Source organism: Anolis sagrei, chromosome X (genome assembly GCF_037176765.1).
Source record: "Anolis sagrei isolate rAnoSag1 chromosome X, rAnoSag1.mat, whole genome shotgun sequence".
NCBI classification, from domain to species: Eukaryota; Metazoa; Chordata; class Lepidosauria; order Squamata; family Dactyloidae; genus Anolis; species Anolis sagrei.
Genome location: NC_090034.1, coordinates 60229618 through 60354264, shown reverse-complemented (window position 1 = coordinate 60354264; position 124647 = coordinate 60229618). Strand labels below are relative to the sequence as shown.

Below are 124647 nucleotides of genomic sequence, written 5' to 3'. Positions count from 1 at the left end.
TGTGCAGACAATCCTAAAACAAAGTGCCCAAATTACTCTTTCTTTTTCAAACCATACCAATAATAAGAAATCAGCAGACAATCAAGAAATGGAATACGGAAATTAAAAAATTCATATGGGCTGGCAAGAAACCGAGAATAAAGTACGAACACCTAATCGACAAGAAAGAAAAAGGAGGACCAGACTTACAACTATATCACGACGCCTGTGGGTTAATATGGGCAAAAGAATGAGCAAAAATCAACAAAAACAAGGACCTAGCACTAGAAGGCCATGACTTACGCAGTGGATGGCATGCATACTTGTGGTATGCAAAAAGAAAAATAGAAAAAAAAATTGGCAACCATTTTATTCGGTCTTCCCTAATAAAAATTTGGGAAAAATACAAAACGAAATTTTACTCAAAAACCCCACTCTGGATATCCCCGCTCGAAGCGTATCAAAGAAGGGAATTGGGATGGGGGAAGTGGCCCCGTTACAAAGACATCCTTAAGAAATATAGTGGAGAATATAGACTGAAGTCACTCGAAGAAATTAAACAAACTTACGGTGAGATGAATTGGCTCCAACACAGACAACTAGCAGAAGCCTTTAATAAAGATAAAAAAATGGGCTTCGAGAGAAGAGAAAAATCTTGGGACAAAATAATGTGCTCAGAAAGAAAAAGTATCACAAAACTCTATAAAATATTGCTGGAGTGGAAGACCGAAAAGTACCAAAATAAAAACTGCCTCAAAAAATGGTCAGGGAATATAGGGCGCACGATAAGTTCAAAAGATTGGGAGGAGATCTGGAATAACAAATTGCGAGAGAACTGAATAAAGATGATGTACCGTTGGTACAGAACACCCAGTAAACTAGCGAAATGGTACAAAAATACACCGGGACTTTGTTGGAAATGCCAGAAAAAAAAGGAACCTTCTTCCATTGTTGGTGGGGATGCGATAAAATCAAAAGCTTTTGGAAGGAGATACATATTATAACAGATAAAATCTTAGAAGTTAAGAAAGAAATGAAGGCGGAATACTTCCTCTTAGGCATCTTCGATTTCCAACTGGACAAGAACAAAGACAAGCTGCTCTTTCACATGATAACTGCAGCAAGGATAATGGTAGCTAAAAAGTGGAAGCACAAAGAAACCCCAACGATCGATGAATGGACACTCAAATTATTAGATATAATGAATATGGATTGCCTATCAGAACACTTGAAAAATAAGCAACCAAGGATGACCAGCAAAGTAGACTGGTCCCCAGTCAGGAAATTTTTTAACATCAATTAATCACAACACAAAGAGGAAGCTTGCGAAGAATCCAAAACACTTTATATCTAACATGCGAACCGGGCTCTAATCATTAGATAATCCAACTAACCTCTCTTCTCCCCAACCCCCACCCTCTCCGTACACTCCCCCCAAACCCTATGCACACCCCCTTCCCACCCTCCCCTCCCCTCACATTCCTGAACCTGACACACTACCTACAGATTTATTTTATCAATGATACGTCAATGATTGACACTCTCTTGATGTATTTCCCCAAAAAACCCTCAATAAAAATTATTTTTTAAAAAAACTAAAACAAAGTGCATTTGGGATGTGATGCCAGGAGTTTCCTATTCTGGAAAGGCACACTGGAACAGCCAGGTCTTCAGGCTCTTCCTAAAGATTGCCAACGTTGAGGCTTGTCTGATGTCCTTGGGGAGAGAGTTCCAGAGTCGGGGGGGCCACCACAGAGAAGGCCCTGTCCCTCGTCCCCACCAAACACGCTAGGAGCCCCCGGTGGCGCAGTGGGTTAAGCCCTGTGCTGACAGGTCGCAGGTTCGAATCCGGGGAGAGGTGGATGAGCTCCCTCTATCAGCTCCAGCTCCTCATGCGGGGACATGAGAGAAGCCTCCCACAAGAATGATAAAAACATCAAATCATCCGGGGGTCCCCTGGGCAACGTCCTTGCAGACGGCCAATTCTCTCACAACAGGAGCGACTCCTGACACGACAAAAAAACCCCAAAAAAACCAAACACGCTTGCGACGCAGGTGGGATCGTGAGCAGGGCCTCTCCAGAGGATCGAAGGGAACGTGTAGGTTCATATATGGAGATGCGGTCACGCAGGTAGGCAGTTCCCAAACCTTTTAGGGCTTTGTAGGTGAGCACCTGCACCTTGAATTGGGACCGGAAGATGAACGGCAGCCAATGGAGCTCCTTAAACAGGAGGGTTGACGTCTCTCTGTAAGGAGCACGTTAACAACCTGGCCACCGACCGTTGAACCAGTTGGAATTTCCGAGCCGTTTTCAAGGGCAGCCCCACGTAGAGCGCATTGCAGTAGTCCAATCTAGAGGTGACCAAGGCATGGACCACCCCGGCCAGATCAGCCTTCACGAGGTACGGTCGCAGTTGGCACACGAGTCTCAATTGTGCAAAGGCCCTCCCGGCCACCGCCGACACCTGAGCCTTAAGCATAAGCGATGAGTCCAAGAGGACACCCAAACTGCGGATCTGTGACTTCAGGGGGAGTGTAACCCCGTCCAACACAGGTTGCCACCCTATACCCTGATCCGGTTTACGATCGACCAGGAGGACTTCTGTCTTGTCGGGATTGATCTTCAGCTTGTTCCTCCTCATCCAGGTAGACACAGCGGCCAGGCACTCGTCCAGCAACCAAGGGGCCTCCTTGGAATTAGGTGGAAATGAGTAGTAGAGTTGCGTGTCCCACACATCATATTAAATTCACATTTGTCAAATCTGCATATTAAATTTTTGTGACACTCTCACTTCTGCAGGAGTCTACCGTATACCATGCAGCTGTGGTGTACGCTGTTGCTCCACTTTCCCTGCTGAAGAGCTTTGTTCGTAAACTTCCGCCTTAGTACTAATATAATATAACAGGATTTCGACCTGTGTGCTACACCCAGCCCACAGTAGGCCTACTCCTAATATGCTATAATGATAATAATAACAAAAAGATAAACAATATAATAATGTGATGTGTCCTAAGGGCTAATCAATAAAAATTATTTTATTATTTATTTATTTATTTATTAATTATTCGAACTTATATGCCGCCACTCCCCTGGGTCTCGGAGCGGCTTACAAGAACAGGCTAAAATCTAACACAGTTTAAAAACAGCAATATCAAAGATCAAAGGCCTGTCGAAACAGATATGTCTCAATATGCCCTGCGGAAAGCTGATAAGTCCCGCAAGGCACAGACTTCAGGTGGCAGAGTATTCCAGAGTGATGGTGCCACTGCTGTAAAGGCTCTGCGTCTGGTGGCTGTTAGACGCAAGGTCTTGACACTGGGAATTGAAGACTCTTAAAGGGGCAACGGATCATTTATGGTGAAAATAACAATCTTAAAGGAGCGACATCCAAGTCTAATTTGTTCCTTTATTTTCCTATAAAAATACACCAGAAAAAATATACATTCTTCAGAAATATACATATATATATACATATAAAAACGTATTTTAAAACAATACGAAACAACAGTAATAATAAAATAGGAAATTAATTATTGCTGGAGTTTCCGGGCTTTTGTGGGTGTGTCCACAAGTCTGTCTTCCGTCCGCTGTCTTTTCCTTCCTTTAAGAGGCTTTAAAAATGGGAAAAAACATATATAAAACACAAAAATATTTTATATATATATATATATATACACACACACATACATACACACACAGTTTTGTTTAATATTTTTAAATATGAAATTAGAGTAATATATATATATATATATATTTAATTAAATGTATAAAATCTATATAAATAAAAATGTAGTGTTTGTGGTATTCACAGAACTCAAAATACCACTGGACGAATTGACACCACTTTTAGACACAAGACACCTAACAACCCAATGTATGTCCTTCACTCAAAAAAATTGATTTTGTCATTTGGGAGTTGTAGTTGCTAGGATTTATAGTTAACCTACAATTAAAGAGCATTCTGAACCCCACCAACGATGGAATTGAACCAAACTTGGCCCACAGTTCTCCCATGACCAACAAAAAATACTGGAAGGGTTTGGTGGGCAGTGTCCTTTGGTTTTGGAGTTGTAGTTCACTACATCCAGAGATCACTGTAGACTCAAACAATGATGGATCTGGACCAAACTCTACACGAATACTCAATATGCCCAAATGTGAACACTGGTGGAGTTTGGGGAAAATAGAATCTTGACATTTGGGAGTTGTAGTTGCTGGGATTTATAGTTCACCAACAATCACAGAGCATTCTGAACCCCACCGACGATAGAATTGGGCCAAACCTCCCACACAGAACCCCCATGTGGGCCACAGCAACACGTGGCAGGGGACAGCTAGTAATACATAAAATATGAAATATAAAATAAAACAACATACTGTATACATAAAATAAAAAATAATATAAAAATAATGTTAAAATAAAACATTCATTAAAATAATATAGAAATATTTTAAATTACCGAATTAGGAGTCTCTGCTTTGGAAACCAATTCCTGGAAAGTGCGCTTCATCTCTTCATCCTAGAAAAGAAATAATAATATGCAAATATATTAAATAAAATAATAAAAACTTCATTTATCCACTTCCAGTTGCAGCTTCCAAACTATTCTCAAAGGTAGCCCCATGTAGAGAGCATTGCAGTAGTCCAGGCAGGATGTGACTAAGGCGTGGAATACCATGGCCAAGACAGGCGTCTCAAGGTATGGGCGCAGCTGGCACACAAGTTTTAATTGTGCAAAGGTGCTCCTGGCCACCACTGACACCTAGGGTTCCAGGCTCAGTAATGAGTCCAGGATCAGAGCGACTTTATCCGTAAACAACCTTGTAAATTCCTCACAACAAGTGGCCAATTGGTCAGAAATCACCAGTTGAGCAGGCTTTAGAAGTCTCCTGACCACTCAAAACGGTTCTCTTGGACAGTTGTTTGTGGATGCAATGTTGGCAGCAATATATTCAAAAATATATGTAAATATATGCAAATTACCTGGAGCCAAGGGTGATGCAAGGCTTCCTGGATGGTCAGACGCCGGATTGGATCGACTTCCAGCAATTTCCGGACCAAATCTAAGGCTGAATAATAATATAAATGTATAACTTTATAAAATAATAACAAATATAAAATAACAAAAATAGTATGTAATAATAATATATATGATAAAAACACGAAATACATATATAGGCTGAATAAAAATAATATATTAAAATAAATTATAAATAATAATAAATATCTAATAATAATACATATTAAATACATAGGAGACTAGGACATGGAACAATGGCTTCAAACTACAAGAGAGGAGATTCCATCTGAACATGAGGAAGAACTTCCTGACTGTGAGAGCCGTTCAGCAGTGGAACTCTCTGCCCCGGAGTGTGGTGGAGGCTCCTTCCTTGGAAGCTTTTAAACAGAGGCTGGATGGCCATCTGTCAGGGGTGATTTGAATGCAATATTCCTGCTTCTTGGCAGGGGGTTGGACTGGATGGCCCATGAGGTCTCTTCAAACTCTTTGATTCTATGATTCTATGAATAATAAATTACAATAAATAATAAATATCTAATTATAATAATAGTAAATATGATAATAAATACTAAATACCTATATAATTATAATAAACATTTCATAAAATAATAAAAAATTAAAGTAACAGATATAGTATAATAAATTATAAAATAATAAATACTATATGTCTATAATAATATATAATAATATATGTGATTTTTTTTGTCGTGCCAGGAGCGACCTGAGAAACTGCAAGTCGCTTCTGGTGTGAGAGAATTGGCCGTCTGCAAGGACGTTGCCCAGGGGACGCCCGGATGATTTATGATGCTTTATCATCCTTGTGGGAGGCTTCTCTCATGTCCCCACATGAGGAGCTGGAGCTGATAGAGGGAGCTTATCCGCCTCTCCCTGGATTTGAACCTGCGACCTGTTGGTCTTCAGTCCTGCCAGCACAGGGGTTTAACCCACTGTGCCACCGGGGGCTCCTATATATGTGATAATAAATATTAAACGTAATAATATAGAACACAATACTTAAAATCAGGTAACATAATAATATATATTAAATATATAAATGAGGAATATTTAAATAATTAAACAATAATAATGAAAATAATATTACACAAAACCATATAATTAATAAATATTGAAATAAAATAATGCATAAAATAAAAAATATTCAAATTTAAATTTAAAACATGAAATAATAATCAATAAGAGAAAAATACATAAAATATAATAAAAGTAATAACAACTGTGTTGTAGACAACACTCAGGCTTGGAAGAATGTCACCCTTAGAAAAAGACACAGGACCAAATTCTTACACAACACACATCTTGGGGATGACCACAGTTACTTAGATATAACCCAGCCGATGACAGATCTGGATCAAACTTGGCACCAGATCCCACATGGCCAACTGTACATACAGGCCTGCTTTAGGGAGGGTTGACTCACGATTCTGGGCAATGTAGTTCATTCACATTGTTATGTATTTTCTAATGGGAAATCAAAGACTGGCTTTGTCATAATAAAGAGTGTTACTAATTGTCATAATAAAGAGTGTTACTGATGAACCAGCCTGGACACAGCATATTATTTGAGAACACAGAAATGCTGGACCACACCAACAACCACCATGTCAGACTACACCGAGAAGCCATTGAAATCATGTGGACATCAAGCATGTGGACAATTTCAACAGAAAGGAAGAGACCATGAAAATGAACAAAATCTGGCTACCAGTATTAAAAAACTCTAAAATTATAACAGCTAAACAACAGAGAGGAAAAAACCAGGCACAGATTAACACCTCCCAGCAACAGATTTTCCCATGCTCAGGCAGGCCTTCAAATGCTAATGAAGGTGATCAGCTAAACATTCACACCTAACTGCAGCAGGGAAGAGCTCCTTGCCCCACCCCAGCCATTCCACAGATATATATAAACCCATTTTTCCTACTTCCAACAGACCTCACACCTCTGAGGATGCTTGCCATAGATGCAGGCGAAACATCAGGAGAAATGCCTCTAGAACATGGCTCTATAGCCCGAAAAAACCCACAAGAACCTAGTGTTACTAATTGACTAAATTATATTACCGAAGACCTAAAAAAAAACAAGGCCTTTTTCAAGTAACTCATACACTGCCGGGTATCCAAGCTAGTGTATCGATAAATATGATATAACGAGCGCACCTTCCTGGGAGACGTGGTCCCAGATCTCTTGGATGAAGGTGAAGCTTCCTGTGCGTATCTGGTCCCGGAGCGTCTTTTGGGGTGTTTCCGAGAAAGGAGGGTACCCAGAAAGGCTGTGGATGGCAACAGAATAAATTTGCATACATTTGCATATTTTGAAGAAATGTGCATAAATTTGCATATTTGGAAAAAATTGCGTGCCAGATGAAAAGGATGACCCCTAGGCTCCAGGCATCGACAGCACGGCCGTATCCACCTTCTTTGGCCCCTAATTCGAATCTCAGCACTTCGGGGGCCAAATAGTCAGGGGTCCCACAGAGCGTCTGCATTAGAGAAGACTCGCCCAGCAACTTCGACTGGCCAAAGTCGGAGACCTAGATTCATACAAATAGATGCGCATAAATCTTCAGTAAAATATTCATTTAAAAAAATTATTTACATAAATATTTAAAGAAATGTATTCCTAAAGATAGTCACACAAATAATCATCAAAATAATCATAAAACATTTACAGAAATAGTCATTAAAATATATCGACAAAAAGATTGTCAGAAAATCATAAAATATTCACAAAGTAATCATTAAAATATTAAAATACAGTGATTTCTCACTTATCACGGGTGTTCCGTTCCAGGACCACCTGCGATAAGTGAAAATTCGCGAAGTAGGGACACTCCGCCCACTTGAGTGGGCAGAGTGTCCCTACTTTGCGGTGGCCTCCTCCTCACCACCCTCTTCAGTGGTGGCCTCCTCCTCCTTTCCGCCTCCACTACTCCCAACCTCGGAGGGAACACTATATATTCATAAAAATACTCACAATGGTTTTTTGCAAAAGATTCATAAAAATGTATTCCTAAAAATATTTACACAAATAATCATAAAATATTTATAAAAATATTTGCAGAAAAACATACGATATTAAAATATGGTTATATTCGCATAAATATTCAGTAAAATGTTTGCAGAAATATTCGCAGATAATGTTTGCCGAAATATTCTTTAAAATTCATTAAAATATTGGCAGAAATATTCCTTAAAATTTTCAGAAAAATATTCATGTAAATATTCTCTGAAATATTTTGGAAAGTAGTCATTAAAATATTCACAGAAATATTCATTAAAAAGTTTGCATAAATAATCATTAAAATATTCATAAAAATATGGTTGGAAATTGTTTGCCAATATATTGGTATATTCACAAAAATATTTGCTGAAATATTCACAAAAATATTCACAGAAATAATCATAAAATATTCATAATGTATGCACAAAATACAAACAAAATGCATAAAATATTCATAAAAATAATGGCTGAAATATTTGGGAAAATTTTCGTTAACGTAGTCACATAAATATTCATTAAAAAGTCTGCAGAAACATTTGTTAAAATAGTCTCAGATTATTTGAGTTTCACTCAAATAATCAGTGAAATAGTCACAAAAATATTCACAAGGATGATCAAATAGTCATAAAATATTTGCAGAATGTTCACAAAAATATATTCATAAAATATCTGCATAAATATTCACAAAACAAAAAGCTATTCTCAGAAATATTCATCAAAATATTAATACAAATAAGTTCATAAAATATTAACAGAAATAATCACAAAAATATTCATAAATATATTCACAAAATATTTGCAAAAATATTCAGGGAAATATATTTCTTACTTTGATGAGGCATTTTTCCTCCGAAGGAGAAGAAAGAAGGATGTTTTCCAGCTTCAAATCCCGGTGGATTATGCCGTTTTGATGGAGGTACTGCCATGAATATATAATGAATAATTTTAAAACATATAATAATTAAATTAAAATATAATAATCATAATCATAATAACAATCACCTGTACAGCCAACAACATTTGATAGAAATAGAATTTGGAGGTTTCTTCACTCAATTTGGCCGGCCTTCGGACTTTATAGAAAAGCTCCCCTCCTTCCATCCTAAATAAATAATAATAATAAATATTGATATTTAATAATAATACATATAATTATCATATAATTATATAGCATTATATATATATTGTATAATAGTACATACAATTATTAAATACCAATTTCTATACTTTTAATTATGTAACATAACATAATATTAATATATTTAAATAATAACATATTAAAATTGTGGTACCTATACACATAATAAAAGTGAAACTCTGTATGTGTGTATGTGGCTGTGGTGTCCACTTACACAGACAAGTTCCTGCCTCCACAAACAGCTATAGCTTCCACTACTGAGGAGACACCAAAGGATCTCCTGCCAATGACATTGCAGGTTATAGTGAGCACCGTACACATGTCCAAGAGCCCTGCCAGCGTCTTCCACAAACACCATACTGCCCACTAACCAAGTGAAGGCTTTCATACAGGGACTACTTCATCCTAGATTTCCAGTTTTTCCTCCACCACAGACATCCCAGTGTTTCTTATTCTCTCCATTGGTGTGGAATTTGCATGACCACACCCACTGCCTCTCCCTTAGCCATTTCCTAGTCTTTTCTATGGCACACAGCAAACAGATGAATTGACCAGCAATTGAACATACTGGAGGTGTTTGGGGGATTGTAGTTCACCCTGCATCAATGCAGAGCACTGCGACCCCCACTGACAATGTACCTGGACCACATCTGGCACACAAAACCCCATGACCTAAGAAAAACACTGGAAAGGCTTGGTTTATAGGAGTTGTAGTTCACCTACATCCAAAGAGAACTGTGAATCCAAACAAAGATGGATCTGGACCAAACTTGGCATGCAGATATGCCCCAATTGGAATACTGATGGGATTAGGGGGGAATTGCCCTTGATGTTGTACTATAGTTACTGGGATTTAAAGTTCACCTGCAGTCAAAGGGCACTTTGAATCCCACCAAAAATGGACCTGAACCTAACCTGGCACAAAGAATCCCCATGACCATGGATGATGGGATTTACAATACTTCAGCTTCCACAGACCACTGCAACCCCCACTTAGGACCTGGACCAAACTTGGCACACATACCCCCCTCCATGACCAACAGATCGTACTGGATAGGGCTGGTGGGGGGGGGGGGACTGACCCACACACATGGGAGTTGTAGGTCACCTTGCACCCACTAAACCCAGCTGACGTTGGAATTTGGAGCACAGACGAACAATGCCTTTTCCAAATAGCCCAGGCAGACCTGGGTCCCCAAGCTATTATAATCTATATAAATAAAAATGTAATGTTGGGTTTGTGGGATCAACATAACTCAAAAACCACCGGAAAAACTGACACCAAATTTGGACACCACACCCCTACTGACCAACGAGTGACCATCACTCATAAACCCCTCCAAAAAACAGTAGAAAGGACTTAAAAACCCAAAAAGCTAAATGATGATACAGCGCATATGCAAAAACAACAACTCCCAGCATCCCTTAGATCAGGCCCTTTAGGGGAGGAGGATGCTCCAAATGCACTACTTCCAAGCTGCAAGCTTGCTTCTCCTTGAATTTCTTTGAGAGCATCCCAATCCATACATATTTCCAATTTCCTATTCCTGGACTGCAACTCCCAGCAATCCTCCAGATAGATAAATATATAGATTAGATAGAGGTAGGTAGGTAGGTAGGTAGGTAAATCAATCAGGAGGACTGCTGTGAGTTACAGTCCAAGAATAGATAGAAAAGGAAGAAAGGAGAGAAAGAAAAAAGGGGAAGGAAGGAATGAGGTAGAGAAGGAAGAAAGGAAGGAGCGAAGGAAAGAAAAAAGGGAAGGAAGGAAAGGGGGAGGGAGGGAAGGAGAGAAAGAGAGAGGGAAAGTTGGTCACAGCAATGCATGGTGGGTAAAGCTAATATAATATAAACTCACAATTCAAGCACAATATAGAAATCTTCTCCTTCATAGAAGTCTTTGATCTTGATCAAACAGGGCTAAAAATGGGGAGAAATAATTATATCTAATTACTGAAGAATTAAATTAAAATATTGGAACTAATTATATTATTTTATAATATATTATATAATATATTTAATAAAAAATATATAATATTTACATGATCAATCTTCTTCAAAATCTCCACTTCGGTTTCTACGTTAAAAGGACGGTCCTAAAATTATATAAATAAAATTAAAATAAAATGTGTTAAGTTTCAAAAGGTATTGATATTTTTGTTCCTTTTTAAAATTCATTCTATAAAATATATAAAGAAGCAAAGAATAAAAAATACATACATAAAAAATAAAGAATAAAAATAAATGAAATAAAAATAAATTTAATTAATAAAATAAAAAGAAATAAAAAATGAAGGAAAAAATAAAAAATGAAGTAAAACAAAAAACAAAAGAAAAAATAAAATGAAATAATACAATAAATTAATTGAGATAAAAGAAACAAAAATCAAACCCAATAAAATAAATAAAAAACAACATTTTATTGTAGTCCAAAGACCCTTTTCCTCCATAGGCGTACAAGGTGAATAAGGTTAACAGCAGCCGACTGATTATACGCATGTGTGCTTGGGCCTGTTCATAGAAATTGCATGACAGTAGAATTTGGTAGATGCATTCTACTTCCTGTTCTACATGGGCAGAGTCTTTCATTTTATGGGGTACCTGTGAATCTCCCACACAGTAGTTCAGACTGGGATATATTACACCTTGTTTGGGAAATAGGCAGTGGTATTTGGCCACAGTCAAGTTCTTTAAGTAGCTTGCTGTGTGGAAAGGCCTGACATAATGTATGGACAGAGCACTTAGGGAGCAAGATACATAAGAGCAAGAGCACAGCTCACAAAAGATAATGTGCCACAGTCTCTGCTTGATTGATTTGAGAGCTATGTTAAAGTCCAGATGATTGTAAGGGTTCTTTGCTCCAACTGTGTTGCTGTGGGCTCAGTCTTCTTCTGTGCCACCACATCTAGTTGTTTTGACAGGTATGCCACCGGTCATGGCCAGCTTCCAATCATCTGGGTGAGTACTCCCACTGCTACTCCTTCTTTCTCTCCAACATTGAGGGTAAACGGTTTCTCGAAATCCGGTAGGCCCAATGCTGGTGCCTTCATGAGAGCCTCTTTGATTTTTAGGAAGCTCTTTTGTTGTTCTTCTGACCACTGGAAGGGGTCTCAGCTACTCCCTTTAGTAGCCTCATATAAGGGCTTTGCCATTGCCGCAAAGTTAGGGATCCAAATACGACAGAACCCAGCACTACCCAAGAATTCTCGCACTTGCTTTCGGGTAGTTGGGGTTGGAATGGAACATGCTGCCTCCTTTCTTTCAACTTCAAAATTCCAATTTATCAATGATTTTTCGATCAAAAGTACCTTCATCTGGTCATTGTAGATCCAATGGAAAGGTAGGTCACTTAGTCTCACATCAGCCACGAAGTTTACTTGGTCCTTTAATTTTATTGATACTGAAAACATTCTGTATTTGTCAGTTATTTATCATGCATTGCAAAGGGGTAATGCTTCTTTTCCCCTTGGCCTCCTTTGTTTTCTGTCCTTGACTCTGTCCCTGCCTATTTCCCATTTTTTCTACCAGGGGGCACTGCCCGACTCGTTTTGGGGCACCACCGCGAGTTGGCTCTTTTGGGGAATTCCTGATCCCCTCCCCTCCTGAGCACCTCCCTTGTTTATTTATTCCTCCCCAAAACAAAAGCCCCGCTTCTTCAAAACACTCGCCTGAGCACTGGGGCATCTTTCATCTGGCCGGCCGGCAGTCCTTCCCTATTAGCATTATCTTGGATGTCCTCTAAGTTGACTAATGTATACAGGACACTCCCGAAGGCGCGGCTAAATAGAGTCACTGGTTAATTTAGTTGTGGGACCACTCTCTCAGCGCACTCCAGTAGCCATCACCCTCAGGACCATGCTGTACCTTCGGATCTCCAAAGATCTCTCCCCTCCTCCCTGCCGGGACAATTCACTCACTTTCCCACCCAAAGCACCATTAATTATGTTAGAAACTAGGGCCCTTGAGTGAGTGTCCGGTGCATAATGAGGGGGCGGAGCCCAACCTGAGGTTCCAAGGAAGGCATTTATTTTCAAGGCTGATCAGCAATGAGAAGGACAGCCTTTGTCCATCCTGGCCAAAGACTGCCCACCCCATGGCGCACTTTAAAAACCTTTATAGTACATAATCGCTCCACCCTTTGAGCAGCAAATCTTATCAAATTATCCAATTAAATGCAATGCCTATGTTAACTCAGACATATATTTTCTGCTACGTATGCATGTAACCTGATCTCCGCCCTTCCTGGATGCTGCTGCTTCCCCCTGACCAGTGGGGGGGGGGGTCGCTGCTACTCCCTCTGGAAGAGGAGGGGCAAGCTCCTTTTAACAGGGAAGGGAGAGGGATCGTAAGTATACTGTTTAATTTTTATTTTAATGTTCATGGTTTTAATTGTTATTTTTGCTATTGTATTTTATGACGGCATTGAATTGTTGCCAATTGTAAGTCGCCCTGAGTCCCCCTAGGGGTTGAGAAGGGCGGGGTAAAAATGTTCGAAATAAATAAATAATCTCCTGTAGCAAGCTATAGGAAAAACTAGAGTCCACCTCAATAGACAGACAACTACTGCAACTAATACGGAGACTCCATGAAGGAGCTACTCTGAAAGTAAGATGTAGTCCCCAGGACCATCTTACAAAAGCTGTCAAAACTGATAAAGCAAGGGTGCATTTTGGCCCCACTATTATTCAATTTCTATATTAACTCCATGGTGGAACACCTATACATCTTGGACTTCCACCTACCAAAACTAGCAAGAAGGCACCTATCCACCCTCCTTTATGCAGATGATGCAGTTCTTCTTTCTAGAACTCAAGTTGGACTGAAAAGAGCCCTGAGAGCACTAATGAATAACTGCGAGGCAGAAAAGCTGCATCTCAACTTTCAGAAAACCAAAATTATGATGTCTGCTAAATGATATCTGCCACTCCATACATTATCTCTGCCCTTCCCCATGGAGCAGAGAGGCAGGTGAACAGCTCCACTGTCTGCCACACTTGAGAATTATTACATTGACTCTTTTATAGGAATATTCAGCTGATGTAGTCCCAAAGTTGTAAATTAATGATAGACAACTATCCTGGCTCCATTTCAGTTTCCTGGCCAGATGTTGACTTCATGATTGGTGTTAGCCTTTTGTTGTCTTCCTTCTTAATATTGTAAACATTTCTCTTATCGGTGGGTTGTTGTAGGTTTTTCTGGGCTATATGGCCATGTTCTGGAGGCAATTTTTCTCCTGACGTTTCGCCTGCATCTATGGCAAGCATCCTCAGAGGTAGTGAGGTCTGTCGGAAGTAGGAAAAATGGGTTTATATATCTGTGGAACGACCAGGGTGAGACAAAGGACCCCTGTCTGCTGGGGCTAGCTGTGAATGTTTCAGCTGATCACCTTGATTTGCATTCAATGGCCTGGAAGCTCCTGGGGGGAATCTCTTCCAGGCCACTGAATGCAAATCAAGGTGATCAGCTGAAACATTCACAGCTAGCCCCAGCAGACAGGGGTCCTTTGTCTCACCCTGGTCGTTCCACAGATATATAAACCCATTTTTCCTAGTTTCAACAGGCCTCACTACCTCTGAGGATGCTTGCCATAGATGCAGGAGAAACGTCAGGAGAAATATTGCCTCCAGAACATGGCCATATAGCCCGGAAAAACCTACAACAACCCAGTGATCCCGGCCATGAAAGCCTTCGACAATACATTTCTCTTATCACTGTCACAGTTCTTATAACAGTTTACTTTTTCAATCCTCATTAGCAACTTTTAATTACAGTCCAGCAAGCAGGCAATTAGTGATATAGAATGGTACCTTCAAAATTACGAAGGCTGAATGAAAAGTAATGCCTCCACTTTCGTTACTTGGGTTTGGATGAGAATATTTTAATAAATCAAACACAGAAATAATCCTGAGAATGTGCTCTTTAACCACCACTATTCACTTTTTGACATAATCACCAGACAATTGGATACATTTCTGCCAACGATGAACAAGTTTTCTGAAGCCGTCACGGAAGAAGTTGACACTCTGTTTCTGCCATCCATCGTGCACAGATCTTCCGATAGCCAAGCAAAGCAATAATGTGACCACACATTCTTGTGAAATGCCGATTATGCTTGAAATTTCTCTCTGAGGGATACGATCGTCCTGAATCAATCTGTCAAACTTTTGCTTGTGAAACTCGGTGGTTGCTGTCACAAGACGTCCAACTCTTCGTTTGTCACGCAAGTCGGATGTTCCCACCTCAACATCTTTAAACTTACTCGCTCAACGACGCACAGTACTCACATCAACACAATCACCATAAACAGCTTGCATTCTCTGATTAATCTCATTTGGGGTGACATCTTCCGTCAATAATTCAATGACTGCATGTTGCTTAAGTTGCATTGACCACTGCCTGCGCAGGGTTCCATACTTTGCATTTTAACAATGCAACCGTTCAATGCTAAGGCTTCCCGCCAAAATGGAACTGTAGAGGACAGTACCTGCCGCATACCAGTACTGCCATCTGCTGCTGAGTTACGAAGGTGGAGGCATTACTTTTCACTCAACCCTCATATTAACTCTCATTCATTCATCTTTCATTCAACTCAATTCATACCCACACCATATCAAATCCACATTTATCAAATCTGCATATATTTCTTGTGACACACACCCTTCCCTGTTCCAACTAAAAAGGGAATACGAGACACTTCTGAGGCAAAAAACAGCAACACAAACCAACTGAGTGTAATAATAACAAAAACAATTTTTGAAATAAACATAAAAATCAAATAATTAAAGAGTGAAATAAAAATTAACTACATAACATGTGTATTTATTTAATATGAAGTAACACATAAAATAAAAATAATAAATAATAAATAAAATAACACTAAACAAAATAAAATATAATACAATAAAATATAAAATCACTCTCCGGGGTGAGAAGGGCGGCATATAAATGTCATAAATAAATAAATAAAATAAGTAAATAATATATTATATTGTAATGAAATATAATTGATACAACTATAATAATAATATTAATAAATGACCTACATTTTCACGGAAGCACTTCTTTTTATTTATAATTTTTATGGCGACTTTCAGGCAAGTTGTTTTTTCGAATCCGAGTTTGACTTCCCCACAGGCACCTCTAAATAGAAAATAAGCATATTCGATGAGCTTGTTTGCATATTCGATTAGCTCATTTGCCTATCTGATGAGCTCATTTGCATATCTGTTGACCTTATTTGCCTACGACAGGTCTCCCACAAAGTCGTCTGTAATATGAAATATAATACTATAATAAAAAAGGAAATAAAATGATTAAAATAAATATGAAATGAGAAATTATATTATTCAAAGCTATTATTTTATTTCTCAAACTGTTTTCTCAATTTTTTCATATTATTATATTTTGCAATGCAATATATATTCATTATTATTGTATTTGAAATATTAATATTAAATGTTTTATATAATTTCTTTCTTATTATTACATTTCTCAATGCTATATTTTAAAAATATTAAATAAATAAATATAAAATTAAACAAATAGTGGTCTCACAATCCAGGACAAAATAATAAATAATAAAGACATATAACAATAAAATTAATATGAAATAAAAATTTTAAGAGGAAAACTATGAATAAATATTCTAAGAAATAAAATAATAAAAATAGTATCAAATAAAAATAAAGGATGAAATATAATATATAATGTCGGACTCACGTTCCGAGTGTCTTGGAAATGAGGTACTTCTCCTTTAAGGCCGAAGGGAAACCCATTGACTGATTGTTGTCCATTAAGTCGCAGAAGCAGAAAACTGGAAGGATGTATGTGTGTGTGAATTTATTTGATAAAATATATAACATTTATAGAAATACATTTTTATTAATATGTTTGCAAAACAAATTGCGAATATTTTTGTGAATATTTTAAAGCAAATTTTACATCGTTTCACATCATTGTTTTATTTTCTATTATTATATTATTACCATTTGATATTATTTTTGATGGAGGACATGGCCAATTATAGTTTTGTTAATATTACTATTATCATTATTCGTATTTCATATTATTGTACTGACACAGAAACACAGTATGTCACAGCAAACGAGATCTATATGCTGGATTTCGTATCACAAAATTTATTTATTATTTATTTATTTACTTTGCTTATATACCGCTGTATCTCAAGCCCGAAGGCGACTCACGGCGGTTCACAAACAGTAAAAACAGTAGAAACAGCAGTGGTTCCATGCAACATACAACAATTGACTTAACACATTATCCATAAATTACCAATAAGCAATTACAATGCACAATTATTACAAAAAAACAACCGTACCCAATCTTCTCATCATCCAAGCGTAGTCCAGGTTCGTCGTCCATTGTTCCATTCCTATGTTCCATTACCAGATTGTACTAAATTACTCAAACGCCTGCACAAACATCCAGGTCTTCACCTTTTTGCGGAATACCATTAGAGATGGTGCTAGTCTAATGTCCGTAGGAAGGGCGTTCCACAGCCGAGGAGCCACCACCGAGAAGGCCCTATCTCTCGTCCCCGCCAGCCAAGCTTGAGAAGCAGGCGGGATCGAGAGCAGGGTCTCCCCGGAAGATCTCAAAGTCCTGGTGGGTTCATAGGCAGAGATGCGGTCGGATAGGTAGCTTGGGCCGGAACCGTTTAGGGCTTTAAAGGCCAACGCCAGCACTTTGAATTCAGCCCGGTAGCAGATCGGTAGCCAGTGGAATTGGCGCAACAGGGGGGTTGTATGCTCCCTGCGCTCCGCTCCTGTTAAAATCATGGCTGCCGAGCGTTGGACTAGTTGGACTAGTTGGAGCTTCCGAGCTGTCTTCAAAGGCAACCCCACGTAGAAAATCACAAGTCGAACATTTCCCAAGCGTTTAGGACTGTGTGATGTATTTTCGAAGGATCCAAGTAGGGTGGGCTTTTGCAGTTGACAGATTGTGGTTTTGTGAATGTTTATTGTTTCCAAATGCCGGCTGAGTTCTTTCGGCACCCAGAGTGCCGATGACCACTGGGACCACCTGTACTGGTTTATGCCAGAGTCTTTGCAGTTTGATTTTGAAGTCCTGATAACGGCTGAGTTTTTCCTGTTGTTTTTCTTCAATGCGACTATCACCTGGTATAGCGACATCAATAATCCAAACTTTTTTCTTTTCCACATTTGTGATGTCTGGCGTATTGTGTTCCAAAACTTTGTCAGTCTGGATTAAAAGTCTCACAATATTTTTGCATGTTTATTTTCCACTACCTTTGCAGGTTTATGATTTCACCAGTTCTTTACTACTGGCAGGTAGTACCTCTGACATAAGTTCCAATGAATCATTTGGGCCACAGAGTTGTGCCTCTGTTTGTAGTCTGTTTGTGCAACAGCTGAGGATATGATCCATGGTTTCATCAGCTTCCTTGCACAGTCTGCATATTATCATTATTATTAATAATAATAACATCATATATTCTTCTTTCCCCTGTTTGAAAGCACCAATATTATTATTATCATCTCATATTATTATTGCTGTTTATTCCTTATATTCTTATTAAATATTATTCATTATTATTATATTATTATACCATATCATTATGCCATATAATAATAATACAATATTATTTTGTATTATTACTTCATATTATTTTGAACTAATATTATTATAATAAATCCTTTTTACCTCTGTTGGAAGGGAGGGTGAGGGTGAACTCCACCCCATTATATTATTACTATCATTATTTTATTCTTTTTTATTATTTCATATTATTAATATTATTATTACCTTTGTTGGAGAGAAAACTTTTCCTTATTATTATTATTATTATTATTAAGGTTATTATAATTATTTCATATTATTTTGTATTACTTCCTGTTATTATTACTATTATTGTTTCTTATTACTATTCTTTCTTATTATTAATCATATTGTTATTATTTCACATTATTATTACTTCATATTATTATTATGCTTACCTTTGTTGAAGGGGAGTGCAAGTGCGATCTCTGCTCCATTGGCCAGTGGGGTTTTCTTCCCTTTCCCAATTAACGTCCCGTTAACAAAGGTCCCGTTAGCGCTCTGGTCTTCCAAATATGCCACACCCACTCCAAGCCCAGGCTCCTCCTATCAACATAATAAGAGTAACAATAACAATAATAACAATATATATGTAATAATAATAATATGTAATAATAATATTTAGATGATGATATAATATAATAATACATGGGATCCTAGGAATATCAAGATGATAATATATGTATAATAATAATAATAATAATAATAATAATAATAATAATAGATAATAAGAAGAAGAACCTTGGAAATAACAACAGAAATTGATCACTGAAAGAGTGAAGAAAGTCAAGAACTGGACATCACCTGGCAATGATCAACTGCACAGATTTCGGTTTAAATATCCAAATTCACCAAATTTTTTCCACTTGCTGTACAAGGATGATCTAAAGCTTTACGAAAAATCAAAAACTGAAATCCAGTCACTGAGCAACACAGTCAGAATCTTCAGCACTGACATCAGTATGGAGTTCGGACTAGACAAATGTGCCACAGTGGCATTAAAGAAAGGGAAAATTACTCACAGCGAGGGCATAGAGATGCCAAACGGACAAACCATAAAATGCAATCAGCCTGAAGCCTATAAATATCTGGGCATACTACAGCTGGACAATATCAAGCATGGGCATGTGAAAAATGTGGTCAGCAAAGAATATACCCATAGAGTCAGAAACATTTTGAAGAGCAAATTAAATGGCGGAAATGCGATCAAGGCTATCAACACCTGAGCCATCCCCGTCATTAGATACACTGCTGGGATTGTGAACTGGACACAAGCAGAACTGGATGATCAATCCACTACTCATTACACCTGCGTAGTAATGTCGACAGACTTTACCTATCCAGACTAAAGTCTGTCGACATCAATAAATGTAAAAATGGCAAAGCAGCTGGCCTGGATGATCTACGGATGGAACTAATCAAGAACTTTGGTCCAAAAGCAAGGTGCTGGCTGCTGGAGCTGATGAACAACTGCACTGCATCCTGTCAGATCCCCAAAATCTGGAGGAAAGCAAGAGTCATTGCCATCTTGAAGCCTGGCAAAGACCGTAATGACCCAAAAAGCTATAGACCAATCTCCCTGTTGTGCCACCTCTACAAAGTTCTGGAGAGACTTATTTTGCATAGAATTACGGAAAAAATAGACCCATGTCTAATCCCACAGCAAGCTGGCTTCAGAAAAGGCAAAAGCTGCACATCGCAAGTGCTGAACCTGACTCAGCACATAGAAGATGGCTTTGAAAGGCAGCAGATCACAGGAGCTGTCTTCATAGACCTGTCAGCAGCCTATGATACTGTGAACCACCGCCTCCTCCTGAGAAAAATGTATAATATCACAAAGGACTACTACCTCACCCGCCTCATAGGAAACCTGCTACAAAATAGGAGCTTTTTTGTTGAGTTCCAGGGCCAGAGAAGCAGATGGCAGAAACAGAAGAACAGCCTGCCTCAGGGGAGCGTGCTTGCCCCATCAATGTTTAACATTTAGACAAATGACCAGCCACCGCCAGAAGGGACAGAGAGTTTCACCTATGCTGATGATCGTGCCATTACCACTCAAGCAGGGAGCTTTGAGATGGTAGAACAGAAGCTCTTCGAAGCTCTAGGTGCCCTTACTGCCTATTACACGGAAAACCAGCTGATCCCTAACCCATCTAAAACACAGACATGTGCTTTTCATCTCCAGAACAGAGAAGCATCCCGAGCTCTGAAGATCACCTGGGAAGGAATCCCACTGGAGCATTGCAGCGCACCCAAATACATGGGAGTCACTCTGGACCATGCTCTGACCTACAAGACGCACTGCCTGAACATCAAGCAAAAAGTGGGCGCTAGAAACAATATCATACGAAAGCTGACTGGCACAACCTGGGGATCACAACCAGACACAGTGAAGACATCAGCCCTTGCACTATGCTACTCTGCTGCTGAGTATGCATGCCCAGTGTGGAAAACATCTCACCACTCTAAAGCAGTAGATGCGGCCTTAATGAAACATGCCGCCTTATCACGGGGTGTCTGCGCCCTACACCACTGGAGAAATTACACTGTTTAGCCGGTATTGCACCACCTGACATCTGCCGGGAAGTAGCAGCCAATAGTGAAAGGACCAAGGCAGAGACATCTCCAGCTCATCCCTTGTTTGGGTATCAGCCAGCACATCAATGACTTAAATCAAGAAATAGTTTTCTAAGATCTACAGAGACACTCGCTGGAACACCTCAGCAAACGAGAGTCCAAAAGTGGCAGGCTCAAACCCAGAACCTCAATCAATGGCTGATACCGAATGAGAGACTCCCCTCTGGGCACACAGAAAACTGGGCGACTTGGAAGGCTCTGAACAGACTGCGCTCTGGCACCACGAGATGCAGAGCCAACCTCAAGAAATGGGGCTACAAAGTGGAATCCACGACATGCGAGTGTGGAGAAGAGCAAACCACTGACCACCTGCTGCAATGCAACCTGAGCCCTGCCACATGCACACTGGAGGACCTCCTTGCAGCAACACCAGAAGCACTCCAAGTGGCCAGGTACTGGTCAAAGGACATTTAATAGAATACCAAGCTTGCAAACTCTGTTTTATCTGTTTGTTAAAAATTTGTTAAAATTGTAATCCAATTGTCTGGTTGATACTGACACGATAAATACCTGCCCAGAAATCAGTAGGCAGAGAGAGAGTTTCTGCAAGTGAAACAAACAGTAGAAGAAGAGAAACACGCACTGGCAGGTTATGTGAAAGCCAACATTGAGGGAAGACAGTAGTAGTAAACTGCATCAAGTGCAAAACACAAAGAGTGAATACCGTAAAAACAAAATCCAGAGCAGAAGAGAAAACTGGCAAAAGAAGGCTCTCCATGGACAGTTCCTGGGAAAAACTGAGAGCAAAATTGACAAAGAAGAAACATGGATGTGGCTCACAAGTGGAACTTTGAAAAAGAGACAAAGGGCCTGATTCTGGCAGCCCAAGAACAAGCCATTAGAACCAATGCCATCAAAAATTGAAAAGTCGACGGAGATCCCAAGTGTAGACGCTGCAAGGAAGCAGATGAAACAATAGATCCTCAGCTGCTACAAGAAGATCACGCACACGGACTACAAGCAGAGGCACAACACAGTTGCTCAGATGATTAATTGAAACTTGTGCCACAAATACCATCTGCCTGCGACAAATACCCAATAAACAATAATAATATTAACTTTATTAACTTTATTTATACCCCACAAAATCTCCCGAAGGACTCGATGCGGCTTACAAAGGCCAAGGCCGCCGACAACAACAACATACAATACACAATAAAACTCATAAGCAAATAATAAGCATCAAGCAAAACAATAAAACAGTAAAAAGATGACACCATGACGCAATTAAAACCTAAAGGCTGGGCCAAATGTAATAGACAAAATTTAAAAGTGCTGAACTTGACAGGTAATATGTAGAGGTATTTGGAGGTATGTGCAATGTGCAGATAACCCTGAATCTCTAACAAAGTGCATTTGGGACTTGATGCCGGGAGTTTCCTATTCTGGAAAGGCACACTGGAACAGCCAGGTCTTCAGGCTCTTCCTGAAGACTGCCATTGTTGGGGCTTGTCTGATGTCCCTGGGGAGAGAGTTCCAGAGTCGGGGGGCCACCACAGAGAAGACCCTGTCCCTCGTCCCCACCAGACGCGCTTGCGACGCAGGTGGGATCGTGAGCAGGGCCTCTCCAGATGATCGGAGGGAGCGTGCGGGTTCATAAACAGAGATGCGGTCACGCAGGTAGGCAGGTCCCAGACCGTTTAGGGCTTTGTAGGTAAGCACCTGCACCTTGAATTGGGTTCGGTAGGTAAACGGCAGCCAATGGAGCTCCTTAAATAGGAGGGTTGACCTCTCTCTGTTAGGAGCACCAGTTAACATCCTGGCTGCCGCCCGCTGGACCAGCTGAAATTTCCGAGCCGTTTTCAAGGGCAGCCCCATGTAGAGCGCATTACAGTAGTCCAATCTAGAGGTGACCAAGGCATGGACCACCCCAGCCAGATCAGCCTTTACGAGGTATGGTCGCAGTTGGCGCACGAGTCTCAATTGTGAAAAGGCCCTCCCGGACACCGCCTACGCCTGAGCCTCAAACGTAAGCGATGAATCCAAGAGGACTCCCAAACTGCGGACCTGTGACTTCAGGGGGAGTGTAACCCCAACACAGGCTGCCACCCTATACCCCAATCCGGTTTTCGATCGACCAGGAGGACCTTTGTCTTGACGGGATTAATCTTCAGCGTGGAAAATTATATAATAATAATAATATAAATATAATACTATACTAATAAATAAATATAATAAAATAATAAAATAAATATAATACTACAATAATAATAATAATAATTGTATATGATAAATAAATACCCGGATGACCCGGAAATGCTTCTTGCTGGTCTGTTGGTACAACTCTGACAATCTCTGGAAAACATAATCACAGTTCGGGTCCCGCCCAAAGCTGTATTCCGCATTCACGCAGTCTGCAAAGAGAGAACATTTGCATATCCAACTGCTCCATTTGCATATTTAAAAGAAAACAAGGCAAGTGTTTCCAAGTATATTATATATAGAGAATAAATATTAAATATAATGAAGAAATATCATGAATATAAATATAATAATATAAATAATAAAATACAATACTATTATAATGTGTAGTAATAATAATAGCAATGATATGAATGAGAGCGAGCCCTACTAACCGAGGTTGTGGAAGCCCGGGGAGAGGCCGAAGAGCCTTCCCCAGGCCTTGAGGCCTTGTCCGTTTCCTTCTCCTATTTCTCCTTCTTCTGGAATGGAGGGCAGCGGTTCCTGAGTGGGAAGCGTGTCTACAGAGCTCACCGTCGCCGAACTCGAGGAGCCCGAAGTGGACGAACTGGGGCCTTCCTCGGCCTTTACCTCGTGCGACATCTTCGGAGAATGAAGCACGGCCAGGGTTCCCGCTTATTTTTTATACCGGCACGTGACATGGCCCGCCTCAGCCAATCACAGCCCAAGTGAGGGCTTCCTGCAATGGCAGCCCATCCCTGAGAGGACCAATCAGTGATGGCTCTTACTGTCTTATTAAATCACTATTCGCTGTTTCCTTTAAACATGCGCAAAAAAGAATCTTTCCAAAGTTCGACCTGGAACTGGCTCTCTGAGGAGAATACTGCGCATGCGTCTGGTGTGCCGGAGGCGAATAAGTGAATCGCGCGCATGCGCAGAACAGTAGTTAAGTAAAATGTTGCAAAGCTGTAACTGGTTCTGAGAAAACGGCGCATGCGTTTATATGAACGGAGGCGAATAAGAGATTGGAGCGCATGCGCAGAACTGCAGAGTTCGCTCTGAGCGAACAGTACGCATGCGTGGACATCTAACAGAGGCCAAGAATCATAGAATCAAAGAGTTGGAAGAGACCTCATGGGCCATCCAGTCCAACCCCCTGCCAAGAAGCAGGAATATCGCATTCAAATCACCCCTGACAGATGGCCATCCAGCCTTTGTTTAAAAGCTTCCAAAGAAGGAGCCTCCACCACATTCCGGGGCAGAGAGTTCCACTGCTGAACGGCTCTCACAGTCAGGAAGTTCTTCCTCATGTTCAGATGGAATCTCCTCTCTTGTAGTTTGAAGCCATTGTTCCGCGTCCTAGTCTCCAAGGAAATAGAAAACAAGCTTGCTCCCTCCTCCCTGTGGCTTCCTCTCACATATTTATACATGGCTATCATATCTCCTCTCAGCCTTCTCTTCTTCAGGCTAAACATGCCCAGCTCCTTAAACCGCTCCTCATAGGGCTTGTTCTGCAGACCTTTAATCAAGAGATGGTTGACGCGAAAGCGCATGCGTTAATGTGTAACTGAAGTAAAGCCACCTGCACTCCTTATATTTTTATCGGCTTTATACAAACTTATGCAATGCTTTTGATACGAAATAAGGCACTAAATGGTGCGCATGCGCAGATCTGCGACTGAGGCTCATCAGAAACTGGTGCGCATGCGCAGACGTGTAACGGCCCTGAGGGCGACACCACGCATGCGCTCACCCCAAAAGGTCATTTCCCCCCGTCGTAAAGTCCTAGCGATGTGGTTGGGCGCGCTCCGGCGGGGCCTGAGGCCTTGGAGGGCGCTCTCGACGCGGGCCTGGCTCTCATGCTGGAGCTGCGGGCTCTCCCTGCCTCCCTCCGGCGCCCCGTGTCGCTTCTGCCCGTCCTGCCGCGCCCTGCAGCCCCCAGAACCCCAGCAGGACCTCTTCAGCGTCATGGGATGGTGAGGAAACGCCGAAACACGCCAAAAACTCCTATTCTCACGTTTCGCGGGAAATGGGAAGCGAGGACACGGATCTGGGCCGGTCCGAGCATGCGCAGTGTAGAAGGGATGCGTCGCTAAGGGCAACGCTCTAACCTCTCGAACCATCCAATGGGGGATGTCCCATTGGCAAGGGGCGTGGCCACGTGTCTCTTCTTTCCAAAGGGGCGTGGCGAGTGTCACTTTTCCTTTGTTAACCATATTCCTATGCTAAGGAGGGGGGCGTGGCTTTTAGAAGAAGGGGCTTATTTATCATGTCATCAGCAACCAGACCATTGTATTACATTTCTAACAGAACAAAACAAACAGATAAAAAAATAACACAGATCTTGCAAGCTTGGTAGTTGGTTAAATGTCCTTTGACCAGTATCTGGCCACTTGGAGTGCCTCTGGTGTTGCTGCAAGAAGGTCTTCCATTGTGCATGTGGCAGGGCTCTGGTTGCATTGCAGCAGGTGGTCAGTGGTTTGCTCCTCTCCGCACTCGCATGTTGTGGATTCCACTTTGTAACCCCATTTCTTAAGATTGGCTCTGCATCTCGTGGTGCCAGAGCGCAGTCTGTTCAGCTCCTTCCAAGTTGCCCAGTCCTCTGTGTGCCAAGGAGGGAGTCTCTCATCTCATATTATTATTATTATTATTATTATTATTAACATCTCCCGCAGGACTCGATGCGGCTTACAAAGGCCAAGGCCTCAACACAACAACAGCAAAACAGTAACAATACAATTTAAAGCAAATTAAAACATAAGCAATAACAAAACAATACATCAATTACGCAATAAAAACCAGGGCCGGGCCAGTGATGGGTACAGGTTAAAAAGTGCTGGGTGTGGCAGGAGGTATGTTGGATTTCCGGGCAAGTGCAATGTGCAGAGAGTCTTAAACTCTAATAAAGTGCTTCTGGGACGTAGTGCTGGAGGTTATCCTATTCCGGAAAGGCACATCAGAATAGCCAGGTCTTCAGGCTCTTCCTAAAGATTGCCAACATTGGGGCTTGTCTGATGTCCTTGGGGAGAGAGTTCCAGAGTCGGAGGGCCACCACAGAGAAGGCCCTGTCCCTCGTCACCACCAAATGCGCTTGCGACGCAGGTGGGATCGTAAGCAGGGCCTCTCCAGATGAACGAAGGGATCGCGTGGGTTCATACACGGAGATGCGGTCACGCAGGTAGGCAGGTCCCAAACCGTTTAGGGCTTGGTAGGTAAGCACCTGCACCTTGAATTGGGTTCGGTAGGTAAACGGCAGCCAATGGAGCTCCTTAAACAGAAGGGTTGACCTCTCTCTGTAAGGAGCGCCAGTTGACATCCTGGCCACCGCCCATTGAACCAGTTGGAATTTCCGAGCCGTTTTCAAGGGCAGCCCGACATAGAGCGCATTACAGTAATCCAATCTAGAGGTGACCAAGGCATGGACCACCCCAGCCAAATCAATCCATATGACCCATGGATTGAGGTGCTGGGCTTGAGCCTGCTACTTTTGGACCCTCGCTTGCTGAGGTGTTCCAGTAAGTGTCTCTGTAGATCTAAGAAAACTATTTTTTGATTTAAGTCGTTGATGTGCTGGCTGATACCCAAACAAGGGGTAAGCTGGAGATGTCACTGCCTTGGTCCTTTCACTATTTGTTGCTACTTCCTGGCGGATGTCAGGTGGTGCAATACCGGCTAAGCAGTGTAATTTCTTCAGTGGTGTAGGGCGCAGACACCCTGTGATAATGCGGCATGTCTCATTAAGAGCCACATCCACTGTTTTAGTGTGGTGAGATGTGTTCCACACTGGGCATGCATACTCAGCAGCAGAGTAGCATAGCGCAAGGGCAGATGTCTTCACTGTGTCTGGTTGTGATCCCCAGGTTGTGCCAGTCAGCTTTCATATATATTGTTTCTAGCGTCCACTTTTTGCTTGATGTTTAGGCAGTGCTTCTTGTAGGTCAGAGCACGGTCCAAAGTGACTCCCAGGTATTTGGGTGCGCTGCAATGCTCCAGTGGGATTCCTTCCCAGGTAATCCCCAGAGCTCGGGATGCTTGTGTTGTGTGTTATCAGCTAAAGGACGTGGTCTGTGACCAGGCGTGAGAACACTCGGAGGGCTTTCTCCACTGATAGTAGTTCTAGCGCTTTGATATGATTTTCCTGTTCCCGTGGGGACAAGTGTCTATGGATCATGACCCTTGCAGGTGGGCGCCCCAACCCCAGCAGAACGCAGCTGTTGTCAGTTATAGTGATGGCCGAGGGACCATCCCTGAGCAAACATTGGATCTCTTTGTCCACCTGGGCAGGGTCTGGAGCACCGATTGTGGTGGTTCCAGTACATGTTCTGTTGGTCAAGGAGCAGGTTGAACACTCGGAGGAACCTGGTTTGCAGATGCCGTAGCCTTAGTCGCGTGAACCTGGTGACAGTGGTGGTAGAGGCCGTGTGGCCCAAGATGCATGGCTCGTGGTGTGGAATTTGTTGATAATGGCCCACAGGTTGTGGAGCCGTTCCTCCAGGAGGTAGGACTTCTGTGTTGTGGAGTCTATAACAGCTCCGATGTTTGGGAGACGGATAGGACTTCTCTCAGTCAGCCACAAGGCCCAGAGCCAGCAGGAGAGACAAAGTGTATTGAATGTCAGACTGTAATTGCTCATGAGAGACAGGTGACTGTCATCAAAGTATGGGAAAATTATGACCTCTTGCTGTCGCAGGTAGGCTGCCACCATGGCCATGCATTTGGTAAATACTCGGGGCACATGGAGAGACCAAACAGGAGCATGTTGAACAAATAAAAATGGTGATCAACTGCAAAACTAAGAAACTTGTGGTGACATTCTTTAATCAAAATGTGGAAGTAAGCATCGCAGGGGTCCACCATCACTAGCCATGCCCCTTTTTTGACAAATGAAAGAATGGTACAGAGGGTGACCATTCAAAACTTGCTCATTTTGATGAACCGATTAATATTGCCCAAGTCCAAGATGGGGCTTAGCCCTCCGTCCTGTTTGGGAACTAAAAAACTAGTGAAGAAACACTGTCCCACCCAGGTTGTCAGTATGACAGAGGTGGCTCCCTTGGTGAGGAGTGTGTCCACCTCTTCACACAGAACTGTTGACGGTTAGGTGATAGAGACCTCCCCAACAGGAGGGTACAAGTGGAATTCTATGGCATATCCTCTCCTGACCATGTCTACTACCCAAGTGTCTATTGTTATCCCTTCCCAGGCTTTGAGGGATGGGGATAATCTATGGTGATATGTGGCCCCAGAAGATGTCGTTAACCAAGGCACTGCCCCAAGAAGAGGGTGATAATGAACAAACAGCTGAGGGAGTATGACTTGGAGAAAAATAAACTGGAGGAACTGTTAACTGAACTTGGGAAACTGAGAGGTTGTTATTCGTCTCGGAGCTAAAAACTGTGCTTTTTGTTGTCAGTCGGTTTGTTTCCACGGTACTGAAACTTGAAGTGATGGCTTCCTGTTTCCAGGTGTCGAAGATTGGGGCCGTTGTCTGCCCTTGTAAGACAGGGGGGCTAAAGCGTATGTGCTGGTGCTCTGAATGGAATCCCCATCGTTGCTTTTGTTGGGAAGAGTAAGGTGAGTATCCATACTTACTTATGCTCGAGCTGAGAATCGGTCTCAGGGTTCAAGAGGTTGGCTTCATCCATAGGAGGTCCTCTATAAGTATACAGGCAGATGGTGACAAGCCAGGGGCTCTGCCCTGGCAAGGAGCTTGCCTGATGTATCTGCTGTGTTCTTGGCAAGTTCCTTTTGTAGGCTCATAAGTAAGCAAGCTTCCTACCTGAAGACCTTAACCAATGCGTGTTTACTTAAGGGAAGCAAATCCACCAGGTAGGGAGCAATTTTGCCCAAGAGGAAGTATACACTCATATAGATGCCATAGTGCACCATACTTGAGAAAAGGAACGCTGAACAACTTTTTCACCATGTCATCCAGCTTTTTATCCTCTGTCCAAAGGTGAGGTCCGGGTCCTCTGAGAGGGGCGTAGCTGTGTTTCCATGACTATGGAGTTGGGCTTAGGTTGTTTGGCTACCCAGGTGGCTGAAGAGAGGTCCCAGCTACATTTGGGAGTTGCTGGGACCAAGGCTGAAGGCACTCCAGATATTTTGATTAGTTGGAGCAAATATGCCAACAAGGGTACAGTCGTCATAGGGGCCTGTTGCTCCAAAGAGGGGAAGCAGGGGTCTTCTACCACTTTTGTTGGTTGCAGGGTGGGTAGATTAAAGGCCTGTGCCATCTTCATGAGGACTGAAACATTTTTGAAGTCTTCTGAGAGCAGAAGTCCATTCTGGGTCCATTCAGGCGCAGAAGGGACGGTCTCCTCTGCATCAGAGTCGGTGTGGTCACACTCCTCCTCTCTTTCCCGTTGGGCGGAAAAAGGCTCAGCCAGTGCTAGAGCCTCATGTGTAGGAGGTACCAGAATCGCAGAGGGTTGGGGTGGAGGATCTTCTGGGGGGGGGGGGGGGGAGTGGTAGCCATCAGGATGCAAGAGCACCTCATTCCCGAGTTGGTGTGGCCATCTTTGCCTGGCAGCAGTCATAATGGTAACATCGGCCATATCCTGCATATGGAGGAGGCGAAGGATAGCCTGGGTATCCATAGTCTGTGTACAGGTAAGTACACACGAAGGTCAGGTGACCGAGACCACAAATAGTAAAGAGATGCCCCTGATGGGCTATGGGACCACAAGGTCCAGGACTCTGCTGATAATGAGTGTCGTCGGTACCATAGGGAGCGGCAATCAACATGGTGGAGGCGCTCATTCGGACAGCCCCTGGACCTTGGTACTGAAGGAGGCCGCCTCTCTCATTCCGGCTCTTAAGAGCGGCACAACTGAGTTCAGTTGAGAAGGGAGCTGAGCCTCAGGACCGTCATGCGTGAGTAGGTCCAACATGGCCAACTGTAAAGTTATCCAGAGAGCACTGAACCCAACCAATGACAGATCTGGACCAAACTTGGCACACACCCCCAACATGGCCAACTGTGCATACAGGCCTGGTTTGGAGAGGATTTACTCATGATTCTGGGAATTGTAGTTTACCCAAATCGTTATGTATTTTCTGATGGGAGTATTCATACGAAACACAAGCAAAGATAAATAGTGTTACTAATTAACTAAATTATATTACTTAACACCCCAAAAGAAACAATGCCTTTTTTTTAAAAAAAAAAACCAGACACTGCTTGGCACCCAAGCTCATTCTTCTTTATAGTGTCTGTGAAAACTGCACACATGGGTTTTCACTGCACATGCACAGCCATTTGGAACATTCTAGAGCAGTGGTTCCCAACCTGTGGGTATCCCAGGTGTTTTGACCTACAACTCCCAGAAATCCCAGCAAGTTTACCAGCTGTTAGGATTTCTGGGAGTTGAAGGCCAAAACATCTGGGGACCAACAAATTGGGAACCACTGTTCTAGAGCTTATATATATTGAAACATTTTGCCAATGGGTGGGGTTGAGCCTCAGTTCCTTTTTTCTTCCGCAACCTGCAGCTGTTAGGAACCTCTTCTAGTAGCTTGTAATACTGTATAATAATATTAATATATTAAATATAATACTACTGATAATAGATAATAATATATAATGATATACTGTTTTATTGTTGTATATTTGTATATTTTAAGTTATAATGTTTATGATTGTGAGCTGCTTTGAGTCTCCCAGGGGCTCCTCCCCTTCTCACTCAGGGGCCAACCAGCAGGGCTATGCAAATGAGCGGACGGGGCTGATAGACCAAAATCCATGTCTTTTTTATGAATTGAATGTTTAATGGTGGTTTGTTTCCCCAGCGAGCGCCGCTTCCGATTGGACGCTTCCCATTTGAGGCAGACTTTCCGGGCCTTGCAGGGCCGCCTCCACCCAGACCGCTTCAGCCACAAGCCGCAGGTCAAAACGTTATTATTATTATTATTATTATTACAACATTATTATAATAATTATTATAAAATAATAATAAGAATAATTATTATTAGGTGGAAAGAGGCTTCTCGGAGGAACACTCTTCTTTGGTGAACAAGGCCTACCGGACGCTCCTCGACCCCCTCAGCCGTGGCATCTACCTGGTAAAACAACAAACAACAAAAAATAGGAATATATATATATATACACACACACACACATGTAATGAAAGTGAAAATATGTGTGTATGTGGCTGGAGTGTCCACTTACACATCCAGGCTCCCAATTCCACAAATAGCTATAGCTCCCACTACGTAGGAGACACCAATGGCCCTCCCTCCAGTGACACTGCAGGTTATGGTGAGTGCCCTAAACATATCCAAGAGCCCTGCCAATTGTTGAAGCATTCAGGGAATCAGTGGGTATGTGTGTGCCAACTGCAAAATAAGATACATGAAGCTGATTGGTCGAGCAATGCCCAGGGAGCAGGTTGAGACTGGGACTTTTGGATACTATTACATTTTTGTTCAGGCTTGAGCTATGCAGCTGCTTAGAGAGAAAAGAAGAAGAGAGAGTCAGAGTTTGGAGTGTGCTCTTCCTTCATGAGCTGCTGGAGGAGTTTAACCAAATTGACAAAGACAGACTATTTTAAACCTCGTATAAAAGGACATTATGTGAGTTGATGCAACTGATTGCACTGTACATAGGTTGTTCTGAACTACGAAGAGTAAACTACTTGTTCTTTATTGTTTATCTGCATGGCATATTTGTTTTCTCAGGCAAAGCAGTGTGTGGACTGATCAAACGCGAACTACCTGTGGTTTATTTTACATTACACTACACCAGTGTTCTCCACCAACACCATACTGCCTACCACCTTTCATACAGGGACAATATCATCCTAAATTTTCTGTGTTTCCGCCACCACAGGCATCCCAGTGTTCCTTTCTCTCTCCATTGGTGTGGAATTTGCATGACCCCCCCCCCCCCCAATTGCCTTTCCTACACTTTTCTATGGCACACAGCAAACAGAAGGAAGTGATCAGCAACTAAACATATTAGAGAGGCTTGGGGAGAATTCACCATGATTTATAGAAGTTGTAGGTACTGGGATGTATAGTTCACCTGTAATCTAAGAACTGCACTCTGAACTCCAGCAATGATGGACTTGGAACTAACTTGGCACACAGACCCCTCCATGACCCACTATGCCCTGCTGCGGTCTGGGGGAGAATGGACCACAGATAATGGAACTTGCAGTACTTTCGCTCTCTTTTGGGGACCGCTGCGACCCCCATGCATGATGGGCCTGAACTTGGCACACAGACCCGCCATGATCCCCTTTCTGTCATGGTGTGGTTTGCAGTAGGATGGACTACTGTGACCTCCACAAATGACCGGCCTGGACCAAACTTGGCACACAGACCCCCTATGACTCACCTGACGTCCTGGTGAAGTTTGGGGGAGGATGGACCACAGACTATGGGAATTGCAGTATCTTCACTCACATCCAGAAACCACTGTAACCCCCACGGATGATGCCAAACTTGGCATATAGACACAACGTGGCCTACTGCAAATACTGGCAGGGTCTAAGAGTAATTGCCCTGAGAATCTTGAGTTGTAGTTTACTTGTATCTAGAGAGCTGTGAACGGATCTGGACCAACACTGCTAACTGCATACAGGCAGAGTTATGGTGTGATTGTCCTTGGCATATGTGAGTTGTAGTTCACCCTTATCCCGAAAGCACTGAAGCAAGCTGATGTTAGATCTGCACCAAACATGGCACACAGACCCAACACAGCCAAATGTGCATATCGGTGGAGTTTGGGGATGATTCACTTTGAATGCTGGGAGTTGTAGTTCACCCACATCCAGCGAGCTCTCTGTATGCTACCAATGACGGATCTGGGCTACACTTGGCACACAGACCCAACATGGCCAACTTTGAATACTAGCGGGGTTTGGGGGTGATTGACCCACGATTTTGGGAGCATGAGTTCACCCACATCCTTATGCATTTACTAATGGGAGCATTCATTAAAAAAAAGCAAAGGCTCGCTTTCCCCCCTAATAAATAGCATAAGAAATGACCAAACTGATATTGCCTAACATCCAAAATCAAAAAATGCCTTGTCCTAATAACCCAGGCATCATCGGGTTCCTAAGCTAGTATATAATAAAATGCGTATATAAACAAAATAATGAATAAAATACCATATGATAGAAATATAATATAAATAAAATATTTATTTCAATACTAGCTGTCCCCTGCCACGCGTTGCTGTGGCCCAGTCTGGTGATCTGGAAAATAAAGTAACGAGAAAGTGTTGGTTTCTAATATATGTAATTCCTTTCTGCTTGTGAGTAAACAGTATTTCTTGTTGTTTCTTTGTCAGTGTTGATGTGGAGAGTGTCTGGTTTGCCTACTCTGGAACATGCAACATATCATAGTCCTTCTTTAAGGGTCTCTTTCAAATCTGTGATACTATGTGTGTGTGTGTGTGTGTGTGTGAGAGAGAGAGAGAGAGAATCATATCTATCTATCTATATCGATGGCTGGATGGCTCTTTGTCAGGAGGGCTCTGATTACATTTTCTTGCCCTGGTGAAGAGAGTTGGACTGGATGGCCTTAAGTATTTTCTGTTGGTCATGGGGGTTCTGTGTGGGAAGTTTGCCCCATTTCTGTTGTTTGTGGGGTTCAGAATGCTCTTTAACTGTAGTGAACTATAAATCCCAGTAACTACAAATCCCAAATGTCAAGGTCTGTTTCCTCCAAACTCCATCTGTGTTCATATTTAGGCATATGGAATTTTTATGTCAAGTTTGGTCCAGATCCATCATTGTTTGAGTCCACAGTGCTCTCTGGATGTAGGTGAACTACAACTCACAAACTCAAGGTCAATGCCCACCAAAACCCTTCCAGTGTGTTCTGTTGGTCATGGAAGTCCTGTATGCCATGTTTGGTTGAATTCCATCATTGGTGGAGTTCAGAATGCTCTTTGATTGTAGGTGAACTATAAATCCCAAATGTCAAGGTCTATTTCCTCCAAACTCCATCTGTGTTCATATTTGGGCATATGGAATATTTGTGCCAAGTTTGGTCCAGATCCATCATTGTTTGAGTCCACAGTGCTCTCTGGATGTGGGTGAACTATAATTCCCAAACTCAAAGTCAATATCCTCCAAACCCTTCCAGTTTTTTCTATTGGTCATGGGAGCCCTGTGTGCAAAGTTTGGCCCAATTCCATCATTGGTGGAGTTCAGAATGCTCTTTGATTGTAGGTAAACTATAAATCCCAGCAACAACAATTCCCAAATGACAAAATCAATTTTTTTGAGTGGAGGACATACATTGGACTGTTAGGTGTCTTGTGTCCAAATTTGGTGTCAATTCCCCCAGTGGTTTTTGAGTTCTGATGGTAGCACGAACTAACATTACATTTTTATTTATATAGATATATACATGTAAATAAATATAAATATTTTCATATATTTCCTTTTTGCAGCTGGAGCTGAATGGGGTTTCCTTAGAGCAAGGGACAGACCCAGGATCGGACCCCGAATTCCTATTGGAAATAATGGAGGCCAATGAGAGGCTGCAGGACCCCCAGTGCAAAATGGCCGACCTTGAGAGGGAACTTGCCGGTATTATTATTATTATTATTATTATTATTATTATTATTATTATATTTTGCTATTTTATTGGATTATTATTTCTTATTATTATTTGTTTTGGTATATTATTATTATTATATTTTGTATTATTAGTAGTATTATCTATATCTTCTATACACATAATAAAAGTGAAAAATGTTTATGTGTGTATGTGGCGGAAGTGTCCACTTAGACAGCCTCCCCTTTCCACAAACAGGCTGAGAAGTCTCCAAAGGCACAACCTCCACTGACATTGCAGGTTACAGTGAGCACCATGAACACGTCTCCCAAACACTGCCAATGTCCTCCCCAAACACTAACTGCCCACAGGCAGGCATCCCAGGGTTCCTTGTGTGGAATTTGCATGACCCTGTCCACGCCCTCTCCCTGGCACACAGCAAACACAGGAACTGATCAGCAACTGAACAGACTGAAGGAGTATGGGGACTGACTCAACAGGTTGGACGTTGCAGTTCACCCTGCATCAAGGCAGAGCACTCTGACCCCCTTCAATAATGGACCTGGACCACATTTGGCACGCAGAACCCCCATGACCAGGTTTGGGGGAATTGACCTTGATTTATCGGAGTTGTAGTTCACCTACCTCCAGAGAACACTGTTAACTCAGCCAATGATGGATCTGGACCAAACTTGACACACAGACCAAACATGGCCAACTGTGTATACTGGCAGGGTTTGGATGTGATTGCCCTGGTAATCTGGGAATTGTAGTTCACCCTTATCCAGAGAGCACTGAACCCAGCTGACGACGGATCTGGACCAAACTTGGCACACAGAACAAACATGGGCAACTGATTACTGGCTGGGTTTGAGGGTAATTGTCCTGGGAATCTAGGAGTTGTAGTTCACCCTTATTCAAAGAGCACTGAACCGAGCTGATATAGGATCTGGACCACACTTGGCACACAGACCCAACATGTCCAACTTTGAATAATGGCAGGGTTTGGGAAGAATTGCCACACAATTCTGGGAATTGTAGTTCACCCATATCCTTATGCATTTTTTATTGGGAGCATTCATAAAAAACAAAAGGAAAGACTGGCTTTCCCCCTAATAAATAGCATTGTTGTTGTTGTTGTTGTTCATTCGTTCAGTCGTCTCCGACTCTTCGTGACCTCATGGACCAGGCCACGCCAGAGCTCCCTGTTGGCCATCACCACCCCCAGCTCCTTCAAGGTCAGTCCAGTCACTTCAAGGATGCCATCCATCCATCCATCTTGCCCTTGGTCGGCCTCTCTTCCTTTTGCCTTCCACTTTCCCCAGCATAATTGTCTTCTCTAGGCTTATTAGACATTACTAAACGGATATTACCAAACTTCAAAAAACAAACAATGCCTTTCTCAAATAACCCGGGCACTGCCAGGTCCCCGAGCTAGTTTTAAATATATTTTACTATTGTATTAAAATAATACTGACAATAATACAAAATATAATAATATTGCCGCTAATCAGTTCTATATGATGATTGTTGTTGTTGTTATTATAAATATATTTTACTATTTTACAGTATTATTTCTTCCTATTATTTTTATAATTTTATTTCTGCTTTATTATTATTACTATTATTTTTATTACATTATTTTGTATTATTTGGTACTATAATAACCATAATAATGGCTATTTCTTTTTTAAAAATGAATTTTATTGAATTATATGCATTAAAAAGATTTTAAAAAAAGAAAATGATTTATAAGAAAAGTGGGGAAACATTGGCTTATAGGAAAGTAGGAAATCTTAAGAATTAAAAGAGGGAAGAAAAAAAAGAAAAAACCCACAAAAAACATAAAAAAACACAAAAAACACAACAGTTGTTTGAATTCCATTCTATGCCTTCGCTTGATAAGTATCAACTTTTTTAGTCTGTATTTGTCTTCATATTATTTCATTTTTATCTTATTTAACATCTTTCATTCATATAGATTTCAAATGGTGGCTATTTCTTGTTATTTTTGTATTATTATTATGACTATTTCTTATTTTATTTGCATAACTTCTATAATTATTACTATTATATTAAGAATGCTATTATATTACTACTACTATTTCTTCTTTGTGTTATTTATTATTGTTACAATCATTTCTTTTTATTATTTATGTATTACTACTATTATTTTAATATTATTATTATTCTTTCTTCTGTATATTATTATTATTATATTTATTGCATTATTCCTTATTATATATTTATTATACATCTATTTCCTTTTCTAGCAAAACGAGAGGAATTGATGGAGAGCCTCGGCAGAGCTTTTGATGCAGGTCAGGAAATAATAATCTCTAATATATTATAATATATAATATAACTAGCTGTCCCCTGCCACACGTTGCTGTGGCCCAGTCTGTTGATCTGGAAAATAAAGTAATGAGGAAGTGTTGGTTTCTAATATTTGTAATGTCTTTCTGCTTGTGTGTAAACAGTATTTCTTGCTGTTTCTTTGTCAGTGTTGATGTCGAGAGTGTCTGGTTTGCCCATCCTGGAACATGCAACATATCATTGTCCTTCTTTAAGGGTCCCTTTCAAATCTATGATACTATATCTCTCTGTGTGTGAATCATATCTATCTATCTCTATGGCTGGATGGCTCTTCGTCAGGAGGACTTTGATTACGTTTTCTTGCCCTGATGAAAGGAGTTGATTGGATGACCTTAAGTATTTTCTGTTGCTCATGGGGGTTCTGTGTGGGAAGTTTGCCCCATTTCTGTTGTTCATGGGGTTCAGAATGCTCTTTGATTGTAGGTGAACTATAAATCCCAGTGACTACAACTCCCAAATGTCAAGGTCTGTTTCCCCTAAACTCCATCTGTGTTCATATTTGGGCATATTGAGTGCTTGTGCCAAGTTTGGTCCAGATCCATCATTGTTTGAGTCCACAGTGCTCTCTGGATGTAGGTTAACTACAACTCCCAAACTCAATGTCAATGCCCACCAAACCCTTCTAGTGTTTTCTGTTGGTCATGGGAGTCCTGTATGGTCCAGTTGGTTCAATTCTATCATGCTATTTGATTGTAGGTGATCTATAAATCCCAGCAACTACAACTCCCTATCTCTATCTATCTATCTATCTATCTATCTATCTATAGCTGGATGGCTTTTTGTCAGGAGGACTTTGATTATGTTTTCTTGCCCTGGTGAAGGGAGTTGGACTGGATGGCCTTAAGTATTTTCTATTGGTCAGGAGGGTTCTGTGTGGGAAGTTCGCCCTGATTCTGTCGTTTGTGGAGTTCAGAATGCTCTTTGATTGTAGGTGAACTGTTAATCCCAGTGACTACAAATCCCAAATGTCAAGGTTTATTTCCCCCAAACTCCATCTGTGTTTGTATTTGGGCATATGGAATATTTGTGCCAAGTCTGGTCCAGATCCATCATTGTTTGAGGCCACAGTGCTCTCTGGATGTAGATGAACTACAACTCCCAAACTCAAGGTCAATGCCCACCAAACCCTTCCAGTATTTTCTGTTAGTCAAGGGAGTTCTGTGTGCCAAGTTTGGTTCAATTCCATCGTTGCTCTTTGATTGTAGGTGAACTATAAATCCCAGCAACTACAACTCCCAAATGACATAATCATATATTTTTTTTGAGTGATGGTCACTCCTTGTGTTGTGAGATGTTTTGTTGCCAAATTTGGTGTGATTTCGTTCATTGGTTCTTTTGTTTTTAAGGAACTCATTATGCACAGAATATATATATATATATATATATATATATATATATATATATATATATAAAATTATATATTATATATTAATATAATAAAAAATAAGTGAAAATGTGTGTGTGTGTGTGTGTGTGTCTGGGGTGTCTACCTCCACAAACAGCTATAGCTCCCAGCACTCAGGAGACACCAATGGACCTCCCTCCAATGACATTGCAGGTTATAGAGAGTGCCATGAACATGTCCAAGAGCCCTGCTAGTGTCCTCCACCAAACACCACACTACCCAATGAAGGCTTTCATATAGGGATCATTTTATCCTAGATTTTCTGTGTTTCCTTCACCACAGACATCCAAGTGTTTCTAACTCTCTGTGTTGGTGTGGAATTTGCATGACCCCGCCCACTGCCTCTCCCATAACCTATTCCTATTCTTTTCTATGGTACACAGCAAACAGAGAAATTAATCAGCAACTGAACATACTGGAGAGGTTTGGGGAAAATTCACCATGATTTATAGGAGTTTCAGGTCCTGAGATGTATAGTTCACCTGCAATCTAAGAGCATTCTGAACTCCACCAACGACGTACTTGGAACTAAGTTGGCACACAGAACCCCCATGACCAACAACAAATACTGGATGTCTTTGGAGGGATTTATATGAGTTGTAGTTCACCTACATTCAGAGTGCACTATGAACCCAAACAATGATGGATCTGGACCAAACTTGGCATGCATACCTGATATGCACCAAATTTGGTGGGTTTTGAGGGGAATTCGTCTGAACATTTTGGAGTTGGAGGCACTGGAATTTATAGTTCACCTGAAATCAATGAGCACTCTGAACTGCACCAAAGGCGGAATTGGACCAAACTTGGCACACACAGCCCCCATGACCAGCAAAAAATACTGGAGATCTTTGGGGGAAACTCACCTTGATTTGGGGGAGTTGTAGTTCATCTACATCCAGAGAGCACTGTGAACCCAAACACCAATGGATCTGGACCAAACTTGGCGCACATACCTGATATGCCGACATTTGATTACTGGAGGGGTTTGGGGGGAACTGACCTTCCTTTCTGGGAGTTGTAGTTCACCCACAACCAGATAAACTGTGACCTCCACCAATGATGGACCTGGCCCACACTTTGCACACAGAACCCCCATGACCAACTGAACTACTTGGAGGAGTTTGAGGGGACTGACTCACCCTAGAGGGAGTTGTAGTTTACCCTGCAGCTAGAGAACACACTTTTATTTTGTCGTGTCAGGAGCAAGTCGCTCCTGTTGTGAGAGAATTGGCCGTCTGCAAGGACGTTGCCCAGGGGACGCTTGGATGATTTGATGTTTTTATCATCCTTGTGGGAGGCTTCTCTCATGTCCCCGCATGAGGAGCTGGAGCTGATAGAGGGAGCTCATCCGCCTCTCCCCGGATTCGAACCTGCAACCTGTCGGTCTTCAGTCCTGCCGGCACAGGGGTTTAACCCACTGCGCCACCGGGGGCTCCTACTAGAGAACACACTGAATCCCACTGATGATGCATCTAGAGCAAACTTGCCCAACATAACAAACTTTACTACTGAGGGAGTTTCAGGGGGTTAACCTGGCATTATGTGAGTTGCAATATAATAATGTTTTATATAATATCTAATATATAGAATCTCTAATATATAATATAATATCTCGTAAATATAGTAATATAATAATCTTTTATATAACAATATGATACATAATAATATACAATATAATTGAATATAATAATTATTTTATTTCCCCAGGTGATCTTCTGGAAGCGAAATCCCTTCTGACCAAAATGAAATATTTTTCTAACTTGGAAGAGAAGCTCAAGGAGAAGAAAGCCCCGCCTTAAAGACAAGATGGCAGCCGCTTCTAAAAACAAGATGGCAGCCGCTGTGAGGACTATGAAGGCATCCCCTGACGGTGGCCATTTTGGACCGTTTCCTGGAAGGATATCGCCATCTTGAAACGTGCCTTGCTCTCTCACTCTCTCTCCCTATAGTCCTTTTAATTGTTTCAGGTGGCATTTTGAATTATAATAATATTATTATGCTTAACTGCGGATCCATAGATGCCTGTCGGTGGCCATTTTGGAATTGGGACTAAAGACAACCCGGCGGCTATTTTGGAATGTGATTGAAGACAATGTAGCAGTAATTTTGAAATGGGAATAAAGAATATTAAAGAATATAAATATGAAAAATAATAATATTATCATATAATATTTTATTACTATTAAATATATTATTTTTAAAATATTTTAAAGATTATATATTATTGTTGGATATCTATATAGATAAATCTGAAAGTGGCGTCGAACGGAGCAGCAAAACTCAAAAAAACCCCAACGGAAATTAACCAAAATTCCCATGCACATACATCAACCCACTAGGTACAAACAAACCAAATCAAAATGAAAAACAACACAACAACACACTCACAAAACGACAAAACAACTGAGCATGCGCAATGGCGCAAAGTCCCCGGCGCGCGCACACACATGGCCAAACCAGCACCCCACCCAGCACGAACACGTCACCTCACTTCCCCGCGGCACACACGCCACAACACCTCACCACACACCCCCGCGGCACACACACTCACACACGCCACAACACCTCACCACACACCCCCACGGCACACACACACACACATGCCACAACACCTCACCACACACCCCCGTGGCACACACACGCCACAACATGTCACCACACTCCCCCGCGGCACACACACACACACGCCACAACACCTCACCACACACCCCCGCGGCATACACACACACAACGCCACAACACGTCACCACACTCCCCCGCGACACACACACGCCACACCACGCCCCAATCTTACCTCCTCCTTCTTCTTCCCCAATCTCCCCTCCTCCCCCTCCTTCTTCTTCCCCTGCAAGCCCCGCCCCCTCCAAGCCCCGCCCCTTCCTGCCCTGTCCAAAACTATCCCTCCTCCCCCTCCTTCTTCTTCCCCTCCAAAGCCCGCCCCCTCCAATCCCCCCCCCTTCCCGTAGAGAAACGGAGGGAAGGAAAGAAGGAAAGACTGGAAGGAAGGAAAAAAAGAAAGAAGGAAGAAGAGAAAGGGAGGTAAAGAAAAAGGGGGAAGGAAGGAAACTTGGCACATAGTTCTCCCATGACCAACAGAAAATACTGGGTTAGGAGGGCCGTGTCCTTTGGTTTTGGAGTTGTAGTTCACTACATCCAGAGACCACTGTGGACTCAAACAATGATGGATCTGGACCAAACTCTACATGAATACTCCATATGCCCAATATGTCTAAATGTAAACAGTGGTGGAGATTGGAGAAAATAGAATCTTGATATTTGGGAGTTGTAGTTGCTGGGATTTATCGTTCACCTACAATTAAAGAGCATTCTGAACCTCACCAACGATAGAATTGGGGCAAACTTCCCACACAGAACCCCCATGAGCAAAAGAAAATACTTAAGGCCATCCAGTCCAACTCCCTTCACCAGGACAAGAAAATGTAATCAAAGCCCTCCTGACAAAGAGCCATTCAGCCATATATATAATTCACACACACACACACACATAGTATCATAGATATGAAAAGGATCCCTAAAGAAGGACAATGATATCTTGCATGTTCCAGAGTAGGCAAATCAGACAATCTCCACATCAACACTGACAAAGAAACAGCAAGAAATACTGCATACCCAACAAGCATAAAGAAATTACATTATTATTATTATTATAAACTGCGGCCATTTTGAAATGCAACTGAAGGCAACTCGGCAGCAATTTTGAAATGTGAATAAAGACATTGTGATTGCAAGGCCAGAGAATTATAATAATACATTACTGTATTATTATATTTCATATTATATATTATAATATATTACTATTATATTAATAGTTATATATTACTTATACTAGCTGTACCCGGCCACGCCTTTTTCTCATTGCTGCCTCACAGATTGTCTTTGTCCTGCTCCATAGAGTCCCTTCCAAAAGGCCTTAGATGTCCCTGCACTACTGTCCTTCCCGCCATTGAGGCAACCGCCACTTGCAACCTCTAGTGGGAAGAGAATGCCAATTAGTGGGTAAGGTGGTAGCCTTCTCCTCTGGCCAATGAGCGAGCGGAGAGGGAGGGAGGGGAGTGGTTCCAAGCACAAGAGATGTAAGGTTTAGAACCTTAGCAATTGCTTAGCCATCCAGCAGATGGCACTGTTTTTGAAACGAAACATGTTTTTACCTGCCACAGGTGTGACATCTGTATAGTAGTTGGATTTCAACAACTGGTAAACCTTTGCCTGTTCGCTTGCTACGTTGTGTCCAAATTTCAAAGCAATCGGTTAAGTATTTTGGGAGTTATGAGGTCACTCACAAGCGGACATTTACATTTTGATTTATATAGATAATGTGATTAACTTTCCATACAACTCTATGGGCAGCCATTTTGAAATGTGACTGAAAACGAACAGCCAGCCATTTTGGATTGCGAATAGAGACAACCCGGTGGCTATTTTGAAATTTATAGACTATTGGTGGCCATTTTGGAATTCCATTTGAAGACCATTGGTGGCCATTTGGGAATGCCATATAGACAATTGGCGGTTATTTTGGATTGCGAAAAAAGACAACATTGCAGCCATTTTGAAATGCCATTTGAAGACCATTGGCAGCCATTTTGAAATGGAAATAAACACCACCTGGCAGCCATTTGATCAAGGGTCTGGAGAACAAGCCCTATAAGGAGCGGCTTAAGGAGCTGGGCATGTTTAGCCTGAAGAAGAGAAGGATGAGAGGAGATATGATAGCCATGTATAAATATGTGAGAGGAAGCCACAGGAAGGAGGGAGCAAGCTTGTTTTCTGCTTCCCTGGAGACTAGGACGCGGAACAATGGCTTCAAACTACAAGAAAGGAGATTCCATCTGAACACGAGGAAGAACTTCCTGACTGTGAGAGCCGTTCAGCAGTGGAACTCTCTGCCCCGGAGCATGGTGGAGGCTCCTTCTTTGGAAGCTTTTAAACAGAGGCTGGATGGCCATCTGTCAGGGGTGATTTGAATGCAATATTCCTGCTTCTTGGCAGGGGGTTGGACTGGATGGCCCATGAGGTCTCTTCCAACTCTTTGATTCTATGATTCTATCTATGATTTTGGATTGCAAATAAAGATAACCCAGCGGCCATTTTGGAATGTTATTTTGAAGTGCCATTTGAAGGCCATTGGCAGCCCTGTTGTAATAATCTGAGCCAACCTTGCCTTTTAGGGGAAGAACTCCTTGCGGAGGCTGCTGGCCTCGCCGCCCTCCTTCTGCTCCTCCTTGGCCCCCTCTGCGTAGCGACGTCGGCGGAAGCAGGCCTGGATCTCCAGGAAGCTCCGCCCCTTGGTTTCCGGCAGGAAGAGGAAGAGGAAGAGGGCCACCATCCCACACTCCCCCAGGAAGACCAGGAAGCAGTACGGGCCCAGGCCCCGCTAGGAAGGAAGGAAGCAAAGACAAGGCCGCATTATATAGATAGAGATGTAAAATCCACACCCCCTTTCCCCTTTGGAAGGCAAGGCCTCAATATGAGAAGCCACTCCCCTTTCTCATCAAGCCTCCCCCCCCCCAGCTTTTGGAAGCTTGCCCGTTTCACCCTAGGTTTTAGGCCTCAAGCCATGCCGCTTTTTTCTTCAGAACTTCCCTCTGCCCCTTCTTTAACCCACACTCTCATCTTCCTCAAGCTACACCCCTTTCCCTTCAGGCTTTAGGCCTCAAACCCCACCCCTTCATCATCTATGCTGATGATCGTGCCGTTACCGCTCAAGCAGGGAGCTTTGAGATGGTTGAACAGAAGCTTTCTGAAGCTCAAGGTGCTCTTACCGCCTACTACAGGGAAAAACAGCTCATCCCTAATCCATCTAAAACACAGACATGTGCCTTTCACCTTAAGAACAGACAAGCATCCCGAGCTCTGAGGATCACCTGGGAAGGAATCCCACTGGAGCATTGCAGTGCACCCAAATACCTGGGAGTCACTCTGGACCATGATCTGACCTACAAGAAGCACTGCCTGAACATCAAGCAAAAAGTGGGTGCTAGAAACAATATCATACGAAAGCTGACTGGCACAACCTGGGGATCACAACCAGACACAGTGAAAGACATCTGCCCTTGTGCTGTGCTACTCTGCTGCTGAGTATGCATGCCCAGTGTGGAACACATCTCACCACGCTAAAACAGGGGATGTGGCTCTTAATGAGACATGCCGCATTATCACGGGGTGTCTGCACCCTACATCACTGGAGAAACTACACTGTTTAGCCGGTATGGCACCACCTGACATCTGCCAGGAAGTAGCAGCCAATAGTGAAAGGATCAAGGCAGTGACATGTCTGGCCCACCCCCTGTTTGGGTATCAGCCAGCACGCCAACAACTTAAATCAAGAAATAGTTTTCTAAGATCTACAGAGACATCAGACTGGCAACAAAGATCCGCCTAGTCAAAGCCATGGTATTCCCTGTAGTAACCTACGGATGTGAGAGCTGGACCTTAGGGAAGGCTGAGCGAAGGAAGATCGATGCTTTTGAGCTGTGGTGCTGGAGGAAAGTGCTGAGAGTGCCTTGGACTGCGAGAAGATCCAACCAGTCCACCCTCCAGGAAATAAAGCCCGGCTGCTCACTGGAGGGAAGGATACTAGAGACAAAGTTGAAGTATTTTGGCCACGTCATGAGGAGACAGCAAAGGCTAGAGAAGACAATTATGCTGGGGAAAGTGGAAGGCAAAAGGAAGAGAGGCCGACCAAGGGCAAGATGGATGGATGGCATCCTTGAAGTGACTGGACTGACCTTGAAGGAGCTGGGGGTGGTGACGGCCGACAGGGAGCTCTGGCGTGGACTGGTCCATGAGGTCACGAAGAGTCGGAGACGACTGAACGAATGAACAACAACAACAACAGAGACACTCCTTGGAACACCTCAGCAAGCGAGAGTCCAAAAGTGGCAGGCTCAAACCCAGAACCTCAATCAGTGGCTGATACCAATGAGAGACTCCCCCCTGGGCACACAGAAGACTGGGCGACTTGGAAGGCGCTGAACAGACTGCGCTCTGGCACCACGAGATGCAGAGCCAACCTTAAGAAATTGGGCCACAAAGTGGAATCCACGACATGCGAGTGTGGAGAAGAGCAAACCACTGACCACCTGCTGCAATGCAACCTGAGCCCTGCCACATGCACAATGGAGGACCTTCTTGTGGCAACACCAGAGGAACTGGAGGAAGTGGGCAGATACTGGTCAAAGGGCATTTAATAGATTACCAAGTCTGCAAATTTTGTGTTTTGTTTGTTTTTTGATGCAATACAACTGTTTTGGATCGCTCCTGACACGATAAATAAATAAATCCAAGCTCCACCCCTTTCCTCTTTATGCCACACCCTCCTCTTTCCTCAAGCAACACCCCCTTTCCCCTTTAGAACTTGCCTTCAAACTCCACCCCTTTCACAAGCCCCACCCCCTTTCTCCTTTCAGAACTTTTCTTCAAGCCCCACCCCCTTAACTTCAGGCCATGCCCCTCTCCTTTACCCATTGGATGCTTGCCTTCAAGCCCCACCCCTTTCCCCTTTTAAACACAAGGATTTGCTAAGAAGCCATATCCCCTTTCTCCTTTCAGAACTTGCCTTCAAGCTCCACCTCTTTCTCTTCAAGTCCTTCCTCCTCTGCTTCACTGAAGCCATGCCCCTCTTTCCTCCTTTAGAACTTAACTTTCTCTTTTTTTTCTAGCCATACCCCTCTGTCCCTTAGGCCCTGCCTCCTTTGCCTCTGAAACCCCGCCCCTGTCCCTTAGGCCCCGCCCCCTCACCACGATGAATGGGAAGAGCATGCCGATGGTAAAGAAGCTAATCCAGCTGACGGACCCGGCGATCATGTAGGCGGCTGGACGTGCGTTCTGCGTGAACAGCTCCATTGTCAGGATGTTGGTCACCCCACCTGCAATCATTCATTTATAGTGGTTATACTGGGAAGGACATACTGGTTGTACTGGGAATTAATTAAAAGACTCACCAGGACCAAGGCCGAAACTCAGGATGAAGGCAAACAGGCATGCCATGCTCAGGTAAGGCACCTGCAGAGAATATATATATATATTATTTGTATTATTACATATATTACTGTATATTATATTTGTATTATTACATTATAAATTATACCATGCTCAGGTAAGATACCTAATAGACTAGATTTTTATTACTATTTGAAACACAACAAGATGAGTCCACAACAAACAAGATCACTCTGCTGGCTGTTATATTGGATCACGTTGTTGTTGTTATTATTATTATTATTATTATTATTATATTATTGTATTGTAGATTGTTATGAGCAGTTTATTATATATTATTATTTTATATATATCATTCCTCCTATTTTATTAAACGCATTTAAAATATAATATGAACAAAATATTACATTAAAATGTAATATTTTCATCTACTAACTTTGCTCGGCGGGCACCATGCCACCGCAGAGAAGAGGACTACCCTTCCAAACACAGCTATAAAATATATTTTAAATATATGAATAAAATATTTAAAATGTAATATGAACAAAATATTACATGAAAATATAAAAGAAATATATATTTAATATATTTAAAATATGAATAAAATATTATTTTATATTTTATTTACATGTAATATTTTATTTGCATGAATATTTATAATTGTATTCATATTATATTTTAAATCTATTTCATATTTAATACTAATAATAATAACATCTGTATTTATATCCTGCCCCATCACCTGGAAAGTCAAGGCCAAGGTCATGAGGCCGCACCAGAGGGTCATCAAGGAATAGCCACCCAGGATCAGCGCCCGGCGTCCCATCAACTCAATCAGGAGGCCCTGAAAGAAGCCAACCAAAGGAGAGGAGCTTAAATACATTTACATAGGACACATCCCCTTAGGCAGCAAGGCACGCCCCTTCCTCCATAGAGGTATGGGTTGCTTACCTGTAACCATGTTTCTCTGAGTGGTCACCTGTGGAATTTGCACATATGGTATTTTCTGCGCATGAGCAGACAGCTTCGGAATCTTGTAGATAAAATGGAAACTCTTCCCTTCAGCATATATATAGCCAGTGGGAGGGGCTACTGCTTCAGTTCTTCTGCCGCATATGGCAGCCAGAAGGACCGAAGCATGACAACAGCAGGGAGGATAGGTGGGGATGTACGAATTCCACAGGTGATAACTCGGAGAAACATGGTTATAGGTAAGCAACCCATACTTCTCCTTCATGGTCCCTGTGTAAACCGTACATATGGTAGACTAGCAAGCTACTAACTTTGCTCGGCGGGCACCATGCAACCGCAGAGAAGAGGACTGCCCTTCCAAACACAGCGTCTCTCTTGGTGGAAGCATCCAACTTGTAGTGGGAGACAAAGGTAAGTGGTGTGGACCAGGCAGCAGCACGGAACACAGTGTCCAGCGATACGCCTCTCAGAAAAGCCATGGAGGCAGCTAGTGACCTGATGGAGTGGCCTTTCGGCTGTTAAGGAGGGTCCCGACCTGCCAGATGATACGCCAAGTGAATGGTAGAGATGATCCAAGCAGAAAAGCGTTGTGAGGATACCGGAATGCCACTGGCATCCTTCCGATATTTTACAAACAGCCTGGGGGATTTTCTTATTCCTGCAGTCCTGTTAACATAAAAGGCTAGGGCCCTACGAATGTCCAACAAGTGAAGACCTTGTTCTAGAGGCGAAGAGGGGTTCTGAAAAAATGCATGCACAACTAACTTCTGTGACATATGAAAACAGGAGGTCACCTTAGGAGAGATTGATGGACCTCCTGCGGTATCGTAAGAAGCATGTGGGGGTGGTCTAAAAGGGGGTTGAAGACAGCAACCAGGCCTGCAAGGGCCTTAGGTGGAGTCTGGAGTAAGGCATAACCATTGTGGTGGAGACCGTATGGCCCAGCAAAACCTGAACTTGTCTGGCAGAAATTCTGTCTCCCTGGGTGGCCTGAAGAACTAGGGTTCAAATAGTCTGAAAGGGAAGATACGCCTTCTGTAGTTCAGAGTCCAGAACAGCCCCAATAAAATGGATTCAGCATGTGGGTTGCAGGTGGGATTTTTCCAGGTTCACAATAAGACCTAGGGACTGGAGAAGAGATAGTGTGGAACTGACATGAGCCTGTAACTGCTCACGAGAATTAGCAACGATAAGCCAGTCATCAATGTATGGGGACACTGACTCCTGTAGTGTGGAGATAAGCTGCTACTGCAGCCATACATTTTGTAAAAATCCTGGGGACAGTTGTGACAATCAGGAATGAGAGGAATCTACGGTGCTCCACACACTCCAAAATGTGGAAATAAGCATCCCTTAAATCAATAGTTGCGAACCAGACATTTTTATTCAACAGAGGAAGAGGCCAGAGACACCATCCAAAACTTCTTGGACGGAATTAATTTGTTTATGCCCTTTAAATCTAGAATGGGACGTTGCCCCCCACCTTGCTTGGGCACCAAAAAAGAGCAAGAAAAATAACAGCCAGGGATGACAGAAGGATGTAGCCAGGAGATTGCCCCCATCTCTAGCAACATGCACACCTCCTCTAAAAGGGGAGGTGAGGGGGGTGACCTTTAGGTGGCCCAACAGGGGTTGTCTCAGAAATTCGATGGAGTAACCAAACCTAACAATACGGAGGACCCAAGCATCAGAAGTTATTCTGGACCAGGCCTCGAAAAAAACGAGACAATTGATTGGCAAACATTCAAGGACTGAGAGGACTCTGGGAAGCATCCTGACCTCAAGTACCACAAAAATTGTCCTTAGTGTCGGAAGGGTATGTCTGGAGCAATGGCCAATCTTGCTCCTGAGATTATAGTGGTTCGTCAAGGGTGCCGCTTGGGTCCCCCTTGTTGTTTGCATTTTCCCTGGTAGGGCTAGAATAAGTTCTTCGCACTGTAAGGCTGTTTACGGCCTGCGTGGAACCTTGAGGGAAGGACATTGTGTGGCCTAGAGGTCCCGCTATAAGCATTACCAAAGGATCTCCGATAGCTTGGGGTAGCTGGTGGCCAGTGGGCTTTTTGTTGAAAATAAGGTTGCCACGGGTAGCTATATTTGTGCACTGCCAGGCACATCTCTTGCATATGCTTCAGCTTTTCATTGGTTGCAGGATTGAAAAGTCCATCGCCAAGCATGGGCAAATACTCAGCTAGGGAGTGGCCCTCTTCAGAGAGGGTTGACGCTCTGAGGTAGGTGTGGCGATGGATAGAAGTGGCCATAGTGAAGAGCTTTCCAGTGGATTCTGCTATATGTTTGGCAAAGTCCTTTTTTAGTTTTACCAGCAAAATAGCCTCAGCCTGGAATGCATTTGGGAGGCACTGATCTTCTGGAGGAAGACGCGCCAGGTAAGGGGTAATTTTAGACCACAGAAAGGTTTGATATGAGCAGTATAATAATCCATATGGGTGAAGAGGCCTGCTGAAACATGGACCTTTTCCCCCATAGAATAAATTTTCTTGCCCTCCTTATCAGGCGGGGTTGCTGATGATTTTTTGAGTTATCATGTCTGTGCCACCTCTGCCACTACCGTGTTTGGCTTGGAAGGGCGGGATGCCCAATCAGCCAAGGAAAGATCTATTTTATACATGGAGTCCACTCTTTTAGGTATCGCAGGAACCAAGGCCAGTGACACATCTGGGACCTTCACAAGTTTGAGAAGGTACAGTAAGGCTGGCAGAGCAGTTGAAGAAGGAGACTCCTGCTCCTCTGAGGGAAACATGGGGTCTTCAATATGGGCTGGCAGTTTAGGTGCAGGGAGGTCTAAAGCTCTAATAATAACTCCATTAAAGCAATGAACTTATTGAAGTTCTCCATAGGGGGTGCCTCCAGAGGATCACCTCTGGGGTATCTTCAGAAGAGTCGGAATCATCTATCTGTAAAGCTCCAGCTTGAGATGGAGCCAGCCCCACAGGGTCATGAGCAACGAGATAGGGTAAAGGCAGATCATTGGAAATGATCTGCCATTGCTGAAGCAGGTACAGGTTGCAGCTTTATTGCAGGCTGAGATCCAGGCACAGGCTGTAAGGTTGAATTATAATTGCCACATCCAATACCAGGGGGAGCCATCGGTACTGAAGATTGAGCTGCTCTCGATATCGAGGCTGCTGGGGCTGCTTGCAATACTGCAGGAGGAGAGGGGAAGCCTGGAGGCAGGCCGTTCCCTTGACCCAGTATGGAGGGCTGCACTGATGGGCCAAAGTACATATACTGTCCCTGAGGAGTCAGGTGCCAGAAGCCTGCATAGGCAGGAGGCATATGTATCCCTGGTAAGTACTCTCCCCATTGAGTGGAGGAATAGGAGCAGGAGGCATGCTCTCCTTGGTGAGGAGGGGGAGGATGAGGTCAAGCTCAACGCACTCCTTGATGTTGAGCGAGACCTACGCCGATGGCAGGAGGAGCGGCAAGAGTGGCACGATGGAGGTGAGCCCATAGCCAGCGTGGGGAGCCCTGGTGGCCAGTTGGCGCCAAGGAAACGGTCTCAATGGTGGCAAAGGGAGCAGATCCTGCTGCTCAGCCGTGGAGAGGACTGCATGGCTAGGTTGCCCAACAGCTCCAAAGGTACCTATATGGGGGTGCACGGCTCAGCCCCGCTCTGCATCACCTGGGGCTCCAGAGCCACCGGGGGAGCAAGTCTGCTGCTGATTGTAAAGCTCCCTCTCCTTCCTGCGTGAAAGGCGGGGGAAGTGGTGCACTCCTTTCTGCCCAAGGCAGAGGAGCCATGGCGCTACTTGTTGCCACTGCCAAGGGTGGGAGAGCAGAAACATCGCCTGGGCCTGCCTTTTCTGGCCCACTTAGCTGCACCAGTGGGGTTTATGCTCACTGAGGTGTTCTAAAGGCCTTGTCCTCTTTGAATTTTTTTTCTTTGACAGCGATGGCTGAGCCAAGGCAGCAGCCATAGAAGGTAAGTTACTACTCCGGGGGGGGGGGGGGAGCCCCTGCATGGCTCTGGGCTGATACGGGAAGCAAGAGGAGGGCCCGCTTATGGAGGGCTGCCTTGAGCCTGGAGTCCCAATTTTTTCTACTTTGAGGAGTGAATCCCATACAAACGGAGCAGGATTGGGACAAATGTCCCTCCCCCAGACATAAGAGGCAGAGAGAGTGCCCATTGTTATCTGGAAAATTAAGAGAGTAGGAGTCACACTTCTTAAAAGATGTTGTAGCCGACATTTTAGAAAGGAATTTAAAGGGGTACCCAGAAACAAAGTCCAAAAAATGGTCCAGAATGGAGAGAGGAGGCAACCAAAATTCAGTCCGAAGTCAAACACGATAGACAGTTGGATAGAAGGAATAGCTAGTCAGTGAGAGAAGATTCATCAGCTCCTGCAGGAGCGGCAGATGAAAAGAATTGAAGCAGTAGCCCCTCCCACTGGCTATATATATGCTCAAGGGGAGAGTGGGCAGGGCTACCACCAAAAATGTTTCACATTTAGAAGATTCCAAAACTGACGAAAATACCATATGTATGATTTCCACAGGGGCCACGAGGAAGAAACCCTCTTCCCTTAGGTTTTCAGACTGCTTGGCCTCACTCCTCCCCCTCATTTGTGTCCCCTTTTCCCGTAGGTCCCTTGCAGCTGGTGGACAGGACCTGAGGCCTGAGAAAAACCTAGAAGGCTTTCTCCTGACTGCTAGGCCTCACTCCTCCTCCTCCTCATGTGCATGCTCTATTTCCATAGCTTTCCTGTAGCTGGTGGGTGGGACCTGAGACTAAAGGGAAACCTAGAAGGCTTTCTCCTGGATGCTAGGTCTCCTTCCTCCCCTTCATTTGCATGCTCTCTTCCCATAGGTCCCTTGCAGCTGCTGGGTGGTCTAGAAGGTTTTCTACTGGTTGCATTCCTCCTCCTCATTTGCATACTCTTTTATTATAGGATCTCTGCAGCTGGTGGGCGGGGCCTAGAGCAGCCTAGAAGATTTTCTACAGACTGCTTGGCCCCTCCCTCCTTCAATCCCCTGTGGTGGAGGCTCCCTTTTTTGGAGACTTTGAAGCAGAGGCTGGATGGCCATCTGTTGGGGTGTTTGAATGCGATTTTCTTTCTTCTTGGCCAAATGGGGTTGGATGGGTGGCCCATGAGGTCTCTATGGTTCTAGGATTCTATGATTGCCCTCAATTCGCATACTTCCTTTACACAGGTCCCCTGTAGCTGGGGGTGGGGCCTAAGGCATAGTGAGGCCTAGAAGGCTTCCTATGGACTGCAAGGCCTGAATCCTTCTCTTCATTTGCATGGCTCCTTCCTATAGGAAGAGGTCTCTTTGTACCTCAGAAGTGAGGTCTAGCAGCCCATACGAAGCCTTTTAGAAGTCAATAGAAAGCTTCTGAAGAGAAGGGAGGCCTAGCAGTCAATAGAAAGCCTTCTGGGCCTCACTAGGCCTTAGGCTCTGCCCACCAGCTGCAGGGAACCTATGAAAAGAGGGTATGCAATGAGGGGGAGGAGTGAGGCTTAGCTCTCAATAGAAAGCCTTCCCTTCAACCCCCTCCCCCTCATTTGCATGCCCTCTTTCCATAGGTCCCCTGAAGCTGGTGGGCGGGGCCTGAGACCAGAGTGAGGCATAGAAGGCTTTCTCCTGACTGCTAGAACCCACCCCTTCCTTCAAGTCCCTCCCCTTCATTTGCATGGAAAGAGGTATACAAATGAGGGGAAGGAGTGAGACCTAGCTATCAATAGAAAGCCTTCATTTGCATACCTCCTTCCCATAGGTTCCCTATAGCTGGGGGCGGGGCCTAAGGCCAGAGTGAGACCTAGAAGGCTTTCTTCAATAGCTTTCTATTGACTCTTAATAGGCTTTATCTTGACACCTAGGCCTCACTTCTCTTCAGCAGCTCCCTATTGACTCCTAATAGGCTTTGTATGGACTGCTAGGCATCACTTCTCTTTTGAGGCCTCTCCCCTTCCTGTTTCCTTCCTAGGCCCTGACCCTTCCAGTTTGACCCTTCCTTACACAGGTCAAGGCAGTGAGGCACTCGCAGGCACCGGTCCCTAAGGTGACATAGGGAATCTTCTCCTTGGGGATACCAGCCTCTTCAAAGATGGAGCCTGTGTAGAAGTAGATCTGGAGGAAACAGGAAGTGAACAAGAAGTGAGGGCTGGAGCTTTGAGGCCCAAGCCCCACCCCTTCCTGTTTGGACATGACTCCTTACGGCGTTGATGCCGCTGAGCTGTTGTCCACAGGTAAGGAAGATGATGGTGAAGATCTGCCAGCGCAGGCCACGCCTCCGAGAGAAGAGCTGCCACGGCCTCAAGATGGCTGACGAAGAGGCGGAAGCAGACCCCTCCCGGCGGATGTCCTCCATCTCAAGATGGCCAACCAGGCCCCGCCCACCATGGAAGGAACGCAGTGCTGGAAGTGAAAGGGAAGGAAAACTGTATTATTATTGCAATATATTATTATATTACTATTATATATTATTATGAATTATTAATAATATATTGATATTCCGTATTATTATATATTACTATTATATTATTATATATTATTAATTGTCAGGATCTTCGAAGCAGCCGTAGGAAGTGGCTGCTCAGTTCATCCTGACATGGCCTTCATGTTGGCAAAAGGGGGAGGTTGGGAGAAGATGGGGAATGTTACATAGATATCATCAAGGTAAATTAAAACACCCTTATACAGCCACAGGTGAGAGATTTCAGTGACCAACTGCATGAAAACACATTGCACCCCCTTGAGGAAAAATGACATTACTTTATAATAATAAGACCCCAGGGGGCAATTGAAAGCTGTTTTCCACTAGTCCCTTTCTTTTATACGTATCCAATAACAAACTTCTCAAATTTAGTAAACAATTTGGCTTTACCCAAATGAGCTAACAAGTTCTTAATCAAGGGGAGAGGATATTTATTTGAAGTGCAGATCGCGTTCAAACCCCGGTAATCTATGCACAATCTATGCCACTTCCCACGGATGCTTCGGGCATCCTGACAATTAAAATTATATTATTATTATTATTATTATTATTATTATATATTCCTTATATTATTCTGTAATATTATTATTATATATTCCTTATATTATTCTGGCCACGGTGGTCCACGCTTTGGTTACATCCCGTTTAGATTACTGCAACGCTCTCTACGTGGGGTTGCCTCTGAAGACTGCCCAGAAGCTGCAGCTAGTCCAACGCTCGGCAGCCAGACTACTAACGGGTGCTGGGTACAGGGAGCACACCACTCCGCTGTTACACCAACTCCACTGGCTGCCAATTAGCTTCCGAGCACAATTCAAAGTGCTGGTGTTAACCTATAAAGCCCTAAACGACTCCGGCCCTGTTTACCTCTCCGAACGTATTCTCCCCTATGAACCATCAAGATTATTAAGATCGTATGGAGAGGCCCTGCTCTCGGTCCCACCGGCCTCACAAGCGCGTCTGGTGGGGACGAGGGACAGGGCCTTCTCGGTGGTGGCCCCGCGACTCTGGAACTCTCTCCCACCGGAGATCAGAACCGCCCCTTCTATCTTGACTTTTAGGAAACAGGTGAAGACGTGGTTATAGAGACAGGCTTTTGATGAGTGAGACAACACCCTAAGACATGGATGGAAGATGATGTATAATTGTTTTTTAGTATGACGGCTGACCACTGTAGTTTTGAAAATATTTGTTGTTTTAATGTGTTATTGTAATATGAACTATGATGTTTTTACCGATTGTATGTGTTTTTATGGTTGGAAACCGATCTGAGTCCCTCAAAAGAGGTGAGAAGGTCGGTATATAAAACTCTGAAATAAATAAATAATAAATAAATAAATAATAATACTATTAATATTATATACTATTAGTATATAATTCTTACATATTTGTTCTGTACTATTATGTTATTATCATATTACTTTTATATTATTCTATATTAATGTTACATATTCTTTTGAATTATTTTTACATAATTCTATAATAATATACTATTATTATAGAATCCTTATATTATTATTATATTACTATTATATTGCTCTATTATATATTATTAATCTTATATTTTATTATTTTGCATAATTGTATTATATATTACTATTATTATTATTTTATATAATAATATAATTATTTATTATTTATTATTAATATTATATATTATTTTTGTACTACTATTATATATTCTTATTCTGTATAAATGTTCCCTTATTTGTAAATATTGATATCAGGATATATTTTTATTTATTTGGTGTAGTTCTTCCTGCGTTTTCATTGTAATCTCTCCATCTTTCTCCACCTAGTTCTCTTATTTGGCAAGCTTCCATTGGGGAGATCCAGAGGGGGGTGGGTTGGATAGATTGTATTTTTATATTTTTCCCAGGTTTTAATTAGGGCTGCTCGAATAAAATTGTTCCCAATTTTTTTTTATCTGATTTTCTTTTGTTATACCAAAGGTAGGCATGTCACCCTTGACTGAGGTCGAAGCCCTCTAATGACAATATTCTAGTTTTATTTAAAAATATCCAGACTTCTAACCAATCAATAGCTCACTTATTATAATTTCACTTAATATAGTTTGAGGTCTGACAAATCTAAACCTCCTCTACTTTTATTGTCTGTTAATTGTTAATTACTGTCAGGTTAATGAATGTTATTCTTGCCTTTCCCCCTTCCAAATGAACTTTGTCAATTCTGTATTCCACTTTTTATATATTGCCGTATTTCTAATTATCAGGATATTTTGGAAAAGATATAATAGTTTTGGTAGAACATTCATTTTGATAGTTGCTACTCTTCCTAGTAAAGATAGATTTAAATATCTTCAATTTTCCAGGTCTTTTTTTAATCGCTTTCCATTTCTCCTCATAGTTGTTTTTGAAGAGATGTATATTTGAAGCTGAGATAATTATTCCTAGAAATCTAATCTTCTTCTCAATTTGAGGCCTGTAATTTCCTGTAATGTTTCTTGTCTTTGTTTTGTCATGTTTTTAGTTAATATAGTGTTGGTCTTATTTATTTTAAATCCTGAATATTCGCCAAATTCATCAATTTTGTCTATATTTTCCAGTGGGTCCTCAACAATACAAATAAAGTCATCGGCAAAAGGTTTAACTTTATATTGTTCTTTTTTCACTTTAGTTCCTTTCAATTTCCTATCCTCTCTAACAGATTTAAATATTAGAGAGGAAATAATATTTCTAATGCTAATATGAATAAAAGTGGTGAGAGGGAGCATCCTTGCCTCGTACCTCTGCTTATATTATTTTTTTCTGCTGTCTGGCCATTGACCATTATCCATGCCTCTTGTTTGTTATGGATTGATTTGATGGCATTTGTGAATAAAAAGCCCACATCTAATTATCTTATTAAGGATAAGAGGAAATCCCAATTTAGCTTATCAAAGACCTTTTCTACATCTAAGGCTATGAGCACTAGTTCCTTCTGATTGTTTCTATCATGGTATTCTATTAAATTTAGGACTGTCTTTAATATATCTTTTGGGTAAGAAGCCCGAATAGTCTTCGTGTATCCAGTTTTTAAGAAAGTTATTTAATTTGTTGGCTATAATATTGGTAAATATTTTGTAGTCCAAATTTAGGAGGGATATGGTCTATAATTTGTAACGTGTGTTGGATCGGAATTTTCCTTATGTATCATAATTATATTAGCTACTCTCTAAGTATTTGGGATTTTCTGTGTGGATAGGGCCTGATTAATTAATCTTTTTAAATAAGGTATTAGTTCTTCCATTAGTTCTTTATAGTATATCGCTGTAAATCCATCTGGGCCAGGTGCATTATTCAGATTTTTAATAGCCCTTTTAATCTCTCTCTGTAATTTCCTCATTTAACAGTTCTCTTTGAGTATCTGTTATTTTGTTTAATTTTTGATTATTCAGGAAGATTATTATATCCTCTTTCTTTATTTGTTCTCAAGTATACAATGTTCTATAATATTTATTAAATTGGTTAATAATAAATTGGTCTGATATAAAACTTTTCCTGTCTACTTCTAATCTAATGACATGTTGCTCATGTATTTTTTCCTTAATCTTCTGGCCAGACATTTCCCGGACTTGTTGGCATTTTGAACGTGATATTGTTCTAGAAATTTTAACTTATTTGCTAGTTCTTCTGTTTCCAGAAGGTCTCTTTGTTTCTTTAATGATTCTAACTCTTGTTTTAAATCCTTATTATTCAGTGATTCTTTAAATAATAATAATAATAATAATAATAATAATAATAATAACTTTATTTATACCCCGCTATCATCTCCCCAGGGGATTCGGTGCGGCTTACATGAGGCCGAGCCCATAGAACAACAATAATAAAAGCAATGACAAAACATCAATACAAAACAATCAAAATAAATCTCATAAACAAAAAATAAACAATAAATGTGGTTGTTCCAGTGTGCCTTCCCAGAATAAGGAAATACTCTCAGCAATGGGTCCTCTAAATGCACTTTATCATTGATTTAGGATTGTTTGCTCGCCCCTCTCTCGCCGAAAATTCCAGTAACTTCCAGAGATCACTGCAACCCACCCAAATGACTGATCGTGACCAAACTTGGCACAGAAAACACCTCACTCCCTGGTGAAATTTGGGGGTGGATGTGACATGGACAATGGGATTTGCAGTAATGTCACCTAATTCGCCTTCCACAGAACAATGTGGCCCCCACAAATCACAGACCTCCCACAGAACACTGCGGCCCCTACAAATCACAGACCTGGACTAAACTTGGCACACAGATGCCCCATGACCCACTTTACAATCTGGTGTGGTTTAGGGGAGGGAAGACAAAGAATAAGGGGACTTGCAGTACCTTCACTCACTTCCTGAGACTACTGCAACCCCCACCAATGACAGATCAGGACCAAACTTGGTACACAGAGCCCCCATGGCCCACTTGACATCCTAGTGTTGTATGGAGGAGGATGGACCATGGACGATGGGACTTGCAGTACCTTCACTCTCTTCCTGAAACCACTGAGACCCTCACCAATGACTGTTCAAGACCAAACTTCAACTACAGAGCCCCCTTGACCCATTCTACACCATGGTGTGGTTTGCAGGAGGATGCAACATGTATGATGGGACTCACAGTGCCTTTAAAAACTTCCTGAGATCACTGCACCCCAAACTAATGGTGGTTCAGGGCCAAACTTGGCACAAAGAGCCCCCATGACCTACCTTATGTCCTGGTGCGATTTGGGGGACTATGGACCATGGATGATGAGATATGTAGTACTGTCACTAATTTCCAGAGACCACTGCAACCCACACCAATGAATGATCAAGACCAAACTTGGCACACAGTTGCCCCATGACCAACTCTACATCCTAGTGTAGTTTGGAGGAGGATGGACCATGGATGATGGGACTTACAGTCCCTTAACTCACTTCCTGAGACCACTGCAACCACCAATGATGGATCAAGAGAAAACTTGGCACATAGAGCCACCACGACGCACTCTTCCTCTGGCTGGGGTTTGTGGGCCAATGGACCTTGGGACTTGCAGAACCTTCCCTCACTCCCTGAGACCATTGTGACCCACACCAATAACTGATGAAGACCTAACTTGACACCCAGAGCCCCCATGACCCATTCTACATTTTGGTGTGGTTTGGAAGAGGATGGACCCAGAATGATGGGACTTGCATATGGGAGGTATAGTTCACCTGCACCCACTGAACCCAGCCAACATTAGATCTAGATTAACATTGGAGCACAGACAAACAATGCCTTTCTCAAATAACCTGGGCTTCGTCGGGTCCCCAGGCTAGTATTGTTATATAGTAAAGTAAAGGTTTCCCCTTGACATAAAGTCTAGTCAAGTCTGGTGCTCACCTTCATTCTAGGCCGAAGAGCCAGCAATGTCCGTAGACACCTCCAAGGTCATGTGGCTGGCATGACTGCAGGAGCGCTGTTACCTTCCTGCTGGAGCGGTACCTATTGATCTACTCAAATTTGCATGTTTTCAAACTGCTAGGTTGGCAGAAGCTGGGCCTAACAGCAGGAGCTCCCCAAATTTGAACCGCCAACCTTTGTGGTCACTAAGTTCAGCGACAGCAGTTTAACCCGTTGCACCACCGGAGGCTCTTGATATAGGATAATTATTATACATTATTATTTATTATATATTATTTATCCTGATTCTTTACCAGTGAGGCATTTTTCCTCTTGCTTTCTGTCCAGGAAGAGGAAGCGCGGGCTCTCAGGAAACCAGGGAAGCACCAATAATTGAATAACGGCCGGAATCCAACAGGAAGAGATCAGGAATGGGAAGGAGGTGGGGCCTCCCAGCAGCTCCCTTTTGGACCAGAGAGAAAAAGATACATCAGGCCATGCCCACCACCTCCTGATTGGTCCGCCTAAATCTAAATATTTCTGTAGATATGTTTATGAATTTATTTTTGTGAATATTTAAATATTTCAGCAAATATTTTAATGAATATAGCTCTGTAAAATATTTTTCAGAATATATTTTCATATATTTTTATGAATATATTTAAATGAATATATCTGGGAATATTTCAATAAGGATATTTTTGTGAATATTTCTGCAAATATTTATATTAATATGTCTTTGTGAATATTGTAATGATTATTTCCACAAATAGTTTTGTGCCTATTTCTGTCAATGTATTTATGAACATTTGTGAATATTGTTGTGAATGATTTTCCAGATATTTTATGAACATATCTGTGAATATTCTGAATATTTCTGCAAATATTATTCTGAATATATCTTTATGAATATTTCTGCAAATATTTTTGAATATTCTTTTGAATATATTTTGAGAATATTTTTATTCTGTGAATATTTTCCTGAATATATTTGTGAATATTTAGCAAAAGGTTTTCTGAATATTTCTGTGTATATTGTGATGAATATATTTCTGTTAATACTACTGCAGATATCTTTCTGAATATATTTTTGTGAATACTTTTATGAATATTTTCATGATTATTTCTACAATTTTAATGATTATTTCCTAGAATATTTTATGAATATATCTTTGCGAATATTTTAATGAATATTTCTGCAAATATTTTGGGAATTGCTGTGAATGGTTTTGCATATATTTTATGAATATATTTCTTTGCATATTTTAATGAATATATTTTTGGGAATATTTTAATGATTATTTCTGTGAATACTTTTATGTATGAATATGTGTGTGTGTGTGAATATTTCTGCAATATTTTCATAATTATTTCTGAAAATATTTTAATTAATATTTATGCAGATTTTTCTGAATATATTTTTCTAAATATTTCCACAAATATTTTTATGAATATATCTTTGTGAATATTTTAATCAATATATTTTTCCCAATTTTTTCTGAATATTTCTGCAAATATTTTTCTGAACATAGTGTTGTGAATAGTTCTGCATATATTTTAATGAATATATTGTGAAATTTTATTTGAATACTTTTATAAATATATTTTGGGAATATTTCTGTGAACAATTTTCTGAATATTTGTACAAAAAAAATTATGAATACTCCTGCATATATTTTAGTGAATATTTTTGTGAATATTTTATGAATATATTTATGTGACTATTTTTGATAATAATTTTATTAATATATCCTTGCAAATATTTTATGAATATAGAGTTGTGAATATATTTTATGAATATGTTTTCCCAATATATTTTATGAATATTTTACTAATTTCTGCAAATAGTTTTGTGAATATTTCTGCAAATATTTTAATGAATATATTGTTCCTAAGCCCCTTCCTTTCCCTTCTGATTGGCCCCTCCCTCTTCAGGCCCCACCCCTTATTAATACAAATGCATACCGGAGCCCAACAACTTGTCCAGTGAGGATCCCGCCAGTGAGAAAGATGGAGGACCCCATGGCCATCGCGCCACGCAAGTGCTTCGGGGCGGACTCTCCAATGTACATAGGCTGCACACACAGGCCCACCCCTGCAGAAATACATCAGAATATTATTATTATAGAATAATATATTATTATTGTATTCTTATATAATTATTGCATTACTATATATTATTATATATTTTACAATATATAATTTATATATTATTATATATGATTATTACCACATAAAAACCTATTACTATTACATATTGTTATATTATTATTACTGGATTATTATTTATTATTATACTATTGCATCATAATGCTTACCTGTAACCATGTTTCTCAGAGTGGTCACCTGTGAATTCGCTCATATAGTTTATTCCTCCACTTGTGCAAGCAGCTTCGGAATGTTCTAGAGACAAATCTTTGACACTTTAAAGTGGTAGCCCCGCCCACTCTCCTCATCCAGTATATATAGCCAGTGGGAGGGGCTACTGCCTCAGTTCTTCCACCGCAAGTAGCAGCCAGAATAACCGAGGCATGACATAAAGCAGGGAGGATGGGCAGGGATGTTCGAATTCACAAGTGACCACTCAGACCACTCAGAGAAACATGGTTACAGGTAAGCAACCCATACTTCTCCATCATGGTCAACTGTGAATCACACGTATGGTAGACTAGTGAGCTATTAACCTTGGCTGGTGCGCGTCATGCCACTGCTGAGATGGGAACAGCCCATCCGAAAGCAGCATCCCTCTTGGAGGAGGCATCCAACTTATAATGAGACACAAAGGTCAGCAGTGTAGGCCAGGTCACTGCCCGACACACAATGTTCAAAGGAATGCCCCTCAAGAAGGCCACAGATGTAGCCACCGACCTCATTGAATGGGCCTTGATCTGTAAAGGAAAGTCCTTGCCTGCCAGATGGTAAGCTGTACAGATTGTCAACACAATCCAGGAGGACAGGCGCTGTGACAATTCTGGAAGGTCACTGGCATCCTTCCAATATTTTAGGAAGAGTCTGGGGGATTTCTTCATCTCTAAGGTCCTCTTAATGTAGTAGGCCAGTGCCCTATGGACATCCTAAAGATGAAGAGGGATTGCAGAAGAAACCTGGTAAAACTATTTCCTCTGAAAGATGAAACCGGGTAGCCACCTTAGACAAGAAGGCAATGTCAGTACAGAGTACCAATTTATCCTTGTGAAACCTAATATAGGGCTCATCAGACCGCAATGCACAAAGCTTGCCAGCCCGACATGCAGATGTGATGGTCACTAAAAAGTCAGTTTTCCATGAAAGAAAGGACATTTCTACCGATGCCAAGGGTACAAAATGGGGCTTAGTTAAAGCTGCAAGCACAATTTCCAAACACCAAGTCAAGGTAACTGGTGCCACAGATGGCCTAATATTTCTAAACCCCTTAAGAAATAGGGACACCGATGGGTCTGAGAAACAAGAAGCTAAGCCAGCCTTCCTCCTGTACCAATAAATGATGGCTAGATAACACTTAAGGGAGGATAAGGACAGTCCCAAATCTGAGAGATAGACTAAAAAATCCAAAACCGAAGACGTTGGTGCTGTCAAGTTATCTAGCTCTTTACTCAGCACAAATTTGGAGAAACAAGACCACTTATACGCATATGACTACCTCATGGAGGCCCTATGGGCGGTGTCTATTATGGTCCTAATGGGTGTAGATAATGACATAAATGGGACTAATGGTCTGGTTGGATGCACCAGGCCGTCAGTTTCAAGCTGTGGACATCTGGGTAGACAACCCTGTCGCCTTGAGAGAGGAGGTCTACCCTGTTCAGAAACCGTCTGAATACCCCCCTGGACATTTCCAGAAGCAGAGTGAACCATGGCTGGCATGGCCACCATGGGGCAATTAGAATGCCCCGTGCCCTGTCTCAATACAGTTTAGACACCACCCTCTGCAGAAGCGGAAAGGGTGGGAACACGTAGACAATGCAATCTCCCCAGTGATGGAGAAATGCATTTCCCAGGCATCTGGGAAGTAAGTTGTGGTTCCAATAGGCACAAAACAAAGGACTTGTTATTTTCTGGGCTGGCAAAAAGGTCCAGCTCTGGAGAGCCCCAGGCCTGGAACAGGATGTGAGGCTCCTCTGTGTTCAAGGACTATTTGTGATGGGTTAAAGGAATCCTGCTCAGGAAGTCTGCCAAGACATTCTGTTCCCCTGGCAGATGAACCGCCAACAGGTAGATGTTCCTCTGCACACACCAATGCCAGATACTGAGAGTTAGGGACAGAACCATGGGCGAGTGTGTGCCTCCCTGCTTGTTCATGTAAAACATCACTGTGGTGTTTTCCGTGACTAACTGGACTACTTGATTTGAGAGAATCAATTTGATGGCTTTAAGAGCCTTCCAGATGATTTATGTGCCAGGTAGCATCTACAGCGAACCACATGCCTTGAGGGGTGAAGCTGTCTACATGAGCCCCCTCCAGCCCATGAGGGAGGAATCTGTTGTAATAATCTTGGAGGGGCTGGGTTGGTGGAAGGGGAAGCCAATACGGACATTGAGGGCCTCTGACCACCAGAGCAGGGAGTTGCAGACATCCGGAGGCATGGAAAGGTGCATAGTGGAACTGTGCATCAGAGGGTTGAATATAGAAAGGAACCATGCCTGCAAAGGCCTGAAGTGGAGACTCGAATGAGGTGTGACTGCCGTAGAAGAGGCCATATGACCTAAAATGACCTGAATTTGCCTGGTTCTTGTGTAGCCTTGGTGCACTACTTGAAGAATCAGGGTCCTTAACATCAGGAAACGATTGGTGGGTAGAAAGCCTCTCTACAACTCTGAGTTCAGGACAGCCCCAATGAACTGGATTCTGTGGGTGGGGTGCAGGTGGGACTTCTCCCAGTTCACAATGATACCTAGGGACTGGAGGAGAGACAATACGGAACTAACATAGGATTCCAACTGTTCTCTAGAATTTGCCACCAAAAGCCAATCGTCTATGTACAGGTACACCGTAACTCCAGTGTTGCGTAGATAAGCTGCAACTATGGCCATGCATTTCGTAAAAACCCATGGTGTCGTCAAGATGGCGATGACTCTTGCTTTCCTCCAGATTTTGGGGATCTGACAGGATGCAGTGCAGTTGTTCATCAACTCCAGCAGCCAGCGCCTTGCTTTTCGGCTAAAGTTCTTGATTTGTTCCATCCGTAGATCATCCAGGCCAGCTGCTTTGCCATTTTTACATTTATTGAGAGCCATGTCCAATTCAGTAGATGTAAAGGGTTCATGAAGGTTGTTGTTCTCAATCTCTGGTTGTCTGGCTATTGGTTTCTTTCCTAATTTGGTGGCAAGGTTGGGTTTCCCATTCTTCAAGAGTTGGTGTGCTATCTGATCTGCCTTTATGTTGGCATGGGTATTAGTTTGTGAGGGGTCATTGCTCAGCCGTCTTAGCAGCCTCCACGCCTCCTGGCTGCTCCTGCCCATGTCGACCTCTGGGATCAGCTTTATCCACTGTTCTTTCTTGGCTTCAGAGATGGAGGACACAATGCTCTGCCCTGCCTGAAGGGTTTGCTCAATAAATGGGTCTTTGTTGTGGAGCCTGTAATAGTTTTCCAACAAGGCAGCTGTTTCAGGAGTAATGCCCTGAAGGTAGTTGGTTCTGCAACCTCTTGGTATAGAGGCCCATGAACAGGTTTTAATGATTTCAATAAAGTGCTCGTATTTCTCAAGGATTGGCGTGACCGATGTGATCATGTCATCTAACATGTCTGAGAATTTAGTCCAATCTGCCTTTCTGAAGTTGAATCTTCATTTAAATCGAACTTCCTGAGGACCTATTGTTGGGAACAGTTGGCATACTATTGGTCGGTGCTGTGTGTTTGGAATTGGTGGTCCCACTGATTTAGTGCATTGCTGTACAATGCTGTCGCTCACAAATAAGAGATCTGGGTTATATCCTCGGTGCCATCTCCCACTGTTGTAGGATGGTGGGAGCTTACTATCATGAATGAGTGATAGTTTGTGCAGTTCAGATCAGGAGAGGACAGCCTCTCCATTTTTATCCTCTTGAGCATAGCCCTATACATGGCTATGGCTATTAAAGTCAGCAATTACTACCGTCCTTTGGTGCCTATCAAAGTTCTCAGGGGAGGAGAAGCAGAACTCTTTATTTGGGGGCTTCTACACAGAGGTGATTGTGATGTTATTAAGCTCTACTGTTATAACCTCTATATTGTTTTCTTCAGTGTTATGGGCACTGCTGACTTGGAGGCCTGGTTTTAAAAAGACAGCGCTTCCATACTACGCATGTGGTCTTTCCGCTACTAGGATCATTCCTGGATAAGGGAGTGCTGGAAAGGCAGTGGTAGTTAGAGGTTCTTGCTGCTCAGATGCAAAAAAGGGGTTGTCCACTGAGGCAGGCATTAGCGCAATAAAACTTGTAAGGGGGGGCTTGATTGACCCAGGCCGCTATCACGGAAGGGTGCTGAGGGGCTGCTATCAAGGAAGGCTGTTGAGAGGCCAGATTACCATCTCGTGATGGTTTTAATGGTCTGGGCTTCTTTGATCTTTCTTTTTGGCTACTGAAGTCTACACCGAAGTTGAGGTCCCAGATAAGTCAACCTCTTTCATTTGCCCCAAATAATCAGGCCCCGCAAGCCTAGGGCTCACACGGTTCGCTGGGGCCGAAGGAAGCAAAGCCTGCTCATAAAGGGCAGCTTTCAGGCACAATTCCCTATTTTTGAGGGGTGAAGGCCAAACAAATAGAGCAGGCCTGAGAGAGGTGCCCTTTGCCCAGGCACAGAAGGTAGGAGGAGTGGGCATCATTGTCAGGAAACTTATTAGGGCAAGAGGCACACTTAAAAGAAGTAGTGGCCGACATCATCAGAAAGCAGTGGGGGTCATAAACAAGTCCAGAAGGCAGTCCAAGTTAAACGGAAGGCAAATAGATGGAAAAGTCTCTAATTCCTAGCTGCTGCAAGTGGCAGATGAGAAGAACTGAAGCAGTAGCCCCTCCCACTGGCTATATATACTGGATGGGGAGAGGGGGCGGGGCTACCACCTTAAAGTGTCAAAGATTTGTCTCTAGAACATTCCGAAGCTGCCTGCACAAGCACAGGAATAACCCATATGTGCGATTCACAGTTGACCACGATGGAGAATATATATTATACATTAATGCAATATTATCCTATCATTTATAATTATATTTATATTATTACTATAATATTATTACTATTATTACCATAATAATAAACACAAAACTATTATTATTACTATTATTATATACTATTATTGTTGGAATGCAACCCCGCATTGCCCAAGTCTCAAGTTCTCAAAGAGGAACAGGTTTCCCTTCCTGCATGTCTCCTATATGACAGTTGGAACAGTATCTTTTTCATCTCTTCTCTCTTTCTGCTTGGTTGTTTAAAATGGTTACTTTTCTACTGCGAGCGTTCTGAATCTGCCTTCTTACACTTTAGTATGGAGAGTATTATTTATTTATTATTTGCTTCATTTTTATACCGCATTTTTCAGCCCTTGACAGGCGACTCAATGCGGTTTACAATGCATTTAAAAACACAACAATACAACAACAGGATCGACGACGTTGATCCACAACAATTAACAATCAGACAGGACAAATCAACAAACAACATATATAATGCCTCAATTGAATCAGATCCGTTCTCGTAGTCGATTGTGCCGTTCCTATGTTCCATTTACCGTCTTCCTTAATTAGTTGCATTGCTTAGCCAAACGCTTGTTCGTAAAGCCAGGTCTTGACCATTCTCCGAAACGTCAGCAACGAAGGTGCCTGTCTGATGTCTGCCGGCAAGGCATTCCATAGCCGAGGGGCCACCACTGAGAAGGCCCTGTCTCTCGTCCCCGCCAAGCGCACCTGTGACGCAGGCGGGATCGAGAGCAGGGCCTCCCCAGACGATCTTAATGTTCTAGTTGGTTCATAGGTGGAGATGCGTTCGGAGAGGTAAGCGGGGCCAGAACCGTTTAGGGCTTTATAGGCTAAAGCCAGCACCTTGAATTGTGCCCGGTAGCGGATTGGCAGCCAGTGGAGCTGGCTCAACAGAGGAGTGGTGTGCTCCCTGAGTGCCGCTCCCGTTAGCAACCTGGCTGCCGAGCACTGGACCATCTGAAGCTTCCGGGCAGTCTTCAAGGGCAACCCCACGTAGAGTATGTGCTGTGTGCTTTGAGATCTCTCTCTGCTTGTGTGTCAGAGAGATGAAGTGCTTGGATGATTTTTCCCTCTCTTAAACCTTAGAAGAAATAGGTGTTAGAGTTGTTCAGACCCAGTTCTTTACTATGAAGAAATGTAGTTAGTTCTTTATTATTGTAAATAAACCTTTTGTGATTTTTTAAAGGATTGGACTCTGCATCTTTGCCTGCCTAAGCTCTCAACTTTTTACAGCCACATCACACGGCACTTCACGCTCTGCTCGCTAATGAGCGAGTCCCCATCGGGGAGATGATGGCGGGGTAGAAATAAAGTTGATTATTATTATTATTATTATTATTATTGTATCCTGTTTGGTTTTTTGATGCTCTGCTATATTGTAGAGTAGTTTTCTCTAATAGTTATTTCACATAATTATCATTATATGTTCTTATATTATTATTACATATTATTATTACATATTATTATATATTGTTATTATATATTAGTACAGTAGAGTCTCGCTTATCCAACCTTCACTCATTCCACGTTCTGTATTATCCAACGCAATCTGCCACCCAGAATAATGTCCAGGGTGGGAGAAAGAAAGAACCCTTGACTGTTTTGGTGCTAAATTTGTAAATACAGTCATTACTACATAACGTTATTGTGTATTGAACTGCTTTTTCTGTCAATTTGTTGTGAATCATGATATTTTGGTGCTTAATTTGTAAAATCATAATGTAATTTGATGGTTAATAGGCTTTTACTTCATCCTTCCTTATTATCCAACACTTTTGCTTATCCAACGTTCTGCTGGCCCCTTTATATTTATTGTATTTTGTATATTGTATCTTGTGAACTGTTACGCATCGAATTGTGCCTTTTGTAAGCTGCCCTGAGTCCCCCCTAGGGGGTTGAGAAGGGCGGGGTAGAAGCGCCTGAAATAAATAAATAAATAAATAAATTTATGTTGGATAAACAAGACTCTACTGTATTATTAATTTTATATGTTATTGTATATATATATTATGTATTTTATCATTTATTATACATTATTACAACACTATTATAATATATCATTATACATTGTTAGTATTGATTATTACACATAATTATTATGTGATATTATTATTATGTCATTGTTATGTCATTTTATTATTGAAGGATGCTAAGCAAGGGGCTTTGAATGAAATTAACAGCACAAGAGAAATATACTCTTTCTTGTAGTTAAATAGCAATACAGAAGAAAATGTTTTTAAGAAACAAGATGTGACATATAGAGGTACAAGAAGGTACTTTCTTACACAGCATGTTGTGTTGTTGTTAACTTCAAAGGTTGTAGTAAAGTGCAGAGTCTGCATGTACAAGAAGGTACTTTCCATCAAAAGGTCAAGGGAGGGGGGCTGGAAAGAGAGTACTTTCCATGACAAAAAATGTTTTCTTTTGTTAAAGGTTAAAATTGTTGATCTCACAGTAAAAGGTTAAAATTGTTGATGTCAGTGGTACTTTCCCTTATTTGCATTGTTTGCACTGGGGTATAAAGATATGCAGATTTCAAGAGAAGAGGCGGCAGTCACTTGAAGGGTAGCATCTACATATGCTGTCAGGCTGTCCGCCTTCTTCATGAAGAAACTAAAATAAAACCTTGTTTTTTTGATCTTTCATTGGGACTGTCTCCTTCCTTTCGTGCTCCCGCGATGTGGACCTAAGAAGACCCAATTTCGGGTCTCTAACATTATAATCGTATATTATGACATAATTACAGTACTATTATAATTTATTATTATATCATTATATTATTTTTGTGTATTATTATCTTATATATTATTCAGTTCTTGTGGGTTTTTTCGGGCTATATGGCCATGTTCTAGAGGCATTTCTCCTGACCTCTGAGGATGCTTGCCATAGATGCAGGCGAAACGTCAGGAGAAATGCCTCTAGAACATGGCCATATAGCCCGAAAAAACCCACAAGAACTGAGTGATTCCAGCCATGAAAGCCTTCGACAATACATTATATATTATTATCTTAAATATTATTATATTATTATTATATTATTACTATTATTATATATTATTATATTATTATTATTATTATTATTATTATTATTATTATATAGTTATATATTATTATATATTACTAATATTATCATATATTATATTATATTATATTATTTACTTTATTTGTATACCGCTCTTCTCAGCCCTTAGGCGACTCAGAGCGGTTTACAATTTAGGTATACACAATACAAAATCATTAAGCATTTAAAAGCAATAGCATCACAAATCATTAAATATCAATATCAATACATCACTACATCAATATAACAAATCCATCAGGTCTCATCAATGAAATCAGAATCCAAACTCGTTATCCGATATTCCGTGTTCCAATAGTCAGTCAATCAATCACACTGCTTAGTCGAATACTTGTTCAAACAGCCAGGTCTTTACTTTCCTCCGTAATGCCAGCAAGGAGGGGGTCGATCTAATATCTGCAGGCAGGGCGTTCCACAGCCAAGGGGCCACCACTGAGAAGGCCCTGTCTCTCAACCCCGCTAGGCGTGCTTGTGAAGCCGGCGGGATAGAGAGCAAGGCCTCCCCAGACGATCTTAATGTCCTAACTGGTTCATAGGAGGAGACGTGTTCGGACAGGTTGGTTGGGCCAGAACCGTTTAGGGCTTTAAAGGCTAAAGCCAGCACTTTGAATTGTGCCCGGTAGCAAATTGGCAGCCAGTGGAGTTGGCACAGCAGTGGAGTGGTGTGCTCCCTGAGTGCCGCTCCTGTTAGCATCCTGGCTGCCGATCGTTGGACCATTTGAAGCTTCCGAGCAGTCTTCAGAGGCAACCCCACATAGAGAGCGTTGCAGTAGTCTAAACGGGATGTGACTAGAGCATGGACTACCGTGGCCAAGTCAGGCTTCCCAAGGTACGGGCGCAGCTGGCGCACTCGTTTTAACTGTGCGAATGCTCCCCTGGTCACCGCAGAAACCTGGGGTTCCAGGCTCAGCGATGAGTCCAAGATCACACCCAAGCTGCGAACCTGCGTCTTCAGGGGGAGTGTGACCCCATCCAACACAGGCTGTAACTCTATGCCCTGTTCGGCCTTACAACTGACCAGGAGTACCTCTGTCTTGTCTGGATTCAATTTCAATTTGTTCGCCCTCATCCAGACCGTCACAGCGGCCAAGCACCAGTTCAGGACCTGAACAGCCTCCTTAGTAGCAGGTGGAAAGGAGTAACAGAGTTGGACATCATCTGCGTACAGATGACATTGTACCCCGAAACTCCAGATGATCTCTCCCAGCGGCTTCATGTAGATGTTAAACAACATAGGAGACAATATTGAACCCTGAGGAACTCCACAAGACAATGGTTGTGGGGTTGAGCAGGTGTCTCCCAATAACATCTTCTGAGAACGACCTTCTAGCTGCAGAACAGTGCTTCCACTGTTGTATTATATTATGATATATTATGATTATTCTAATACCTGTGTTGATTCCAATGAGGAACCTTCCAAGGATGAGGAGCTCATAAAGTCTGGTGGGGAAACTGAGTCCCATCAATAGCGCCGCCAGCAGTGCAATACCATTGTTCGCCAGCAGGGCCCCTTTCCTATATAGAGAGAAACAAAGAAAATAATACTATATAATACATAATAATAGTAAATGTATCATCTATATAAATAAAAATGTAATGTTCGTTTGTGATATTAACAGAACTCAAAAACCACTGGGGGAATTGACACCAAATATGGACAGAACACAGCATTCAGAGCAATCTATGTCCTGCACTCAAAGAAATTCCTCCCAAAAACCAGCAAGGCCTTAAATTTTAAAAGAGAACACTGCGCATGCGTCCAAACCCATTCTCTTCCCCTCACCCCCACAGCGCGAGCACAGCCAGCGCGAGAGGCACCAATGGCATGCCCAACCGGCAAACAGGCGAGAAGGCGTCCCGCAGCCATGGCAGAAAAAAGGGGTGACGCTGGGTGAGTGAGGCCTGCCTCCAAAGCGCCTCCCTCCCGCCTGCTCCGCACCTGGCTCCGAGGATCCTTCCTTCCAGCGCCCAGGCAAGAGGAAAAGAAGGGAAGCAGCAGAGAAGAAAGGAGAGAGAGAAAGAGGGAGGGAAAGAAAGCAGGAATGAGAGAAGGAGAGGTGGAAGCGAAGAGCAAAGGAAGGAAAGGGAGAGAAGGAAGAAAGGAGAGAAAGAAGGAAACACTCATGCCATGACTGATCAAGACCAAACTTGGCACACAGAGCCCCCATGACCCACTCTCCATCCTGGTGCAGTTCGGAGGAGGATGGACCACAGATGATGGGACTCGCAGTCCCTTCACTAACTACCTGAGACCACTGCCAGCCATATAAATTTATTTATTTACATTATTTCTATCCCGCCCATTTCAGCCCGAAGGCGACTCACAGTCGGCACAATTCGATGCCGAAACAAAATACATACATTAATAAAGCAAAAATATCAAGTGCAATTAAACATAAACGACATTGCATAATAAACAATTTAAAAAGAAACTATGTCCTCTTGTTCAAATCTTCATCCGTTACATTGTCTTGGCCGTTCCTGGGTCAATTTCCAACTCTAGTTTGTCTGTTTACTCCGGGGTTCCGAATGCTTGCTCGAAGAGCCAAGTTTTTACTCTTTTTCGGAAAGTCAGGAGCAGGCCCGTAGCCAGGATTTCGTTTCGGGGGGGAGGGGGGGCTGAATTTTTTTCAGCGGGGGTTCGGGGGGGCTGAGTTTCGGGGGGGGGGGCTGAGTCTGAATGAAAGAGGGTCTAGCCCAGCAAACCTTTTGTATCATTACCCCAATACCCCCATGCATATGGGATATATTGAGTATGGTGATCAGATCATGTTATGAATAAACATAACAGTTTAAATAATGCACCAGTAAAGCCTTTTCGCGAACCACCATGAGAATTTCGGGGGGGGGGGGGGTGAAGCCCCCTGAGCGCCCCCCCCCCCCGGCTACATGCCTGGTCAGGAGGGAGGGGGCTGATCTAATATCCCTAGGGAGGGAGTTCCACAGCCCCCATTACCAACTGATAAAGGCCAAACTTGATACAATATTCCTTTCTCTAATAACCCGGGCAACACCGGGTTCCCAAGCTAGTTAATCTATAATTCTAGTAATAAGACATGATAATAATGTGTAATAATAATAAATAATGTATATTAATATAATATATAATAATGCATAATTATATTATTGTTATAATGTATAAATAATGTATAATTCTAGTAACAATACATGTTAATAATGTATATTAATGTTGTTTATTCATTCAGTCGCTTCTGACTCTTTGTGACCTCATGGACAAGCCCATGCCAGAGCTCCCTGTCGGCTGTCACCACCTGCAGCTCCTTTAGAGTCAAGCCAATCACTTCAAGGATACCATCCATCCATCCTGCCCTTGGTCGGCCCCTCTTCCTTTTCGCTTCCATTTTCCCCAGCATCATTGTTTTCTCTAAGCTTTCTTGTCTTCTCATGATGTGGCCAAATTACTTCATCTTTGCCTCTACTATCCTTCCCTCCAATGAGCAGTTGGGCTTTCTTGCCTGAAGTATGGACTGATTGGATCTTCTCGCAGTCCAAGGCACTCTCAGAACTTTCCTCCAACAACACAGTTCAAAAACATCGATCTTCCTTCACTCAGCTTTCCCTATAGTCCAGCTCTCACATCCATAGGTTACTACGGGGAATACCATTGCTTTAACTATGCAGATCTTCATTGCCAGTGTGATGTCTCTACTCTTCACTATTTTATCGAGATTGGTCATTGCTCTCCTTCCAAGAAATAAACTTCTGATTTCCTGGCTGCAGTCTGTGTCTGCAGTAATCTTCGCACCTAAAAATACAAAGTATGTCGGCCTCCACATTTTCTCCCTCTAGTTGCCAGTTCTCAATCAGTCTGGTTGCTATAATCTTGGTTTTTTATGTTTAACTGCAACCTAGATTTTGCATTTTCTTCTTTCACCTTGCTTAGAAGGCTCCTCAGCTACTCCTTGCTACAGCCATCAAAGTGGTATCATCTGCATATTTAAGGTTGTTAATGTTTCTTCCAGTAATGTTTACTCCAGCCTTGTATAATAATAAAAATGGTGTATTATATAATAGAATCATAGAATCCTAGAGTTGGAAGAGACCTGGTGGGCCAAGAAGCAGGAAAATCACATTCAAAGCACCCCCAACAGATGACCATCCAGCCACCCTCCAAAGAAGGGGCCTCCCCCACACTCCAGGGTAGAGAGAGAGAGTTCCACTGCTGAACAACTCTCTCTCACAGTCAGGAAGTTCTTCCTCATGTTCAGGTGGAATCTCCTTTCCTGAAATTTGAAGCCATTGTTCCATTGTGTCCTAGTCTCCAGGGCCGCAGAAAACAAGCCTGCTCCCTCCTCCTTATGATGTCCCCTCACATATTTACCCAGGGCCCTCACCATCTCTCCACCTTCTCTTCTGAAGGCTAAACATGTCCAGCTCTTTCAGCCATTCCTCATAGGGCTTGTTCTCCAGACCCTTGATCCTTTGAGTTGCCCTCTTTCTTGGAACACATTTCAGCTTAGAGTCAACATCTCCCTTCAGTTGTAGTGCCCAGAATGGGACACAGTGTGCTTCCTGGTAAAGTGGTCTGACCAAGGTAGAATAGAGGGGTAGCATGACTTCCCTGGATCTAGGCACTAGGCTCCTATTGATGTAGGTCAAAATCCCATTGGCTTTTTTGGCCACCGCATGACATTCCTGGCTCATGTTCCCTTTCCTCCCCACAAGGACTCCAAGACTTTCCCCCCACATCCTGCTGTGGAGCCAGGCATCGTTCCCCCATTCTGTCTCTTTGCATTTCCTTTTTTTCTGCCTGACTGGAGTCTCTTGTATTTGTCCCTGTTGAACTTCATTTTGTGAGTTTTGACCCATCATCTCTCTAATCTGTGAAGATCATTTTGAATTCTGCCTGTGTCATCTGGGGTATTGGCTCTCCCTCCCAGTTTGGTCCCATCTGCAAACTTGGTGATCATGCCTTCTGATCCTTCGTCTAAGTAAATAATAACGATGTTGAACAGGACTGGGAACCCTGCTGATGGCACTCCGCTCCTCACTTCTTTCCAAGATGAAGAGGAAGCATTGGGGAGAATCACCCTTTGGGTTTGTTCACTTAACCAATTACAGATCCACCTAACCATAGTTTTGATTAGCCCTTCTTTGCCAGAAGGTCATGGGGGAACTTGTCGAAGGAAGGCCTTCCTGAAATCCAGATATGCTCCATTCACAGCCTTCCCTGCATCTACCCAGCTTGTAACTCAAAAAAAAGGTCAGTTTAGTCTTTTGATGAATCCGTGTTGACTATTAGTGATGACCGCACTCCTTTCTAAGTGTTTGCAGCGTACTGGTGGCTTGAGTGCCACCAGTATGCTGATGACACTCAGCTCATCCTGAGGATGGAGGGCCGGCCGGACTCTGTACCCGAAAATTTCCATCAGTGCCTTGAGGCCGTTACTGGATGGCTGCGTGCCAGCAGGTTGAGGGTGAACCCAGCAAAGATGGAGATCCTTTGGCTGGGCCGTCCGGGTGGGAGATTCAGCTGCCTACCCTGGATGGCGAGACACTACGTCCGTCACCTTCTGTAAAAAGCCTTGGTGTCTTATTGGACCCACTGCTCACAATGGAGGCCCAGGTCTCTGCTGTGAGCAGATCTGCATTTTTCCACCTACGTCAGGCTAGGCGACTGGCTCCCTTCCTATCTAGGAACGACCTGGCTACGGTGATCCAGGCGACGGTCATCTCGAGGCTTGACTACTGTAACACCCTCTACATCGGCCTTCCTTTGTCAGTGATCCGGAAACTGAAGCTGGTGCAAAATGCGACGGCTCGTCTTCTCGCCGGGGTGCCGGCGAGGTGTCGTATCACCCCAATTCTACAACAGCTGCACTGACTTCCGATTGAGTACCGGATTACTTTCAAGGTGCTGGTACTAACCTTTAAGGCCTTATATGGTCTAGGGCCGGCGTACCTGAGGGCCCGCTTATCCCCCTACCAACCCCAGAGATTACTTCGGTCCAAAGACCAAAATTTGCTTGAAGTCCCCAACATCCGGACTTTTCATCTGTCCTCTACTAGGCAGAGAGCCTTCTCGATTGTGGCCCCTTATTTATGGAAGGCCTTGCCAGTTGAAACCCAAACCATCCGAGAGCTACTTGCTTTTCGGAAAGCCTGTAAAACCTTTCTTTTCTGACAAGCTTTCGATGGGTGAATAACTCGGGACTATGTCTGTTCTCGTTTTTATTGTATTTTAAAGTTGGTTGTATTGTTTTAATCTACTGCTGTAAACCGCTCCGAGCCAAATTGGGAGTGGCGGTATACAAGTCAAATAAATAAATAAATAAATAAATAAATAAATGTCCTTAACGATCTTTTCCAGTATCAACGTGAGGCTTTTTTTTCCATCATGTCAGGAGCGACTTGAGAAACTGCAAGTCACTTCTGGTGTGAGAGAATTGGCCGTCTGCAAGGACGTTGCCCATGGGACGCCCGGATGATTTGATGTTTTATCATCCTTGTGGGAGGCTTCTCTCATGTCCCCGCATGAGGAGCTGGAGCTGATAGAGGGAGCTCATCCGACCTGTCGGCACAGGGGTTTAACCCACTGCGCCAACGGGGGCTCTGACGTGAGGCTGACTGGACATTGATAATTCTTTAGTTTGTCCATTTTTCCCTTCTTGAATATTCATAGGGGTCACGTTTGCCCTCCTCCAATCTGCTGGGACTTGTCCCATTTTCCAAGAACCCGTACCTGGATTTCACGGTCCCCCATGCTCTTCTGGCAAACAAACTAGTCCAGTGTGGGCTAGGCAAAAAATTACATTAATTGCGTTTGTTAGGAAGAGATTGCAAATAGCCGATCCCTGTGTTGCCACTTCTATCTTCTGGACCATAAAATTGTCTGCAAGGCAAGCAAGGAATTTGTTGGACTTTGCACTCTTGGCCGAATTTGTTTTCCAGCAAATATTGGGATAGTTGAACTCGCCCATGACTACTATATCTCTTTTTTGTGCCTGTTTGGTCAGCTGTTGACAGAAGGCTTTGTCAAGTTTTTCATCCTAGCTTGGGGGGTCTGCAGTAGACACCCACAACAAGATCTATTTGAGTCCCAGTTCCCTTGATTTTTATCCAGATGCTTTCAAGCTGATTTCCCGAAGTGCAGTCTTGCATCTCTTCTGCAGTGTAACAGTTTTTGACATATAAGGCTACTCCCCTTCCTCTCCCCTTTGTTCTGTTTCTGTGAAAGAGGTCTTAGCCTTCAATGTCTACATTCTAGCGATAGGAGTCATCCCTCCAGGTTTCAGTGATGCCTATGACATAATAAGTATGGTGTTGTGGTAAACGCTGGAGTTTGTCTTGTTTATTTCCCTATTATTTTAATATAATGATTAATAATAATAATAATAATAATAATAATAAATATAAATATAAATGCATGCTGACTGGCTTATGTGTATGGCGAGGGGGGACCCGAGGTGATCCCCACAGATGATAATAATTTAATAATAATAATATAATGATAAATATAATAAATATTAATATATGAACCCTGGTGTGCCAATGCGTACGGCGAGGGTGTCCCACAAATAATAATAATAATAATAATAATAATAATAATAGACTGACCATCCAATGCATATGGTGAGGGTGCCTCTGACGTGAGCCCCACAGATGATAATAATAATAAAAATAATATAATAATAACATTATGTTAGAAAACAGCTTACAGCTATAGTTAGAGAAACTGGGTACCACTAAACAGAGGAGGAATTTTACAACAACATAAACAAAAAGATTTTTAAAAGCAAAGAGGAAGTCCTGATGGCTCTTCGTCACAGTGGTTGGAGCGACAGCACCCTTCGTGGCTGGATTCAAGCACAACTTCCAAAGGCACCAAAAACCTGGATGTCAACACAACATTCCTCCTTTCTGTTCTGACTGTCTTTGCCCTATCCAAAACGGCATTGAATGTTTGCCGTGTATGTGTACTGTGATCCGCCCTGAGTCCCCTTGGGGAGATAGGGCGAAATATAAATAAAGTGTTATTATTAATATAAATATAATATAAGAAGAAGAAGAAGAAGAATATACTAATAATTGTAATACACTGACCAGCATATGGTAAGGGTGCCCCTGAGATGGGCCCCACAGATAATAATATTAATAATATATAATAAATGAACCCCTACCGCCCGATCTGTACGGCAAGGGTCCCACCAAGGTGTGCCCCGCAGAGCCCTCCGAGGGAGAAGACGGAGGCCACGGTTGACCATAGCAGGGTCAGGAGGTCCGGTCGGAGGTTGGTGCCATAGCGCTCGCGCCAGGTCTCATTCAGGAAGCCCTGGATGTGCTACAGGGAAACAGAGAAAGAAATGGGAGGTAATGGTAATAAATAATAATATGATATAATAATGTATTAATACAACATAATAACGAATGTAATAATAAGATACAATAAAATAAAATGATATTGAATAAAGGATAATAAATAATAGCATTAAAATATTAATATACAACATAACATCATATAATATAAAATAATAATATAATGATATAATATAAAATAATAATAAATATATAGTAGTAATATTAAATAATAATATAATATAATTTATTATTATTGTTATTATTATTATTATATATCACATTATTATTTTAGATATTTTACTAATATATTCAACATGTATACACACAAACACACACACACACTAGCTTGCAGACCCGGTGATGTCCGGGTTTTTTTTTTTTAGAAAGGGATTGTTTGTGGTCCAAGTTTAGTCTAGTCCAGATCAAATATCAGCTGGGTTCAGTGAGTACGGGTGAACTACAACTCCCATATGCAAGTTCCATCGTCCATGGACCATCCTCCTCCAAATGGCACCAGGATGTAGAGTGGCTCATGGGGGCTCTGTATGCCAAGTTTAGTCCTGATTTGTCATTATTGGGGCTCACAGTGGTTTCAGAAAGTGAGTGAAGGTACTGGATCTACCATCATCCATTGTCTATCATCCTCCAAACCTCACCAAGATGGAGAGTGGGTCATGGGGGCTCTGTGGTTGAAGTTTGGTCTTGAACAGTCATTGGTGTGGGTCACAGTGGTCTCAGGAAGTGAGTGAAGGTACTGCAAGTCCCATCATTCACGTTCCATCTTCCTCCAAACTGCACCAGGATGTAGAGTGGCTCATGGGGGCTCTGTATATCAAGTTTGGCCATGATCTGTCATTATTGGGGCTCTCAGTGGTTTCAGGAAGTCAGTGAAGATACTGCTTCTCCCATTATCCATTGTCTATCACCCCCCCCCACAGACCCCCCCCCACAGGTCTTTGGGGGTCTGTGGGGCAAGATTGGTCCTGCTCTGAGATTTGCGGGGACTACAGTGTTCTGTGGGATGTAAATTAGGTGAAGGTACTGGAAATCCCGTCATCCATGATCCATCCTTCCCCAAACTTTACCAGGGTGTGAGGTGGGTCATGGGAGGTTTTTTGCCAAGTTTGTTCCAGGTCTGTCATTCGTGGGGGTTGTTGTGGGCTTAGGAATTGAGTGAAGGTACTGCAAATCCCATCATCCATGGTTGATCCTCCCCCTAACTGCACCAGGATGTAAAGTGGGTCATGGGGGCTCTGTGTGCCAAGTTTGGTCCTAATCCGTCATTGGTGGGGATTGCAGTAGTTTGTGGGAGCTGAAGCAATTGAAAGTACTGCAAATCCCATTATCTGTGGTCCATCCTCCCCTAAACTGCACCAGGACATAAAGTGGGTTATGGGGGTTCTTTGTGCCAAGTTTGGTCCAGGTCCGTCATTCATGGGGGTCACAGTGGACAGTGGAAGTGGGAGGCAATCAGAAAGCTGCCACATACACAAATACATAAAGACATACATATACACTTACAAGCATTCACTTTTTTATACAGTGTTCCCTCACTTATTGCGGGGGTTTCGTTCCAGGAGCCCCCGTGATAAGTGAAAATCTGCGAAATAGGGATGCTCCGCCCACTCGATGGTGGCCTCCTCCTCCTCACCTCTGCTGCTCCCGGCCTCTGAGGCCCTTTGGGCACCATTGATGGCGCTGCCAAGTCGGCCTGGCAGTTCCATCAACTGAGCCCAAGGGGCTTCCGAAGCTGGGAGTAGCACAGGCGGCAAGAAGGAGAAGGCTGCTGCCGAGTGGACGGAGACTCCTCCTGCTCGCCTCCAGTCTTGGAGGCTCCTTGGGCACCGTTGATGGCACTGTCAGGCTGGGCTGAGGCCTTAGCCCAGCCCGGCAGTGCCATCAGTGGCAGCCAATGGGCCTCCAAAGCCAGCAGGAGCACAGGTGACGTGGAGGAGGCTGCCGCAGAGTGGGCAAAGCCTCCTCCTCCTTGTCATACCTCAGGATAGATTCACTTTTCTCAGAACACCACACACACCAAGGCTATAGGTTTTGTAGTTTATTAAAGAAAAGGCAAAGTCTTAAACACAAAAGTAAAGTTGCAAAAGTTCAATAGCCAAACAGAGTCTTAAATGCAAAGGCAGAGTTTCCAAAGTCCAAAGGCAAACAACATGAAGCATATTCCATAAGTATTGATCAAACAAGATTCCATGGCAGCATGACAGAGTCCCAAGACGCCAAGATCCCAATCAAAGTCCCAAGAAGCCAAAAGCATTGCCCAAAAGCCAAGGCAAGCCGAAGTTATCAGGGTGTTCGCTGAAGTTGCACTGACAAAAGGCTGACTACAACCAGCTCATTAAATATATTTTCCTAGCATGAAAGCATTCCTTTGACCTCTAGAATCATAGAATCATAGAATCAAAGAGTTGGAAGAGACCTCATGTGCCATTCAGTCCAGCCCCTGCCAAGAAGCAGGAATGTTGCATTCAAATCACCCCTGACAAATGGCCATCCAGCCTCTGCTTAAAAGCTTCCAAAGAAGGAGCCTCCACCACACTCCGGGGCAGAGAGTTCCACTGCTGAACGGCTCTCACAGTCAGGAAGTTCTTCCTTATGTTCAGATGGAATCTCCTCTCTTGTAGTTTGAAGCCATTGTTCCGCGCCCTAGTCTCCAGGGCAGCAGAAAACAAGCTTGCTCCCTCCTCCCTGTGGCTTCCTCTCACATATTTATACATGGCTATCATATCTCCTCTCAACCTTCTCTTCTTCAGGCTAAACATGCCCAGTTCCCTAAGCCGCTCCTCATAGGGCTTGTTCTCCAGACCCTTGATCATTTTAGTCACCCTCCTCTGGACACATTCCAGCTTGTCAATATCTCTCTTGAATTGTGGTGCCCAGAATTGGACACAATATTCCAGGTGTGGTCTAACCAAAGCAGCTCTAACCTCTAACCTCTCTCTTGTTTGCAAGCCTTGTTTGCAAGCAGCGAAACCTGAATTGCAAGCGATCCTCCCTGTCTAAGTCTGCCGAGCCTTCAAGGTTGAATAACTCATTATCCTGGGACTGGGAATCGGCAGGCAGAAACTTCGCAGGCTGGCTCGCCTCCTCCACCTGCACGTGTGAAGTTTCACTAAGATCAGAAACATCTTCTAAAACAACATCCCTTGCCATGGGAAACTGAAACTCCTGAAACTCTTTGTCTTCAGCATCAGCATTGTCTGTATCAACTACAGCAACATGTTCAGGAATCTGAAACCCATCATCCTCTTCCTGAGGCTCCAGCTGCTGAGCCACAACACTCCTCACCGCCTCCAAAGCCAGCAGGAGCACTGGTGGCGAGGAGGAGGAGGTGTCAGGAAATGAGTGCAGGTGGCACAGTGGTGTCCGGAAATGAGTGCATCTCCCATCATCCATAGTCCATCCTGTTGAAGCTGTCTGCAATTTATAATGTAGATTTCAAAGTATGTATGTATGGCATGTATGTATGCTTAAAATGCAGTAGCTATGTGCCGAGTGTAATGTATTCCTGTGTGGAAAGAGTTAACTGAACCATGAAGGGAACGGCATTCCTAGAGAGATCATAAATCAAGTGTGTAGAACAAATGGACAGCAGCGTCGTATGTCATAGTTACTCTGGAATGCAGGAGGTGTGCACTAGTAGTGATAACTGTTGAAGAGTTCGCGATGTCACGATCTATGTGGTAAGTTTGGTCCTGTTCTGTGATTTCTGGGGGCCACAGTGTTTTGTGGGAAGCTAATCAGATGATCTATCCTCCCCCAGTCATCACCAGGGCGTAAGATGGAGCATGGGGGTTATGTGTGTCAAATTTGGTCCAGGTCCGTCATTCATGCTGGTCGCAGTGGTCTAACAAAGTGACTGAAGTTACTTCAAGTTCCATCATCCATGATACATCCTCCAAACCACACCAGGATGTAGATTGGGTCATGGTGGATCTTTGTGCCAAGTTTGGTCCAGATCTGTCATTGGTGGGCATCACAATGGTCTATGGGAGCTGAAGCAAATGAAAGTACCACAAATCCCATCATCCGTGATCCATCCTCCCCCAGACCACACCAAGACGTAAAGTTGGTCATAGGGGTTATGTGTGCCAAATTTGGTCCTAGTCTGTCGCTCGTGCAGGAAGCAGTGGCCTGTGATAGTGGGAGCCAATCAGAAAGCTGCCACATATGCACCCACATACCCACATACAAACATTGACTTTTGTGATATAGATAGACTATCTTGGGGAACCGGCGGTGCCCGGGTTATTTGAGAAAGGCATTTTTTGTCTGTGCTACAAGTTTAGTCTAGATCCAATGTTGAGTGCAGGTGAACTAAAACTCCCATATGCAAGTCCCATTGTCCATGGCCAATCCTCCTCCAAACCACACCAGGATGTAGAGTGGGTCATGGGGGCTCTGTGTGCCAAGTTTGGACTTGATCAGTCATTGGTGTGGGTTGCAGTGGTCTCAGGAAGTGAGTGAAGGTACTGTCATCCCAAAAACAGCACCAGGATGTACAGCTGATAATGGGGGTTCTTTGTGCCAAGTGTTGATCTGTAATTGGTGTGGGTGACAGTGGTTTCAGGAAGTGCATGAAGGAACTGCAAATCCCATCATTCATGGTCCAGCCTCTTCCAAACAGCACCAGGATGTAGAGTGGGTCATGGGGGTTCTATGTGCCAAGTTTGGACTTGATCAGCCATTGGTGTGTGTTGCAGTGGTCTCAGGAAGTGAGTGAAGCTACTGCAATTCCCATTATCCATGGTCCATCTTCCTCCAAATTGCATCAGGATGTAGAGTGGGTCATGTAGGGTCTGTGTGCCAAATTTGGTCCAGGTCTGTGATTTTTCGGGGCCTTAGTGTTCTGTGGGAAGTGAATTGAGTGAAGCCCATTGTCTGTGGTCCATCCTCCCCCAAACTTTACCAAAACATGAGATCGGTCATGGGCGGTTATGTGTGTCAAGTTTGGTGCAGTTCCGTCATTCATGCTTGTCCCAGTTGTCATACAATGTGATTGAAGGTACTGCAAGTCCCATCATCCGTGGTCCATCCTCCTCCAAACCACACTAGGATGTAGATTGGGTCATGGGACTTATGTGTACCAAGTTTGGTCAAGGTCCGTCATTCGTGGGAGTTGCAGTGGCCTGTAGAAGTGGGAGCCAATCAGAAAGCTGCCACATACCAACATATATACATACCCATATACATACATACATACATTGACTTTCATATATATAGATACATATATAGATTTATAGATTATTATTATTATTATTATTATTATCCATTATATTCTTAAGAGGAAGGGGTGGGGCTTAAGGGGAAAGGGCGGGGCTTCACCTCGGTTGGGGCGTTGATGACGGACACATTGTAGCCATATTGGAAAGTCCCTCCTATCCCGGCTGCGCACACACACACCAACAGCGTCCACGTTGGGCCCTGAAAATGAATAAACAATAAACAATAATATATTAGATAATAATAATACACAATGGGTAATAATAATATAATGGATGATAATAATAATAATAGATGGTAATAATAATATAAAAATAATAGATAATAATATAAACAATAATAAAGGATAATAGTTGATAATAATATAATATAATAAATAATGTCCAATAATAATATATAATAATAATGTTGGATAATAATACATCATGAATAATAACAATAATATTAATAATTAAGTTCTTGTGGGTTTTTTCGGGCTATATGGCCATGTTCTAGAGGCATTTTTCCTGACGTTTCGCCTGCATCTATGGCAAGCATCCTTAGAGGTGAGGTGATAATTAATAATTTATTATTATTATTAATAATTATTAAAATATTAATAATTATTAAAATATTAATAATTAATACTAACTCGCAATAAATAAATAATATATTAGATGATGATGATGATGATAAAATAGAGTAATAATAATACAGTAAAGTCGCGTTTATCCAACATAAACAAACTGGCAGTATATTGGGTATGCAAAAATATTGGATAATAAGGAGGAATTAAGCCTATTAAGCATCAGATTACGTTATGATTTCACAAATTAAGCACCAAAACCTAATGTTTTACAACAAATCAACAGAAAAAGCAGTGCAATACACGGTAACGTTATGTAATTACTGTATTTACAAATTTAGCACGATCTGGGCGGGAGGCAGACTGCATTGGATAATACAGAATGCTGGATGAGGGAAGGTTGGATATGCAAGACTCTTCTGTGTGAGATTACAAAGAGTTGGAAGTGACTGAATGAATAAACAACAACTGTATAATGGAAAACAATATTAACTGGAGAACAAATAAATAAATAGATGAGCTTTTGCACCCAAGCTGCTTATAAGGTCTCTTTGGCATTAATGTGTCTTAACTCTGGGTTGTTGTGAGTTTTCTGGGCGGTCTGGCCATGTTCCAGAAGCATTCTCTCCTGACGTTTTGCCTGTATCTATGAAAGGCATCCTCAGAGGTAGTGAGGTCTGTTGGAAGTAGGAAAATAGGTTTATATATCTGTGGAATGACCAGGGTGGGACAAAGGACTTTTGTCTGCTGGAGCTAGGTGTGAATGTTTCAACTGACCACCAAGTGATGGCCTGACAGTTTTTAGGTATGGCTTGGAGGAATCCTCTGTTGAGAGGTGATTAGCTGTCCCTGATTATTTCTTGTCTGGAGTTCCCCTGTGTATGAGTGTTGTTCTTTATTGATTGTTATAATTTTAGAGGTTTTTTAAATACTGGTAGCCAGATTTTGTTCATTTTCATGGTTTCTTCCTTTCTGTTGAAACTGTCCACATGCTTGTGGATTTCAATGGCTTCTCTGTATAGTCTGACATGGTGGTTGTTGGTGTGGTCCAGCATTACAGTGTTCTCAAATAATATGCTGTGTCCAGGTTGGTTCATCAGGTGCTCTGCTATGGCTGACTTCTCTGGTTGAAGCAGTCTGCAGTGCCTTTCATGTTCCTTGATGCGTGTCTGGGTGCTGCGTTTGGTGGTCCCTATGTAGACTTGTCCACAGCTGCATGGTATACGGTAGACTCCTGCAGAGGTGAGAGGATCCCTCTTGTCCTTTGCTGAACGTAGCATTTGTTGGATTTTCTTGGTGGGTTTGTAGATAGTTTGTATGTTGTGTTTCCTCATCAGCTTCCCTATGCGGTCAGTGGTTCCCTTGATGTATGGCAGGAACACTTTTCCTCTGGGTGGATCTTCATCTTTACTCTCGTGGCTTGTTCTTGGTCTTGCAGCTCTTCTGATGTCTGAGGTGGAGTCTCCATTGGCCTGGAGAACCCAGTTCAGGTGGTCCAGTTCATCTTGGAGGAGGTGGAGTTTGCACATTCTTTTTGCACGGTCTGCCAAGGCTTTAATGCTGCTGCTTTTTTTGACTTGGGTGATGGTTGGAGTTTTTATGTAGATATCTATCCATGTGTGTAGTTTTTCTGTAAACGGTGTGACCCAATTGTTGATCTGGTTTACCGCTGACTAGGACATCTAGAAAAGGCAGTTTTCCTTCATTTTCTTTTTCCATGGTGAATTGGATGTTTGGGTGGATGCTGTTCAGATGGTCCAGGAACCTGTTTAAATGCCTCATTGGAAAAGGGACATATTCAATTGAGCCTGAAAAATGCAATTGTGAGACTGTTCCTTACAAAGGCGTCCCTAGATTCCTCGGTCCTAAAAAACTACTGGCCGATTTCTAACCTCCCTTTTTTGGGCAAGGTTCTAGATCGAGTGGTTGCCTCCCAACTCCAGGGATTCTTGGACGATACCGATTATCTAGATCAGGGGTCCTCAAACTACGGCCTGAGGGCCGGATACGGTCCTTCAAGGTCATTTACCCGGCCCTCGCTCAGGGTCAACCTAAGTCTAAAATGACTTAAAAGCACACAACAACAACAACAATCCTATCTCATCAGTCAAAAGCAGGCCCACACTTTCCATTGAAATACTAATGTTTATATTTGTTAAAATTGTTCTTCATTTTAATTATTGTATTGTTTTAAAGTGTTTTTTGCACTTTTTTTTGTCACGTCTGCAAGGACGTTGCCCAGGGGACGCCTGGATGATTTGATGTTTTATCATCCTTGTGGGAGGCTTCTCTCATGTCCCCGCATGAGGAGCTGGAGCTGATAGAGGGAGCTCATCCGCCTCTCCCCGGATTCGAACCTATGACCTGTCAGTCTTCAGTCCTGCCGGCACAAGGGTTTAACCCACTGCACCACCAGGGGCTCCGTTTTTTGCACTACAAATAAGATATGTGCAGTGTGCATAGGAATTCATTCATGTTTTTTTCAAATTATAATCCGGCCCTCCAACAGTTTGAGGTACTGTGACCTCAAAAAAAAAGTTTGAGGACCCCTGATCTAGATCCATCACAGTGTGGTTTTAGGCCTGGCCATGGTACCGAGGAGACGTCTTTGGTCGCCTTGGTGGATTTATTTATTTATCGTGTCATCCGCAACCAGAACATTGTATTACATTTCTAACAGAACAAAACAAACAAACAGACAAAACACAGAATTTGTGAGTTTGGTATTCTATTAAATGTCCTTTGACCAGTATCTGGCCACTTGGAGTGCCTGTGGTGTTGCCGCAAGGAGGTCCTCCATTGTGCATGTGGCAGGGCTCAGGTTGCATTGCAGCAGGTGGTCAGTGGTTTGCTCTTCTTCTCCACCCTCGCATGTCGTGGATTCCACTTTGTGGCCCCATTTCTTAAGATTGACTCTGCATCTCATGGTGCCAGAGCGCAGTCTGTTCAGCGCCTTCCAAGTCGCCCAGTCTTCTGTGTGCCCAGGGGGGAGTCTCTCATCTGGTATCACCCACGGATTGAGGTGCTGGGTTTGAGCCTGCCACTTTTGGACTCTCGCTTGCTGGGGTGTTCCTTAGTGGATGACCTCCAAAGAGAACTGGACAGAACTGGAGAGTGTGTCCCGTTGGTTCTCCTGGTCGATACCATCGACCATGGTATCCTTCTGGAATGGGTCTCGGGGGCATTGCTCCTTCCTGGAGGGTTATTCCCAGTTGCTGAAGCTGGGGGATACCTGCTGAGACCCATGGCCTTTGAGAGGAAACGCAGCAACAGCTCGAACTGTGAGAAATGGCTGCTAAAAGCTGTAGAGACTCTCTGCCAGCTTGGGGGATGCTGGATTGGCTTCTTTTGAAGCAAGGAACCCCACAGAATCAATGTCCAGGCTGTTGCTTTGAGGAAAAGGTAACAATGTATTAAGAGATCTTGGTCCATATTTAAAACTTGAAAGGTAAATTAATGATTCTGAAGAGGCCAGACGTGGATGTTTCTGAGGAGAATAGATGACAGTTTCCCTTGCTCTCAGTCTCGGGCATAGGGACCTCTGAGGCACCCAATACCCAAGGCGTTAACCAGTTGTTGTTTAATTAATTGGTTGAATTAACTGGTTGTAGGCAATATAACTGGTTATTAGGGCTGGGCGGTTTCGTTTCGTTAATTCGTAATTCATTAAAAATTCGTTATTTTTTTTTGTTAACAAAGCGATAACGAACCATTCTGAAGCAACTTAAAAAAGAAAAGAATTTTTCAATTCATTTCGTAAATGCTTCGTATTTCGTTATGTATTCGTTTCGTTATTGGTTTGAGGTCGTTTCGTTATTATTTCCGCATGTCTGGGGCAAGTTTTATAGTTGTTTTTTGTTTAATTAGTGAAAAAAAATTATAATATCACACCAACAGTCAACAACAGAGGGAGAGGGAAGCTTCAGAAGTTTTTTTAGCGATTGCGGCCGCCATTAACGAATCGATTCGTTATTGTTTCGTTATTGTTTTGTTATTGTTTTGTAAATTTTTTTACCATTTACGAAATTTCGTAAATATCGAACTTTTTTTAAGGAAAATTTCGGAATTCTTTTAAATATCGAAACGCAAAAAACCCCAAAAAACAAATCGATTTTAGAAACAAATTTTTCCGTTGTTACCCAGGCCTACTGGTTATATTACCTACAACTGCTTAAGAAGTATTGATTTAAATGGCCTGTCCAAGTCTGAATCTCTGGGACAAACTCAAGACACATCCTGCCTGAAGGAGTCCCTGTTCAAGTTTTTAGTTTTATATCTTGGGAGTTTATATTCATGTTTTAAGAAGTTTGTTTTTGGATTAGTGTTCATGGTATGATTCTTCTTTTTCCTGGATTATGCTCATGTTTTGAACCTGGCTTTTCTTGTACCTTGTTATATGGAACAGATTTGATTTTTGTCTTTGGAATGTTTTCCCTATTCCCAGTTTGGATTTGATGACTTATTTTTCCTATCACCTGTTGGATTTACAATTCTTCTTTCTTATGATGACTTTTCCTTTTTACACGTGTTTTTCTTAATAAACTGCTTTATTACCACTTTTGGTGTTGAGGGCAAGGTGAATCCTGGGGTGCAACACACAAAAATATTTGCAGAAATACTCACAAAAATATTCATAAATATGTTCATTAAAATATTCATTGAAATATTCGCAGTAATATTCACAAGATAATAATCACTGAAATGTTCATCAAAATAATTACGAAAATATATTTATTAAAATAATTGCAAAAATATTTATAAAAACATTCCTATACATATCCTTAGAAATATTCATTCCTAGATGGAACGGGGGGAAAAAAGAAAACCATGGAAAGCCTTCGACAATAAACCATGGAAAATTCTGCTCAGATGCCTTTCATTCTTTCATTCCTTTCTTTCTTTGCTTTGGGGCACCAAAAGGGTGTGGATTTCAATGGATTGCAGTGGCAACAATCCTTTTTCTGTGCTTTAAAAGTCCCATGACTTTATTGCTCAGGATTAAGGATTAAGGAAACAGAGCAGAAAATAGCTACCTGAATTCACCCCAGAAAGAAAAATATTCATTAAAATATTATTAATATTATTATTTATTAAATGATTATTATTTTATATATTACATGATGATAATAATAATAAATAGTAGATAATAATAGATAATAATATACAACACAAAAATAATAATTAAATAGTAGGTAATAACAGATAATATACTAGATAATAATAATAATACTAATAATGGATAATAATATAAATAATAATAATATACTAGATAACAGAAATAGTTTATTATTAATTTATTAAAATTATTATATAGTATTATTATAGATTGTATATTACTATATCTGTAGGTATATTTTATATTAGTGTATAATAATTTATATGTTATATTTTAATTTTATTATTTTTATATTATTGTAGCGATTCTATATTATTACTGTATGAAAATATTATTACTATATTACTTATAGAATTGTAACAATATTGTTATTTTTATATATTATTACTACATATTATTACAGTTAGTATTATCGTAACTATATTGTTACCGTAATATTTATATATTTTTGTTATTATATTGTTGTTGTTATTATTATTAATATTATTATATAATTAAGGAAAGGAAGAATGAAGAAAATAGCACACTTAATTCCAGAGACAGAAAATTTGTTTATTAAAAATATAAAGTAAAATAGAAATAGAAATATATATATCCCATTAATATGATATAATATTCCTTACCTTCCTTATTTTTTGTGAGGCTCCTGGAAGAAGAGCCTGGTTCTCCATCCCTTTAATATAATATAATAATATAGGAATATAATATAATATGCTAATATTAACAAAATAGTACATATATAATAAATATATATTCTAATAATATAAAAATATAATATAATGCTATAATATAATATGTTGATATAGTATAATAGTAATATAGTATAATAATGAATATAATACAACAAAATATAATAATGATATTATAATGTAATACTATAATAACATTATATAATAAGGTAATATGATATAATATAACATAATACTATTATAAATATCATATCATAATCATATAATTTTCATTTTAATTTTTTAATTTTTGTATGTAAGTATTTTATCTTTTACAATCGCCTAGAGCATTCTCGGATGGAGGGCAATTAATAAGTAATTAAATGATGATGATGATGATGATGATATAATATAATAATGTAACAATATGATAAAATATGTAATTATATAATAATATTTAATTAAATATTGTAATAAATATAATATAATACCATAATGCAGTAATAATATAAGATAAAACAATAGTAAATGTAATAGAATAACAAAACAATAGTAATATAATAATAAAATTAATAGTATAAAATAGAAATAATATATATACTATATATAAAATAAATAGTACAATATAATGATGTGACAATAAAATACAATATGTTATATAATAATATAATATAATAATGTAAAGTATGATATAACAATATAGCAAATATTATTACATATTATTATATTGTAGTATTATTAGTATGATATTGTATTACATTATATTATTATCAATCTTATTTATATATTTATTTATATATACAATATATTATGAGCTTAGCACAATATTAATATTATAGATATGACTATATTGTACTATACTGCCATATTAGTAATAATACATGTAAAATATAATATATAATTATTACTATATTATTATTATGTACAATATATGTAATACACTCCCAGTATATTATACAATTTATATAATTTATAGTTTATTATCATTAGTATTATTATATAACATTATTTATTATAATTGATTATAGTATCATTTTATATTATTTGTTATTATATTTATTATTATATTATAATAATATTTTAATTTATTATTTTATATTATTTTTATATGTGTTATCATTATTATTATAATAATATTAATAATGTAATATTAATATAATATTAATATAATAATATAATAATAATAATGTAATATAACATATTAGCATAATAAAAATATAATAATATTATAATAATATTATAATTTATTATTTTATATTATTTTTATATGTGTTATCATTATTATTATTATAATATTAATAATGTAATATAACATATTGGTATAATAAAAATATAATAATATTATAATAATATTTTAATTTATTATTTTATATTATTTTTATATGTGTTATCATTATTATTATAATAATATTAATAATGTAATATAACATATTAGCATAATAAAAATATAATAATATTATAATAATAATGATAACGCATATAAAAATAATATAAAATAATAAATTAAAATATTATTATATTTTTATTATGCTAATGTTATATTACATTATTAATATTATTAATATATGTATTATTTTACTATATATTACATTAGTAATATTAGTAATATAATTTAATAACATAATACCTATATCTATTATGTAATATATATAATATATTATATTACATTATTAATATTAATATCTATGATATAATTCATTAATAATACTTTAAATAATATAAAAATATGGTGTTCTATCTATTAATACAATATAATATATTGCACCATTAATATTAATAATAATAATAATATTAATAATGTAATATAATGTAATAATGTATCTATCAGACCTTCTTTTCCTTCTCCTCCTCCTTCTGTTAATGGGGACTTTCATGCTCTTCTCCCCTTTTTCATGCCTTCCTTCAGAAGAAAAAGCAGCTGCTCTCCATTCGCTTCGCTGATGAATTAATATTTAGTTCTGCTTTCATTTTTGGAAAAAAAAGAAAAAAGGAAGGAAAAAAGGTTATTATTATTTCCTGACCTTTTCTTTGCTGCCGTCCATTGCATTGCATTGAAAGGAATGAAGGACCCTCCCTCCAGAGAGAGAAAAAGAAAGGCAGAAAGCAATAATACAATACAATATATATATAAAAAAAATAATACAAAAATCGTAATAATATATAGAAATAGATGTTTAATACTACTACTAATAAAAATACTAATACAATAATAATAACATAATTATTAATGAAAAAATAATCTATATAAATAAAAATGTAATGTTCGTTTGTGGGATTAACAGAACTATAAAACTCTTGGGAGAATTGACACCAAATTTGGACGCAAGACACCTGTCGGGCCAACGAGTGACAATAACTCATAAAACATTGAAAAACATAGCGTAAGGGACTTTAAAAGCTTAAAAAAACCAAAAATAAATTACAATGCATGTGCATAACCAGACAAATACACATATAGACAAATATATACACACACATATTGAAGTCGAGCATGCCCCCCCCCCCAACAAGGGATGGTGACTTATAGTTCTGCAAAGGACAAAGGTACCAGACTGCACAATAGGGGTTAAGTCTTGGTCAATTTGACAAGGCCTTAACAACAATGAGGACCCCATGAAACTTCGGGAATGGCTAGACAGCACAGGAGTGGATATAGAAGTTCTATTGTTTCTACTTCATTTCCCTCACAGGGGCATAGTCTTTGGGAGTAAGAAATTCAGACGGTCTGCCTCTTTTAGCAGCTCTGTGGGAAATATGTTCAATCTCGCCTGAGTGTGTGATGTTTAGATACTGTAAGGTTTTTGAGGAATTTGCACGTTTTAAATTATTATTATTATTATTATTATTATTAAACTTTATTTGTACCCCGCTAGCATCTCCCGAAGGATTCGATGCGGCTTACAACAGGCCGAAGCCCACACAATATAACAACACAATACATAGCAAATAAAACAATTAAGCAGAAAACAAATACAATGCAATACAACAAGACATTATTAAAAACTGAGCCGGCCGGAGTAGGGGTACAGGATTAAAAGTGCTGATGTGTCGGAGGGATATGGGATTATAATATAAGTGCGGTGTGCAGTGTGCAGTGGTCTTGGTTCTGACTAAAGTGCTTCTGGGATTTGGGACTGGGGTTCCTAGTCTGAGAAGGCACATTTGAACAGCCAGGTTTTCAAATTCTTTCTGAAGACTGCCAGTGTAGGGGCTTGTCTGAGGTCTTTTGGGAGGGCGTTCCAGAGGCGGGGGGCCAGCACGGAGAAGGCCCTGTCCCGTGTCCCCACCAAGCACGCTTGTGACGCGGGCGGGATCACGAGCAGGGCCTCTCCAGATGACCGGAGTGAGCGTGTGGGTTCGTAGACAACGATGCGGTCACGCAGGTAGGGTGGTCCCAAACCGTTCAGGGCTTTGTAGGTAAGCACCTGCACCTTAAATTGGGCTCGGAAAATAAACGGCAGCCAGTGGAGCTCCTTGAACAGGAGGGTTGACCTCTCTCTGTAATGGGCCCCAGTTAACATTCTGGCTGCTGCCCGCTGGACCAATTGGAGTTTCCGAGCCGTTTTCAAGGGCAGCCCCACGTAGAGCGCGTTGCAGTAATCCAGTCTAGAGGTGACTAAGGCATGGACCACCCCGGCCAGATCAGCCTTAGTGAGGTACGGTCGCAGCTGGCGCACAAGTCTCAGTTGTGCAAAAGCCCTCCCAGCCACCGCCGACGCCTGAGCCTCAAGCGTGAGCGATGAGTCCAGGAGAACTCCCAAACTGCGGACCTGTGGCTTCAGGGGGGAGTGTAACCCCGTCCAGCACAGGTTGCCACCCTATACCCCGATCAGGTTTACGATCGATCAGGAGGACCTCTGTCTTGTCGGGATTGATCTTCAGCTTGTTCGTCCTCATCCAGATAGACACAGCGGCCAGGCACTCGTCCAGCACCCGAGAGGCCTCCTTGGAATTGGGTGGAAAAGAGTAGTAGAGTTGTGTGTCATCTGCATAGAGATGGCACCCAACTCCAAAACTCCGGATGACCTCTCCCAACGGTTTCATGTAGATGTTAAAAAGCATGGGAGATAAAATAGACCCTTGCGGGACCCCACAGGTCAAAGGCCAGGGATCCGAGCAGGCATCTCCCAGCTTCACCATCTGGGATCGACCCTCCAGGAAGGACCGGAGCCACGACAAGACCGTGCCCCCGAGACCCATCCCAGAGAGTCGACCCAGAAGGATACCATGATCGATGGTATCGAAAGCCGCTGAGATGTCCAAGAGAACCAACAGAGTCACACTCCCCCTGTCCAGCTCTCTACGGAGGTCATCCACCAAGGCAACCAAGGCTTCTTAAGGAGTGGGCGAACCACAGCCTGTTTTAAGTTAGATGGAAAAATCCCTTGCTCCAACAATGCGTTAATGATCAACACAAACCAATCAACCAACCCCTCCTTGGCAGCTTTTATAAGCTAGGATGGGCAAGGGTCTAGGGCCGAAGTGGTCGCCCTCACAGCCCCCAGGACCTCCTCCACAGTCTCAGGAAGAACAAGCCGAAAAGAATCCCACAAAATTGGACAAGCAGATGCCTCAGTCACCTCCTCTGGCAATGGCTCTCTGTATGGTAAATTTAGGACTCTGGGGGAGCATGGTGAATTTGAGTGGGCTCTAAGTTCTCCCTGGGCAATGTCCTGCAACCTTTGCTTCAGGAATTCTTGTGCCATTTTGAGGTCCAAAGTAACCACCATGAATGATGGACCTGGACTAAACTTGGCATACATAACCCCCATGACCAACTTTACATGCTGGTGCAGTTTGGGAGAGGATGGGCTATGAATGATGGGATTCGCAGTACCTTCACTCATTTCCAGAGATCACTGTGTGCTGTCGCACGCCGGGCCTATGACAATGTCTGTTTATAGGACGTGCTTTCTGTATGCCCAACGGGACCCCGGGGTGCCTCAGCTAAAGGGTCCCACAGGTTTCCCAACACAAAGTACTGTAGAGCAGTGCTCCTCAACCTTCTTAATGCCGTGACCCCTTAATACAGCCCCCCATTTTGTGGTGACCCCCAACCATAACATTATTTTCGTTGCTACTTCGTAACTGTAATTTTGGCTACTGTTATGAATTATAGAATCAAAGAGTTGGAAGAGACCTCATGGGCCATCCAGTCCAACCCCCTGCCAAGAAGCAGGAATATTGCATTCAAAGCACCCCCGACAGATGGCCATTCAGCCTCGGTTTAAAATGTAATGTAAATATCTGATATTCAGAATGTATTTTCATTCATCGGACCAAATTTGGCACAAATATCTGATACGTCCACATTTGAATACTGGTGGGGTCGGGGGCTGGATTGATTTTTATCATTTGGGAGGTATAGTTGCTGGGATTTATAGTTCACCTGCAATCAAAGAGCATTCTGAACTGCACCAATGATGGAATTGAACCAAACTTGGCACTCAGAATTCCCATGACCAACAGAAAATACTGGAAGGATTTGATGAGCATGGATCTTGGGTTTTGGAGTTGTAGTTCACCCACATCCAGAAAGTACTGTTGACTCAAACAATGATGGATCTGAACCAAAATTGGCACAAATACTCAATATGCCCAAATGTGAACACTGGTGGAGTTTGGGGAAAATAGACATTGACATTGGGGAGTTGCAGTTGCTGGGATTTATAGTTCACCTCCAATCAAAGAACATTCTGGACCCCACAACTGATAGAATTGGGTCAAACTTCCCACACAGAACCCCAATGCCCAACAGAAAATACTGTGTTTTCTGATGGTCTTTGGCGACCCCTCTGACACCCCCTCGCGACCCCCTCAGGGGTCCCGACCCCCAGGTTGAGAAACACTGCTGTAGAGGCTCAAAATAAGTCCAACAAAGTTCTTTATTAAGACTTAAATCTTTGAACAAATGAATAAAATCTTGAAAAACTGGTAGCTTTCTCGATCTGCCGACAAGGGACAGGCAACTGCTTGATAAACTGTTCCTATCTTCTTTAGGGAAACCTTCCGACCCCTCCTTGGGCAATCTTTCTTAACCCTGCTGGCGTGAGGCCCCAACTCCCGGCTCCAAGCTGCGTTATGGATAGCCCAAGTAGTCCCTTACCAGGCAATGGTTGCTGCAGTTCTGCCAAGCTGGTGTCCTTTTAGTTTCTCCACGAAGGCTGTGGAACTGTAACTTTACTCTCCAGCAAAGCTGTAGTGGTTTTCCTTTTTCTCCAGCAAAAGCTGGATGTAGATCTATTTCTTTGACCCCGGCAGAGTTGTAAGAAGCGAAGCTTTTTACAGGTGGGGCAGAGAAAAGCCCATACGTCCTACTGTAAGGCTCTAAACTGTGAGACTGAACCAAAAGTCCCCCTTTCCCTCCAAAACTGGGGAAAGGCTCTAACGATGATTGATAGGTTGTTGGACCTATGACTGCAACCTGGGGAAAGCTACCCAATTGCAAAATGCATGGCCCATTATTTAACATCTCTATGCGACCGCTTGCCCAACTGGTGCGGAGCTTTGGGCTTGAGTGCCACCAGTACGTTGATGACACTCAGCTCATTCTGAGGATGGAGGGCCGGCCGGACTCTGTAACCGAAAATTTCCATCAGTGCCTTGAGGCTGTTACTGGATGGTTGCGTGCCAGCAGGTTGAGGGTGAACCCAGCGGAGACAGAGATCCTTTGGCTGGGCCGTCCGGGTGGGAGGGAGATCCAGCTGCCTACCCTGGATGGCGAGACACTACGTCCGTCACCTTCTGTAAAAAGCCTTGGTGTCTTATTGGACCCTCTCTCACAATGGAGGCCCAGGTCTCTGCTGTGAGCAGATCTGCGTTTTTCCATCTACATCAGGCTAGGCGACTGGCTCCCTTCCTATCTAGGAACAACCTGGCTACAGTGATCCAGGCGACGGTCATCTCGAGGCTTGACTACTGTAACGCCCTCTACATTGGCCTTCCTTTGTCAGTGATCCGGAAACTGAAGCTGGTGCAAAATGCGGCAGCTCGTCTTCTCGCCGGGGTGGCAGTGAGGTGTCGTATCACCCCAATTCTACAACAGCTGCACTGGCTTCCGATTGAGTACCGGATCACTTTCAAGGTGCTGGTGCTAACCTTTAAGGCCTTATATGGTCTGGGGCCAGCGTACCTGAGGGCCTGCTTATCCCGCTACCAACCCCAGAGATTACTTTGGTCCGAAGACCAAAATTTGCTTAAAGTCCCCAACATCCAGACTTATCATCTGTCCGCTACTAGGCAGAGGGCCTTCTCGATTGTGGCCCCTTATTTATGGAATGCCTTGCCAGTTGAAACCCGAACCATCCAAGAGCTACTTGCTTTTCGGAAAGCCTGTAAAACCTTTCTTTTCCGACAAGCTTTTGATGGGTGAATAACTCGGAACTATGTCTGTTCTTGTTTTTATTGTATTTTAAAGTTGGTTGTATTGTTTTAATCTACTGCTGTAAACCGCTCCGAGCCAAATTGGGAGTGGTCAAATAAATATATCAAATAAATAAAATAAATTCGAGAAAAAGAAATTAAAATATCCTGGCACAGCAGTGCCAGCACACACTTTGACCCCCACAAATGACGGGTCTGGACCAAATTATGGCTCACAGACCCAGTGTGGCCCACTTTATGTCCTGGTGAAGTTTGAGGGAGGATGGACCACGGATGATGGGATTTGCAATAATTATAATAATTATAATAATTATAATAATAACAACTTTATTTATACCCCGCCACCATCCCCCCAAGGGATTCAGAGCGGCTTACATGAGGCCAAGCCCAACAACACATCAAGAACAACAAGCAATAATAAAAACAACAAGCAATAAACAAAACTAAACAATACAGTTAATATCACTTACAGGTAGACAATAACACACAAGAATTTAAAAACCTATGGCTGGGCCAGATGTAATAGTTAAAACTTTAAAAAATAAATGCGGGACATGAACAGAGGTAGGATGTATCTAGAACAGTGTTTCTCAACCTGGGGGTCGGGACCCCTGGGGGGGTCGCGAGGGGGTGTCACCAAAGACCATCAGGATATGCAGTATTTTCTGTTGGTCATGGGGGTTCTGTGTGGGAAATCTGGCCCAATTCTATCGTTGGTGGGGTTCAGAATGCTCTGTGATTGTAGGTGAACTATAAATCCCAGGAACTACAACTTCCAAATGTCAAGGTCTATTTTCCCCAAACTCCACCAGTGTTCACATTTGGGCATATTGAGTATTCGTGCCAAGTTTAGTCTAGATTTATCATTGTTTGAGTCCACAGTGCTTTCTGGAGATAGGTGAACTACAACTCCCAAGCTGAAGGCCAATGCTCACCTACCCCTTTCATTATTTTTTGCATTCTGTGTGCCAAGTTTGGGTCAATTCAATCTCTAGTGGAGTTCAGAATGCTCTTTGATTGTAGGTGAACTTATAAATCCCAGCAACTACAACTCCCAAGGTCCAGAGAAAGAAAATACATCCTGCCTATCAGATATTTACATGTCAATTCATAACAGCAGCAAAATTCCAGTTATGAAGTAGCAACGAAAATAATTTTAGGGTTGGGGGTCACCACAACATGAGGAACTGTATTAAAGGGTCGTGGCATTAGGAAGGTTGAGAACCACTGATCTAGAAGGAGGGTTTTAAACCAAAAGTAGAGAACAACCCAACAGGTAATTAAAGTGCTTCTCAGGGTATTTTGCAGGGGATTGTTTCCTTTATTCAGGGAAGGCACACTGGAACAGCCACGTTTTCAGGCTCCTCCTAAAAACTGCCAATGTATAGATATGTATAATAATGTGTAACAATAATAGAAATAAAATAATAATAAAATAATATAGATATTAGAACTAAGATTGCTGCACATCGCACACTGCACTTGCCCTATAAGCAGCTTGGGTGTGACCCTGGACTCATCGTTGAGCCTGGATCCCCAGGTTTCAGCGGTGACCAGGGGAGCATTTGCACAGCTCAGGCTCGTGCGCCAGCTGCGCCCGTACCTCGGGAAGTCTGACTTGGCCACGGTGGTACACGCTCTGGTCACATCCCGCCTTGACTACTGCAACGCTCTCTACGTGGGGCTGCCCTTGAAGACGGCCCGGAAGCTTCAGCTGGTTCAGCGCGCGGCAGCCATGTTACTAACTGGAGCGGGATGCAGGGAGCACACAACGCCCTTGTTGTCCCAGCTCCACTGGCTGCCGATTTGCTACCGGGCCCAATTTAAGGTGCTGGTTTTGGCCTACAAAGCCCTAAACGGCTCCGGCCCAAAATACCTTTCGGACCGCATCTTGGTCTATGAGCCCACGAGGACCTTGAGATCGTCTGGGGAGGCCCTTCTCTCGATCCCGCCTGCCTCACAGGCACGTCTGGCGGGGACGAGAGAGAGGGCCTTCTCGGTGGTGGCCCCCCGGCTGTGGAACACTCTCCCTGCAGACATCAGACAGGCGCCCTCCCTTATGTCCTTCCGAAAAAGCCTTAAGACATGGCTGTTCGAGAAGGCATTTAATTAAGTGCTATAATAATGTGGTAAAGATGACTGGAATGGAACAAGGAATATGAGATTGGTTACGATTCTACTATGAGACGAAGCGGATTATTTAGTGTAACTTTATAATTGTTGTATTGCTAATATGTTGTTTTGTAATTGCCTTTTTGTAAATTGCCTTTTTATATGTTGTACACCGCCATGAGTCGCCCTAGGGCTGAGAATGGCGGTTAACAAATGCACCAAATAAATAAATAAATAAATAAATATACCACCTGTCACATCAGCACTTTTAATCCTGTACCCATTACTCTGGCCCGGCCCAGTTTTATTGTGTCTTAGTGTATTGTTTATTGCTTGTTGTTTAGATTGCTTTAATTGTTTTAATTTGCATTACGTTTTATATTGTTATATTGTGTGTTGAGGCCTTGGCCTTTGTAAGCCGCATCGAGTCCTTCGGGAGATGCTAGCGGGGTACAAATAAAGTTTAATAATAATAATAAATAAGTAAATAAATAAATAAATAAATATAGAAAAATAGTAATAATTATAGGAATAGATATGTTGTTGTTGTTCATTCGTTCAGTCGTCTCCGACTCTTCGTGACCTCATGGACCAGCCCACGCCAGAGTTCCCTGTCGGCCGTCACCACCCCCAGCTCCCTCAAGGTCAGTCCAGTCACTTCAAGGATGCCATCCATCCATCTTGCCCTTGGTCGGCCCCTCTTCCTTTTGCCTTCCACTTTCCCCAGCATCATTGTCTTCTCCAGGCTTTGCTGTCTCGTCATGATGTGGCCAAAGTACTTCAACTTTGTCTCTAGTATCCTTCCCTCCAGTGAGCAGTCGGGCTTTATTTCCTGGAGGATGGACTGGTTGGATCTTCTCGCAGTCCAAGGCACTCTCAGAACTTTCCTCCAACACCACAGCTCAAAAGCATCGATCTTCCTTCGCTCAGCCTTCCCTAAGGTCCAGCTCTCACATCCGTAGGTTACTACAGGGAATACCATGGCTTTGACTAGGCGGATCTTTGTTGCCAGTCTGATGTCTCTACTCTTCACTATTTTATCGAGACTGGACATTGCTCTCCTCCCAAGAAGTAAGCGTCTTCTGATTTCCTGGCCACAGTCTGCATCTGCAGTAAACTTTGCGCCTAGAAATACAAAGTCTGTCACGGCCTCCACATTTTCTCCCTCTATTTCCCAGCTGTCAATCATTCTTGTTGCCATAATCTTGGTTTTTTTGATGTTTAGCTGCAGCCCAGCTTTTGCGCTTTCTTCTTTCACCTTGATTAGAAGGCTCCTCAGCTCCTCCTCGCTTTCGGCCATCAGAGTGGTGTCATCTGCATATCTGAGGTTGTTAATGTTTCTTCCAGCAATTTTCACCCCAGCTTTGCATTCATCCAGCCCCGCACATCGCATGATGTGTTCTGCATACAAGTTAAAAAGGTTGGGTGAGAGGATGCAGCCTTGCCGTACGCCTTTCCCAATCTTGAACCAAATAGATATGTATAACAATGATAATAATAATTATAATAGTAAAATAATAAAAAATAAAAATAGATATGTATAACAATGATAATAATAATTATAATAGTAAAATAATAAAAATAGAAATAAAATAATAATTATAGAATTATTAATAAAATAATATATAATAAAACTAGTTATCCTCTGCCACACGTTGCTGTAGCCCCATCTTGTGAGCTGGAAAATAAAGTAATGAGAAAGTGTTAGTTTCTAATATATGTAATGCTTGTGGGCTTGTGCAATCAATGAGACCCATCAAAAGACAATAGACTGGCATCCTGTGCAGACTGGATTTCTCAGACTCAGGGTCCCCTGGGCATTAAACCCATTAATCCATTCACCAGCCCATTGTTTCTTCTTCGTCCCGCCTCCCTTCTCCTGATTCGCTAGAGCACTGAGGCGGTAGAACCTCTCTCATTGGTTCCTGCGCAGTGGAGAAGCCCTGTGATTGGCTCTGACGCAGGGCGGGCGACCAAGCCCTCTCCCAGCTGTTATCGCATCAGCCAATCACCTGTGTGCCGGGCGGAGGGCAGAGGGCGGGAATTTTGAAACTTCTAAGCCTGTAAACCCTATAAAAATGCCTCTGATCTCTGTAACCACATGCTCTGTAGGCGAATGATTGCTACATTGCATCCTTTTCAGCTGAATCGCTAATAAAACACTTCGGTGCCGCTTCTTCAACTTTGGTGAGATATCTTTTGGATTTTTTTAATTTAATAAAATTGCTGAAATCAGGCTTCTCTAGCTCGCCAAAGTAGCGATCCCTCTTTGGTGGGGTCTCAGGCTCCCTCCTCCTGGGGATGACCCTCCTAAAGTTCCTATCAACTTCAGGTGAACTGTGAATCCCAGCTACTACAACTCCCAAATGTCAAGGTCTATCTTCCCCACACTCCATCGTGTTCACATTTGGGCATATTAAGTATTCGTGCCAAGTTTGATCCAGAACCATCATTGTTTGAATCCATAGTGCTCTCTGGGTGTAGGTGAACTACAACTCCCAAACGCAAGGTCAATGCCCTTTTAGTGTTTTCCAGTGTCTTCTGTTGGTCATGGGAGTCCTGTATTACACGTTTGGTTCAATGCCATAATTGGTGGAGTTCAGAATGCTCTTTGATTGTAGGTGAACTATAAATCCCAGCAACTACAACTCCCAAGTGACAAAATCAATTTGTTTTAGTGATGGTCGCTCCTTGGGTTAGTAGGTGTCTCGTGGCCAAATTTGGCGGCAACTCGTCCAGTGGTTTTTGAGTTATGTTAATCCCACAAACGAACATTACATTTTTATTTACATAGAAGATAATAAACGTTAATAATCATACTAATAAAAGAGTAATAAAATAATAACGTAATTAGATAATAAACATAATAGTAATAACTTCTAGGAATGGATATGTATACTAATAATAAAATAATGAAAATAGAAATAAAAGAATAAAATAGAAATAAAATAACAGTAATATACAATTAAATAAAAAATAGAAATACAATAATAAAAATAGAAATAAAATAATAAAAATAGAAATAAAATAATAATAAAAATAGAAATAAAAGAATAAAATAGAAATAAAATAACAGTAATATACAATTAAATAATAAAAAATTGAAATAAAATAATAAAAATAGAAATAAAATAATGAAAATAGAAATAAAATAATAAAAATAGAAATAAAAGAATAAAATAGAAATAAAAGAATAAAATAGAAATAAAACAACAGTAATATACAATGTAATAATAATAAAAATAGAAATAAAAGAATAAAATAGAAATAAAAGAATAAAATAGAAATAAAAGAATAAAATAGAAATAAAACAACAGTAATATACAATGTAATAATAATAAAAATAGAAATAAAAGAATAAAATAGAAATAAAAGAATAAAATAGAAATAAAAGAATAAAATAGAAATAAAACAACAGTAATATACAATGTAATAATAATAAAAATAGAAATAAAATAATAAAAATAGAAATAAAATAATAATAAAAATAGTAATAAATAACAGTAATGGCAATAATAATAATAATAATAATAATAATAATAATAATAATAATGGAACAACACAGAAAGATATGTTTATAAATAATAGAAAAAAATAATATTAATAGCAAAAATAAATAGGGAACTACGCATGCGCAGGCATTCGGCAAAAAAAAAAAAACCTAGCTACCTCATAATGCGCATGCATAAACGTCAGGAACAACCACGCATGCGCAAACCCGGATTGCTTGGCTTTGGCTTTTAGAAACGGGCTAGAAAAGAAACCGCGGGGGGAAAAGCCCCAACCATATCATACTGCGCATGTGCTTCATTTAGGGAAACCACGCATGCGCGAAACCATTTTTTTGTGCAGGCGGGGACTACGTTTCCCGGTGTGCTGTGCGTTGGAAATCTTGAGGAGCGAAGGCAGGCAGGAAAGACACGCGTCTCGGTAGCGGAGGGCCTGGAAAGGCCGTGAGGATGATGGCTGCACGGGTGGAAGCGGGCGCCCTTTTCGCCGCCGGGCCCGGAAGCGCCGCGCGGAGAGAGCGGCCCCGGTGCGGACACGCGTCTCTTGCGGGTCGGGGATTCACACGTGATTAGGGCCTGAAACGCCTCTAAATAGGCTTTTCTCCCTCTTTTTTTTCTCTTTAGGGTTTGCAGGAGGGGAAGGAAGCACAAAATGGGCGGAAAGGAGCCCGAAGGGTGAGAAGGACTCCTCATATCATAATAAAACATAATAGTTATAAGTATGATTAAATTTATAATATAATATATATGTAATTATATATAAAAGCATAATATTAATATCTATATTTGTTATAGTATTAATATATTATATCAATAAAACATTAATATTATATATATAATTAAATTTATATTATTTCACTAGCTGTCCCCTGCCACGCGTTGCTGTGGTTCACATGGGGGTTCTGTGTGGGAGGTTTGGATCAATTCTATCGTTGGTGGGGTTCAGAATGCTCAGTGATTGTTGGTGAACTATAAATCCCAGCAACTACAACTCCCAAATGTCAAGATTCTATTTTCCCCAAACTCCACCAGTGTTCACATTTGGACATATTAAGTATTCGTGTAGAGTTTGGTCCAGATCCATCATTGTTTGAGTCCACAGTGATCTCTGGATGTATCTGAACTACAACTCCAAAACCAAAGGACCCTGCCCACCAAACACTTCCAGTATTTTCTGTTGGTCATGGGAGAACTGTGTGCCAAGTTTGGTTCAATTCTATCGTTGGTGGGGTTCACAATGCTCTGTGATTGTAGGTGAACTATAAATCCCAGCAACGACAACTCCCAAATGTCAAGATTTTATTTCCCCCAAACTCCACCAGTGTTCACATTTGGGCATCTTGAGTATTCTTGTAGAGTTTGGTCCAGATCCATCATTGTTTGAGTCCACAGTGATTTCTGGATGTAGGTGAACTACAACTCCAAAACCAAAGGACACTGCTCACCAAACCCTTCCAGTATTTTCTGTTGTTCATGGGAGAACTGTGTGCCAAGTTTGGTTCAATTCCATCATTGGTGGGGTTCAGAATGCTCTTTGATTGTAAGTGAACTATAAATCCCAGCAACTACAATTCCCAGATGACAAAATTAATTTTTTTGAGTGAAGGACATACATTGGGTTGTTAGGTGTCTTGTGTCCAAACTTGGTGTCAATTCATCCAGTGGTTTTTGAGTTCTGTTAATCCCACAAACGAACATTACATTTTTATTTATATAGATTAATTTATTATAATATGTGTATTATTTTTATTATAATTATATTAATATTCTATTATATTTACATATGTTATTCTATTCTATTAAAATTGTATATTATCATTATATTAATATTTATATTATAATTCTATTCTATTTCTATTGTTATTCTATTATAATTATATTAATATTATTCTATTAATATTTTATATTAATACTATCTGTCCCCTGCCACGCGTTGCTGTGGACAAGTCTGTGTATATGTGTTTTGTGTGTATATGTGTGTGTATATATTTGTGTATATGTGTGGTTGCAGTGGGTTTGCACATTCGTTGTAATGTATTTTGTTTTTTGGCTTTCTAAGTCCCTTCTGTTGTGTTTTTCAGTGTTTTTATGAGTGACTAGCCGTCCCCTGCCATGCATTGCTGTGGCCCAGTCTGTTGATCTGGAAAGTAAAGTAATGAGAAAGTGTTGGTTTCTAATATATGCAATGCCTTTCTGCTTGTGGGTAAACAGTATTTCTTGTTGTTTCTTTGTCAGTGTTGATGTGGAGAGTGTCTGGTTTGCCTATTCTGGAACATGCAACATATTATTGTCCTTCTTTTGGGGTCCCTTTCAAATCTATGATACTATATCTGTGTGTGTGTGAATCATATCTATCAATATCTATGGCAGGATGGTTCTTTGTCAGGAGGGCTTTGATTACGTTTTCTTGCTCTGGTGAAGGGCGTTGGATTGGATGGCCTTGAGTATTTTCTGTTGGTCATGGGCGTTCTGTGTGGGATGTTTGCTCCGATTCTGTCGTTCGTGGGGTTCAGAATGCTCTTTGTTTGTAGGTGAACTGTGAATCCCAGTGACTACAACTCCCAAATATCAAGGTCTATTTCCCCCAAACTCTATCTGTGTTCATATTTGGGCGTATTGCGTGCTTGTGCCAAGTTTGGTCCAGATCCATCATTGTTTGAGTCCACAGTGCTCTCTGGATGTAGGTGAACTACAACTCCCAAACTCAAGGTCAATGCCCACCAAACACTTCCAGTATTTTCTGTTGGTCATGGGAGTCCTGTGTGTCAAGTCTGATTCAATTCCATTGTTGATGGAGTTCAGAATGCTCTTTGATTGTAGGTGAACAATAAATCCAAGCAACTACAACTCCCAAATGACAAAATCATAATTTTTTGAGTGATGGTCCCTCCTTGTGTTGTGAGACGTTTTGTTGCCAAATTTTGTGTGATTTCGTTCATTGGTTCTTTTGTTTTTAAGGTACTCATTATGCACAGAGCATTTTTATATATATAGATGGTCCCTCGTTGGCCTGATAGGTGTCTTGTGTCCAAATTTGGTGTCAATTCGTTCAGTGGTTTTTGAGTTCTGTTGAGTTCTGGAACTCTCTCCCCAAGGACATCAGACAAACCCCAACGCTGGCTGTCTTTAGGAAGAGTCTGAAGACCTGGCTGTTCCAGTGTGCCTTTCCAGAATAGGAAACTCCTGGCATCAAGTCCCAAATGCACTTTGTTAGAGATTCAGGATTATTTGCACATTGCACCTATCTCCAAATATCTCTACATATCACTTGTCAAGTCCAGCACTTTTAAATTTTGTCTATTACACTTGGCCCGGCCCTTGGTTTTAAATGTGTCACTGTGTCATTGTTTGTTATTGTTCTAATGCTTTGCTTGATGTTTTATTTGCTTATGACTTTTATTGTGCACGTGTATGTTATTGTTGTTGGTGACCTTGGCCTTTGTAAGCCGCATCGAGTCCTTCGGGGTATAAATAAAGTTAATAATAATAATAATAATAATCCCACAAACGAACATAACATTTTTATTTATATAGACTAGCTGTACCCGCCAAGCGTTGCTGTGGCCAACCTTCCCTCCCTCCCTCTTTCTGTCCCTCTCTCCTTCCTTCCCTCTTTTTCTTCCCCTTCTTCCTTCTCTATCTGTTTCTTTTCTTACTTCCTTTGCTCTTTGGTTCCATCCTTCCTTGTCTCTTTCTTTCCTTCCCTCCGTCTTTCTCTCTTTCATTCCTTCTCTCCTTCCCTTTCACTTTTTTATTTCCTTCTCTCCTTCCTTCCCTCTCTATCTTTCTTTCCTTCCCTCCGTCTTTCTCTTTCGTTCCTTCTCTCCTTCCCTCTTTCACTTTATTTCCTTCCCTCCTTCTCTACCTTTCTTTCTTTCCTTCCTTCCGTCTTGCTCTCTTTCATTCCTTCTCTCCTTCCCTCTTTCACTTTATTTCCTTCTCTCCTTCCTTCCTTCTCTGTCTTTCTTTCTTTCCCTCCGTCTTTCTCTTTCGTTCCTTCTCTCCTTCCCTCTTTCACTTTATTTCCTTCCCTCCTTCCTTCCTTCTCTACCTTTCCTTCCTTCCTTCCGTCTTTCTCTCTTTCATTCCTTCTCTCCTTCCCTCTTTCACTTTTTTATTTCTTTCTCTTCTTCCTTCCTTCTCTACCTTTCTTTCTTTCTTTCCTTCCCTCCGCCTTTCTCTCTTTCGTTCCTTCTCTCCTTCCCTTTCACTTTCTTTCCTTCCTTCCGTCTTTCTCTCTTTCATTCCTTCTCTCCTTCCCTCTTTCACTTTTTTATTTCCTTCTCCTCTTCCTTCCTTCTCTATCTTTTTTTCTTCCTTCCCTCCGTCTTTCTCCTTTCGTTCCTTCTGTCCTTCCCTCTTTCACTTTATTTCCTTCCTTCTCTATCTTTCTTTTTTCCTTTTCTCCTTCCCCTTTCTTTCCCTCTTTCTCTCCTTCCTCCCTTCCCTCTTTCTGTGTATGTTATGTGTGTGTATTTCTGTCTATATTTGTGTATATGTGTATATATGTGTGTTTCTGTACATATATGGTTTTGTGCATGTGTTGTAATGTATTTTTTGTTTTTTGGCTTCTTAAGTCTCTTCTGCTGTGTTTTTCAGTGTTTTTATGAGTTATGATCACTCGTTGCCCTGATAGGTGTATTGTATCCAAATTTGGTGTCAATTCGTCCAGTGGTCTTTGAGTTCTGTTAATCCCACAAACTAACATAACATTTTTATTTATATAGATTACTCTAATATTATATTATTTATCTACTATTATATTATTATAAATATTACATTATATGCTTTCTAATCCAGCTGGGCCTGTTGTTGTTTGTTTCCTTGTTTACCTTCTCTGACAGTGTCCCCCTCCCCAAGAAGCGGATGACAGAGGAGGAGGGGCCATTCTTGATTGGCAGCCAGAGCACCCTTCCTGCCCCGCCCCCCTCCGAGGCACTGCCCACTTCTTGCGAATCCATCGAAATGGAGGAAACGGCAACCCTGAGGCGGCTGAGGGAGATTGAAGAGCGGTGAGACTACGTTTCCCAGAATGCCTCTCCCTCTGACCTGCATGCAAACCACCACCGAGGCTGTTGAAGTTGTAGGCCTGGATATTGAAGGCCTAGTCGGCTGACTGTTGGCCTCTCTTTCCTGTCAGAATCATCGACGATGAAGATGACGACGACGATGGGAACGACAGCCTTGTGAGGCAGGATGGCGACGTCAGCCATGTTGGACTGCCCATGTTGGTGCTATCAGAGACCCTGAAGGCCAGCCTCAGGCGGCAGCAGCAGGACTTTGGCCACGAGGGGGGCGGCCTCACCAAGAGGATCCTCGAGTCCATGTAAGTGAGTGCAGCCACCATCTTGGAAGTAATGCTGAAAGGCTTCTCTCAGGGTGTAGGCCCCATTGTTTTCTATTGGGGAAAAGCGGCCATTTTGAATCTCTTTCCTGTGAGGAAACCTTGGAGAAAGGTGGCTATTTTGAAATACCGTATATTCCAGGGTACTAGACGACTTTTAAGGTATCTAAAACCTTATAAAATTTTGGGGGTCTTCTAGTACCCCAGGTATAAAATTAAAATAACAAAAAAATACTGTCCTTGGCTGCCTTGACCTCGGGCTCCCCTACCCCTCCACTCATGGCGGCCTTAGGCCGCTCTCCTTTCTTGGCGGCCGGGCCCCTGGGCTGCTTCCCATGCGGCCTAAGCAGTGCTCCTTCCTAGCCAGGCCTCGTGGTCTCGCGGGAGAAGACGCGATTCTCGCGAGGCCTCGCTAGGAAGGAGCGATGCTTAGGCCGCTCTCCCTCCTAGCGAGGCCTTGCGAGAATCGCATCTTCTCCCGCGAGACAACATGGGAGAAGACGCGATTCTCGGAAGGCCGCACTAGGAAGAGGAGCGACCTAAGCCGCGCGCCTTCCTAGCATGGCCTTCCCGCGACACCACGTTGTTTCGCGGGAGAAGACGCTATTCTTGCATAGGCCTCGCTAGGAAGGAGAGCGGCCTAAGCAGAAGGGCTTCCCGAGAGCGGCCTAAGCAGAAGGCCTGATTTGGGGACACGTCTTAAACGGCGAGTATATCCCCAAGTCTCTATTTTGCCTTCTAAAATGGGGGATCGTCTTATAGCCCCAGTAGTTTTATACCCTGGAATATACAGTACCTTTTCTAGGTACTATAATAATGTTTTCTATTGGGGGAAGGTGGCCATTTTGGATTCTTTCTTTGAGGAAAAACAATGAAGAAATAATGTCTATGGAGGGTGGCTATTTTGAATCTTTTGCTTGAGGCGAAAACAATGGGAAAGATAGCCATTTTGAATCACTTAAAGGCTTCTTAAAAGATGTAGACCTCTCTGTTTCCTATTGGGGAATGGTGGCCATTTTGAATCACAATAAGAGAGGTAAAGGGGCTGCCCTTTTGAATGTCTTTTCTATAGAGGAGCCCATTGGAATGTGGGGCAAAGGCAGCCATTTCAGATTTCTACAGGGTGAGGAAGCATAACTTCCTTTTTTCAAAACTTAATAAAACCCATTGTATGAATCAGAAATATTTATTTTCTTTTTTATAATGTAGGCCATACCTAAAGTTTTGTTTTACGTAGTTTTGAAGATCAAATTAGGTAGGTGACGTCCCCCATTCTCCATTTCTCCGATTTCTGGTGTTTGGCATGACTCTTGCCAGCATAGCAGGCGTTATGTTGGCAATTTCTTACTTTTTTAAAAAAAGAAATTTTATTAAGTTTTATAAAAAGAATACGAGTAAGAACAATAAAATATTTAAAAAGTGAGAAAGGAAAGAAAAAGAGAAGAGAAAAAAAAAGGATGACTTACATTCCATCTTCTTGGCAATAATTTTTCTTTCATAAAAACAAAAAATTACTTCTCAAAGAGAAAAATTGTCGGGTTGTTGTAGGTTTTTCCAGGCTATATGGCCATGTTCTGGAGGCAATTTTTCTCCTGACGTTTTGCCTGCATCTATGGCAAGCATCCTCAGAGGTAATGAGGTCTGATTGTCCCTCGTATTTATTGTCATTTTTGCAAATTTTCTAGATAGTTATCGAGAGGGTCCCCAATTTGTCCTCTTTAAAATATTACCTGTGTTTTTCTTCAACAAAAAAGTCAATTCGTCCATATCTTTTATTTTTCTTACTCTTCCCTATCCACTCTTCTATTGGTGGAATTGATTCCTGTTTCCATTCTCTTGCGAAAACAATCCTGGCGGCTGTCGTAATATATGTAAAAAGTTTATCTTCTTGTTCATATCCGTAAACCCTAATAGATAATATTCTGTTTTTTTCACAAAACTTCTTTTTAAAATCGTTTGTGTTTCTTCGTGTATCTTTGCCCTAAAATTAACTGCCACTTTACACGTCCACCACATGTGGTAAACGGATCCAAGTTGGTCCTTACATTTCCAACACTTATCCGAGACTGTTTTATACACTTTAGCTAATTGTTTTGGTGTAGTATACCATCTGTGGAACATTTTTATCCAATTTTCTTTTAAATCTGTTGCATAAGTATATTTTAATTTTCTGTTCCACTTTTGCTCCCACTCTCTCATTTGGATTGGTCTTCTTAGATTTTGAGCCCATTTTACCATACACTCTTTAACCTGCTTTTTCGGTCAGCCAGTTAAGTAATATATTGTAAATACTGGATGTTATTTTTTCCCCATTTTTAATAGCCTGTCCCATATTACTTCTTCCCAACTGAAACCAAACTTTTTATCTTGATTATAGTATTCTTTAATTTGCATATAATGTAGCCATGAAAGATTTGTAAACTTCTGTTTAACTCCTCATATGTCTTAATAGTATTTGTACTCTTATTTAACAAGTTAGGGCTGGGCAACCATGGAAAAATTTGTTTATAAACTCGATTCGTTTTTAGGGGGTTTTTGCGTTTCGATTTTTAAATTAATTCCGAAATTTTCCTTTAAAAAATTTCGATATTTATGAAATTTCGTAAATTACGAATCAATTACGAATTGATTTCGAAACAATTACAAATCGATTCGTTAATGGCGGGCGCGATCGCGCAATACGCTAATAAAACCTCCAAATGGGACAGGAAGCTTCCCTCTCCCTCTGTTGTTGACTGTTGGTGTGATAATTTATTTTTTTTTCACTGAGAAAACAAACGACTATAAAACTTGCACCAGACATGCGGAAATAATAACCAAACAATTTCGAATCAATTACGAATCGATTTCGAACCAATTACGAAACGAATTGAAAAAAATCGTTTCGTTTTTTAGTTGCTCCTGAATGGTTCAATATCGCTTTGTTATAAAAAAATAATAATAACGAATTAATAACGAATTACGAAATTAACGAACGAAATCGCCCAGCCCTATAACAAGTCTCTATATGTTGGCCATCTTTTCCAACCTAAAAGTCTTCGCTGGTGTGCTTCCATCAGGGAGATCCATAAAGGTGTTTTAGAGATGTTTTTTGTATTTTTGCCAGACTCTCAACAGCGACGCTCTGACAAAGTTACCAAACTTTACCAAAATTACCAAAATTCTTTTCCTTCGTCTCTCTCTCATACCACAAGTAGGCATGCCAGCCTACTCTTAAATCATTTTCTTCGGTATTTAATAAATCTTCTTTATTCAATAATATCCAATCTTTAATCCACATCAAAGCACAAGCATCATGATAGGCTTTAAAGTCCGGGAGGCCTAAGCCGCCTCTAGATTTCTTATCAATCAGGTTATCGTATTTTATTCTTGGCCTTCCTCCGGCTCAAATAAATTTAATTTTTTTTTCATTTTACAAAAAGTGATTGACTTCTAATTATTGGGAGGTTCTGAAAAAGAAACATCAGTTTCGGTAATATATTCATCTTAAAGATATCCGGCCTAATAATGATAATTTCAAATGTGTCCACTTTAATAGGTCCTTTTGAATTTTTGTCCACATCTCTTCATAATTATTCTTCAATAATTGACCATTTTTGCTTGTTATCCAAACTCCCAGGCATTTAATTTTTTTAACTATTTCCAGACCTGTTTGTTCCTTAATCATTAGGCTTGTTTGATCGTGTTCGTTAGTTTCTAAAGTCGTTATTAATTCGTATTTAAATTAGCTTACGATCCAATATCGAGCCATGCAGGAATAGTGTGAAGAGTAATTAAGAATCGAAACAATTTTTCCAAATTTTCGTAATTATTTTGTAATTATTAAGACGGGAAAGGAGAGAAAAGGTGCCAGCGTTGCCTTTCCTCCCCATCCTCCTCCTCCTCCTCCTCCTGGAGATATTTTATTATCTTATTACTTATTTTATTATTTTATTTTATTATTTATTATATTTTATTATTTAATTAATTTTAAGTGATTTTAATTTGTATTTTTACTAACTTAATGTATTTTAATTTCATCCTGAATTTATTTTAATTTGGTTTCTGTTAGTTGTAAGTTTTATCACCAACAGTCAGCAACAGAGGGAGAGGGATGCTTCAGAAGTTCCCATTTGGAGGTGTTTTTAGCGCATTGCGCAATCGCGTCCGCCATTAACGAATCGATTCGTAATTAACGAAATTTCGTAAATTTTGAAATCTTAAATTTCGGAAGTCCTCAGAAATTCGAAACGCTGGCGCCCCCTGGAAACGAAGCGAGTTTAGAACCAAATTTTTTCTTGATCAAACAAGCCTATTAATCATATCCTGTTTTTTTCTTTTCTACATTCTTAGTTAATATCTTCGTTTTTGACATATTAATCTAATGTTAGCAATTTCTTCCTGGATGTTGGTCTTCAAACCTTGTAGGGTCCTTTGACGGTTCACATAAACACGGGATTAAAAAAAAAACAGAAAAAAATCACAAGGAGCCAAATCTGGAGAGCAGGCCGGCAACTCCAGATCCGCTCGAAAAGTAGGCCTTAACGGCAAAAGCACGCTCCTCACTGTTCCAGCGCATGATGGCGACTGAACTGTGTCAGGACAAAACTTTATACTCTCGCCTCTCGAATGAGACCACTAGCGCTCCGCTACGTCTTCAACCGACTGAATGGCGCGCATTTTAAAAAAGGAAGTTGTGCTGGCGCACCCTGTATAAGAGTTTTAGTTGAAGTGGTCCACCATTTTGGATCTCTTTCTTAGGAGTCCAATCGTGTGTGAAGGAACGGCAGCCATTGAACGTCTATATGAGTCTGAGGCCATTTTGAATCTGTTCCTGAGGGGAAATGGGAAATGTTGGCCATTTTGGATCTCTTTTATAGAGTGCATTGGCGTGTGAAGGGATGGTGGCCATTTTGACTGTAAGAGTATGTGGCAAAGGTGCTTGCCATTTTGAATCTGTTCTTGAGGGAAAATGAGGAAAGGTGGCCATTTTGAATTTCTTCAATAGAGTCCAATGGGGTGTGAACAAATGGCAGCAATTTTAGATCTCCATAAGAGTTTCGAGGCGAAGGAGTTTGCCATTTTGAATCTTTTGATGGGAAATAATGGGGAATGGTGGCCATTTTTGATCTCATCTATAGAGTCCAATGAAGTGTGATGGAATGGTGGCCATTTTGGATCTGTGAATTTGAGGCAAAGGGATAGCAGCCATTTTGGATTATGAGTTTGAGGCGAAGGGGTGGCTATTTTGGATCTCTTCTATAGAGTCCAATGAAGTGTGATGGGATAGCAGCCATTTTGGATCTCTATGAGTTTGAGGCGAAGGGAGTGGCCATTTTGGATCTCTTCTATAGAGTCCAATGAAGTGTGATGGGATAGCAGCCATTTTGGATCTCTACGAGTTTGAGGCGAAGGGAGTGGCCATTTTGAATCTCTTCTATAGAGTCCAATGAAGTGTGAAGGGATAGCAGCCATTTTGGATCTCTACGAGTTTGAGGCAAAGGGGGTGGCCATTTTGGATCTCTTCTATAGAGTCCAATGATGTGTGAAGGGATAGCAGCCATTTTGGATCTCTACGAGTTTGAGTCGAAGGGGGTGGCCATTTTGGATCTCTTCTATAGAGTCCAATGAAGTGTGAAGGTATAGCAGCCATTTTGGATCTCTGTGAGTATGAGGCGATGGGTGTTGCCATTTTGAATGCTAATGCAGGAAAAATAATGGGGAATGGCTGCCATTTTGGATCTCTGTAAGAGTGTAAGGCAAAGGGGGTGGCCATTTTGGATCTCTTCTATAGTGTAATGGAGTCTATGGCAAAGCGAGTTGCCATCTTGAATCTGTTTTTAAGGGGAAACCATGGGGAATGGTGGCTGTTTTGGTATCCCTTCTTCTGAGGGGAACGGTAGCCATTTTGAGCCCGTTTTCTCCTCATTTTTGCCCCAGGAGCCGCCCGTCAATGGAGCTGGTCCTGTGGAAGCCCCTCCCTTCCACCATTTTGAAGAAGGCCTCATCATCCACATCACTTCCTCTTTATGGAAACACCGACCCTGCAGTGGAGGAAGAGATGGAGCTCTAAAGGAAGGAGAAAAAGGACACTTCCTGTGTGTATATGTATATATTATGTAATAAAACACATGTGTATATATGTATATAAAATAGTTATATTATATATAATAAAAAGAAGAAAATGGATTTTGCGTCACAATTTATTAACGGCGTTGATTTATACCCAAAAAGCAAATATATATATATAGGATTTCAAATCTTTACAACCATTGTCATTTTAATTAAAATTCCTAGAAACCCCATGGTTGTTACTGTAATTCTAATAATTACAGTATCATTATTTACATTTCTCACTTTTAAGTTGGCAAATTAGGAACAAAATACTGGGGAAGAAAGAGGAAAATTGAAGCCACACCCCTTTCCTTTTAGGCTTTTTTCAACCATTAAGCCCCACCTCCTGCTTTGAAGCCACTCCCCTTTCCAGCTATTGAATAGAGAATGGTGGCCATTTTGAATCCCTTCTCTGAGTGAATGTAATAGAGAAAGTTATCTCTATATAGGCTCAACTCTGTCTATTGGGGACGGCAGCCATTTTGGATTCCTATGAGCGGAAACAATACAGAAATCGTGGAGAAAGGCATCTCTCATGATCTAGGCCTTGCTCTCTTTCCTATTACGGAATGGTGGCCATTTTACATCTTTTCTGAGGTGAAAAAGACGAAGAGTGGCCATTTTGGAGTCCCTTTCCAATGGTACAATAATGGAGTCTTCTCTTAATAATGGAGAGAGGCCTTTTCTGTTGGGAACAGAGGCCTGTTTAAATCCCTTCTCTGAGGGGAAAAGAGTGGAATAGTAATAGCTGCTCATGATGTAGCCCTCGCTCTTTTCTACTGGGGAATGGTGGCCATTTTGGATCCCTTTCCTGAGGGAAAACAATAGGGAAAGGCTTCTAATATGATGTAGGCCTCACTCTTTTCTAGTGGGGAAAGGCTGCCATTTTGGAATCCTTTCAGGGGAAAACAGAGAAAAGTGGCCATTTTGGAATCCCTTTTCTTAAGGAAAACAATGGAGAGAGGCCTCATCTTTTCTATTGGGGAAGGCAGCCATTTTGGATCCCTTGCCCTGTGGCCAAAATGACGGGGAAGGGAAGCCATTTTGAAATCCCTTCTCTGAGAGAAAACAATGGAGGAATAATAATAACGGAGAAAGGCCTCTCATTTCTACTGGGGAAAGGCGGCCATTTTGGAATCGCTTTCCCTTAGGGGAGAGTAGGGTGGTCATTTTGAGTCCTCCTTCAGACGGTGACAAGCTGAGGGAAGAGCTCCCAGGCGGCAGCGAAGTCTGTGAAGGGGGAGTTGCCCTCAAAGTCGGAGTCATCGCCACTTCCTGACGGTTCCAGGAAACAGGAAGTGGAGGGCGAGGGAGGCGGGAGCAAAGGGAGCTCTGCCTCTTCCTGTTTCATCATTTCCTCGACCTCAGCATCTAAGAACGAGAGGGGCGAGGGAAGCAGGAGCTCTGCCTCTTCCTGTTTCATCATCATCTCGACTTCGAAGGGGAGGGGTTTGGTGTACGGGTGGTCGGCGCGGATGGCGGGTCCATCAGGGGCCTCCAGGCCACGTTCTGGGGGCCCCAACGCAGGAAAAGGGGGGCCCCGTACGGGAATGGAGTCGGTGCAAAATGGCCGACAATGGAGGACTTCCTCTTCCTGTTCTCCTTCCTCCAGCAGGAAGAGCGCCGGGTCCAGGCCCTCCAGCAGGCCCACAAGCACACCAGGCTGGGAGGAAAAGGAAGAATAAGAATATATAATAATAACATAAGAATAATTAAATAATACTATTAATAATAATATAATATAGTAGATAATATATATAATTACTTATTTAATAATATAAGAATAATGATATAATATATATTACTAGCTGTACCCTGGCCATGCGTTGCTGTGGCCTGAGAAAAGAGGAATCCCGGACATGAAACAATCTGGGCTGGGGAACACCTCCCCACAAAGATTTCCTGTAGGCAGGAAGAAGCCAGGCTTTTAAGCTGTAAGGATTTTCAAAGGTTATGAAGGTAGGCAATGTATGTGTATATATGTGTATATGTATGGTTTGCATGTGTACAAATACAAAAATAATGATGTAATAATATATATTTTGGTGATAACTAAAGCTCGAAATAACATTTGGACATTTCCTGAAGGAGTACCTCTTCCTATGTTTGCCTGCTGCTGAGTAAACCTTCCTGTGTTCCACCAGTGGGAGCAAAACACCACCAGGAGATGAGAAAGTGCCTTCTCTGTTGGGGCAATCCATTGGAACAGTGCTCTCTCACTAAGCGGGTTGATTGACACCAGTATTGGCTTCACTTTAGCACAGTGCTTCTCAACCCTGTGAGTCCCCAGGTATTTTGGCTTACAACTCCCAGAAATCCCAGGAGGTTTACCAGCTGTTAGGATTTCTGGGAGTTGAAGGCCAAAATATCTGGGGACCCACAGGTTGAGAACCACTGCTTTAGCACCTGGTCAAAACATAGCCTTTTACTGAAAGATTTTGGGGGGTTTATCCAGTGTTTATTGTGTATATGTATGTGGTTTTAACTTGTTTCAGGTTTTATATAGTTCATTGTGTTTTTCCATCATGTGATTTTAATGTTTATATTAATATGTTTTATGTTGTTACGTTTTATGATTTGATAGTTATTGTTGTTTATTGCTGGTTCTCTTGGACATCTCAGCGGCTTTCGATACCATCCATCTGGGTATCCTTCTGGGGCGACTCTCTGGGATGGGTCTTGGGGGCACGGTTTTGTCGTGGCTCCAGTCCTTCCTGGAGGGTAGATCCCAGATGGTGAAGCTGGGAGACGCCTGCTCAGACCCCTGGCCTTTGACCCGTGGGGTCCCGCAAGGCTCTATTTTGTCTCCCATGCTTTTTAACATCTACATGAAACCGCTGGGAGAGGTCATCCGGAGTTTTGGAGTTAGGTGCCATCTCTATGTAGATGACACACAACTCTACTACTCGTTTTCCACCTAATTCCAAGGAAGCCCCTCAGGTGCTGGACAAGTGCCTGGCTGCTGTGGCTGTCTGGATGAGGAGGAACAAGCTGAAGATTAATCCCGACAAGACAGAAGTCCTCCTGGTGGATCGAAAACCAGATCGGGGTATAGGGTGGCAACCTGTGCTGGGCGGGGTTACACTCCCCCTGAAATCACAGGTCCGCAGTTTGGGTGTCCTCCTGGACTCATCACTCACACGTGAGGCTCAGGTGTTGGCGGTGTCCGGGAGGGCTTTTGCACAATTGAGACTCGTGTGCCAACTGCGACCGTACCTCGTAAAGGCTGATCTTGCCAGGGTGGTCCATGCCTTGGTCACCTCTAGATTGGATTGCTGTAATGCGCTCTACGTGGGACTGCCCTTGAAAACGGCTCAGAAACTCCAACTGGTCCAACGGTCGGCGGCCAGGATGTTAAGTGGCGCCCCTTACAGAGAGAGGTCAACCCTCCTGTTTAAGGAGCTCCATTGGCTGCCGTTCATCTTCCGGTCCCAATTCAAGGTGCAGGTGCTTACCTACAAAGCCCTAAACGGTTTGGGACCTGCCTACCTGCGTGACCGCATCTCCATATATGAACCCATGCATTCCCTTCGATCTTCTGGTGAGGCCCTGCTCACGATCCCACTTGTGTCACATGCGCGTTTGGTGGGGACGAGGAACAGGGCCTTCTCTGTGGTGGGCCCCCGACTCTGGAACTCTCTCCCCAAGGAAATCAGACAAGCCCCAACGCTGGCTGTCTTTAGGAAGAATCTGAAGACCTAGCTGTTCCAGTATGCCTTTCCAGAATAGGAAACTCCTGGCATCAAGTCCCAAATGCACTTTGTTAGAGATTCAGGGTTATTTGCACACTGCACCTACCTCCAAATACCTCTACATATCACTTGTCATAATTTTTGAGTGTTGGTCACTCCTTGTGTACTGAGACGTTTTGTTGCCAAATTTGGTATGATTTCGTTCATTTGTTCTTTTGTTTTTAAGGTACTCATGCACCGAGCATTTATATATATATATAGATCACATAAGAATTGTACATTATAATATAGTAATAGTAATACATAATAATACATAATATAATTAATAATACAATATATAATAACACAATTAATAATACAATAATTAATAATACAATATACAATAACATAATAATATATTGTATTATTAATTATTGTATTATTAACTGTGTTATTATTATATATTGTATTATTAATTACATTATATATTATTATGTATTGCTATTATTATATTATAATATAGTATTATTATTGTATTATTAAACACAATAGTATATTGTATACTGTTCATTGAAATATGTTTTTAATGTTTTTTGATAATGCACTGTGTGTTGTAAAATTGTATTTGACACATGTTGTGAACCGAATCTGAGTCCCTCTCGAGGTGAGAAGATCGGTATAAAAAAACCCTAAATAAATAAATAATATATTTACAGTAATAAATAATTTTAATAGTAATATATAATCATAACAGGGCAACATGCAGTTATGGAATATAATTTGAAACGGCTTCTGGATTATGATTTCGGGTCTACGTGTCATGTTTAACAGCTTATTTAATGTCTTAATGTGGCAATGATTTGTTGACAATTTGGAAGCTGCTCTGAGTGCCCTCTGGGGTTGAGATACATAGAGTGGGGTAAAAATGCAGTAAATAAATAAATAAATAAAATAATGATGATGATGATGGTCTCACCTCAGCGCCTGAAGTACCCATAGTTGTATCCATGGGAGGAGGAAGAGAAGTGGAGTGTCCTCCATGGAGTTGAGTGTCCCCCGGTGCTGTGCCTGTCCCTTCTGCAGAGGAACACTTGAGCCAAGTGCTGCGGACTTAGCCGGCCCAGCCGAGGTTAACGCACCTCCTCCATCTTCCTCCTTCGTAGACACGATTATGGCCCCGCCCCCTCCTGCTTCTGATGGGTGGAGCCCCGCCAAGCGGAGGCGGAGCTCCTGGTTCTCGGAGGCCAATCCCTGAGCTTCTTCCCTCAGCCGGCGGTTCTCCTCTGACAGGCGCTGGTTCTGCAGGAAGTAGAATCATAAATTCGTATTACTATATTGCAAAGTTATTATATATTATTATATTCTATTATTATTATGTTATTATCAATATAATATGTTGATAGAATATATTATATTAGCATAGCAAAATATTGGTATTATGTACTATGTACTATATTGCAATATTAGTAATATTACACGCAATATATCATATACAATTATATATCATTATATTGTATTATATTAGTGTATTGCAATATATATATAACACAACCAGTATATTATACTATTAATATACTGTACTATATTATAAGTTGTAGTAGATTATATTACTATACTGTGGTGCTTTCCTTATACTAACACATAATAATAACACTGTTCTACACATTTTCAGTTTTTCTCAGTTACGGAAATGAAATGTGCCGTTTCTTAATAAATTTAACATGCTGAATTCAAATATAATAATTAAATGTGTTAATTGGCTCTGGTTTTTATGCAACAGCTATTTCAGTTTTCTCCACAATAGGTAATTCGTTAATATTATGATAATGCGCCTAACCTTACTGCATGTATATAAACCGTGAATATTTACTAAATTTTAGTCAAATTATATTGCCAATAGTTTATACATGAGAAATATTTATTTAATTAGTCTATTGTTTAGGTTTGTGCAGCAAGAAGCTATATTAGTAGGCCTAATGCAGTTGAAAAGTCTGAAAGTTTAAATGTCGCTTTAATTGTGACTTTAGTTTATATCCTGTTTGCTTCTCTTGACTTTTCTTTTGTATTCAAGGAAAGGATTGTCTCTTACAATGCTCCAGCAGTAGTCTGACAGCATTGACGGAGTCCATTTGCCTTGATATCTTTTTTCCATAGTGCTTTATTTACACACGTGCGAGGCATAACTACAGTAAAAAGAACAATGTAAAACTACGTTTAACGATACTGTCTCAGTCTCCAACTGACTGACCCTCACCATTCAAAAGTCTGGCCTTATATAGGGCTTTCTGGCTTTTGCACACGGCACTAATACTGCGTCATCAAACTTTCTAGAGTATTCTAGAATCTTCCATAGTGTAAGTCGCAACATGCATTTTTTCAACCATACGTGATTGCTTATCATAAAAACTAGAGCCAATATACATTTTTAAATGTCATTTTTGTTTTCAGCACCCCAAAATTATAAAAGAACAGCTATTTTCAGGCCTGCAACTTTCTAGAATCTTCCATAGTGTAAGTCGCAACATGCATTTTTTCAACCATACGTGATCACGTGATTGCTTATATCATAAAAACTAGAGCCAACATACATTTTTAAATGTCATTTTCGTTTTCAGCACCCCGAAATCTTAAAAGAACAGCTATTTTCAGGCCTGCAACTCTCTAGAATCTTCCATAGTGTAAGTCGCAACATGCATTTTTTCAACCATACGTGATCACGTGATTGCTTATATCATAAAAACTAGAGCCAACATACATTATTAAATGTCATTTTCGTTTTCAGCACCCCGAAATCTTAAAAGAACAGCTATTTTCAGGCCTGCAACTCTCTAGAATCTTCCATAGTGTAAGTCGCAACATGCATTTTTTCAACCATACGTGATCACGTGATTGCTTATATCATAAAAACTAGAGCCAACATACATTTTTAAATGTCATTTTCGTTTTCAGCACCCCAAAATCATAAAAGAACAACTATTTTCAGGCCCGAAACCTTTTCTCCTTTGAACAGTGTAATATTAAAAATTATTAATTAAAAAACAAAATATGGATTGTCGATGTAAAGGTACATCCCAGAGGTGATCGGCACACTGAGTGCAGTGCCTAAAGACTGCACTTAAACACAATCGACGCTGACAAAATTACCATCTGCTAGCTGCAGAAGGCCACCTTACTAGGATCTGCATGCATTATTCACTGATACATCACACAGTCCTAGACACTTGGGAAGTGTCCGATGTATGATCCAATACAATAGCCAGAAGAGTGACCTTGTCTGTTGTAGACTCGTTTCAAATAATAATAATAATCTTTATTTATACTCTGCCACCATCTCCCCAAAGGGGACTCAAGGTGGCTAACGTAAGGCCAAGCCCAGAATTAAAGTATAACAAAATAAAATGAGATACAAACAACAACGAATAACATCTAAACAAAATACAGAAAATAACAGAAAATGAAATAATCAAATGCAAAATAAGCAAATAATCAAAATAAAAATAATCAAATGCAAAATAACATGATAAAAAATAAAATAAAAGCACGGTGAGCGGGCCAAATACACATAATAATATTTATAAAAGCCTGGGTGAGATAAGTAAATGGAGAAGTAAGTATATATTAGTTATAGTACATTATAATGTTCTATGAGCCCCTGGTGGCGCAGTGGGTTAAACCCCTGTGCCGGCAGGACTGGTCGCAGGTTCAAATCCGGGGAGAGCCGGATGAGCTCCCTCTATCAGCTCCAGCTCCTCATGCGGGGACATGAGAGAAGCCTCCCACAAGGATGATAAAAACATCAAATCATCTGGGCGTCCCCTGGGCAACGTCCTTGCAGACGGCCAATTCTCTCACACCAGAAGTGACTTGCAGTCTCAAGTTGCTCCTGACACGACCAAAATAATGTTATATTATATTAAATATAAATATAAATTTGGCATTGCAGTGCCAAATGACATTACCCTTCCAGCCCTAACTTCTACTGAATTTTGCACTTTCCCTTAGCTCTATGCAGAAACTATTAGCACTTTGAGATTAGTATTTTTACTGTTCAGCCCATGGATTGCTTTTACGATGTTGTGTTATTGTAATGTGTTAATTTCATTTTTGACATTTTCATTTTACTTTATTGCTTTAATCTGTGTTTTTTCGGCCTTGTCCCTTTGTAAGCTGCCTCGAGTCTCCTTCGGGAGATGGAGGCAGGGTATAAAAATAAAGTTATTATTATTGTTGTTATTATAAATATAATTTCTACTACTAATAATAGTAATAATTTTACTTGTGCTTCCAGTTCAATTTAAATAAAATAAAGAAATGACATAGTGTAAAATAATATAATTTAATATACATAATAATCTATATAAATAAAAATGTAATGTTCATTTGTGGGATTAACAGAACTCAAAAACCACTGGAAGAATTGACACTAAATTTGGACATGGTACACCTAACAACCCAATCTATGTCCTTCACTCAAAAAAAAATATGATTTTGTCCTTTGGGAATTGTAGTTGCTGGGATTTATAGTTCACCTACAATCAAAGAGCATTCTGAACTCCACCAATGATGGAATTGAACCAAACCTGGCACACAGTTCTCCCATGACCAACAGAAAATACTGGAAGGGTTTGGTGGGCAGTGTCCTTTGGTTTTGGAGTTGTAGTTCACCTACATCCAGAGAGCACTGTGGACTCAAACAATGATGGATCTGGACCCAACTCTACAAGAATACTCAATATGCCCAAATGTGAACACTGAAGTTTGGGGAAAATAGATTCTTGACATTTGGGAGTTGTAGTTGCTGGGATTTATAGTTCACCTACAATCAAAGAGCGTTCTGAACCCCACCAATGACAGAATTGGGCCAAAACTCCCACACAGAACGCGTGGCAGGGGACAGCTAGTAATATATAATAATCTCATTTGTGCCTCCAGCTCAATAATATGATTTAATATACATAGTAATATAATAATCATAAAGATAGTATAGAAATCACATAATGCAAATATAATAAAATTTAATATACATATTAATAATAATAATATTCTCACTTGTGCCTCTAGCTCGATTGCTTGCCGCTCCAGCTCTCCCATCCGGGCCTTCTTGCGGTCACGGGCGCTTTGGGCTGCCACTCGGTTCTTCAGCTTCCTGAAATAGAGATGTAAATACATTATAAATATATAAATGCTGTAAATAAATAAATGATCCCTATATTAACAATAATATAAAGTTCCAGGGAGGAGAAACAACTACTTCCTGGTTTGCACAACAACACAAGCATGGCCGCCAGGAGGTTACTTCCTGCCAACGTGGCTCTGGACAGAAAGAGAGCCTGCATTACTATATAATAATAATAGGCTCTTTTATATAATAATAAATATTGGCTTCTTTTAATTATAATAATACAATAAAAATAATAGATTTATTTCATATATAAATATAAAGCATATATCATTCCTCTCCTTTTGTATAATAAAAACAAATATTGGCTTCATATATTATATAAAATATATTGTATTAATAATATTTTATTTTATTTATTTGACTTGTACTCCCGATTTGGCTCGGAGCGGTTTCCAGCAGTAAACTAAAACAATACAACCAACTTTAAAATACAATAAAAACGAGAACAGACATAGTCCCGAGTTATTCCTATAACCTATAAAAACAATATAATAATACATACTGGCTTCTTTTAAAATGATAATATTTTAAATATAATTATGATAATATAATAATAGATATTGGGTTACTTTTATATTATATACAATTATATATTATATAAAACCAACATATTAATTATATATCACTCCTCTCCTTAATATTGGCTTCTTCATATCTTCTATATACAGGGTTAGTCAAAATGCATAGGCCAATAAGCCACTCAATTGAATGGCTTATTGGCCTATGCATTTTGACTAACCCTGTATATAAAAATGCTCTGTGCATAATGAGTACCTTAAAAACAAAAGAACCAATGAACGAAATCACACCAAATTTGGCAACAAAACGTCTCACAACACAAGGAGTGACCATCCCTCAAAAAATTATGATTTTGTCATTTGGGAGTTGTAGTTGCTGGGATTTATAGTTCACCTACAATCAAAGAGCATTCTGAACTCCACCAACGATGGAATTATACACAGAACTCCCATGACCAACAGAAAATACTGAAAGCATTTGGTGGCCATTGAACTTGAGTTTTGGAGTTGTAGTTCACCTAAATCCAAAGAGCACTCTGGACTCAAACAATGAAAGATCTAGACCAAATTTGGCACGAATGCTCCATATGCCCAAATATAAACACAGATGGAGTTGGGGGGAAATAGACCTTGACATTTTAGAGTTGTAGTTACTGGAATTTATAGTTCACCTGCAACCAAAGAGCATTTTGAACCCCAGCAATGATACAATTGGGCCAGACTTCCCATACAGAACCCCCATGACCAACAGAAAATACTGTTGTCAAGTTCAATGGCCACCAAATGCTTTCAGTATTTTCTGTTGGTCATGGGAGTTCTGTGTATAATTCCATCGTTGATGGAGTTCAGAATGCTCTTTGATTGTAGGTGAACTAAAAATCCCAGTAATTACAACTCCCAAATGACAAAATCATAATTTTTTGAGTGATGGTCACTCCTTGTGTTGTGAGACGTTTTATTGCCAAACTTGGTGTGATTTAGTAACCCTTCTGACACCCCCTCATGACCCCCCCCCTTGGGGTCCTGACCTCCAGGTTGAGAGAAACTGTAATAGAGGATAACATGGGAATCATTAGACTGGGCCACAGCAACACGTGGCAGGGAATGGCTAGTATTATATAAA

The 124647-nt window shown here is 41.4% G+C and overlaps 5 protein-coding genes across 8 annotated transcripts in view; 2 read left to right on the top strand and 3 right to left on the bottom strand.

Moving 5' to 3' along the window:
• Positions 1-3366: 3366 nt before the first annotated feature.
• CHEK2 (checkpoint kinase 2) lies at positions 3367-24729 on the bottom strand. The gene is made up of 14 exons (XM_067473582.1): positions 23953-24729; positions 23618-23730; positions 19138-19285; positions 16880-16973; positions 16204-16300; positions 11203-11256; positions 11019-11080; positions 9025-9124; positions 8852-8941; positions 7380-7552; positions 7179-7291; positions 4965-5050; positions 4441-4500; positions 3367-3591 (listed from the first exon to the last, which is right to left on the bottom strand). Exons 1-14 carry the CDS (start codon positions 24158-24160, stop codon positions 3511-3513), a joined length of 1479 nt encoding a protein of 492 aa, XP_067329683.1. The 5' UTR covers positions 24161-24729; the 3' UTR covers positions 3367-3510.
• A 509-nt stretch (positions 24730-25238) lies between these two features.
• On the top strand, positions 25239-41024 carry HSCB (HscB mitochondrial iron-sulfur cluster cochaperone). The gene is made up of 6 exons (XM_067473583.1): positions 25239-25494; positions 31310-31406; positions 31493-31582; positions 34929-35067; positions 37309-37356; positions 40527-41024. Exons 1-6 carry the CDS (start codon positions 25262-25264, stop codon positions 40616-40618), a joined length of 699 nt encoding a protein of 232 aa, XP_067329684.1. The 5' UTR covers positions 25239-25261; the 3' UTR covers positions 40619-41024.
• Positions 31266-91790, bottom strand: LOC132780924 (solute carrier family 2, facilitated glucose transporter member 11-like). Of its 3 annotated transcripts, none has more exons than XM_060784798.2 (14): positions 91734-91756; positions 89668-89717; positions 83466-83564; positions 77948-78108; positions 71197-71321; positions 61525-61654; positions 59874-60022; positions 53929-54128; positions 53730-53840; positions 47524-47625; positions 46784-46844; positions 46581-46708; positions 44002-44214; positions 31266-31579 (listed from the first exon to the last, which is right to left on the bottom strand). In XM_060784798.2, exons 2-13 carry the CDS (start codon positions 89713-89715, stop codon positions 44005-44007), a joined length of 1524 nt encoding a protein of 507 aa, XP_060640781.2. In that variant the 5' UTR covers positions 89716-89717; positions 91734-91756; the 3' UTR covers positions 31266-31579; positions 44002-44004. The 3 variants fall into 3 exon arrangements, with proteins under 3 accessions (XP_060640781.2, XP_060640780.2, XP_060640782.2); XM_060784797.2 differs by lacking the exon at positions 91734-91756 and adding an exon at positions 91543-91689; XM_060784799.2 differs by lacking the exon at positions 89668-89717 and having other exon boundaries at positions 91734-91790.
• An 11233-nt stretch (positions 91791-103023) lies between these two features.
• CCDC117 (coiled-coil domain containing 117) lies at positions 103024-114228 on the top strand. The gene is made up of 5 exons (XM_060784804.2): positions 103024-103243; positions 103341-103391; positions 107561-107728; positions 107857-108042; positions 113980-114228. Exons 1-5 carry the CDS (start codon positions 103167-103169, stop codon positions 114110-114112), a joined length of 615 nt encoding a protein of 204 aa, XP_060640787.2. The 5' UTR covers positions 103024-103166; the 3' UTR covers positions 114113-114228.
• The window catches only part of XBP1 (X-box binding protein 1), an 11613-nt gene continuing 1190 nt past the window's right edge, over positions 114225-124647 (bottom strand). The window contains exons 2-5 of one of the 2 annotated variants that reach the window (XR_010910532.1): positions 122874-122970; positions 118801-119123; positions 115008-115816; positions 114225-114833 (exon numbers count right to left, since the gene is read on the bottom strand). Coding sequence is in view for 1 of the 2 variants with exons in the window: in XM_060784803.2 (XP_060640786.2) it covers positions 115579-115816; positions 118801-119123; positions 122874-122970 (658 nt within the window). In the remaining variant the exon portion in view is untranslated. Of the gene's footprint in view, positions 115817-118800; positions 119124-122873; positions 122971-124647 lie in introns of both variants that reach the window. The other variant, XM_060784803.2, reaches the window with a different exon arrangement.

Coding starts and splice junctions, on each gene's coding strand:
- CHEK2 (XM_067473582.1), bottom strand. CDS start 24,160: ATGTCGCACGAGGTAAAGGCCGAGGAAGGCCCCAGTTCGTCCACTTCG. Junction 16,301..16,879: donor ATTTCCAAGACACTCGGAAC/GTGAGTCCGACA, acceptor TTTTCTATTTAG/AGGTGCCTGTGGGGAAGTCA. Junction 8,942..9,024: donor AAATGTTGTTGGCTGTACAG/GTGATTGTTATT, acceptor TATTCATGGCAG/TACCTCCATCAAAACGGCAT.
- LOC132780924 (XM_060784798.2), bottom strand. CDS start 89,715: ATGGAGAACCAGGCTCTTCTTCCAGGAGCCTCACAAAAAATAAGGAAG. Junction 78,109..83,465: donor TCATCAACGCCCCAACCGAG/GTGAAGCCCCGC, acceptor GTTTCCCTGTAG/CACATCCAGGGCTTCCTGAA. Junction 53,841..53,928: donor AGCTCAGCGGCATCAACGCC/GTAAGGAGTCAT, acceptor TGTTTCCTCCAG/ATCTACTTCTACACAGGCTC.
- CCDC117 (XM_060784804.2), top strand. CDS start 103,167: ATGATGGCTGCACGGGTGGAAGCGGGCGCCCTTTTCGCCGCCGGGCCC. Junction 103,392..107,560: donor GGCGGAAAGGAGCCCGAAGG/GTGAGAAGGACT, acceptor CTTCTCTGACAG/TGTCCCCCTCCCCAAGAAGC. Junction 108,043..113,979: donor AAGAGGATCCTCGAGTCCAT/GTAAGTGAGTGC, acceptor TTTTTGCCCCAG/GAGCCGCCCGTCAATGGAGC.
- HSCB (XM_067473583.1), top strand. CDS start 25,262: ATGCGCTCACCCCAAAAGGTCATTTCCCCCCGTCGTAAAGTCCTAGCG. Junction 31,583..34,928: donor TCAGCCGTGGCATCTACCTG/GTAAAACAACAA, acceptor TCCTTTTTGCAG/CTGGAGCTGAATGGGGTTTC. Junction 35,068..37,308: donor CCTTGAGAGGGAACTTGCCG/GTATTATTATTA, acceptor TTCCTTTTCTAG/CAAAACGAGAGGAATTGATG.